Source organism: Homalodisca vitripennis, chromosome 4 (genome assembly GCF_021130785.1).
Source record: "Homalodisca vitripennis isolate AUS2020 chromosome 4, UT_GWSS_2.1, whole genome shotgun sequence".
In the NCBI taxonomy this organism is placed as follows: Eukaryota; Metazoa; Arthropoda; class Insecta; order Hemiptera; family Cicadellidae; genus Homalodisca; species Homalodisca vitripennis.
Window position 1 is genome coordinate 78,866,428 of NC_060210.1, and position 131,100 is coordinate 78,997,527.

At 32.8% G+C, this 131,100-nt stretch overlaps 5 protein-coding genes and 1 long non-coding RNA gene across 9 annotated transcripts; 3 read left to right on the forward strand and 3 right to left on the reverse strand.

Moving 5' to 3' along the window:
• Positions 1-314: 314 nt before the first annotated feature.
• On the forward strand, positions 315-6,085 carry LOC124359593 (succinate dehydrogenase assembly factor 2, mitochondrial-like). Its single transcript, XM_046812475.1, has 3 exons — positions 315-480; positions 4,963-5,099; positions 5,694-6,085. Exons 1-3 carry the CDS (start codon positions 436-438, stop codon positions 5,968-5,970), a joined length of 459 nt encoding a protein of 152 aa, XP_046668431.1. The 5' UTR covers positions 315-435; the 3' UTR covers positions 5,971-6,085.
• Positions 6,086-8,166: 2,081 nt separating this feature from the next.
• LOC124359595 lies at positions 8,167-25,269 on the forward strand. The gene is made up of 3 exons (XR_006922160.1): positions 8,167-8,965; positions 14,428-14,644; positions 24,858-25,269. It is a non-coding gene; the product is annotated as an uncharacterized LOC124359595 (long non-coding RNA).
• On the reverse strand, positions 9,796-34,470 carry LOC124359594 (circadian clock-controlled protein daywake-like). The gene is made up of 6 exons (XM_046812476.1): positions 34,340-34,470; positions 15,851-15,943; positions 14,469-14,607; positions 13,448-13,581; positions 11,697-11,846; positions 9,796-10,027 (listed from the first exon to the last, which is right to left on the reverse strand). The coding sequence occupies exons 1-6, from the start codon at positions 34,410-34,412 to the stop codon at positions 9,873-9,875; spliced, it is 744 nt and encodes a 247-aa protein (XP_046668432.1). The 5' UTR covers positions 34,413-34,470; the 3' UTR covers positions 9,796-9,872.
• A 16,675-nt stretch (positions 34,471-51,145) lies between these two features.
• Positions 51,146-66,820, forward strand: LOC124359596 (circadian clock-controlled protein daywake-like). Its single transcript, XM_046812477.1, has 6 exons — positions 51,146-51,301; positions 61,409-61,501; positions 62,122-62,269; positions 62,802-62,935; positions 64,420-64,575; positions 65,714-66,820. Exons 1-6 carry the CDS (start codon positions 51,223-51,225, stop codon positions 65,863-65,865), a joined length of 762 nt encoding a protein of 253 aa, XP_046668433.1. The 5' UTR covers positions 51,146-51,222; the 3' UTR covers positions 65,866-66,820.
• A 1,194-nt stretch (positions 66,821-68,014) lies between these two features.
• Positions 68,015-80,950, reverse strand: LOC124359597 (follicle cell protein 3C-1-like). Its single transcript, XM_046812478.1, has 5 exons — positions 80,672-80,950; positions 74,666-74,724; positions 72,131-72,311; positions 69,866-69,943; positions 68,015-68,173 (listed from the first exon to the last, which is right to left on the reverse strand). The coding sequence occupies exons 2-5, from the start codon at positions 74,710-74,712 to the stop codon at positions 68,033-68,035; spliced, it is 447 nt and encodes a 148-aa protein (XP_046668434.1). The 5' UTR covers positions 74,713-74,724; positions 80,672-80,950; the 3' UTR covers positions 68,015-68,032.
• Positions 80,951-88,825: 7,875 nt separating this feature from the next.
• On the reverse strand, positions 88,826-117,211 carry LOC124359598 (follicle cell protein 3C-1-like). Of its 4 annotated transcripts, none has more exons than XR_006922161.1 (6): positions 117,012-117,211; positions 103,915-104,082; positions 102,924-103,061; positions 101,901-102,085; positions 96,726-96,784; positions 92,900-92,983 (listed from the first exon to the last, which is right to left on the reverse strand). XR_006922161.1 is itself a non-coding variant. In XM_046812480.1 (5 exons), exons 2-5 carry the CDS (start codon positions 96,770-96,772, stop codon positions 88,893-88,895), a joined length of 465 nt encoding a protein of 154 aa, XP_046668436.1. In that variant the 5' UTR covers positions 96,773-96,784; positions 101,901-102,034; the 3' UTR covers positions 88,826-88,892. The 4 variants fall into 4 exon arrangements, 2 of the variants coding, with proteins under 2 accessions (XP_046668436.1, XP_046668435.1); XR_006922162.1 differs by lacking the exon at positions 117,012-117,211 and adding an exon at positions 116,861-116,872; XM_046812480.1 differs by lacking the exons at positions 102,924-103,061; positions 103,915-104,082; positions 117,012-117,211 and adding exons at positions 88,826-89,009; positions 91,052-91,123 and having other exon boundaries at positions 92,755-92,983; positions 101,901-102,034.
• Positions 117,212-131,100: the final 13,889 nt, after the last annotated feature.

Below are 131,100 nucleotides of genomic sequence, written 5' to 3' on the forward strand. Positions count from 1 at the left end.
AGGTAACTCTAAGCAATATATGACCGTCTGGCGGTTGCCTGCTCCCTATAACTGCTTTCCGGCGAGAAATTCTAGTCATTTCCTTTTCTAATTGACTATTGGAACATTATATTGTAATATGAGAAAAATCCAGGTTGACCCATATATTGCTTAGAATTACCAAACGGTTTGAGTGAAAGGAAAGAAAAAATACTGTGATTTTAGTCAAGCGTACTTCTTTTATGTATAGTGGTGAGTAATTTGTATATTTTTGTCCTCCATTTTGTTATTTGTGCATGCCTATGGTTGACACGGAATAAAAAAAAGTTATCTAGCAGACGTCCTTTTTTCATGAACTTGACCAGAAATAAACATAACCTTAACTAGTTCAGGCAAAGCGAATAGCGAATAGGATAGCCTTCAATTCTAGATACTATAGAAGTAAATTGGACAAACATGAATTTATTAGGAAATTTTTCTAAGCTTTCATGCTTTTCTCGGGTAAGTAAACTGATTGATTTAATAACGTGATCTCTTAGGGCCTTAACTTACAAATTTAAATTATCATTTATCTTAGGCACTACAATTCATTTATTTCAATGGCCTAGTGGTTTTTTACATAAATTATCACTTTCTAAAGTAATACACTTATTATAGTCAGGTATGTAAGTACTGTGTGAAGGTTATTATTGGACCCTAAATGTAGTCTGGTTGGCAGGTAAAGTTCATAAGTGTAGTAGAGCTAACCAGATGTATCTATTTATCTTGCATAACATATACATTTTTCAGAAGCAGTACAGGCTGTGGCAGAACCTTACGGTACAGCTCCTGTACTCTGCTCTTCTTGGTGCAATAAAAAAATTTTAGACATGGATGTACCATTGATTAATTTTGAGTGTAAAATTTGTGTGTCAATTTTAATTTTGGTACTTTGGGATTATACCGACCACACCAGTATGAAGAACACAAAAATAGAAATTTATAGAAACAAACATGATAGAACGAAAAAACAACTCTTGGTACTTTGGGATTATACCGACCACACCCAGACATGAATCGTTATTTCACATTTCGTTTCTACTGATTACTAGATTAGCGTAGAACAATATTTCGTCAATATAAAACAGGAATTGTCTTATCGCAAACACCTCCCCATCCTCAGACAGAGGTCAAAGTCGAGCGTCTAGTAGATAACGTGATTGCAGAGTCTCGCCGCCCGTTCAGCTGGTGCATCGCTTTGTTGTACTTCCGTGTTTTACCTCTACATTTCTCCAAACACAAAAATTCAACAAAAACAAACATTTACCAAACTAAACTTTTTATTAAAAAAACACTCAAAACTTGTTTTTATTCTTGATCACATTCCGCCACCCAAAATGCGAGTGCCTCCGGCCATCAGCGCGGGCTTCGGCAGCACCTTCGGTGCTGCCCCGCGCTGATGTCGACGAAAGAAAAACATCCCTCGAGATAGTACCTATCAGTAAAATATCAAATTCTAGAGGGGCTAATCAGAAATATAAATTGAATTGTAATGGAAAGGCAATGATGTACCGTGCAAATCACGTGATGCCGCGCGGCCTGCCGTAATCAGGATTCTCGAGAAAGATAAGATAACAGCGACAACAATACCGATCACAATACCTGGAAATGCTTGTAAGTTTGTAATTTTGTAATTGAAGAGTTGTTTTTTTCGTTCTATCATGTTTGTTTCTATAAATTTCTATTTTTGTGTTCTTCATACTGGTGTGGTCGGTATAATCCCAAAGTACCCAACTCTTTGGCATCACGTGATTTGCACGGTACATAATTACCTTTCCATTACAATTCAATTTATATTTCTGATTAGCCCCTCTAGAATTTGATATTTTACTGATAGGTACTATCTCGAGGGATGTTTTTCTTTCGTCGACATCAGCGCGGGGCAGCACCGAAGGTGCTGCCGAAGCCCGCGCTGATGGCCGGAGGCACTCGCATTTTGGGTGGCGGAATGTGATCAAGAATAAAAACAAGTTTTGAGTGTTTTTTTAAATAAAGAGTTTAGTTTGGTAAATGTTTGTTTTTGTTGAATTTTTGTGTTTGGAGAAATGTAGAGGTAAAACACGGAAGTACAACAAAGCGATGCACCAGCTGAACGGGCGGCGAGACTCTGCAATCACGTTATCTACTAGACGCTCGACTTTGACCTCTGTCTGAGGATGGGGAGGGGTTTGCGATAAGACAATTCCTGTTTTATATTGACGAAATATTGTTCTACGCTAATCTAGTAATCAGTAGAAACGAAATGTGAAATAACGATTCATGTCTGGGTGTGGTCGGTATAATCCCAAAGTACCTTAATTTTGTTGTGTATCCATATATCCTAACATATACTACATGTACATTTATACTGTTAACCCTAAAGCTGAGAGTTCCTAAACAAGACAGCTTGTACCGTATTGTGTGTAGTCAGAGTCCTATAGTGAACATTTTCTGCATTTTATTTATTGCAATAGTTTGTATTGATCGGCTGAAAATATTATCAGTACAACTTGAACAGATATTTTTTTTCTCTTAGGATTGTCAGCAAATAAACAACGAAAAGTAATAAAATCCATCTTTTGTTTACATTTTCAACTGTAATCTAGAGAGATTGTTGCTGGTGTAATTTGGCAGTAGTTTTTAAAGATTTACATGTAATTATCAATTAATTTTGAGGTGAAATTGGAATAAGAGAACTTCCAGTTTATGTTAGGATGGGCTACTTAAATGTATTGTACCAAAACTAATTAATTAATTTTGTACAAAATGATTGGTTGCATATTTGACAAATACAATAAACATTACTCGTTTTCACCAGATTGTAATTTGTCTATGACATTTAAGCCTTATTTATGTGATTTAGGTGTATACCGCAGGATTAAATTAATAAATAGGTTAAGGTATCAGTGGAGTAAACGGCCAAAGTAGCCAATCAAAATTTAAACGTTATTGCCACTCATTCTGCCCGAATGGTGGTTGTCCTTTCAGCTTGCCATATATAGTGGCCAGCTGGATTCTGCGTCACCACTCAGCACTTGCGTAGCCATATATGTCCCTTTGACTCCGATTTAAATGGTAGTATTAAACTTTTGGCTCTTTAAGACATTTAAATTAAACTGTCAAATAATTGTATTACCTTCAAGGTTGAAACTATCAATTGGTTGTATTATATTTATGTAATGAACCAGTAATATGTAATTTAAGTTTTAAGTTTATCCCTTTTAAAACTATTATTACTTGCAGAATAAAAATAAAATCAGTCGCAAGTATGTCTCTAGTATCTTTATTTCTTTATTTATTTCAATGGTTTCTCATTACATAGACTTGATAAAATATTGTGCAGTGTATAAACTCAACAAACAAAACTAGTTTAAAGTTGCCTTTTTTCAAAACGATAAACTAAATGCATTTGAAACAAAGTCATCATCATCATCATCGTCAGACGTTTCCGTTCTCACGGGTCGTCGTTGGAACAAAGTAATCCATAAAAACCAGAACAGAAGCTAACTGCATATAGTAACTATTAACAATAAACATGTAAAATAACTAACATGTAGTGGCGGAGCTGCTATAATTGAGTCAACACAACTTAATAGAAGAAACAGGTTAAAACTAGTTCAATAAGTTAATTAGTGAACAGCTAAAGTATTCTTAGAACAAAAAATAATTGAATAAAAAACAGGAAACAATACTTATGTATCGGTTAACAAAAACGGTAAACTTAACAAAAACAACTGGGAAATAGACAGTTTTGAATACTTCTCTCACTCTAACAAAAGAGAGAACAATTTCGCAACTAAACAACAAAGGAATGAGAAAAAAGAAAGTTAAGGCTTCAGATGGTGTCTGAGGCACTCCCTATAGGCTCCCATCGACTGGTCGAAGATGTCAGCACTGCTTCCTAGTTCTTTGGCGTTTTTGAGAAGAAGAGGAATACATCCATGTAGATATAAGTAGTGGGCTGGAATCTTTTAACGAAGAACATTTTAAAATCAAAGGTGTCCAAAATCTCCGGGCAATCGATAAGTCTGTTTGTAGAGGGACAACTGGTTAAGAATTTATCACCAGAATATAAACTGGTTTCAATATTTTGAGCTTTATCTGCATTAAATGCACTAGTATTTTAATATATTGAGTACTTCGGTATTATCCGGAGTCCACAGTTTTTCTAGTCGTTTTTATAGGGATAGAGTGGCACCCTTCTCACTTCTTTTTGGGAGGTAGAAAATAAGAACCGATCGTCATAATGATATGTCATTTTCACAGTAAATCAAATAAAGTCTGTTATTTCTAATAATGTAGTTTTTTAGGTCCCTGGAGAGAAAAACTCTTATACAAACAATGGCCTCCGGATAATAATATAATATCATAAATTGATAGGATGCATTGTAGCAGCAACAATGACACTGACACTTGGATAAAAATCAATTCTGAACAATGTTTACTACATATAGTATGTAATGCAAATATAGGAATATTAATTTTGTTATTTATTTCACTGATAGATTGCAGCAATATCCAGCCACAACTAAGGATCAAATTTTATAACTGCTCAATTCATTGACCTTGTGCGCTGAATGGCAAAATAGTGAGGGCCACTAGGTGAGAGACAGGACATGGTCGCTCATAGTGGCCTGGCAATCTGAGGTACAGGGCGTGGTCATAGATTAATGACATGACACATAGAATAGTGTCACGTCATTACTAACAACATGAATTCTAGACTGTTAAGATTGAACCCAAGCAATGTCATTATGCAAAACCTAGAGCACTAAAAACATGTTACATGCAACAGTGAAGGAGGAATACTGAAGAGGAAATCAGTGTAGGCATTGTACTATTTTCTAGTCTACATTCTGTGGTTGTAAAATCTATGACTTTTAATGTGGCTTACATCAGATGTAGCTCTATATTACTTTTGTTGATGTACTTGATGTATTGTTAAAAATTGTACATAAATTTCAGACTATGCTACTTCCTCGAGTATTCCTCAGCACAAGTCGAGCTCTGCAGGTGGAAGAGATTAATCCTCCAAGCAATGAACCTCCTATCCCAGCTTATCAAGAGAAGTTTGGTGAACCCCTTAAGCTTAAGAGAGCAAGGTATAAATTATAGGCCTTTTAAATCAAACAAAGCTTTATCTTTTGTTTTTTATTTAAGTTATTTCCGTTTTCACAATTTTCTTAAGAGGTTTTACCCTAAGTTAACTTTCACTTCTTCTAAAAGATGTAAGATTTCAGTTTTAAACAGGTGTTTGTTCAAAATGAAGCAATACAATTGTTATTATTAGATTATCTAAATTGTAATGTTTAGAAAATCTTACAATTTATACGCCTATTCAGTGCTTAATGCTTGATGTTTATAAATATTTATTTATTGTCTGGCTTAAGGTTTCAGGTGTCGTACATTTTTTAGAAAAAAAACAGTAACAGAATTATTGTAGTAATTGAATCGTTGTTATAGCAAGTATAGCTATCACAAAACTTTCAAAATGTATTAAAAGTCAAAATATGTTTCAACTTAATGTGGAATCTGAAAATGGCAGTGGGACTTGAATTCAATCTTTATTCTGATTATGGTGGTATTTTAAATTAATAAACCACAATGGTGAGCATAGTCATAACCAGACCACATTCTTAAAAAGTTTTATTTCTAATCTGTATTTGAGGAGATATTAGTTTGACTTTTGTTTTTAGATTGTTATACCAGTCACGTAAAAGAGGAATGCTAGAAAATGGGCTTGTTTTGAGCACATTTGCTGCTAAATTTCTGAACACTATGGAAGGAGAAATATTAGACCAGTATGATCGGTTGATCAACCTTCCTACTAACGACTGGGACATCTACTACTGGGCCACAGGGGTTAAGCCAACACCTTTGGAGTTCAACAATCAGGTCATGAATATGCTTAAAGAACATGTGAAGAACAAGGACAGAGAGAGTCGCATAAGGCAGCCTGATCTTACATTTTGAAGTGCAGTAGAAATGTGAATAGACTGTGATGTTGTCTAGTTTTAGTTTTAAGAAAAGATACAAGTCTTTCTAAAAGTGGTTATGTAAAGAATTAATAAAGCTATATTGAAACAAAGAGTAATATTTATTTTTCCGATTCTTATTCTTCTAGATTGGTCTTGCATCATTGACAGCTATTTCATAGTATAATATATAATCTATAATTATCAAATATTTCCATAACGATAGTATTAAAGACTGTTTCATTACAAGTCTACAATGTGTTGTAATTAATCTTTTTAATTTTTATTTGATTGGCGCGCACTGGCACTATTTATTCCTTTCAAGTAGTAATTATTTCAAAGATGGCTATGTACAGGGATGAATAGTATGCTAACATGCTGCTTGGGAAAACAGTGCTAAAGCAAAGAGGATTTACATGAAAGAGTTTCTTGGCAGACATTTTGGCTTTTGAAACTTTTCATTGCCATTAAAGGGAGACAGGTACAATTGTAACCACTATTAAGAAATGGTCTATTGAACTAAATCATGACATAGAAGAAAACATTTTGTAAATTGCTGAGGGAAGTCCAGGAACAAGCATAAGGAGAATTTTGATTGGATTACATGTAAACCAAACTGCAGTGTGATGTGCGATTCACTCCAATGGCATATTTCCTTTTCACCTGACTTAAGTCCAAAAGTTACTCCCACAAGACTACCCTCCCAAGGATTGAATATTGTAATTGAATACTTACAAGTCATAAATTCAGAATCTAATAATTTTAAGAAAGTGTTGTTTACAGACAAAGCTATACTTTCCACAGATAGTATAATCAATTCTCAAAACACCCATACTTGGGCACTAGAGAATCCTTACAAATTTGTGATTAGGTCTTACCAGCAGCAATTTGGTTAAAATATATGGTGTGGTATACTTGGTGATCACTGCATATATATTCTGCTGTACACATATTCTTCTGCTACTTTTTAATGGATACATTTACCTAGAATTGTTAGACGTACTTAGCCAGATTTATTAGATTATGTTCAAATTGCAAGAAGTGAAGACATGCAGTTTATTCATTTAAGTAATATTGTGAGTGATTACCTCAATAGCACATACTGTCTGAAATAGATTGGGCATGGAGGAACTAGTAAATTGGCCAGCTAGATCACCAAACCTCAACCTGCTGGATTATTTTTTATGGGGTCATCTAAAGTCTATAATAATAATAATAATTCTGTATTGCTGTAAACAATTGACAAAATTGTATTGTAGGCGTCATTTCTAAAATTATTGCTACCTTAGTTAATCATAGGTACAGTCAGTTACAGAGTTGTATTAAACATAGGTTCCTTATATGCAAGGATTGATTCCTCCTGCTGGTGCAAGGAGGATACAACAGCATCAGAGCTATTCCTGGGATCTTTGAAAGACCAAGAAATTCTTGCAACTGAAGCATGCATTGCTGAAAGAGGATGCCACAATGAGCAGTATTTTTAACTTCAAATTTAAATGTAAATTTTAAGTAATAATACAATTTTTATGCATATACATGTTCCATTTTATTTTAAAACATCTTTTGTAATGCAAAGACCACTAAATAAAAAAAGTTGAACTCCGCTCTATAAATTACAGAAAGAAAGCATAAACACTCACAAACTAAAATTTATGTAGTTATTTTATTTCTTCAACTGATTAAAATAAATTTGGTACCGTTCATTTTTATTTCAATAAATAATTATTTTTGCAATTTTTATGTAGGATAACAGTTTTTGGGATATTAAAGTTTGAAAACTTTTAAATGCCACCATTTTGAAATGGGAAGTGATAATAAGTATTTAAATGTATGTTACTGTCTCTTTAATTAACAACATAAATACCAAGTTTCATATTATTTACTTGTAACAGGTTCTTTTATATGCTTTAAAAAAAAGAAAACACATATATGGACAGACAGACACTAAATGAAACGAGATACAGCATATGAACTTTTTGCTTGTTTTTGTATCTACTATCATATCTTGAAGTTGTACCAATCTCTCATCAAGCACCCTGAATATTAAACTTTACAAAAACTGTTCCAATTTGATGATATACAGCAGATAAAAGATACCACACCAATAAACTGACTGTTTTGTTATATATATATATATATATATATATATATATATATATATATATATATATTATATAGTTTGTCAGAAGTTTTAATGTCCAAAGTTCTAGTATGACAATATCTCAAAGTACAGGGGTGGGAAGCTGAATCACTTTTTGTTATTTGAAACCATATCCCGTATTGATCCAGTATATTAATGGTGCTTATATACATGGATGGTGAGTGCATTAAATTCTGTAGGGGTATAACTGACCACTATTAGCCTTTGGCTAGACTTTTCAACTCAGTTGATACTAACTTTCCCTAAAGTGTCATCACAATTTCTGTGTTAGTCCTTGTTTGTTTGTTACTCTAGAATAATGGGATTTTAGAGTTTATTTTATCTTAGAAAACTACCACTGAATCACAAGTAACCAGTTACTTGTGCCACATCTCAATTTATATGTTAAGTGGAATTTGTTGAATGTATTTTAATTTATTTTTTGATTTAAATAAAATTTATGTTTCCGAAAAGCTAATGTTTCTGCAAGTTTGAATATACATGTATTTCATCATGCGTAATGAATGGGCTCCTGTACTGATACCACATTTGGGTATGGAGCAAATAACCGATTACTCTTTTCACTGATTCTCGTTCTGACTAAATTGGGAACTAGGATGTAACACATCCCCTTAACTAACCTAAGTCTGGGTCTCAAATTTTATATAACCTTAGTAAGTGATTACTCTGTAAGCATCCAAATAATGTTTTGGATTCCAATAATAAAGTGATGTGATATTGAACATGTCAAAAATTAAATTGAATAAACAGTTTCAGAATCCATTCAGCGCCATCTTCAAATCAGAACACAAGTTAAAAATGGTGCTTAACTTAACCAATTTCATTTAGTCAGGTAATTATGTCTATTTTTATAAGCACAAATAATGATTATATTATTAGTACACAAAAAACATAAAAATGTCCTAACAGATGAATATTGAGCAGATTAGTTTGCGGAATTTAGTGGTCCATGGCTAAATATTTACCCAACAGCAAATCAAAAGTCATTTTCTGTACATAAATTAAGGAGGTTTATACTGTACAAACTGTTATTTAAGTCTGCATCCACAATGTGAGCGAGCATTTCCTACCTTACCTGTATTGAAACAAGTACTAAACACATTATTTGTGTCTAACTGTTCATGTATTACTTACCAATGGTGATAATATGTAGATGTAAATAAAATTAACTTTGAAGCTTTGATTATATTAGGTACACAGTTATAACTCATTTATAGTTGTGTAAGTAATATAATCAAAGGTTTAAGTAAGTTTTATTTTTAACAGTTATACAGTTTTAGTAATTAGATATTTTTGGAGTTCCATGTGGATGAAGTGTTTCATGTGTTTAAAAAAATATCCAAAGAAACTGTTTTGCTGTTAAAGAATTAACTATTTGGCCATAAAAGCAATAGTACATTCTTGTATCTTTGGTGCTACGCTTATTCTTGATTTTCTTTTTTCATCAAATTTGTAGGCAAGTTTATCTTGTATATGTATATTTATTGTGTTTGCCCCAGCACGCACACAATATAAATCAGATAAAAACAAACTTTTTGACACCTGAACACTTATCCGACTGTAACAAGGCTATACCATCATAAAATTTATTTGTAATTCTCTTTTATATTCACTCATATCTCTCTACCAGAATCTTGTTAAAGGAAAAAAAAAAAAACAATACCATCTAGAAATTGTTTAATACTTAACATAATGATTGTATGAACTTGTGAATACTATTATTAAAAGTAACATTAACATCAGTTTAAAGGAAATAGCTCATCGTAAGTAAAATTCTTGGTAACTTTCTTAGCAATATCTAACAACACATCGGAGACAATCCTCTCGACTACAGGTCTCAGAGCTTCCATGAACTCTCGTTTGTTGTCATTGAGTGCCAGATTCACTGCGTCTCCTACAAAAAAATGGACCGGTTTATAACATTATCATAATCATAATAATAATATCATTATCATAATTACATGTTAAAAAAAAAATTAAAATGAGCAACTTGTCACCAACATTAAACTCACAGAAGTTTTATTAGGTTTTTAAATGAATGATAAACTTTTTAAGGCTTTAGTTTCTATCCTTAATTGTTAAACATTATGATAATGTGGTTAATTCTATACTTTCCTCTTCTATACATATTTGAAATGTTCAAATAATATGATACATTTTGAGGGGGAGGAGAAGATGAATTTGATTGAAGAGTACACCACACTGAATAATATGGAATACATCTAAATTGTTATTCATTAGATAGGCGTAATTCAAGGTAAAACACTGTTGTATTTCGGACAAGTTGGTTTGGTTTTAAAGGATATTTTATTCATTTTTAGAGCTCTTTAGAGGATTCTATCTAGTAAAAAATAGTTGTAATTATATCTAGTAATTCCTTCTAGTGATATAGTAAAACACCTTGTGTTTTCTAGCCGTTTTGAATATAAAACAAGTTTCACATTATTAACTTTTTTAACATAGTTGTTTAGGAGCTAAAGTATTAATAAATGCCATGTCTTGCCACATTTAAGCACTGTCATGAAAATTATTTTAAATGCAGGTAATAAAACAAAATAACTTTATTGTTAAGTGAACTATTTAGTATTGTGTCCAAGATCTAGTGTAGTTAATAAATTACAGAAATTAGTTTAAAAATGGAATAGTAAGGATTTCTGAGGATAAAATAACCACCATAGCTGACATAAAAGTATGTAGTATTCCATTTGTGTACTCATTTTGGCTGATTATGAATTTCATTAAAGTTTTATAGTTATAGATTTTAACTAATTTACATTCAAATGTTAATACTAATCTTGACACAATACAAATAGTTCACAAAATTACCATGTCAACTCTTGTAATAAAAAACCTGACTATGAGATTTGAAAATAATCAAACAATTTTCACAAACATTATAATAGTGTTTAGATTATTGCAGTGTTTAGATTATGGCTGTTGTTTAGAATCTTATCCTTGTTATTGCTAGGAAACTTACAGAATGTTATAATAGTTGGTTCCATAAAAATTTACTACTTTTCAGTTACAATTATTAATGTATGTATTGCTTTCAAATTTCATTGAAATCAGCTGGTGTGGAAAAATACATAACAGTACTATTATAGGTAGGTAACAGAATGAAAGGCTATGGTAGAGTTGGTTAGTTTCAAGTGGTATAAAAATAAATTATTAACAGTAAATTAACTAATATGAGTTTAAATAATGCTTTTTTTATTTTGATTATCCTATTGGAAGAAAACTTCAGATTTTAAACTCTGATCTAACTTAATGACTATCCAGTATACATTTTTGTTAGTACATATTTTGAATGTAGTTAAAAAGTTTATGAAGACTTGCACATATAAAAAGATAAATGTATTATTTAGTCCCATGTTTAGAACCTCTGACAAGTTAAATTCTAATTTGAGATGTGTTGTTTGAACAGAGAATGTTAATATCAAGCATAAAAGTTAAAAAAATTATGTTAACAATTAATTAAATAATAATTGATCAAAAGCAATTCATGTATAAAAAGATTGTACTTATAAACTTGGATTTATTATTTGAATGATACTGTAACTGACCTAGCTCTTTATTTCCATTGAACAAGTTATCCAGGTGAACATTGTAGTTACTGATGTCCAGGTCGAGTTTGAGCTCTGTGAAGTCTACGTAAGTGTCTCCGTCACGACTGATCTTCCTTCCCTTGAGCACAGCATTGCCTTCCACATCAGCTGTTACAATCACATACCCTTGTTATCAATGTTACACTAAAGTTTACTCAGGCATTAATATATTTCAGCAAAGCACTCCTTGTGTCGTGTCTGTTACTCTTTATGACACTGATGTAGATATTATTCCTTCCCTTTCTTAAAAGTTTTATTTCTAGTAATAGAATTTAGGACCATTTCTGTTTTTACTCATCCATAAACGACCTGTTAATTCTGTAGTCATAACTTTGTACAATTTCATGGTTTGTTTTGTTTGATAACTTTAATACTTTATACTTTTGTATTAATATGATAAAATAAATGTAGGCCTACCTATCAACCAAGTAATATAAAATCAACTTCAATGTTTTTAGTCAAAATGAGAATGAGCTTCTAACTTAAATAATGTACAATAATCATACCTTGTTAGGTACCTCGTCTACACTCTGATAATCTGTTCATTTCATAGTTTAGTTCTATTTAAATATTTAGTTTTCTTTTTTAAATATTACTACAGTTGTATATTTAAATTGTTTTCTATAAAAACAGTTCAATTTAATGTAATCAATTTACATAATTTTTTTAAGGAGTGGCTGATCTACCTTTAAACCTTATTCTGTACATCCTCATGGGCCACTGCCCTGTGCGGGGATCTCATCAAACAGAATAAGGAGTTAATACAGTAAATAAGTTTTTATGGCACTATAAACAGTGTTATGGTCACAGACATGATTTGACCTGCTCTTTCTCTAACTCAGATCCTAAGTCCAATGTCTTAGACCATGTAGCAGTCTTATCTATTTTAAACCATAGATTATTTTTTATTCCATATAATAAAATTTTGAATTTAACCCTTTAGAAGTTTTTTGGTATTAAAAATCTATTTTTATATTAGTTGTAATGTATGTTTGATCACCATCTGGACTAAAAAGTTTTTATGAAAATGTTCCTTTGTATGTATACACATACAGTACATATAGACGCCATTAATGAAAATCAATATTTACATCAGATATTAAAATATCTATCAAAACATTTTTATTTTCTAAATGTTTGCAAATTTTTTGTGAATCTAAGACACTTTACTTTAAAATTGAATTTATTGGCCTTAATAAATTTTTTAAAGGTTCTAGCCATTTTGGTAGGATTTCATTAATTCATAGTTTGTGAACTTGCAAAACATATTATTAGTAAAAACAGCTTAAACACTTCCTGCATAAAATATTATTTTATAATTATCAAATTTATATTTTATGAAATGAAGCAGTTGAAACCATGGGAACCCAATAAAACTTCTAAAGACATCAAAATTCTAATAATGTAGAAATTGAGGTATGCAATGTTGATAATGTTATGGGAGAAAGATTGTAAACACTTTGGCACTGCTTAATTTTTAGTAATGAAATTGACTATTATTGTTCTTGTACGTATTGTGTTTTGCATTTCTTTAACAATTCATATTATTTAACTCACTTGGTAGCTTAAGATACTCTATATGCATATTTATAGACAAGTTTTTCCTTTTAATGGGTGACTCAAAGTAATAATAAATGAATTAACCTTTGTTTGTTTACAATGCTTATATTAAATGTATTAACCTTAGCTGACTATAATTAATTACTTACTGGCATTAGCTTTTATTGGACCTTTTCCTTTAACTGGCACAACTAAAATGCGTGCATTCACTTCGTACTGAGCGTCAAAAGTCAAAAATGGGATTTTTATTCCTATGTAGAATTTGGTGTTGTTCAAATCTGCCCTGCAACAAGTTTTTACTATAGCAAAAGACTAAAAAATTTATTTTGATTCTTAAATTTAAAATAATTATACTAAATTGTACACTTTGAATATGGATTTGACTTTTGAATTAGCTTAAAAAATAGGTAGCAGAGCCTGATCAGCTGATATGGAAGTGGATAGGGGTGTTTGTCTTAACTGCGGAGAGGACGTTAATAATATGTGGGCCACTGTGAAAGTTTTCAGGTACATGACGAGTTTTGTGCTAGACTTGCTAACTTATGCGCATTCAAAGTAGCCTTCTCCATTGTAAATGTACTTAACAAGTTGGATTTTTTATTTGTTAAAATCACCCAACACTCAATTTTTGGAAGGATGTGAAAATATTTATGAATCTCGTCATCTTCAGGTTGAAGACTAACAAAAAGTCTCATATTTCAAGATCGGGTATATAACGTCTTGAGGAGAATTATGTTCCCTTTGAAATTCTGAACACCACCTTCAAAACCAAATGCAAATTGGAGATGTTCAACGCACTCCTCCTGAGACAAACTGACTTTAAAATCGTAGAAAATTGTTGCCTGAAATGCTCTCTTGATAGTTCCATAACTTCACGAAATTTACCGTCCGAACAGACAACACAAGTACACTGGTGGCTCCAACTTGCTGTCTGGTATTAATAGGCGCTTGGAGAATCAGATAAGAATGATGATTATTGCAGTATGTACTATCTACCAATATATAAAAACTTTCAGAGTGACCCACTTTCAAGTTTGTACAGATTTATTTGACTTTTAAACAGTGACTTCTTGCTTTACAGAAACTATTTGCAATGAGGCTGAATTGATACCTTTTCCTTTTATTCAAGGCAGTAGTGTTTTAAAAGAGAAAAAGATGAAAAATACTTGCTTGAGGTTGGTGACCTTGAAGTTGCTGGCACCACGGACGGTGACATTGGTACCACGTGCCCGTACACCGGTACCCCTGGACACATCCACCACAGGGAGCACCAATGGCTCCAGTCCTGGCACATCCAACTCAGGAATACCTGGGGTCAAAGTCAAAGTTCAAAAGTTGAAAAATAAGTAAGTACAAAAATACTTTTTAAAAAGATTTAAGAATTAGTTCTTATCTACAACATACCTTAATTTCATAATAAAATATAAAATTAACTCGTAGCAATATCAAGAAAGTGTATATGAAAGTAAATCAGAGTTTTCAAACATTTATAACAACAAATACAGGCTGAATAAATTCAAACTTGTGAATGAGTTCATAAATGTTTCAAAAAACTGCAAATTACAGTAAATATTCAAATTAGAATTGAAATTTCAATCTTTATATTTTAAACATTAACAAAATGTAAAGGATATTCACAATTTTACAGTTAGTATACCTTAGTAAATGTGTGTTTTTATTTTCTAAAAATTCCAATGCATACGTTAAACAATTACTTTACTGCTCACAAAGGACAGAGACAAAATATATATACTATTTTCACTCCACGATTATGGAAATATGTTTATCGGTCCTAAAAGTGGCAAATTTTTAAATTTCCAAGTTTCTGCTCAAAACCACTAATTTTATTTCGTCCACCCCAATTAATTTCTTTAGAATAAAGCATATAGAAATGATTAAGTCAAATAGGTATGAAAAAAACCATGAGACTAAGTAAGTAGAATATATTTTTAATATTTTTGTATATTTTTAGGATATGGACTACATTAATATTCATTGTAGTAATTTAAAACCATAGCCCATAAACCCGTATAATGATAGAATATTCTGTTTATTAACTTTTCATTATAAAAGAAAATTTCTATTTTGTTTTCAGTTTTAATTTTTTTCTTGGACAATGCATATTCCAGTTGAGTAAAACATAAAATGTTTACTTAATACTTTAATTTTATAATAATCAGTGTATGAAGTAAAACTAGAGTAATTAGTCTAGTACTGATATCGGTTAGTAATAATGTATATTTTAAACTCTTCAGGGTTTACATTTTTGTATAATATAGTAGTTATTTAACTATATACAGAATTTTTTAAATAATATTAAGAATTACATTGTGACTACCAGTTTTTATGGATGCGTCTCTGAATTATCTCTTATGATGGCCTTACCAGCACCAGACTTCATGATTGTGTTGAAGTTACATCATACAGTATATTCGATTAGATCTTAAGTGAGTACTGATGAGTAGATTACATTTTTCTACCTGAATCATCCTCTGAGAGTATAATATTTTATGAGAAGTGTTTCTACCAGTGAGAACCATATTCTTACTCACCAGTCTTCAGCTTAGGCCTTAGTTTCTCTACTGAGTCCAGAATACAGTCTTCCAGATGAGGGTCATTTCTCTTGCATATTTGTATATAACTTGCTGAAACCAACAATGCACATGGTAAATTAATCATATTCAGATCATATCTGTTTTCTTCACTTGAATAATTTTTAATTGGCATTTCTTATTTAATACGGTACCTATTTTGGAAGTTGTAAATACAAGTACATTTTTATTTCTGTTATTCCCAGTGTTGGGAATGCTTTGTTGCTATATTTAATAAAAATTGTACCAGTGTATGTCTGGAGATATATATTGATTACTACCTTCAATCCTCCTGAATCCAGAATCATTACTAAATATAAATTTGTACCAATGAGTCTATTCTTTTGTAGTATTTATTAGTATGGAATCAGTCATGATTTATTCTGGATTTAGAGCTCAATTAAAAATATTACATTTAAAAAATGCAATAAAAAGTTACATGTGACACAAATGGAAATTATTTTTTAAGAGCTTTGAAGGTTAACTAAAACTGGGAAACTTTGATAAATGTTTAAAAAAATTTAGGGGAATTGCAATATATTAAAGAATGTTTAAAATAATGAAATAACTCTGTTTATTAGGAGTAATGAACTATTGACTTAATCTTAACAAGTTAAGATATTTACTGTTTCATCAGTACACACGTTTCATCCAGCGTGTTTTTTATATAATGTTTACAGTACTATAAGTTTATTGATACTTTCGTGCTCTAACTTTCACCAAAATCCTCTAAACTTGCACCTGATCAGAGCTATTTACTCTATTTTGGTCTAAGTTTGCACCTGATCTGAGCTATTCATTCTATTTTGGTCTAAGCTTGCACCTGATCTGAGCTATTCACTCTATTTTGGTCTAAGCTTGCACCTGATCTGAGCTATTCACTCTATTTTGGTCTAAGCTTGCACCTGATCTGAGCTATTCACTCTCCAATTTGATCTAAACTTGCACCTGATCTGAGCTATTCACTCTATTTTGGTCTAAGCTTGCACCTGATCTGAGCTATTCACTCCACTTTGATCTAAACTTGCACCTTTTATAACCATAAAATGAACGAGTGAAATTTATTTGAAAATCTAAAAATAATTTTATAACAATTTGGATATAAGATATTGTTTACGTATTACAAAGTGCAAAATTATAATGAATGGAATTGATATAAATAGATTCTTGTATTATCTGCATTTAACTTAAATGCAAAGATTTAATTAAATCAGATTGCACACCATTTTTAGTGTGCAATTTCACTTTCAGCACACACATCGTGCTCTCCGTTTGCTCTCCAAGACCCAAACAAATTACCTTAGACTTCTGCTTTAAAACTGCTCTTGCTAAACAAACAGACTTGATCTATTATCCCATTTGCTCAGAGCAGGGTGAATGAACTAAACCATTATTGTTTGTTTTCAGACTCTTAAATGGTGAAAAGCATGTTTTCAGATATGTTACAATTGTTATTAATTTAATGAATGTAGGGCTGATTATAGAAAGTGAGAGCACCACTTTGCAAGAGCAGACAGCTGTAATGAGTAGTGGAGTGAAAAGCTTAAACCATAATAATTAATGCATTTGTACAGTGTCAATTCATTTGACTACATTGTAATGGTATTGATTATTTATTACATTAGTATATGGTTTATAATGCAGTGAGAAAACAAATTGTAGTTGTGTATTCTAACAGATCAAGAAAACACTAACAGTTGTGGCATACTTAAATAAAATATATAAATTGCACAATAATTAACCAATGAGATTTGTCAAATCTTTTGCTGATGGATCTCTTAACAGGCTAAGTGTAAAAAAGAACCATGTGGCCTTAAGTTTTACATGTTTATTTCATATAAATGATTTTTAATTTTTCGTATAAAATGTATTTGGTTACAAAAACATCATCTCCACGATATTCACAGTTTCAAAATATTGTGAATAAAACGGAAAATGGAAGAGCAAACTCTATTTTATGGGGTGAGGGGAGGAGGAGCAGAACAATAATGCTTGAGTCAATCACAGCTAAACAGTTTTGTCCATATCGGTTCATAAAAATTCAACAAGATACATTATTTGTACATTGTATATTTTTTATATTTTAAATCGTTGTCACACAAATAGAAACAAATTGTGTAAGATACGCAAATAAAGTAAACAAGAAATCAGGGAAAGGGCCACAAACCCGTAAACCAATTGTACCATACCTCCTGCATCTCTGTCACTGATGTTGAATTATCTAGTGCTAGTAGTTGCCTCAGAGTACATGCCCACTAGTGGTCTCATAAGCAAGTGAGATGTGAATCTCAAAATTATCACAAGTTTATTTGATATGGTACATATGTACATCACTTTCTATACGTATATATTCTTTACAGAATTGCCCAAAATCTATCTTCATAAAACGATGAACATGGTAGGAGTACACCAGACTGTACATCGCATAACAAGTTTGGCTTAATTTACAGAAACATTTAAAGTCTATAGCTTATTTCATTCTTAAGATATTTTATAGTTAGACAGACAGACAGAAAAAAATTTTCAAGGCCCCAAACAGAACAGACATTTTGCCAACCCTCTGATTGATAGATTTAAATTAATGACTCTCAGCCAAATACTGAGGGAAATGGACGTCGTCGAACTCGGTCTTGTCAATGTAGAAATGAAGTTTCATCCAAAATGTAACATCAACATAGAAAATAGTTCTCGAGATATCCTACGGAAACTAAAATTCACTATAGTATGAATCACCAAAAAGTGCAGTCGAGGGAGGAGCCTATTTGCACGTGACCTTGCAGCAGCAAACAAGTACTGAGCGACGTTGCCAAACTTCCCCACTGAAGTCGCAGCAATTCGTGCCGGGCCGCAGTGGACGAGAAGTGTGGCAACGTCGCGTGGGCCTATCCATTTCATTGGTCACCGCCAACAGCACTCTTTCGTGGCTCCTATTGTAGCGCCTAGCCTCCACCAGATTCCATAAAGCTTGCACAACATCAAACACGATGTTGTCTATGTTTACATGTAACATTTCAAGGTCATAACTCAATTCATTTTCGAGGAATCCTGCGGAAAACATATACACAGAAAGATAGACGATAGCATATATAGAGGAATTTTACCAGCTCCTTGACTGATAGTAAAATTACGTCTATCTCAACCATCCTCCTGAGTCATATACTTTACAAATGCTTAGCCAAATCACAGGGATGGACAAGCACTGTATGAACATATTTTTTTATCTGAAAATGAAGTTTTAAGCAAAATTTTGTCATACAGATTAAACGTTCTTAAAAAAATATTCTGGGAACAGTTATGCTAATGCTCAGCCAAATTCCATATAGAAACGTACACCATAATTATATTCGATGTTGCGTTTATAGAAATACAGAATATGGAACAACATGTAAAAGTTAAAGTCCACAGCTCAATTAGCTGTCGAGGTAGTCTGCGACAGCAGACTGACATATTTACTGAAAGAAGGGGAATGGCTTCAGTCATTTAATGATAGCTGAATGTAGTTTTTCAGTCTATAAGTCAATTCATTCTCGACATATCTTCACGAAACTTAAGCTTCGCTGACACTCAGCCAAATCCCATGGAAGGACATGCACCATCCTTAAATTCGATGTTACCAATAATAAATGAAGGTTAAAGCATAATTTTAAGTGTAGGTCAATTCGTTCTCGATATATCGTACAGACAAACCGATAATAAATTTTGTCAGTCCAGAATGATCGGTTGCGCTAGCTCTCAGCCTATAATTATTTACAACAATTTACTGCCTTCACTGTAGTAGGTCACACGCTCGTCCATTAAGTCAAAACGATGCCTTAGTACTTTTACACAATTAAAGTTATTAATTAACACACAATTGGAAAGTGTGTTGCAATACCGTCGTCATAGGGATATAGACCCTACTATATAAATTATTATACTATGTATTATTATTATTATTATTGTCCTAACTTCGCCTCCAATAAAGACATTTTTCATTTCATTTCATTTCATTTTTCATTACACTTCTCGACTCACATTTATTGAAGTCTGGACAACGCATTAAGTCAACCTACACTTTTTAGCTCCGAAGCGTGTGGGATCATCAATGAAATACAACATCGTCTCCTAATAATATTATAAATGTGAAAGTGCCTTTGTTTGTTTGTTTTGCTTTTACGTATAAATTATTCAACCGATTGTACTGACATTGTACATAGACATTCCTAGGGTCCCTAGGATGGACATAGGCTTATTCTTATTACGTAGATTCTTCTGAGGTACTTCCTAATGGGCTTTAAAGCAGCAAAAAATCCCATCTTGGTCTTTAACGTAGTGTAACGTGAATTCAAAGAGCCTGTTACATGTATTCAACTGTGATGTGTAAACGTTGTATTATGACAGCATAATAACAACGTTTAATTCAGTTAACCACTATTTTAAATTTGTTTACAATTATAGAGTGAAAGCATAACAAAAGTAACAACACTTCTTATGGGGTAATTTTTGCTAATTTTGACTTTGGGTTCTCCCCCAATTAGTACTATACACTTCCGTTTACAGAATTTTGATACTTGGGCTATAGGGTAAGTGCGCCTATATCGCACCCCTTAAGCGCTTTCATGTATATTTCAGGAAACAAAATTTTTTTGAATATTTTGTTTTTTCAGTGTTATTATTAAGTGCTATACAAAGAAGATTTAATGGCTATTTTTGGAATAAGTAGCCATTTAACAAAATTACGAGCTAAATTAAACAAAAAAAGTTTTTCCTAAATTGCACTTTATGTGCCTAAAATGCACCTCCATTATGCCTAAATTGCACCGCTTTTAAAATCATGTTTTGGAATAATAAAACCATGAAATGTCATAAAAAACCATTTATCATGAATCATGGACATGAAAAGAAAACTTTACTATGTTATACAATGAAATCAACATAACTTTTAAACTCAAATAACTGTATTTCATTTTGCGTTTTCTTATTATACCATATCTTTACAACTTATGACTTGTGTGTGATGGTAGGGATAACAAGATGACCCCATGACCTCTGGCATATTCTATAACCTCCAGATTTTTTGTATGTGACGTATGGCCATCTAGTATAATGAGACATTTTTTATCTTTACTAGGTTTGATAAAAGACACAAAGGTTTTTAACCAGTTCAAAAATACCTCAGCATTGCTCCAACTACTCTCAGTCATGTCAAACGTGGTCCCAGGAGGAGCTCCTATTTTCCATTCGGATTTGAATCTCAAACCTTTGAAAACAAGCATTGGTGGTACAAAAACACCAGCTGCACTCATACAAATTATCCCAGTTGTCAGGGTACCCCTTTCTGCACTAGTCATTGACCCCACTTGATGTTTGCCTTTTTTAGCCAAAACCATACGTGGCCTCTGGACGGTTGAAAGGGCAGTCTCGTCGACATTGAAAATGTTAGAGGCTTGCAGCTTGTTTACATCAACTATTTTTGTCAGGGTATCGTAGAAAATATCCGTTTCTCCTTTATAAACCCACTGGCCCTAGCCATTAATGTTGCCTCCGGTTATCGTAAAGACAACTGTGGATGCCTTGAAATAAAAGAATAATACCATTTATCCCCTGCCATTTTGGTTTCCATATTGAATCTATGCGGTAGACCATTAGCCTCAGCTAGTTGAAACGCCAACTTCTTCAAATCTTCTCGGGTAACTCCAAGACACATTTTCTCTAAATCTAATACGTGCTGTACCAATTCATTTTCCAACTCAGCTGGCTAGTCTTTGGGGACGACCGAACACCTGTTTTAGAATCAGTTGCATAGGTATTTGTTTTTTGCATAAGCGACGTTTTAATGTTTTTTTCCGGCACCCCGTACACCCGACCAACTGCATTAATGCCCATATCACCGTTCTTGATGACGCAATCACCCTTTCCATACCCTCTTCCTTCCATATACCGTATTTTCTACCTTAACTCGCCATCTGAAATGAACAATATCATATTAGCCTAAATTTCACCAGTAAAAAAAGTGGTGCAATTTAAGGAAACCGGTGCGGTGCATTTTAGGCAAATCACCATATTGAAACTAACTACTTCGTGTTTGAGGTTAGGTTGCATATTTTAAATCGAACTACGTTTCATTTAAAAGCTAAGATTGCCTACTATATAGTGATATAATAAGAATTTTATTCATCCTTCACAGGATCGTGGTAACATAAAATCAAAATCACCAAAAATAACACGCGCACTGTGAAATAAACGAAAGTTGTTTATACGAACGGCAATCAACTCCTTCATTAACCCAAGTGAGTGGCATGACTTTTTTACTGTTTGAGCTTCACCTTGGTCCCTCGTGGAGCGCTGTATGTCTGTTCATTTTGCCAAAACACCAGAGGTGCATTTTAGGCACAGGTGCAACTTAAGCGCACTTCCCCTAAGTATTTTAATACGAGTTTAAAGTTTTTAAATGAACATCCTTTATAATTGATCGAGTCAATAAAGCAAACTCCAATACGATACAGTACATACATTAGACTAAAATTGAATTTAAACGCCCGGAAGTAGACACTTTTTGACCGAAGAAGGCTTTTCAGTCCTAGTCAGTAGGTAAATAATATATTACTTTCATCACTGGTAATATATTAAACCGGAAGAAGATCACAGGAGTTGGAATTAAATGGTTTTTTTAAACCAAAGTAGGTTTTTGAGACCTACGAATAAATTTTCCTGATCGGGGCAACGAGGAAATATCGGAAATATATTTAATTTGAACTAGAGTGGTACGCGCAAAACGTGATTTAAGTGTTAGTCCCTCGACATCTGTTCGTCTAACCATGAACGGTGAAATAATATGTACCAGATCGTATGCCTACGTACGTTTGGAAAGTATTATAGGAACCCTTATATTACATCATAAGTGCTTTGACTAAGTAGACTACAGTCTTTGATTTTAAAAATTGCGGACGAAGCCGCAGGTAACATCTAGTTTACATATAAAATACACGTGTTCGTATATTCTATGTAAATGATTGCATTTTATTGTTTTACGTTATTGTGCAACTATGCTGTTTAAGGTATTTTCTGTGCCAATTAAATTGCAAATGCATCTTAAGAATGTTATATTTTGTGAGTCTTAAAAACTGAGAGAGTGGTTCGTGTTTATTCTAAATTGTAAGAGACAATTCAAATGCATGGAGATTACCAAAAAATTGTGATTAATTTGATATTTTTAAATTTTTTAACTATAATGAGATTCATCCCAAATGTGTTCTTAGTGTATTACACAAGAAATAGGTTGTTAAAACAAGTTAACGCATGGTGTAGGTGCAGTTTAAATCTCACAAATGCAATATTTAGTTTGAGCAATTAATTATTGCATGTGGAAGAACAAAAACATGAATGACTTTGTCTGTAGAGGACATGACGCATGTTAATTAATATGAGCGTGTTTTGCCTCGACCATGACACAGTAATCCTTCCCTTACGATGAGTTGATAATTATCTTGGATAATTGCCGCTTGTCCAAGGCGAGCTGACTCGGCTACTGGAACTTACTAATGATATAATAGGCTTACTTGTTGTTGTCTGCCAAGTGATCTTTAGTACATTAGTACATTAGTATTTACGTCCAAGGCTTAATAAATCCTCTTCAAAATAAGTATGATAATTTTAGCTACAGCCGTGTACGACCTTTCTGTAGAAAAATCCTGACGGGTAGTGTTTCATAAGTTTTACCTACAGTTTATTAATGTATTTTTCATTTTTAGAATGAAAGGAACACTTTTATTTTGTTTCCTGTGGTTCAATTCAATTAATACAATATATAACATTAAACTTTAGTTTCATTAAAACAAATGATGTTATGTTTCTGTTCCTCATTTTAAGAAGCTTTTTCTCATTTTTGTGATTATCTGCCTTATTAACAGGTAACAGCCCACGTAGTTATATGGACTACACAATAGTGTATATAGCATTTACACCTGAGTGTGATACCGTTGTTTTAAAATCTGGGCTATTTAGGTTTAAGAAGTAGACTACTAAATAATTAACTGTCTTATTTAGAATTTGCGGTGAGAGAATAAACACTGCATAGGGATTTTAAAATAAACCAAATTGAGCGAGGACCTACCTTTGATAGATAAAATAAACGCAAGCATCTTAGTCACTTATATAGTCTACAAAACAACGCTGTTAAAATATGTTCAGCACCAACACTCAAATGTCAGTTTTTATTTCTAGTGAATTAAGGTATGTGAAGCATTATATGGAGTGTAGTTTGTGGGTAATGCATATTATGTATTGTAAGCAGACCAGCAGCTACATTTTTCCAGAGGGAGCAATAAGAGAACTGAAGTTTATAACTTCTTTATTAGAAAGATAAGGATAAAACATTTTTATGTATGTTACTTGTTACATACGCAGTTAAATTACGCACATTTTTAAAACTACAAAATTTCGATGTTGACATAATTATGTATTAAGAAATTGACTATTTTCATAAATTTCACAATGGCACAATCAACAGAACTAATATTTGACATTCTTTCAAGTTAAAGTCAACAAATAGCTGTTTTATACACGAAAAAAGACACAACTTTTTACAAGAAAATCACATTAAACTCTGAATGAAAACTTCATAATAAATTACCACGTCCTAAAAATAGAATGAATATTACTTTTAAACTTAATACAATTTAGCTTTTCAAGATTTTTGGCAAACGATATATTAATTATGTCAAATGAGAACTTTTTTGTTATTTAAACTTGTTAATAGTGCTTAAAAAAAATAATTTTCAATTAATTTCCAGCTTGCTCTTCCCCGAAGCGACAGGGACTGGAAGAGTAAGGAATAGTTTGAGTTATGTTGTGATGTTTGGGTAACCTTTGTCTAAGTGTTGCTATGTAACCAATAATTTTAAAAGTCAATTATTAATAATGTTATTATTAATTGTCAACATATCTTAAATTTTTATCCATTATTTTTTTATGCCTTCCTTATTTTAAGGTGACATGACTGAGATACAGTGCCCGTTATCTGTCTCGTGGTTCTCGACAGGAGGTGGCCTCTATCAACCATCGTACCCATCATAAACATGATTTCATTTCGGAAGCAAGCGCAAAGGTCTTTTGGACTAAGTTAAATAAGATGTTTCCTAACTTTTTGCCTTAAAAAACACATGTAATATAAAACATTTAGAAAGAATTAAAATATTTTAGAGATATTTATAATGAAGGTTGAACATTTCAAGAAACATAGATAATTAAATATAAACTATTAAAAAATAGTATTTTACTATAAATAGGTATAAAATATTGTAAATTTATTGAAACATCAACCTGTTCATATTTTACTATTACAATTACTAGCAATTATTCCCTGTGAATTTGAAGACAAGTGTAACATCTTGACAGGATAAATAAAGAAATGATAAATTTAAAAAGATGTTTTTGTTGCTTTTTTCTGACTACCCAGGACGGTGTTTCTTCATCTGTATTCCGGCGGGTGTGCGTTAAAACAAGCAGGCACCGGCCGCAGTAAGTTAGCAACACCTTGTTTAATTAAATGTGAGTGGTTTAAAAAATTACACGCTTAAGATAATGGTTTTAAGAACTCCATTTAACGTGATCAATGCTGAATTTTTTTTAACTACCCGGTCCAGAATAAGAAATGGTAATTTTATAACAACTTTTTTTCGTAAAAAGTGATTATAAAATTACATACTCAATCAGTACACTTGTACATTGTAATACAAAATTTGGTGTTAATTGGATCTTAGGTTATGATTTTAAAAATATAATAAAGTTACAGTGTGGTTGAAATTTACAATTCACTTTACATGCATAAACGGTGAAATAAACAAGTTAAATTTTAATATAGCTCATGTTATTATAGCTCTGCTATTTGGTCTGTGGTTAATATTAAAACTTAGGTATCCATCTAGTATAATTTTTGATCCTCGAGTAAAGCGATTCGCGTGGAGACAGACAAAACTACGCGTAAACAGTTGTTACGTAACAAATTAAACTTATATATTTTTCCGTCCCTACAATTCTGCCGCCCGGGGCAAAACGACTCCTCTTCCCCTTCTATGCGGAGTATAAGTGACCACCTCGGTTTATATACCATCATCACAGTGGCATTCACCCTCACATTTCGGGCAGATGTCTTTATATATAACCAATAATTTTGTTGTTTTATAAAACTATAAAAAGCCGACTGAAAGTTTTGTAGATTTATTTTTATGCACTTATACATGCTACGCAAGGATTCAAAAGGCTAGCTCAATCTGAAAATGCCTTAAAAAGCATAGTTTAAAATGTAATGATGGTTTCACAAAAGTTTCAAAAGCCCCAATTAATTACAGAAGAAGTATGTCTACCAAGTATTCTAAAATGTTTTTTATTGATACAACAGAAAATTCTGAAAATGCGTGACTTAGAACTAGAAAATATATGGGTGTTTTATCCTTATACCTTTTTATTAAAGACGTGGTAGATTGTAGAAAATAAATGTTGTTAACGTATAGAAAGTGATTTTGAGATTTAGATTAAAAGATTCATCTTGGGATGCACTTAAGGAAGATCCCGTGAAACGATGTCGTGACGTTGGTTTAATTTCAAACATATTATGGTACTCGAAATTGATTTGAATCACTTATTCAAAAATATTGTTATTAAAGTTTTACTATTGGTAGTACACTAAGTGCCAGAAACCGTATTTTTATAAACCCAATATTTGTAAAAATTTAACATTTAAGTCAGATTTAAAGAGTGTTACGCTGCTTTCTAATTTTAATTAAAATTAAGAAGCAATTATTGATATTTTAAACAATAATGAAATTAATGTGCTTATCTTTAAAAACAAAATATTAAAATAAAAAGTTTACTACTGCTAGTCCTAGTCCTAAAAAAATTTATATTACGTAACACAGACATAATTTTGAAAAATAATGTGTCTCAAAAGCGGAAAAATTAAATTTGCATTAATATTTCAGATATAATTGAAAACGTTTTATGGTTTGATGTAAGTGCTCCTCAGTGTTCTTGAAAAACATGTAGAATATAAAAATGATAAATTTACATATGTGGTTATTTTTAAAAAATTATGTAGGTCACATATAATTATGTTGAATAGCTTCAGAATTTATGGTCTCAATTACCCCCCTGAGGCGACAAATAAGGTTGCCAGGGAAACGAGTATTGCTTGTTTCATGAACAAGTTTTAATATACGATTGCTAGATATTCTATGGCCAATATTATGACTTAAGAATAAACAGTAAAATAAGTGTTTAGTGTCAGTTGTTGTGACAACTGTCTGGTCTGTTGACAGAGTGTTTTTGTTTGTTGTAGTCTTGCTTTGGTTGCCTCGCATGTCTTGTTTTTGTTATTGCATTTCGTAGTATTGAGTATTGCGTTAATAACTATAAAACTTTACTCTTCTTTATTTAACATTTCCAGAATTGAGTCGCGCAAACTTATGAGCAGAAACGGTGAATTAGATTGCAAGCTTGATTCTTCACCTGCGATTTAAATCGAATTTTCAGTATCCGATGTGTATATCGACAGATATTGATGATGGGTTTGCCTCTTGATTATAAACCTATCACGTTCTTTGCATCAAGTGCTCAAGATATTTTCTCTACACATGTAACTGCGTAGGGCAAATGATACAGATAGTAAGACAAAAGTGAACACAACTAACTATGTATTCCAAGTTCCGAAACCCATTTTACATTGTATAAGCAAACAAGCTGGCTTTCTTGAAATAAGCAGAGAAAATTCCGCAAAGAAAGAAATTGATCGTCAGCCACGCTTATCTTCTCAAGCCAGGTCAACATGAGAGGTAATCAAAGAGGCCTAAAATAAATAACGATTATTTTTCCTCAGATAATGTATTTTTTAGTTTGAAACAGATAACATCAACGTCAGAACGTAAATAAATCTTAAATCAGCGCCAGCTAACTATATACAATCCCTTAAAGTGACAACTTTTAGTACCTATCTTTTGTATTATTGAATGACGGAGATACAACTGTTATTTAAGTGTTTGATAATCGCTTTTAAGTGTATCAAGCAATAAAACATTAATTTGAGACAAATTATCATTTCATATTTTTAATCCTTTTAATCCCACTTAGGCCTCCATAAAACTAGCGTGGCTGAGGGTCGGTTTCTTCTTAGAAACATTCTTTTATCTATTTCAAGAAAAATTAAGTTTTATAATACACTGCAAATTGGCTTTTGGCTCCTACAATAACAGTAATAACGCATTACCACGTCAAATCAACCAACACAAGCACATAGTGTACATAACTGTATATAAAACTTCATATTACAGTACCTATTTTCATCCATTTATGGAAATATGAGTATAGCTTACTTCCTTACATGATAGGTTATAAGTGTGTCCACAAGAACCCGTTCTTACCACCTTTGCCTTTTTGCACCGTACTTTACATCAGTGCACTCGTAATACAGCGTTACACAACATTTTACGCTTATGCTGGTGACCTTCAGGTACACGCTCACTGTATGTAAATCTTAAATCAAACTATTATAAATATTAACCTCGACATTCAAAAGATTTTGTAACACGTAATAGGTAACACCGGACTGAAAATTAACTCAAGTGCTACGTTGATGACCGGAACAAGACAACTGCCACTGAATGTACAAGTTGTCCTAGTTCTAGAGCCGCTTAGTTGCACATTGTACGCTAACCTGTGAGTTTATGAATGTAGGGGCCGCAAATATACGGACAATGATGTGGCTAAGTAACACAAGTGCCATGTTGGTGACCGGCACCTAGCCACTGCCACTGAATGTACAAGTTGTCCTAGTTCAAGAGCCGCTTAGTTGCACTTTGTCCGCGAACCTGTGAGTTTATGAATGTAGGGGCCGCAAAGATACGGACAATGATGTGGTTAATTAACACAAGTGCCATGTTGGTGACCGGCACCTGGCCACTGCCACTGAATGTACAAGTTGTCCTAGTTCAAGAGCCGCTTAGTTGCACATTGTCCGCGAACCTGTGAGGTTATGAATGTAGGGGCCGCAAAGATACGGACAATGATGTGGTTAAGTAACACAAGTGCCGTGTTGGTGACCGGCACCAGGCCACTGCTACTGAATGTACAAGTTGTCCTAGTTCTAGAGCCGCTAAGTTGCACATTGTCCGCGAACCTGTGAGTTTATGAATGTAGGGGCCGCAAAGATACGGACAATTATGTGGTTAAGTAACACAAGTGCCATGTTGGTGACCGGCACCAGGCCACTGCCACTGAATATACAAGTTGTCCTAGTTCAAGAGCCGCTTAGTTGCACATTGTCCGCGAACCTGTGAGTTTATGAATGTAGGGGCCGCAAAGATACGGACAATGATGTGGTTAATTAACACAAGTGCCATGTTGGTGACCGGCACCTGGCCACTGCCACTGAATGTACAAGTTGTCCTAGTTCAAGAGCCGCTTACTTTAGTTGCACATTGTCCGCGAACTGTGAGGTTATGAAATGTAGGGGCCGCAAAGATACGGACAATGATGTGGTTAGTAACACAAGTGCCGTGTTGGTGACCGGCACCAGGCCACTGCTTACTGAATGTACAAGTTGTCCTAGTTCTAGAGCCGCTAAGTTGCACATTGTCCCGCGAACCTGTGAGTTTATGAATGTAGGGGCCGCAAAGATACGGACAATTATGTGGTTAAGTAACACAAGTGCCATGTTGGTGATCGGCACCAGGCAATGCACTGAATATACAAGTTGTCCTAGTTCAAGAGCCGCTTAGTTGCACATTGTCCGCGAAACCTGTGAGGTTTATGAATGTAGGGGCCGCAAAGATATGGAAAATGATGTGGTCAAGTAACACAAGTGCCCATGTGGTGACCGGCACCTTAGCCACTGCCACTGAATGTACGAGTTGTGCTAGTTCAAAGAGCCGCTTAGTTGCACATTGTCCGCGGACCTGTGACGTTTATGAATGTAGGGCCGCAAAGATACGCCAACGGACAATGATGTGGTTAAGTAACACAAGTGCCGATGTTGGTGACCGGCACCAGTCCAACTGCTACTGAATGTACATAGTTGTCTCAAGTTCTAGTGCCGCTAAGTTGCACATTTGTCCGCGAACCTTGTGAGTTTATGATATGTAGGGGCCGCAAAGATACGGACAATTATGTGGTTAAGTAACACAAGTGCCATGTTGGTGACCGGCACCAGGCCCACTGCCACTGAATATACAAGTTGTCCTAGTTCAAGAGCCGCTTAGTTTGCACATTGTCCGCGAACCTGTGAGGTTATGAATGTAGGGGCCGCAAAGATATGGACAATGATGTGGTTAAGTTTAACACAAGTGCCATGTGGTGACCGGCTCACCTAGCCACTGCCACCTGAATGTACGAGTTGTTCCTAGTTCAAGAGCCGCTTAGGTTTGCACATTGTCCGCGAATCCTGTGACGTTATGAATGTAGGGGCCGCAAAGATACGGACAATGATGTGGTTAAAGTAACCAAAGTGCCGTGTTGGTGACCGGCCATCAGGCCACTGCTACTGAATGTACAAGTTGTCCTAGTTCTAGAGCCGCTAAGTTGCACATTGTCCGCGAACCTCGTGAGTTTATGAATGTAGGGGGCCGCAAAGATACGGACAATTATGTGGTTAAGTAACACAAGTGCCATGTCGGTGACCGGCGCCAGGCCACTGCCACTGAATATACAAGTTGTCCTAGTTCAAGAGCCGCTTAGTTGCACATTGTCCGCGAACCTGTGAGGTTATGAATGTAGGGCCGCAAAGATATGGAACAATGATGTGGTTAAGTAACACAAGTGCCATGTTGGGAACCGGCAAGGCACCTAGCCACTGCCAAATGAATGTACGAGTTGTCCTAGTTCAAAAGCCGCTTAGTTGCACATTGTCCGCTAACCTGTGAGTTTATTGAATGTAGGGGCCGCAAATATACGGACCAATGATGTGGCTAAGTACACAAGTGCCATGTTTGGTGACCGGCACCTAGCCACTGCCACTGAATGTACAAGTTGTCCTAGTTCAAGAGCCGCTTGCGTTGCACTTTGTTGTCCGCGAACTGTGAGTTTATGAATGTTAGGGGCCGCAAAGATACGGACAATTGATGCGGAGTTAATTAACAACAAGTGCCATGTTGGTGACCGGCACCTGGCCACTGCCACTTGATGTACAAGTTGTCCTAGTTCAAGAGCCGCTTAGTTGCACATTGTCCGCGAAACCTGTGAGGTTATGAATGTAGGGGCCGCAAAGCTACGGACAATGATGTGGTTAAGTAACAACAAGTGCCGTGTTGGTGACCGGCACAGGCCCATGCTACTGAATGTACAAGTTGTCCTAGTTCTAGAGCCGCTAAGTTGCACATTGTCCGCGAACCTGTGAGTTTATGAATGTAGGGGCCGCAAAAGATACGGACAATTATGTGGTTAAGTAACACAAGTGCCATGTTGGTGACCGGACACCAGGCCACTGCCACTGAATATACAAGTTGTCCTAGTTCAAGAGCCGCTTAGTTGCACATTGTCCGCGAACCTGTGAGTTTTATGAATGTAAGGGGCCGCAAAGATACGGACCAATGATGTGGAGTTAATTAACACAAGTGCCATGTTGGTGACCGGCACCTGGCCACTGCCACTGAATGTACAAGTTGTCCTAGGTTCAAGAGCGCTTAGTTGCACATTGTCCGCGAAACCTGTGAGGTTATGGGAATGTAGGGGCCGCCAAAGATAACGGACAATGATGTGGTTATTAACACAAGTGCCATGTTGGTGACCGGCACATGGCCAACTGCCACTGAATGTACAAGTTGTCCTAGTTCAAGAGCCGCTTAGTTGCACATTGTCCGCGAACCTGTGAGGTTATGAATGTACGGGGCCGCAAAGATACGGACAATGATGTGGTTAAGTAACACAAGTGCCGTGTTGTGTGACCGGCACCAGGCACTGCTACTGAATGTACAAGTTGTCCTAGTTCTAGAGCCGCTAAGTTGCACATTGTCCGCGAAAAACTGTGAGTTTATGAATGTAGGGGCCGCAAAGATACGGACAATTATGTGGTTAAGTATACACAAGTGCCATGTTGGTGACCGGCACCAGGCGTCACTGCCACTGAATATACAAGCTTTTTGTGTCATAGTTCAAGAGCTTCCGCTTAGTTGCACATTGTCCGCGAACCTGTGAGGTTTATGAATGTAGGGGCCACGCAAAGATATGGGAAAATGATGTGGTCAAGTAACACAAGTGCCCATGTTGGTGACCGGCACCAGGCCACTGCCACTGAATATACAAGTTGTCCTAGTTCAAGAGCCGCTAAGTTGCACATTGTCCGCGAACCTGTGGAGGTTATGAATGTAGGGCCGCAAAGATATGGACAATGATGTGGTTAAGTAACACTAGTGCCATGTTGGTGAACTCGGCACCTAGCCACTGCCACTGAATGTACGAGTTGTCCCTAGTTCAAGAGCCGCTTAGTTTGCACATTGTCCGCGAACCTGTGACGTTATGAATGTAGGGGCCGCAAAGATATGGACAATGATGTGGATAAGTAACACAAGTGCCATGTTGGTGACCGGCACCTAGCCACTGCCACTGAATGTACAAAGTTGTCCTAGTTCAATGAGCGCTTAGTTGCACATGATTGTCCGCGCGAACCTGTGAGGTTCTGAATGTAGGGGGCCGCAAAGATACGAGACAATGATGTGGTGTAAGTAACACAAGTGCCGTGTTGCGTGACGGCATCAGGCCACTGCTACTGGAATGTACATGTTTTGTCCTAGTTATAGAGCCGCTAAGTTGCACACTTGTCCGCGAACCTGTGAGCGAGTTTATGAATGTAGGGGCCGCAACGATGTTACGGACAATTATGTGGTTAAGTAACACAAGTGCCATGTTGGGTGACCGGCGCCAGGCCACTGCCACTGAATAAACAAGTTGTCCTAGTTCAAGAGCCGCTTAGTTGCACATTGTCCGCGAACCTGTGAGGTTATGAATGTAGGGGCCGCAAAGATATGGACAATGATGTGGTTAAGTAACACAAGTGCCATGTTGGGAACCGGCACCTAGCCACTGCCACTGAATGTACGAGTTGTCCTAGTTCAAGAGCCGCTTAGTTGCACATTGTCCGCGAACCTGTGAGGTTATGAATGTAGGGGCCGCAAAGATACGGACAATGATGTGGTTAAGTAACACAAGTGCCATGTTGGTGACCGGCACCTGGCCACTGCCACTGAATGTACAAGTTGTCCTAGTTCAAGAGCCGCTCAGTTGCTCACTGCTCTCCAGCTGTTACCAATAGTTGCACAAGCGTTGCGTTCTTTGCGTTTACGGCAATACTTGGAAGAGCAAAAACAAAATAACTTACTATATAAGAATATTTCGAAGTTTAAAAGTGGTACATGCTATGACCTTCTAGTCAAAGCATAGCATAAAGCAATAAGCATTAAGTCATAGCATTAAGTGATTGCTATGGAGTCTTTCTTATCGAAATTAAGAATTACAGGAATTTTCAATTAATTTTGAACGTTGTTTAGCTTGCAAGTTTATAACATAATTTTATTAAATACGATTTATCTTTATTATTTTTATTTTACGTGATTTTGAGTAAAAAGTTATGTAGAGCCTTAAATTTTCGGTTTTGTGTTAGATCAACCTCGTTAATGTTTATAAAAGATTAAACACTTGAATCTGGACAAAATGTAATTAAAGTCATGATAATTTTGCAAATACGACATTAATATAGTTTGTTATAAGGACTAAGCCTAAGTTTAAAATACATCTTCATACTTTTAAAAGGTTTAGACAATTTTAATATGTACGACTTGTAAATAAAATGAACCATAGTTATAGTTTATAATCGTGGTTTTTAGTAATGTTGACGAAATTTTTACCACTCATTCACAACTGTTATTCACCAATTGCCAAATGAAAGTAACACCAACACGTGCAAAAAGTTATATTTGATAAAAAATGACGTTCTATCACATGAAAATGCAGTTGAACAGAAATGGAAATCCAAAAGATTCTTCATTATGAGATACCTGTAAGAACGCTTCGTTTGCGAAAGGTAAAATACAATGACTGCCATTAAATTTTAGATTATTAATTAAATTTTGGAATTAAAACATCGATCAGAAAATATATTTATTTATTTTCATTACCAGAGACAAACAAACTCTTGAGCGTTTACACAATAGTCACGGAACGTTTGTGCCTGCGGTGGAATAATATATTTGGTGGAAATTATAGAAGAAAACAACTTTCTTATTAACATCGCACTACTGTATGGAACAGATTTGTATTCTTATCACCAACCAACACAGAATCCGAGTATTTACACTTTTAGATAAGTTAGTTAAATGATGGGAAAATACTTAGTCAACTAATCATAGTTAACTTCGCTTGTTCGCACAGATTACAGCATTATGTCGTGGTGAAAGGTGGACCTCACAAGGAGTACTCCGCTGCAGTACTCACGGATGTTGTGCTTGGCCGCCGCCTGGGCGAGTGTGGAGCAGGACACCAGGAGAGCGCCGAGGGTGAGCAGCATGGTGAGACTGAGGTTGTGGTGCCGGGTGTGATGCTGAGGCAGCGTCCGGCGGACAAGGTCACACACAGCTGACGGTAACAACGATAGCGATCCACGGGAAACCCGAGCACTGTACATTAAAATAATTAAAAGTCACCTTTGAGTTGCGTAACTCGGCGAAAGTGCGTCAAATGCGGATTTATAAATTATAGGTCAAACGAGGTCGTGAAGTCCGCTGCACGGGATTAGCATTTCTTGTGAAATACACCGGGGGATCTCGTATCAGCGATAAATCGAGCCATCCGGGCTTTGATTTACTGCTAATTCCACTATTATTTAACATCTTTCTTGATAGGTAATCATCACGTAATCGTTCAATTATGCATTTACCTGAAACTGGTATTCAATATAATGCATGAGTATATGACAAAAAATGTTATATGATTATTACGGTCGATTACCATAAAAAATAAATGATAACACTGAAGACCAGAGTTTCTGATATTTGCAAAAGTATAGAAATTAAAATTCAGAAACAAATGATAAAATAACACCGAGCTGAACAGAGAATTATGAGTGGGAATCAAACACACACCAAACAAATACTAAGACAGAATATATAGACGTGATCATGTTGGTAGTTTCATTAGTGTTCCGTAGGAATGTTCCGATTAACGTTTATAATTTCCTGTATTTTTATAATACACACATTTTTTAAAATCTTGTTCTTATTTTAGAATTTGTTGTTCTTGTTCTATAGTCAAAACAGTTCATACGAGTAATGCTAAGCTGCCAATGCTCTACTGACTTTTGTACATAATTACAGGGCTGGAAATACACTTCTGGACAGAATTATCCCACACCCCGTTATTTCTTAAGATTTTGATAGTAAATCATTGCGAATTCAAAGCTAATGTTAATATTTTGAGTTAAATATGTGAAATATGAATAAGGGGTTTATAAAACAGATCATGTGAAATAATGTATATTATTTTATCATCGAATAAAAGAGGTTATGAAATAAAAATCAAGCACAAATTCTAAACAAAATTAAAAAGTAGTAAAGCACACCTCAGAACAAGGATAATTCTATATTCTAAAGGATGTTTTCTCAGTATCTTGTATTTCTCCCTCTCGCATTTATGACGGCCTGCATACGTCTTCCCATTTCTCCGATGGGATGTTGGAGACGATGCTGAGGGACGTTGTTCCATTCTTCTGTTACGGCGGCTTACAGCTGAGCCATGGTGCTAGGTGCTGGCTGTCAGGTGGGGACGGCCTTTCCAGCTCGTCCCAAACATACTCTAGTGGATTAAGGTCGGACTTCTGGCTGGCCACTCCATAGCATCGATTCCGACCTCATGGAGGTAGTCCGTTACAATCCGAGCACTGAGTGGACGCGCATTGTCGTGCATGAAGATGAAGTCATCACCAAAAAAGGGGGCGTATGGTATCCACATGTTGTTCCAGAATGTCTACCACATACGTACGAGCATTTAGAACTGCCCCACGTAAACTCACCAATTCTATGCGAGCCTAAAAAAGAAAATCCACCTCAAAACATAACTGACTCACCTCCCAAAAGGTTCTATTGCTCCCAAAAGGATATACAGGCTTCAGAAAACCTTTCTCCTTCACGTCGCTATACTCATTGACGCCCATCAGGACCAACCAATTTTCCTTTGGTCTCTGTACTCTGGTCTGTAAAAAGTACACGCTTCCAATCTTGCAATATCCTTGCAGAGTCTTGCGAGCTCTCCGATGATCTCTGGTGAATCTTGGGCCTGTATCAGGTCTCCTACTTCGTAAATTAGATTCCCGAAGACGGCGACGAATGGTTCGAGCAGAAATGTTTTGACGACGGAAATTTCTGGCTAATGCCTGTAGATCAGAACTTGTAACAGTCCGAAGTCTAAAAAATTGTTAATCACTTCGGTTAGTGACTCTGGGACAGTCTTGTCCACGCCTCCTACAACCAGTGTCATAGAGACTGCCCTACTAACTGTGGTGCGATGTACACCTACCCGCCTAGTGACTGCACTATAAGAAAGTCCAGCTTCCACCAAAGCCTCTGATCGACAAGAAAGCCTCCCTTATGAGGCCGAAAATAGAGATCAGATAAGGTGGACAACAGTGCATTTGAAAAGGGCAACTAACATTCCCCAGTGACTGGTTTGACTTTATCCGGGTTGAATGTTATTTCCTTCCTATATCCTATTCCTTCCTATTCCTTTTGATATTTCCTATCCTATATGCATCTCCTATATGCCTTATCTGTTGTTCTTTGAAGCTACAACTAACATCTGAAAGCAATCCCATACTAAATTTTTGTTTATATTGTTTTATTTGCCAAATATAATATATATATATATATATATATATATATATATATATATATATATATATATATATAATGGCGTGCCTTAATTTTAACCAGGAGTTTATATTCGTGATTCTCAAAGAGACAATTATTTAAACTGAAATAGTCTTCATAATGTAGTGCGAAATATTCTGGAATGGCGTATTGTTCTGCAGAATCACTAGAGAGTAATAGGCCACTGAATGAATACTTGTTAATGAACAATGCAGCGCACACTCATACACAGAATAGCATCTTTTATAATGACATTTTAGCTTTCCTTAGGCTTGATATGTAAACATCAATACGGTAACAAACTAAATGTTATAGTCAAAGAGCTAAGATCCAATTAGAACTGTCCATTGTACAAGCACACGACTTGGTTTTCTTGAAGTCGCTAGAGCAATGTTTTCCTAAAAAAGAAATCGATCGTTATCCATGCTATTTTTTTTGTCGAAATGAGAAACCTCGACATTAAAAGGGTTAAAAATATAAGATGATAGAGATTATATATTTTCTAGCCCGATACTCTTAAAACAGACCGTCAAACACAAATAATAGTTATAACACCGTCAGACACCTAAAGACTCAAGGTCGCCACTGTCACTGTCAGGGTCTGTATATCGGTAGCTGACGCCGATTTAACATTTATTTACATGTCTGATTATTGTTTACAATATTGTTTATAAACCTTTTTGATACCCTCACAATTCGACCTCCACAAAAAGAAACGTATATACCGATCAATTTGTTTCTTAGGGGAAATTCCGCGATGGATTTCAAGGAAAACAGGTTGTGTGCTTGTAAAATGCAAATTGGCTCGCGATTCCTGGACTATTAATAGTAAAAATGAACTACAACTCATAAGAATATGTCATAGGTTATACATATTTTTATAGGGTTATATACTATACGCATTGTTTTGATTTTGTCTATTGAGCGATCGAAATTGTAAGTCAAATCCAGAATTAAGAATTACTAATCTGTATAGTGTAGTTTTTAAACGTCTCCTTATTTATATCAAAACTTAAGTAGGTGAAAAGTACGTGTAATTTTACAAAGCTGTTTTTGTAAACACAGGAAAAGAATTCACAGAGAAAGTCAGAGATTGCGAAACGGGGGATACGATTTGATATTCTTCTCGATTGTCTTTGTTTTATGAAAAGAAAACGTAAGCCAAACCAATAATACTTTATTTTATATCAAAGAACCATTAGTATTTCATAACACAATTTCATTCTGTGAGTGTCCAATTAATTTTATATCGCAACCGCAATAATTTCATAGTTAAAGTGTATCCAAAGTTTTAGCTAGCGTTCTCATTTTTCAAAACACAATCAACAGGTTTAATGATGTTGAACACAGATCCTGAAAACGCTGTCATTCTGGTTTTATAATGAATAGTTAAAGACGGTGATAGTATTATTTCTTGTCTGTATTTATTTGTTGCAAGGTTTCTAGTATTATTATAGGCAATTCTTTAAAACGACAAATAAATAAAATTAGACAAGTTGGAATTGTTATTATGTAGAAAAATAGAAAAGTTAAATAAGACCAGAGATTCTGAGATTGCCGTAAAGCTCGAGTTCAGCAACTAAGTATAAATATCTGGGGTTTAAGTCAGCGCAACACAAGTTTTGACTGTCATTGCTTACTCAGTCTTGTTCCTCGCACGTTTCTTGATACTTTTAAAAAACTAGTTACGTTTTCCCATATCCTGTTTATGTTTTGCGTCAGATCTTGAGATGAGTTTTCTGAATCTGAAGAAAAAGGAAATAAGTTGGTCGAAGTGTTTCTCCAAATATTTTAATGCAGCCTTTGATTTCTTATATTTCAATGGATATATTTATTTAATTTTTGAATATTAAATACCTGAACACATTTAAATTGAAAAGCAACCAGTCCTTGACATGACGTGTTCTTACATCATGCGTACGTGATAAGTAATCATCGATTTCTCTCTGATCCACGGGATAATGTTTTGAGAGTTCGCCACTCAGGATAATTTCCAAGTTGACTTTTACCAAAAATAAAGTGTATAAACTTTGTCTAGGGTTTGCGACCAGATGAAGCTGTAGAGGATATTTGGGAAGTATGGTGTTTTAATTTGACCTTCATTAAAAACCTCAGACGTACTTCAGCTGTTTATCTTCATAAAATCGAAAATATTTAAAAAAGTAAAGTCATAAAATTTATATTTACCGACAAAATCATATGATCTATTTTAGATTAAAATTTTTTTAAGTACTTTACAATTAGATTTTGGGCAAAACCTCTGGATTGATCACAATCGGACTTATAATGGGTGGTCTTCTGGGATGGGATGGAAAAGGCCATTTCCACTGTTTGAATGAGCGTTTTTAATGTTGGTATATGTCCATATAACAGGGAATCGGTTAAAATTCCAGTCAATTAAAGTATAGTTCCTTATTTTCAGGAGTTTCTGTTTCTCCTTTTATATTTTCAGAACACAGCGTCACACCTGTCCAAATTACAAAAGCGTTAGTGTTTTACTTGTAGATTGAAAATTGATAATCCGAATGTATTGAAATTTGCAACTGATTTTTTTAAATTTCGTAATAATTTTGGTAATTGCACATATGAAAAACCTCATGTTCATATCCACTTATTACTTATTAGATTTTTTTAGAGCACATATACTTAATAAATTATTCCAACATTTACTCTTGCTCCTGCGTATAGTAAACTGTACTCATTCTTTTATCGAACAATTTCCGTTAGCGGGAACAAAATCATTAAAAATTTTACTGCTATAGCGTCATTTGGAAATTATAGGCCATCAACATTTTGTGACAGTGTATTTTACAAGTCATAAAAAATAAATAAATCGTATAGTTTATACTTTTTAGACGTAATTCATTGTATCAGCATTATTAGGTAAAAGTGGACCAAGGTACTAACATGTACCAAGGGAAGTATACTAAGAAAAGATTGTGAGAAAGTCATAGAACAAGACATGTGCTCAGAAACTGCTGAGCTTTATTTGGGAGATCATCAATGAAATTATCATTAGGCTTTTGAGTCTCTTCATAGGGAAAGAAGTCAAAAAACGAGAGGAAGTAAAGGTGACTAAAGAAATACTAACCTTGGCTACTGAGTCGTAACAGTCCCTTGTATTCATCCCAGCTGATTCGCAATCTCTTCGAAATCATTCAAAGTCTACGCGGAAGAACAACGGCACAAAGAAAACTGCTGATTGAGAGATTTCCCTTGAAATGCCTATTTTCATTATACAAATGACATTGTAGAGATCTTTATACTACGCGAAGGTTGCATTTTAGATTTTGGATCAGGGTTCAGTTTCTGAGCATGGCTTATGTTCCACTATAGCCAAGTAAGATAGTATGAAATAATTAACAAGTCCTTTAAAACAATAATTACGTTCATTTGACAACACAGGTATTGGGAACCGTCCTCTTGAGCGTTTTAGAAAATATGAAAGATTTTATTACAGTAATACATTTTCCCACTTTTTTGATTATTGAATATATAATTTTTGTTACAACAATTGATTACACATTTTATGGATTCAACAAGTAGAAAATGCTAGACTTGTCTGTCCTAAGCGTTTACTTGGCAACTTTGTTTATAATAAAAGGATCCATCATAAAGTGAAGTTTATGCGGTTGTCGATGGTACATACTTTGAAATACGCAGTTTCAAAGTTCAAAGTTTAATAAGTTCAAAATTATCAAGTTCAATTTCATCATCAGTGTATTTTAATTCAAGCCCACAAGTCAGTCTATATCTAGTCACAGCAGTGAAGAACGGAGATTTTTGAAAGATCGAAAACGAATTGAAGTCCACATTGACCAATTTTTGGAAATGTCGGGGAGGACCCCACTCATTATCAGCTTTCAATGATTGTCAATGTAGGGTTGTCTATGCTGTTTCAAAATAGAGATCCTTCGCTTTTCGTATATCAATTTTCCATGAGGAGGAGTTGCGGGTGAAAGAAGACATACTAAATATATCTGAACATTGCAATTTGTATGCATACAGACAAGGAAGTAGCACAGAAAAATTAATGTAGAGAATACTAAGCGTGTTGTTTTTACAAACTCAAGAAACAAGCATGAGCAACGCCTTCACTAATATGCTGCATCCAGTCATACACTCGTGCGAACCGAAGGCAACAAAACACAATTTATTATTAAAACGTAATCTTCATTCGGTTAGCAGTGGTCCAATAAAAAAACAACTCAATGAACAGAATCAAATTTATATTTTTATAAAACAGAATAACATTACTAATTTAATTAATTACTTTTGCTATCGAATAAAGACCTCATAAAATGAGGCTGTAAAACATAAATATACATTACAAGATTAAAAATGTTTCCTATTAATATTTTAACACAGCAATATATTTTAATATAATTACTGCCTATGGTTGGTAATTTGTTACTAATGAAAATATCCTTTCCGGCTCAATAGGAAGAAAGGTAGATTTCACACATGACACATGAGGCTGTCATCTCTAAATGTCAAAACCGAAGCTGCTTTATTAGTTTAGACGTTTGATTCGCACAACATATATGTGACACTAATCCTCGATGTTGCCATGTTAGTATAATCATGGTTTCAAACGTTTAGACAGTTCATAATTTTGAAACCACACTAGGCAAACATTGATACAACCATATACCTTGTTTGGTAAAATTGTAGACTAGATTTAATTAAATTTAATTCGAAATTATGTTTGTAAATATATTCACTTATAACTGTTCAGCTGTATCTTGAAACGTGAAAAGTGATAGAAAAATAAGTAGAATAAATGTTACTTGGAATTACTTAACAATTTTATGAAACGAGTCAATTTTGATATACTATGAACTACTCTAGATACAAATTTTTCCAGAATATGAACGACAGCTATCTGGAACGTTTTATTGTTAAAAATAACGAACTCATTTAAACTACGATATATAAAAATACTGCCTCTGTACGAAGTTCTATTGAGAAATGCGGTAATTGTCGTGTCCACAATAATTCCCGCAATGTTGTATACTAGTAAAAACTTTGTACGCCCGCTATCTCGAAATCATACATAAAGGCGGTAGAATAAATAATTTTATACCTATATATAAATATGAATGTTTGTTTGTATGTCCTTTATAGAATCGCAAACTATTAGACCGACCATTATCAAAATGTGTATGTATACGTATTTTTCCACGGAACGGAGAAGGTTTATAAGAAGGTTCCGCGCTGCAAAAGATAAAAGGTTTCAAAGCGCCTGCACACTATAAACTGCAATTACGAGACAGTTACGTATATTACATAGCCAAACACTATTTGAAGGCGCTAAGTTATTATGTATATTTGTCTTTAAGATACATTTCTGATTGAACTTAAAGCTTGAGTGTAAAGTAGACCACTTTATAACAAAGTACATGTACGTTAACAATGGCTATAAACATAAATAGATTTTCTTTATCGTGGCAACAAGGCAAAGTCTACACCGGCGTTGTAAATATGATTAAATTAAACCAGAAGTTCACATACACGGGCAAAGCTTACGAAAAGCGTGCAAAGCCGCGGGAAACAGCTAGTATAAATATATATATATATATATATATATATAGGTATACAAGAAAAGAAAACACGTTTGAAATGCTTAATATTTCGTCACTTTTCCGTGACATTATCAAAAGCTTGTATAAAATAAAATATAAACAAATATAAGAACGAAGGTTATAAAAACATTGCAAACACACACACACACACACACACACACACACACACACACACACACACACACACACACACACACACACACACACACACACACACACACACACACACACACACACACACACACACACATATATATATATATATATATATAATTCTAGGAATCATGATTGGAGAAGATTTTTTCATTTTTTCGGAATTTCCGTCATGAGACCGATTTCTATAAAATCAACTTAAAAAAACTTTCATAATATTCTTTCCATATGTGATGAAGATATATATTTTATTAAGGCGTAAAAATATATAAGTGCCAATTTAACTCTTTTATTGAGAAACTTTTTCATACTATCATATATAGTTTAATAAAACTTCCTCTCTGAATATAATTTAATATGATTACTTTATTAAAATAAACATAGGCTAAATACGACCATTCGACTTAATTCTATATCTATTATTTGTTTTAAATTCGATATAGCGTAAGCGTACTACAATATCATCAACTAAGTGTACAAGAATAATGCATAGTAACATAAACCGTGTTATTTTTCTATATTATATGATTTACAGTTTCATGTCCACAACCAGACTATCGTAAATAAATCAATACCATATCTTACTCCATTTAAAAAACAATCCAGTGTAATAGAATTTAACTAAAATTTACAACATTGTTAATTCAGTATTACCATCCGTATACATAAAAAGTTTCAATAAAACACTATCTTTCCGAATGTTTAGTCCAAGGGCGTCATCGTGAGTGACCTCTCTGTTTTCTGTAATAAGAGTACATACACGAGAAGCTTTAATTGCAGGACACGTTTCACTCTTTAGTAGTGGGAATCCCGTGCTTCACTACAGCGAACTCACTCCCGTCAAATAGACCTGGATCCCGGAACCCATTGGAACCCGTTATCAACGATGAAACGTTATTGTGGATCTTTTCGGGGAAACCCGAATGATTTTGTAGATGGTAATATGATCGATCGCATTGACAAGGCAAAGTGCAATTTGGTAGTCGCTCGTTTCCTCGGTCTGAAGTCTCGAAAACGATATCATTGTGTGGCAAATCTGATAACCCCACGTATAACAACTATTGTTCGCTAATAATTATTCAGTATCCATCCTCGAGAATTGGCATAACTGGAATCGATTAAAATCGGTATGTATATACACATAACTAGTGAAAATGTATATTTACCAAATTTTGTATCCACTTTCTAAAATCATAATCTTGATAATATTATAAACGTGAAAGTGCCATTGATAATAGCACTTAGTGATTTTTTGCGTTAGTTTTGCTATGACGTCTAAAATATTCGACTGATTGTACTTAAATTTCACATGGACATTCTTAGGGTCCCTGGGATGAATTCCAGGCCTATTCCAATTTAGAAAATCCCTCAGGGCTGCTCCCCACCGGTCTCTAATGCTGGAGAAAATCCCATCTTTATCTCCAAAGTGTGTAATATACATTGAAAGAGGCTGTTCTATGTAATCAAATGTTCTGTGTAAAAATTGTTCTATGGCAGCACGACAGTATGTTTAACTAATTTTACCAATATTTTCGATTTGTTTGTGTGTAAATTCTAAGAAATAACCATTAGTTTTCATGTAGTTTATAGATTTTAGCGATTAGGTAAGTACTCTCTCTAGCTTAGAAATCTACCTTAGAAAATGCCCTACAGCATAATATGATCAGAATTTGTCTCCGAAGACTGCCTTTGAATCAGTCGGCAAGAACTACGCTTGATGAAGGTTTGCTGGCCTGTACGTTTGAACTAACGCATAGTGTCATTTTATATACTTTTAACTGTATAATTTTATAAAATATTAAGTATTAGATATTAAAGACAAAGTTACTATCTAACTTTTACTATAAATTTAAAAATTGAAATAAAATCTGGCTTAGTTCTCTTTTAACAGAAATAGGCCTCTCTGATCTGTGATTTTCTTGATCGGGAAACAAGACAAAATCAACGATGGAACAAAACATACTAAGAACGAAGTAAATTACAATGGTCACAAATATAAACTTTTTTGACGTACATGACAAAGGCAAACTCAACATTGGCGTCGGAAATATAATTCACTCGAAACAGAAGTGTTCATACAGGTACAAAACCTACGTAATTGTGTGCGAAGCTGCTGGTAATGTATAAGTGGGGAGTATTGTTACACCTACAGTACATAATAGTAAACTTTAAATCCTAAAGTGATGAAATTCATTTAACTTGCACTGGAATGCACTTACTTCCGGTAAAAATAAATTGGATTTAATAATGTAGGTTATAGCGTAAGCTAACCACAGTTTAGAAAAGAGCACAGTTTACTAAAAAATACCCGCCCATCATCCAGAATGCTCTCCTAAAATGTGTCGCCGTTTCTACGTTATACAAATACGAGTCTGTTGATCGTGTATTTGTGGTTGTGGAATCAGATGATGAGCGGAAATTTCTGCAGAGATATTGTTGAATAAAGCGAATATAGGAAAGTCCGCTGTTAAGTTATAAACAGCGTTTGAAACAATTACGCTAATTTATCATATAAACTATAAAAATACAAACATAAGACATAACTTATGTTACAGCAACAATATAGTTGATAGTTATAGCAATCTAGCAAGAATACAGTATATAGTTGCAAATGTTATAACTTGAAAATAAATTAAATTTGAAAATTAAAATTATATGCATAAGAAATATTGCAGACGAAATTTTCAAGGTGCAATTGTTTTCCAGTTGGAATAATTTTTGTTCACAGTCCTTTGATACCATTTCTAAAGTCATGAAAAACAAAGTAAAAACAAATTTTTACTATTCCACGAGGAAAGGTATGAATTCGAAGAGGAATTTTTGGACATTTTTTAATCAGGTCCAAAAAAAAAAACTATCGAATTACAGTATTTACATAAAGGATGGCTGGAGGGATTGACAGGCTTTTTATTTATAAAAAATGAATTTCATTATGATAATTAAAAAAGCTATATAATTTTATTAAATTATAATTATATAAAAATATAATTTCATTAGTCGAATAAACACATGCCACTCCATACAGCTACAACTTATATACATATTGGACATAACTTCATATTTGTATCTTTAGCACCTTTTTACCATATTTTTTTTATTTGGGTTAAATTACAAATTTTACCTGTAGCTTTTCGTGGAGTGATACAAGAACATTTTTCTACTTGTTCTATATTCAGGGAAGTTATCAGATAGACTAGACAGATATACTAATAAAGAATGGCCACAAATATGTTACTTGGGTTTATTAGAATGATATGAGATCATTTTTAAGTCTGTCTATAATAATAATAATAATCAAAAGTGAATAATTTATTTTGAGGAATATAGTGAAAAATATATCATTAACTTTATAATTTATGTGAGTTGAAAAAAACATGGAATGCTAGACGAAGGATGAAATTCCGCCTCACATTTGAAATCACTTCACATTAAACTACTTTCATCTGAATTTTGTATGAGTAATTTAAATACGCGAAGCAATATACTCAGATGGAGGAAACAACTTGGCTGTATTTGGGATTAAACTCGTATGTATGAAGGTAACAGGTCAGACCAATCGATAACATAAAAATAGCAGAGGGGGGCTCATTGAAAAAAAAAACACAGTCTACATTATACCATAGAAAATATGAGAAGTAAAATAGAATGGTAATAAATTAAATCTCGATAGTAAATAAAATCTGGATTGTATAATATAATGTACTCTTGACATAAAGGCCACATTATACTATGGATTAGTTTACTATTGAAGTAGTAAGCTGAAGTCATGTGACAAGATAGATTCTTCAGCTACGACGAGTGAGGCTTGAGTCGAGAAGGAATACATTTTCCTATTTTGCATCCCATGGTTGGCACTATCTCTTGGCGTATAATCTGAAAGAAAATAGGCCATATAGCCAATAATGAAATAAAAGATTTATTATTCCTTAAACCTAAATAAATGTACAAATGTTCTCATTTCCTGATTGGAAATAAGGAATCCAAACAATATGAAAACTAACATGTATTGTATGTAAGTTTCATTAATTTACGAGAACAATAAAATTCTCCGTGTAGGATTAAAAATTATGCAAAAGACCAAAACCATATCGCAGCTTACAGGGATACAGTTGTGGAATATGAACTAGGCTACATCAAAGTCGACGAAATCAACGGAAGTTGGGAAGTGAGGTTGGCTGTAAAAGTTTCAAACGTGCAATTCTCGGGTTTCGTAGTAATATCATGTGAACGTAGTAGATAAGAGTCATTCGAAACGCCATTCGTTAAACACTTTTTCACATTTGTATTAAAACTCCACGTAAAAATAATTGGTTTCTGTATTTACGCCTTAGATTTAAGTAGTGTAAAAGCTGCGAAGATAATAACAAAGGGGTTAAAAAACAGACAGGAAGTTGACCAATGTTACCAAGAAACACTGAGCGAACGTTTTTGTGTGCACAAGGCAGTGAAAGCGCGGAGAATTCTGTACAAACGACAACGGCTCCGGAGCGACTGGCTCACAAGGAACAATTAAGGAAAACTGTCAGGAGTAGGGGACAACAGCTCACAAGTCACGTGTGAGTTCTTCCCCGAATGATTCACTTTTGTTATCTAATGTCACTGTTATTGTCATTGAATGACGAGTTTTATAGTGAAAATGATAACTTTTAGATCTGAAGTACATATTGAAATGTAGATTACAATATAGTTCATATTGCAGTTTGATATTCAATATACCTTATTAAAATTTGATAAATACAAATTAAAGACCAACTCGTAAACGTTTATAGGCTCTTTTGTGTGGTAGAAAGATCGTCTGCACTAATCTATCTAATGGATTTAGAATGTTAGAATCGGTACATGGTTTAAAGCGTCTCAGGTTGTATCTACTTTTGGGCATTTTGTGGCTTTCTATGAATTCATGCCATGCAGAATACATATTTCCTAATATTAAAGTTGACAATTAAGTGTTTGGGTTTGTTGAACTGGACCGTAATGATGAGATAAAAATAAAATACCATAGACTTGTACTTGACAATGAAAATTTAAACCATTGAGAACAAATTTTATTTTTACACATATGACGAAAAAGTTATGGAAATGAAAGATTTTAAATCGAGTACGTTAGCAACAATATTTATGTTAAAAGTGATATACTTTTCCCTGGAAGCGGTGACTTATCTAATGTAATCCTTGTGTTATGCAAATGATTTTCTTTGGCATTAACAGTGCAGAAAAAACCATTTTCAGATTCAATTCCCAAGAATCTGAAAATAATTTTCAATTCTTCTAGATATATCATACATATTAGAGCATTATTAGAGACAGTAGTCCACCAATTCTAATAATTTAGGAATGGAACAGAGATATTGACCAAATAATACGAAGGCGGTTTGGAACCACCTGTGCAGTAACTTTAAATTCATCAGTGCTGCAGTCAATTGTAATGTATCAGTGGACAACTTTCCAACTTTGAGAAAGTTGCGTCTTTGGTGTTTGATAGCAGTTCAAAGCAGAAAACCTCATAAATTTTCACGAAAATTGAAAAAAATTAATTTCGTTTGCCGATTAAGCACTACTTTTTACGTAAAAGATCCCCAATCTCAGACTGAGGGAAGATTTGACAAATACTACGTGGACTCAGCTCTTTAAATTTCGATGGTTAAGAAGTGGTTTACAGAGTCCCGCTGTGGCCGTACCAGCACTAGCGATGCCGAACGTTCAGGTCGCCCAAGTGGTCTCGTCAGAAACCGTCGATAACATGCATGATATGATAATTGGACGATCGGATAATGAAAGTGCGTGAGTTGGCTCATGCTGTAGGTATCTCAACTGAATGAGTACATCACATTTTACACGAATATTTGGACATGAAAAAACTCTCCGCGAGATGGGTGCCGCGATTGTTAACACGCGACCGTGTGACCAGTTCCAAAGAGAGTTTAGCTGTGTTCAGCGGTAATCCGTATCAGTTTTGGCGCCGTTTTGTAACTGTGGACGAACACGGATCCATCAAAACACGCCAGGGACCAAGGAACAAACACCGAAGAAGGGGTTTTTGGTCGGTCGCTCGGGGTGAACGTGGGCCAAAGAAGGCCAAGGTGAGTCTGTCAGCCAAAAAGGTCATGGACATGGTTTTTTGGGTTGCACGGGGTGTCATTCACATAGATTACCTTGAGAAGGGTAAACTGATCACCGGCGAACATTATTTAGAGCTTTGGACAGATTCGACTTTCATTTGCAGTAATAAACGGCCGCATTTAGTGAATAATTGTCCATCTAATCGACATCTCTTCCCATGAACTTGTCTTATGATGATATGCATATTTAATATATGTCCACTAATAGTATGTAATATGTGTATGCTGTTGTGACTGAAATGTACACTGTTTTTTAATGTTGTCGTGTTAAAATTAAAATTTATGTCATATTGATAATAAATTATAAGATAATACAACGTAGCTACAAACATCCTTAAACTTTATTATAAAATTTAATTGTTTTTCTTTTACTATGTAATTTAATGTGTTAGACGTTCTATATAATTTAAATGTTTTTAAAATAAACAAAAGCGGGACCTAAAATAGTGGGAGATTACCAACTTCCCACCACCAATCGAAACTCACAAAGAAGTTAAAAAAGAACCAGAACTATATAGTAAGTTTTTGTATTCTGGCCTAAACCAAGATTGAAAAAGACTCAGTTACAAGCATCGCCTACTGCCGTATACAGACATCAACACCACGAGTGTGAAGGTGCCTTAGAAATCACGTCCGCGTCGTGAGCAGTACTCCCGGCCGGCACTTGACGAGCAAATCTTCTTGTCTAGAGAGAGTTTATCCGAACATGATATAAATAAACTGAACTTAATCCAGACCTTCCAGAAATTGTAAAGGAAACGCGGCCCACCCATGCAGCTTTCACGCTGGCTCTGTATTTAAAACTGTAGTCAGAACTGTTAAGTTTTCTTTCCAAAATTCCTCGCGGAACACAATTTAAAATATCTTTGACGCCGGAGTAAGAAAAGACATAATTCCCAGTCCCGGAAATTCGCTTTCAATCCACTCGGAATAGCCGGATAGTCAAATAAAACAATATTTGCAGCTTACCAAATATAGTGAAACCCACAAACGTTTACTATTTATCGTCATACACAGAGCCACTGAGCGGCCGCATGCATTGTTGGACTGTAAACATTGGTAGCGTGTATAGTGATATATCGGTCGGCGTTTACCCAACGTTCCAGAACTCATGTTGATAAATACAGGGAAGTAGAAAGAAGCATAACACTGCCAAACGCTGCTTCAATTGAGCCATTCGATATACCAGCAAAATTCAAGTGAAGTTTCCATCCACTTCGATTCCAACTCGTCATTGAAGTTGATACTGTTTTAACGTCATTCACTAGGAGATATCTTGAAAATAAACGCATCTTCTAGCAAAATGGACGTAGAAACTTTACCAGTTTAGCTTGTCCTGCATTTAAGCCACCCGCTAAATTTAGCAACTGAAAACTCCATTTGTATTGATAAAACAAGTTAATTAGCCGTGTTGGTTCTTAACCTTAAAGCCCATATTTTGGGGTTGGACAGTCTAATAATGCGTGATACATGAATTAGTTTAACAATATTTTTTATCTCTTATATTTAACGAAGAAAATAAACAACAATAAAACAGCACTTTTACGAAGTAGATTTGCATCAAAGTCTCGAATAGAATCCTTGCGTGTGATCGCATTGCAGGGTGGGGATAATCTGTTCCAGTTTTAAAGGGGAAGATTTTCATCAATCTGATGTATAGCAACACTTGCGCTTTTAGTTAAACATGGATAAAATAATAAAGGGATTTTTATTTTCTCTATTTAAATAGGTGTTTCTAAATAAACAAAAACAAAATTTGAACTTCTCAACGATTTGGAGGAGCAACAACGTAGCCAGGAAAATATTTTGGGGGGTTCAAACAATTGATATTTTCCCGTAGTGGACTGAGAGTAAAGTTCCATTTTGTTCCTTAAAAAGTTCTTGGCCCGTTTCTTTGTTGAGAACGATCTTTCAGCAGTACATGTCAGTAATACTAAATTATTTAAATAATAGTAATCGTTTACTAAAAAAACTAATTGAAAAAGGACCCCTTGAACCCCTTCGCTGGCTACGTCCTTGTGGTGGTGGGGGAATTTATACATACAACAAAGACTTGCTCATATTTTCTAATGTTTTCCGTCTTTCTAGTCTGAGTGATGAAACCACGACAAAATAAGAAAAGTATAAAACAAATCTTGTTTGAATACTAATGAAGCGATTATCTTTCTTCTGGCGTTTTGAAATAAGATAACTGAATTATCAATTGTATATACATAGACTTCTAGATCTGCGCAGGAGTGCTCACCTCACGTAGTTAGTCTGATCATTCTCACAATAACTAAAGATGAAAGAAAAACGTCGAAGTACCAGAATAGGTTTCTCTTCAGTACAAAAACTTGTAATCCCAAACAGGAACTCGCATATCGAAGGTCAAAACACACGCAGAGGGAAAATATTCAAGGTTTTTTGGTTTAATTTAACGTGGAAAAGTTGGGCAATTAAACCAATTCGCAGGTTTAGGATTGTGTCTTTTATGTAATCGGATTTTCCTGGATCGTTAGGCGTTATACGAGCCGGTGCAGCTAAGCGCGCAGTTGCATCACTTCCAGTAGACAGTGGCAGGGCAGGGGACCTCTTGCGTCCTTGCGTCACTCTTCGACATGGCCCCGTCCGCGGTACTCGCCCCGACCCTCGCCCTCCTGGCTGCCTTGCTGCTGGCCGCCCACGCTGCCAAGATACGTGAGTATACAGCACATCAGTGTTACTAATGAATGCTAATCAGTTAAGTGAAATGAATTACACACAAACACTAAGTGAAATTCTAAGCTACTACAAATGTTTTGTCTGTATTATTGTCTCTCATATACATAAGTAGGAGCATTTTGATGGCGCAAGAAGTAAATTTTTCACCCAAGTACCAACATATTTCTCCAGATCGTTTCTGACAATTTTTATTAAATCTTTCCATTATCAACTTTATTACAAGTTTCTAAATTTTCATTTTTATTAACATTTAAATTTTTGCTGAACATTCAACTTAAACCATGACAATCCATCAAGATGTTTGGCGTGCAAGTATGACCTGTGAATACATCCATACTATTCTCTCATTTTTTTTATTGTTTCCTAACTTTGGAATTGAAACCCATTTAACTATAAATTTATTCGTAGCCATACGCGGGTTGTGTCATAAAAAAGTTTTACGAACTGTGCATCCCGCGTTAAAACTATGTTAACAATAATCACGAGATATTTTGGTCCTGATAATAGATGTTAAGTGACACTCAAAACTCCTTACATCGGGTTATCATCACTTAACTGCAGATATGTCCCAAAAGCGGTCGAAATGTTTTAAGATTCTAATTGTGTTAACAAAGTTTTGTCTTGATGTGAACCGATAATCTTAAAAGACAATCTAAACCCATTGCATTTTAGTCTTAGTCATACCATACGCGGTGTGTGCCATGACAAGTTTTACGCACTGTTCACCCAGCGTTAAACTGTGTTAACACAAGAATTATGATCACGAGATGTTTTGGCCATGACAATGTTATTTATTTTTAATAACGTGTAGTTGCCATAAAATTAGCTTTTCTCAAATAATTATTTTAATTTAAATTAATATTTATCATTTCTATCGCGTTAGACAGATAAAATACTATAAATTAATTTCCTGGAATAGAAAAGTTTACAAAATATTTAATATTCATTTTCAGTTGAAATAAATGTAAAATCCAATTTTTAATATCCCTTGAATATTCTGAGACAGGGTTGCAGGAAAGTGAATTTAATTCCGATAAAGAATCTGCAAAGCCAGTATGCACCAGCCAGATGAAGGTGAGCTGGATGTCGATAAAACCAGAGTATATACAATTTACATACGCCGCCGCGCTGGCGAGGCTGTTTTATATTCAATGTCACTTATAACTGGCGGGAACAGGTGCCTTTGAGCTGCTTTGTTTCTGAGCAGTTGGCAGCTTGGGGTCTCTAATAATTTGATAATTGTGTAAATATGTTTCTAAAAAACATTTCTATCGATGTTGGTATAAGATTTGTCATAATACTTTACAACGTATCATAACGCTTTCAAAGTTGAAATTTTTATTAATAATTGACCTTTGTGCTAAAAATTCAATTTGACATAAAAACCCATAGTATCTGATGATCGGAGACAAATGACCGGATGTTCTTCGAGGACAATGAGCAGACAAGGTTAAAGGAAGAATACTCGGGTCCATATATACCAGAGGATCCACGGTCACGTCAGTTACGCTGCACGCGTAATTAATTAATTCCTGCGTAAAGAGAAGGACAGACATGTAGAGATTTGCATTCCGCGCAGATCGACCATCCCTCATATGTAGTTCTTCAAAAACAGTTAGACAACATCCAGGACGGGAGCAATGAGCATACACGTCCCGTAGTAATAATAGATGTATCACTTCTTCCTCTCCAATCTATATACAGTACATAAAAATGAATGTTTGTGTGTATGTCCTTTATAGACTCAGAAACTATTTGACAGTTCGTTATGAAAATCTGTATGTTTATGTATTTTTACACGGGGAAGGTTTATATGCTATGCCCATTGATGTAACTTACCACAAGGCAGCGCTGCAAAATATAAAGGTTTTCAAATTGCCTGCACATTATAAACTGCAACTACAAGACAGTTACGTATATTAAATTGCCAAACACTAATTTATTATGTATATTTGTCTTAAAAATAAACTTCTGGCTGAACTTAAAGCTGGAGTGTTAGACCACTTTTTAATAAAGTACATGTGCGTTGTGCGTGTACAGTGGCTATAGACATACACTTTTGACAGATTTTCTTGATCGTGGCAACAAGGTCAAACTCTACATCGCCGTTGGAAATATAATTCACTTGAACCAGAAGCGTGCGAAGCCGCGAGAAACAGCTAGTAATATATAAAAAGGATAAAGCCAAGCTACGGCCAAATGTATTCGGCCACTACGCCGTTCTGCGCTTGTGTTAGCGTTCCGAACGGGCCAGGCTGCGTTCGGCTGCGCCCGTGATTTGAACATTCCCCATGCTACGTACTGGAGACGGCTACACCGACCTGCAGAATGCACGTCACTACTTTTTCTTCATTACAACCAAACCCTCTGTCGGTCTTTTAAATATCGTCTTGAACGAAAGAAAGCACATCGTGAAATTATTCCGCATTCCTTCTAAGATACGAGAAAAATATGTTTCTCAGTAAACTAAGCAATGTACGAAACTGGCCTTGCTAAGCCCGCATATTGTCAATTGGATGAACACAAAACCTTCTATTTTATTTAATAAGAGTATAAAGCCAGCCCAAAGTGCCATCCTCCTTACTTGCAGTCATCTTGACAATTTTACCCATAGCAAATAACGATGCTCGTCAACAGTGAGTGTTGCCACGCCAAATATCTACGCGGCAAACGCACACAGACCATTTACATTGTAGTTCCGATTTTAAGTAAATATTGATATTTGCATATTCTCTTGAAGTACTATTTACTTAATCCACACCTCTTGCTACTTCTCGTAAACACATATTGTTTTGAATATAACGATATTCCATTGCCAGTTTTTATACTTGCTATCAATTTTTAAATTGGAATATTTTATGAATGCATAGATCTCAATTCTAACTAAAAATATTGCACTCCACGACATCATAGGTGGAGTGATATTGCAGAAACGACAGTGCATCGTATTTGTATCGGTGCTATGACAGATATTGTTTCACTCGCATAAACAACTGTAGCAAAGGCCAAATATTTAAAACCATCCCTTTCCTCCTAACGAACGAATCTATTGCTTTAACTCTGCAGTCCCCCTAATAGAATAGTTTTTGGATAAAACAATCAAACCACAATTGCATATAGTAAAATGTCTAATTCCGTTAATACAAACGTAGTTAGTCTTTTGTGAATGAAATACTGTATTTTGATTTTCAGAATTTAACTTACGTAAGCTAAACCATAGATATGTGATACAACTGATCATTTAGGGACTCCAATTTAACAAAATTAATATTGTTACCGTGAAAAATTTCTTACGCCAGCTCTTCTGCAGCAGACAGTTTAGTACATACGGTAAGTGTTGAACGTCGCGTCGCTTGTTGTCCATTTGGCTGATACACAAGGTGAGCTTGTGCCGAAGTAAAATAACACTTGAACAACTGATACAATTGAACAATTCGATACAAATCTAATTTGCTATTCACACAGTTTACATTAAAAACAGTTATAATACAACAAACATTAGTTACAAGCGAGTAAGTATTAATCCACGAAAATTGCAACCTGTTCCATTGCCTTCTGGATCACCAAGTTTGCAGTTAGTTCTCACACATGTGTAAAAATAATGCAAGGTGTCACATATCGTGACTGATGAAAGTAAAATTGCACCTTGTTAATAAATATTATAAAAACAATGCTCCTAAAATTGAACCATGTTCTATTTGTACTAGTTTGGATAAATTGCCTATGCAATCGATTACTTAATTATGAACCCAGCAGTCATTATAATCTAACTTTTAATATAATTAAGACTACAATTAATTTGTAAAGAAGGATCTGATATGGCTGTATAATAAAAAATTATGGTTGCCTGTAAAGTCGGTTTTACGGGCGAAGATTTTACGTGACAACGTCTTTTTCTCGGTAGAATATTTATTGATATGAATATTATTAAATTGCACAATAGGAACAAGGAATTGAATGAAAATAAGAATTGCACAAATTTTAACTATAGAAATATATTTTGTTTACTAAAACATTGTACATAATTTGAAATTAATTAAAATTTGTTATTGTAAATGGTAAAGTTGAATAAAACATTTACTAAAATTGGAATTTGAAATTCTTGCTAAACACAGTTAAATTCTAACTCCGCGCGTGGTGATTGGTCGGTTTAGTTCGTTTGTTTGGTCGCACTGTTATGACAGGTTAGAGGTTATAATTTGTTATTTTAAATGTTTGACTAGCAATACGCGCTGTTTCTTCTCAATCGACTGAATTACGATTGATTGCAGAGTGATTTAAACTAATAATTTACTTAACACTATCAACATTTGTCAATAGTATGACATAACCTATAAACTCAGTTTCTCAACTTTTGTGTCAATCTAACAATTAATCAATCAATCATAGTTTACGATAATGAAATATCAGTGTACCTACAATTATTTACCTTTATTGTTGTAGTTGTTGTAAATGACGAATCTAAGCACTCCACATTTTCACGAATAAACATAGTTATCTGCTTTATCCCGTGCGGCGGACCCACAGTTATCTGCTTTATCCCGTGCGGCGGACCCACTGGACGGGCATCGTAACGTTACCGGGCGTTACACTTTTTCATGAGTGACTCCGAGCCGCAACCTAATTTAAGACGTTGTCACGTCAAAAACTTTGTACTTACTCTAATCCTAACATCATAATGTTGTGTTTTAATTACCCGTACCGAGAATCCTAGAAAGATAGCCTTTACCAAGGTATTCCCATCTTTACTAACCTAATGTTTGCTAATTAATAAATCTTTGCATTCCATATATTTTTTTCAAGAGATGGATGATGGGTTTCTCGTATTTCATAGAATAATACGGGATTCTCAGCGTCCCAAAATAGTACTCTTTTCTTTCATAGACAAATAATTTAGAATAGCAACAAAGGTGACCTCCGAACCACCACCATGTTCGGGTAGACGAGACAAGGTCACCCACGTAAGGAGCAGCCATGTTGTTGTTCGATTCGGTGTCTTACGACAATCGATATAGTCTAGTCAAGGTCACGAGTGGCGAAATACGGTGTCTGGAATATTCGGAAAAGTGGATAAAAGTATCATTCACATTCGAGTACTGTATTACTTATTAAATTTATTTATAGAAAAACTGTCCGAAGGTGTAATTGTATCACAATTGTACAATTAGTACCAGACATAGCAACACATTTCTTTCTTTACTTGCTAAGCAAGGGAGAGAGGACTATCAATATATCTATTGATATCTGGATATCCATACTAGAATGTCATGCGGATCGTCGTGGTTTTATTGCATTAATATCGAATTAAAAATTAAATCTTAAAAAGAATTCATAAGCAATGTGAATTATGCTGTTTAATGGCCTTAAGTGATTAAAATGCAATAACACTCGTTAGAGCTGTTCGTAGGGCATTTTTAGTTTGCACAATTAACAATGTGGGATTTTTTTAAACCATAAAAAATAAAACTACGTTTCGAATATATTTACAGTAGATTAACGCCAGCTATGTTTATAAGCTAATAAACAGTGGCACATGTCTTTGGAACTGTGATACTGATCTCTGCTCGTGAATCGGAGTAAATATGGGGAATCATTAAAAAAAAATATACACATTTTAAATGTTATCCTTTTATATCACGTCACGTCTTGATACAAAGCGGGGAAAGTTATAAAAATATATTTTTAAAATGTAGGGAGTTTGTGCGTTTGTAGGGAGAATGACCATGAAAAGATGAATAGTTTTCTTATTGACTGTAAACGTTTCTTGGAATAGATCCAAATCTCTAGTCCAACAGCTGCAAGGTATTCTACACACTTTACCTTGCCGTCATCTTTTCATTCGCAATGACTTCCTGTCGATGTCGCTGGAATAGGAGAGGAATACTCGTAATTCTATTTCGATATCTACTTTCAACTCTTGTAATATTTAACTTGGGTAATGCAACTTTGTTTGGTAATTTGGCTGAAAAAAGAATTACGATAATGTACTTCATCAAGGGGTTTTTAAATAAAAAAAATTGCCTATCTTCTTAAGCAACGGCTAACATTCAACCCATATCCTAACAATACCCACGCTTATGCCTCGTTCCACTCGTTCCATATTTGAGCCAAAAGCAGTTAAACCACAACTGTTTAGTTTTTCAATTCTTAAAAATATCTTATTGTGTATTATAATATATCTTGTGTATGCAAATATCTTATTGTGTATTTCCTACATGTCTGAATTGTGTAATAAGCTTTTTCACTCGTAACATAGATAATGGTATAATACTTGATAAAACTATTCTTGGAATATATCCAAATCTCTAGTGCAACAGCTGGAAGGTATTCTACACACTTTAGCTTGCCTTGGATTTTAGAAACTTGACATTTGTTCCTCTCAATCCAAGGAAGAACTATTGATTTTGGAACCAAAGGCCAAATCATAAAGGTCCGTGTGCATAAATGTACGTTTGTGCGAAAACTACTTTGTTTTGTTCTGTCTTTCGATACTCCATATATCGATGTATACTTTTAAATTTTACACCCGTGCGTCTTTTCTACCACCAATTTCTTCTTCTTCCAAAAAAGTACCAATGCAATTTTGAAATGGACACATGGTCTAAAAATAAAACAAAATAATAGTTGGACAAAGAATAACAATATATGTTGTTAATAAGTATGAATTGTAAAATATAATTTTATAACTCATTGTTGAAAGTATTACAAACCGATAGTTCTATTATACAAGTTAAAAACAGATTATGTCTTCTATATAACAATTCTACTAAATCTGACAGGACTGCCAAAGTCATATGCGATTTTCAGTCATGGAGTTATACTTTAGAATAATATTTAATTTGACGTGATGTAGATGTAAGTCGAAAGCATATTATTAAGGCGTGATGACGTTGTTAAACAAAAACACATAATGTTCCTCATTGACATTGAATAACTAGGAGATGATGTTAAGTTTTCGCAGTTATTAATTTGTCTCACTTCTAATTCATTTCTAACTAACTACACAATAATTACCAGCGATAGACGCTAGCTATCTCAGGATCGCAGTCGCGCCTGTCATACTTAGCCGATAACAAACCAAACAAGTAATGCAGCGCGATTATCGCTCCAAATCATCTGTTACTAGTTTGTAGCTCTCTCTCCTAAAAAGCGAGAGTGGAGCTCCGTTTCCTCATAGCTGTTAGTAGCCTTAAGCTCTGCATTAAAACGGATGCAGCTGCAACACAATAAGGAAGCTATAATGCCAATTGTAATAGCTAGTAGAGACTATAGGTGGGTTGTCTGTTGTGAGAGCGCCACTGCCCTGTCTCAGAGTTTCGCCACTGTTGGGTAACAGCGCATAATGTCCGGTCGCGTGACCAAGCTGTGCACTTAACTCGTGTAACCTGAATCGCTTGCTTACTGAAGTAATAATTACTGTATTAGGGGTAATTATGTGAACTGTCAGACAACTATCCATTCCAATAAACACTCTTGAAGTAAGCGATGGTTAATAACTAACACAAATTGATTTCCTTATGGATAGAAACTTCTCAATTATGATATAAAGGACAATTTAAAGTCACAATAATTTACTTCTTCGATTTTTCTTTATAAGTAATAACGAGTACCTACTTGAGCTTGGATCTATACAACATTCTTGAAAGTTACCTTACTTCCTACATTGCAAAAAGAATCGTAAGGTTTATCCAAAGATACAAACTTATTTTTTATAGAAAGGTAGAGAAAATTGGCACCGTAATAAAAACGTCAGTCTAATTTAAAGTAAACAGCACACTTTAGGATTATATCTTACAAGTTTAATTAAAACTTTTGCAATTAATGTTTTATTACTATATGTAATGTGTGCATGTTTTAAGTATTTTATAAGGCATAATGAAAGTGATGCGTAATTAGATCTTAATTAATACAAAATTGGAAAAAGTGACTGTATTTTAGTATCATCTACCATAGTTCTTGTCGACTGCTTCAATAGGAGTCTTATGTCAAATTCTGACCTTCTTATGTTTTAGAACATTTTATAAGGCAGATTAGTACTTGCCTAATTGCTGAAATCTAAACCTATAAAATTGTGGTTTTTCTTTAGACATTATACTCACAAAAACGTAACCTGAGACGCCCCAGGGCATTGCTGGACGACCCTACCTAGGCGCTTCACTCATCTAGACTTGCTGTCCATCCTCAAACTCTGCCGACCACGTACATAATTTTTATTGTTCATCTATTTGTTATCGACTTGACTCCATTCGACAAACGTACCATTCTGTCCCAGCACTAAAGTGTATGCTAAAATACACTGATGTTTCTACTCTCCAGCAGTCATTGGGGCATTTGTTTCAGAAGCTGCTCTGAGGGGAACCACCCCGTCCATCCTTCACGGTTTAGTTCAGTTCATTCACTATAAATGTAAACAAATTAAAAACAACAAACAATGTTTACACAGAACAGTTGATTACATCTGACAGGCTCGTTCAATTAATATTACACAACTTCAGAAACCAAGATGGCATTTTTCGTTACTTTAAAAACGAGTGGGGCGTAGCCTTGAGGAATGTTCAAAATAAGAACAGGTCTACATTCATCCCAGGGACTATAAGAACGTCCATATAAAATTTAAGAACAATTGGTTGAATAGTTTACGCGTGAAAACAGGACTTTCACATTTACAATATTATATTAGGATAGGATATTAACTCAAATTTCGGTATATAAAAGATGGTACTTTGGGATTATACCGACCACACCAGTTTGAGGAACACAAAAATATAAATTTATAGAAACAAACATTATAGAACGAAAAAAACAAATCTTTAATTACAAAATTACAACGGTTATCAATTGTTAATGGGTTTCCTGTGACGCCCAGAATGCAGCAATATCAAGGATGAGTGAGTATAGTGGATTTCCGCCTTCAGCCGCAACTTCCGACCGCCACATGTATTCAGCTAGGTATGAGTCAAGATGGTGTCGTGCTGTTCGTCGTTGTTTTTTATTACGCCATTTAGCTGAACCCCACATTCGCTCAATCTGTTGAGTATTAGCACCAGTTTCCGGGTCGACAAAATTGTATCGATGGCACCAGCTGAAAGGGCGGCGAGACTCTGCAGTCACGTTATCTACTAGACCGCTCGACTTTGACCTTTGTCTGAGGATGGGGAGGGGTTTGCGATAAGACAATTCCTGCTTTATATTGACGAAATATTGTTCTACGCTAATCTAGTAATCAGTAGAAGCAAAATGTCAAATAACGATTCATGTCTGGGTGTGGTCGGTATAATCCCAAAATACCTAAAAGATTATTAATACTTAAATATATACTTAAAAACAAGTTTTGTCTAGCCTTCATAGAAATAGCTACCACATAAAATTATAGTTTTGTTTGAAATTATTGCCATAAACAATCTACTATACATATAATCTGTAATACACTTTGTTTGTTATTGTGCTATAATAAATTTAATTGCTGCTTAACTATTACTTGTGGTATTCATTAACACGTTCACGACGTCAGCGTTTTTTCCAGAATGTTTTATTTGCCACCAAATTTTTCAATAATAATGGCAAATAACCGTAATCGGGTTTTTACGTCAAACGGCTAAGTATAACGAGAAAGGTATGTAGGCTTCGCAATTTTGCACAAAATCAATTATGTAATTTTTAAAAATTTTTCTGTGTAACCAAGGAGCAGAAAAAATAACTTAAAAATTAAGCAAAAGTGGGCTCGACGGGGTACACGATTGTTATTTAAGTGCGGGATTAAATTTAGCAAAACCAAGGCAGGCAAACAATAAAAACGCAATAATGAAGTGCATAGCAACGTGTACCCTAACGGGCGCACGATGCGACGCACTTTGCGAAAGCCCGGTATGTACCCGATTGGGTACATGGCGGCAGTTGAAAGATCGCGTGTACTCGATGGGGTACACGTTGTCGGGAACGTGTTAACTGAATTGTTTATTTTTTCAGTACTCCTATTATGTATTAGAAGAATGATTACTCTGATGATGTATTACTACTACATAAGTGAATACTTTTCACACTTTTTACCATGAATTGCTTATACTTGTGTTTTCTTTCAAACAGCGGATTATATCCCAATGTGCAAGAGAGATGTGCCTGACTTTGACAAGTGCCTGCTCAATACAGTTGAGGTAGTTCGGCCCCATTTGGCAAAGGGTAAGTGAATACACTAAAGTATCTTTTGGCGTTTTGTATTTTTTTAGACAATAAGCTATTTGAAGGTTAATTTTAAGAGAGAACAAGTACTAGCTAGCATCTAACCATGCATTTTAGGCTCCTCCTTAAACATGGCAATACAGTTTAAAACTGCGTTAAAATATGAATTTGTCCAAAATCGATAAATGTTTCACTTCGAAAACTTGGAGTTTAGTGTCTCAATGCTAGTGAATACTTAAAAATACAATTAACTGTTAATATAATTCAGTATAGATTTTCCTACAAGACATTCCACATTGAATATAAATTATAAACCATTCGTATTAACAGATAATCATACTTTTAACAACGTATTAGAATTTAAATACTGTACTCTAATGTAGGTTTTTGAAGTAAATGGATTTGAAACGAGTTTCTATTAATAACACAGTTTTAAACTTTGTTCCAATATTAAAAGCAGAGCTTCAGATGCGCAAGCTGTAGCTAACTTGCTTACCCTCTTAATAATTAGTTTAATTTTAATTACATTTCAAGCACTAGTTGTGAATTAAAAGCTTAATTACTTGAACAGAAAGACTTTCTCTCAATGCATACAATGATGTTTTTTTTTTATTTTGTAGGCATTCCCAAGTTGAAAGTCCCTGCTCTTGAACCACTGACTATTCCGGCCTTGGAGATCAACAGGAACAATGAAGCCCTGCAAGTTAAGGCTAAACTCAAAGATATTAAGGCGTTTGGAGGCACCGGCTTTGTGGTAGATAGACTGAAGTGAGTAACATAATATATGAAATATTTATTATTAAGTAATAATTTTTTGTAATTCTGGTTACAAATATGACTGTAGTTTCGTAAGTGATTAAAATTGAACTTATTTTCCTGCAATCGATACCATAGCAGATGATAATTGCTTTAGACAGAAATAGTCGAAATAAATACCTATTTATAAAAGCTCATTATTTAAAGTTGCTTAAAAGCTACAACTATAATATTATAACACATTATAAACAGATGCTATTGATTGGTCTTACTCAACTCTACACAACCAGTAGCAGAGCAATACACGTTAACCTTGCATCAGGAGTTTGATCCACTTTCTCTGCCATCTAGATATTCAAGCCGCTCCTCAAGGTGTGCCATGTTCGTATGATCTGTGTGGTGCCTCTTACATGTGCTGTACACATTGGGTTAATCAGTAACCACAAATTAAGACTGCATCCCAGCAGTTGTCACAAACTTGAGGGCTTCAAATACTGGTACTATTAAAACAGATTCTCAGCTAACGTCGATACGTGTGTTACAGAACAGACATAGACAAGTTGGCACTAGATGTGTCGGTCACTATCCCAGAGTTGAGAGTCACAGCAGACTATGATGTGGACGGCCGACTGCTCGTCATCCCTCTCAGGGGAAAAGGCATATTTAAGGGAAACTTCAGTTAGTATACTTTTCAGACAGCAATATATAAGTTTACATAGTTATATTATCAACCAAAGTTAAATAGTCTGTAATATTTGGATTTAGGTTGTTTATTTGAAGATTGCTATTAGAACACAAATAGGAAAATAAAGTAAGATGTTGGTGGCTAAATTGTCTAGTAGTTATTGTGGTTTGAAAACAATTATGTAATATTCAGTAATTAGTAAAATCACATATCACAATAATGGTTTACATTCAATTCGTTAATACGATATTAATTAGGAACTAACACAGTCTTGATATGTTTTATTTCAGATGCTTATGAGGTTTAATAAATAAGTCTAATATACCATTGTGCTATCATTTCATCAGCATTAAAAGCACAAGGAAAATAACGCAATCATACAAGTGCAATAATAGCTTTAAGAGTTATACAATTATTTTGTGAAATTCACTATAAAAATGTGTGAACTACATAAGTTATATTTTTATAATATGATGATTAATATGATATTTCAGTTATTTTCTAAATTATAAATCTGTAGATTTCATAATTTTATCTACATATGAATATAAACTATAGTACGAGACACATCATTGCAAGCCTGGCCGTTTACACTCTCCTTGAGACATTTCAAATTGTCATATAAGCTAATTCTCAGTATAAGGCGACTCAACGACCTTCAATCCGTTTGTTTACATCCATTTTGTTCTTCGGCCTTAGATCATTCTGCATGTTTTTATTTTTTTATAATATTTTTGCCCACGTTCTGTGATGTAGTGTAAACAAGTGTTAATTTAAAAGGTAAAGGTTAAGGATTCAGGCAGATAGAAAAGAAGTAAATATGAGCAGTAAAGATTGCTCAATTGTTGAATTCAATCAATAATTCTATAGTTAGTTATTATTCCGTTACAGCTGGCAACACTGTGTCACAACCCAGACTTGCATTGATATGTCTCATACAATAGTATATCTTAAAAATGCGAAATACAATATTAAAATGATTTAAACTGTAATAATGAACTTGAAGGCAAGTAGATAACTACATTAATCTTTTAATGTAATATTACTTGACATATGTTGCTCTTGATGCTATGTTATTTCTCTTGAATAACACAATAATTTGGTGAGTGAATATACATAGAATCTCTGTTTACAAATAATATTTCTGAAATATATAAGTATTGGGTGTTATAAAACACACTTTAATGTGTGCCTAATAGTTTAATTAAACTATTACTACATGTTGTTTTTAGTATTGAACAATTTAATACTATTTTCGTTTAATCTTCTTTTCTATCTCTAAATGTACTAGTAAGACAATAAACTTACCAATATGCTGAATGAAGCAGAAGAAAGAACAAAAAACGCAGAAATGTCTTAAGGGACAGCCAATCTTTTTAAACCACTAAACATTATTAATTTATTTTCATTATAAACTTTAAAATATTCTAATGTACGAAGTGTAGCATTTGATTCACATAGTTATATTTCGTTTCAGCAAACTCAAAGGCTGACGTAAAGGCGACAGGGAAACTTATTAAGAACAAGAAAGGTGTTCAGTACATGCAAGTGAAGGACTTAAATGTGCGCCTCACAGTAGGCGGGCAGAAGGTGAGGTTCATCAACAAAGGCAACAGAGACACAGAAGCTATCAGTGAGTATTTGTTGTTATTGTGGGAGAATTACTGATATGTGCATGATGGCAGAAGTGACAGTTGTACACAGATAGTGTCAATTTTTGATAGGGTGTAATTACAATTACTGGTTTGAAAATAATTGGATATCACAAGGCAACAATATATACGTCAGATTTCTAGTATCTTTTTTAAAATTATAGAAAAATGTTTATATATAAACACTGTCAACCTCTAATAAAACCTGATTACAAAACTGAAATATAACTCCATATCATATAAAGAATTGAATTTTGTAAGTGATTTATAGTACTAGTTTTTAAAGGTATGTTTGAGAAGAGTTTTATAAAGTTACATGTAGATTGTTGCAGGGCTCTTTGTATTCATCTTCAAAAACAACTATATACCGTAGTTAATTATTTTATGTTTCTAAACACTAACCAAGATTAGTACTGCTATTTAGAAAGAAAAATTCTATTTTAGTTGAAAATATATAATTTAAAAGATAAAAATGACATGGTGTAAATGCATTAAAAAAATAGTTTACTTGCAAGTCAAATCTCACCAAAACAACTTTTGAAAAACAGACATATACAGTACAAAGTTATTTGAAAAAATGTTCTATAATAGCAGCAAACAAAATCTGCATTAGAAGGCAAGTAAAGCATGTATTTTGTACATACACATTCATTTGAAAATTGAATTACCTACTGGATATTATTCAGAAATATTGTGTTATATGATGTGTATTACTCCTACATAGGTACTGATGTAGATTAATCTTACTATTTGTTAGATTCGTTATGCAAACAAAGGTCAGGGAAAAAGTCCAAAACAAATGATAATTTACAGTCTACTATGAAAAGTAACTATTTTATTGAGAGGTCTACTAAAATCAACGGCAGTCTAGTCTTACTACTGTGTGTATTAAACCATTTTAAAACGATTAGTTAAATAAAATATGTACATTAAATAAAATATGCACTAGACTTTTTCTACTATTTTATCAATGGAATCAAAGTTGATTTTTAAGAACCTATCAGATTTTAAAATGAAGTGTTGAAAGATATCAATTTCTGCTACTGAGTAATGAAATTTTAATTATTTCTTGCCAAAAACAACAACATAAATTTAATTTCCCACATGAATTTGTTTCAGCTCAAACAGTGATGAACTTCTACAACCAGAACCGTCAGCAAGTGACGGAGATTATAATGCCTATTGTGGAGGAAACGGTCATTGCATTCATGCGCCAGTTTGCAAACACTATCTTACGATCTGTTCCCTTCTCAGAAATTTTGCCCAAATAAGACTTTTTATTTATAACATAAGAAGCCAAAAATTGCTTTATATAAATTAATACGTACATTTTTCAAATATATTTTAATTATAAATTACATAATGCATTCATGTTAAGTGGTACCTATGGGTTTCATATAAGAATGCTGGGACCTTGCTTGCCAGGTCCTGTTGTACTATTTTAGAGAATTAGGAATCAGAATGCTACAGGTAGACCCCTACTACCATATATCATTTCCAATGTTTATAAATAATGCAAAACCGAAATTTATTTCTTAATTTTCAGCAAAATTGGCACACTTAAATAGTTTTATATTTTGTGTAATTAGAGACACTTTGATAGTATTTTCGTTAAAATTCTTATCTTTTCTGTCATTTATACTCATATGCAAAAGTGTGTAGCAAATTATTTCTTACAACAACAAAGTAGCCTTTTCAGATATCACAGTCATAAATTTTTGAGTTCTCTACACACCATTATGATGCTCCATCAGAGGTTCATTCCTAACCTGCTTGGAAGTGAATGTGGCAGTACGTATTTTTAGTCTCTGCATTATTGTTTAAACAAAAAATGAAGAAAGTGTTCACTTGACCTATACAAGAAAGGTGTGCGAGTGAAACAAAATAGAATTTACTAGATTCTACTGTATTCAGACAATACATCATCAACGTAAAAAAACACAACAGTGAGTTACAATATGACTAGATTCATCATAAGTATTTAGATATAAGGTTAGTTGTAATGGTTTAAATACTTCGTGACTCATTTTCGTAATGATTGTACTATAATCAATAGAGTGACAATAATTATGTCATGCCACGTGTCATATAAATTATGCTCATTATTATTGTTGGACCAGTTACCATTTGTCTGCTTAGTTACTTGTAAAAGAAAGTAAAGCACTCTACTATTCATTTGTAAGAACTGTACATTCAAAAAAATAAAAAAAATATATAATACTATCATCATGCAGTCCTTATTCTAGTACCCTAAAGTTCACTGCAATATTAGTTATGAACTATTTTAACATTTCGTATTTGAAACTGTTCAGTGGTTATTTCAGTAAGGGAGATATGAACCATTCCCATTGTATAGGAACTTATTTTGTGAAATTTCTTAGTAGATTTCACTACAATTTCTTAGTAGAAAGGGATTGATCGTGTCCCATAGTAGTTATAATCGGGATTGAAATGAGAAGATAGTGAAATGGTTGTATATAAAAAACAATAACATTGTTTAAAGTTTTTAATTTTTAGCTTGACATAAATAGAACAACAATCAGAGATTTACTATCTGTGTCATCCAATGACATAAACATACCGGAAGTCACATTATTTTATAAGCTCTTCAATTATGGATTATTAATTGATTAAAATAAATGAATTAATTACAGTCTTGATGATAGTTTGTCCATAAAAACAAAAGTATTCATTATATGTTATGACTTACAAAAAGTTATTACATTTCGTAGCTAATTTAAGATGCTTTTCTAACAAACACAGTTTAAATATTTATAATTCAACTGAGCACTGCTTTAAAAATACAGATAGAACTCTCTAGTTCTGACGTCTCAACCAGTAAAAGTTTATTTATCATTTGGTACTTTTAAAGGCCTTGCTATCCTCTCATTTCAACATCCACCAAATCTAGAGAGGCTGACAATTAATTATATCCTCGATCCTCCAGGGTGATTCCTTTACTAGTATTTAATATGTAGCCGAGATTGATAATTGTATACTATTACATTGTAAACTTTAAATCTTTTCACACAGAAATTTGTTCCTTAAACTGCCTTAAAGCCTCAAATAAAACTTGAATACTTGCATTTATGATCAAACCCTTTAGAATATTTGTCCAACACTTTATAACTACTGTCTTGAGGGATGTTTTTCAATCTTCGCCAGCAGTAAACACTGCCGTAGCTTTACGATGCTGTTTCACACTGCTGGAGACAAATAAAAAACATCCCTCAAGTATAAGGCTACCTATGATATAATAGATGAATATCCAGAAGACTTAATTACGGATTTACTTTCCTGCACTTAAACATATGTAATGAATATTTCTTTCTTTATTAATATGTTTCAGGATGAACAATTTTTAACGTGGTTGTATACAATTATTACTAGAGTAAATGGGTTGAAAAACATAACATTAAAAAATTAAACACATATTTATTAATGATATAATGAATAACTTTCGTATGAGTCGTCATCAGGACACTCGTAGGATGCGCCGTTCTTGCAGCAAAACTCCCTTAGAGTATACCTCGCGGTATATGCCCAGACATCCCTGCAGTTCTTGATCCAAAAATATCCCTGCAACAGCCATCTCAATATCTCAGTTTTTAAAATAACTGTGTAGTATATAAAAACTTAGGCACACTAACACTGTTAAAATAAACCCTTTGGACAGGGCGTGTTGATTAAAAAGTTTTGCTGGTTTGCTATTTATTTATTTTAATTGCTTATGTAGCTATGAAAATATGCACATATGCATGTATTATAATACATTATAAGGGACTATGCTAGTCTTGAAACAGGATTTACCTAAATCATCATTAAAGATTCATTTAGAGTGATCTGATCGTCACCTTGTGCAAAAGATTAAGTTCTGTTATACCTAATAATATGTTTATTGCTTACCTAACTACGAAAATAAACACATGTCTGTATTATAATTCAGTACAAGGAACTGCTATACCTTGAATACTGACATAGCCATAGAATGCATGCTTATAATCCAGTACCATGTCTACACAGGCTATAGCCAGCGGTTACCAGTCAATGGTTAAAACATCACTAAAACAGGATTTAGAGAGATCTGATCATCATCTTAGGTCTCATCAAATGTGCATAAGATTAAGTTTATTTGTGCCTTTTCGCCAATTTACAATTGCTTCACCACCACAAATCTACCACTTGTCCAAAATTTTGACATTGACACGACTACAATTGTCTTTAATATATTTGGGAATCTTTGGGAATTTCCAGCATTATGTCTGACCTGCTATCTTGAATTTTGTAGGAAAGCATGTACCCATCACAAGTGATACAGTATGACTACATGGGGTCCATGTTCAGACAATAAATTTTCAGTAATCTCAGCTAACAACCCCTACTAAAAACTTTGGTGTACCTCTTGCTACTTAGCTTGTTATGACATTGAAAATTATGCAAAAATTGTATCAAACTGACCAATTTTACAAAATATCTACCAATGTTGTTTACCAATAAGTTCAGTGTAAATGTTTGATTCTTTTTAAATTCACTTAAATAAATAAATATATATATATATATATATATATGTATATACTCGTATATATATATTTTACTTCTGTAAATTTTGTTCGCTGTGTTATTATTTTATTATACCTTTTTGAAAATGGCAAAGCCGAAATATTAAAAGAAATTTATACCAAAAAGTCCAATAACTTTTATAATAGAGCAATTCTGCATTTATACACCCGAAGTGAATATATATATATATATTATTATTATTATATATATGTTTTTCATAAAGTAAAAAATTATTAAAATTTACCAATAAATAACAAAGTTACGACTTTTTAAATCACTCTAGGTAAATTGTTAAAAATGCCTCAGTAAATACTTTCAGCAGTTTAAAATAGAATTTAAAAAAGTTTGGCACTCAAAGAGTTTAAATACTTAATTGAAAAAGATTAAATTTAGACTAGCAAAGTTTCCTACATATCCTATATAAAGACACACATGTACATGTATCTTTTTCACTAATGGTTCTTTATTAATAGTCAGGTGGATATAAAAATTAAAGAATTCAAATATTTTTAAAGTTATGCCATGTTAATTGGTATTGATTGCAATATATTGAATTTTCTTAGAACTACCTATAATAAAGTAAGAAATTAATTATAATCTACTAAAAAGGTGTCAGGAAGTTACTGATATTTTATAATTGCTTTTAAAATACATCACAATATTTATAATATTTTATTTCGCAAAATGTTGAAACACACTAAGAGATCTTACCCGTTCTTTAAAACAGTCTCGGTCAATGTTACGACAGATTATGTTGTTGTTGGTACTGTTGGGTAGGAGTACAAGAATCTGAAAAATATCATTAATAATTAAGTTTCCTCGATTAAATATCAGTAATTTTCTAAAATCATAATTGTGAAAGTCCACTAAAATCAAACTACTAAACACATTGGTGTATCTCTTTTGCTACTTAGCTTATTATGATAATGATATTGCAAATTATGCAAAAATAATTAAGTTTCTGTCAAACCAACCAGTTTCACAAAATATATCACTTGTTTTTGTAAAGTAACTCAAAAAAGTATTATTGACCTTAGTACTAATCTATCGATACTCTACTGGTATACTCTACTACTAATCTATCGATTCTACATTCATGATGATTAGTGATAAATCTATTGTAAAGATTTTGATTTTTTTTAATTCGCATTAAAAAATGAGTTTTTCTAGTGTACATATTCACGTCAAGTTCTGAAGTACAAAAACCTTTATTTTACAAGTGGAGGCAAAATTATTCTGCTGGATTTCAAAAAGCATTTTGCAGAATTAAGTTGTAACAGAATATAGGATTTTAAATAATTTTATAAAGTGTACGATATATCTAAAATTTGTAATCGAAACACAAATTTTAAATTGTATAAGGCTTGTGAACAATAATAAGTAAAATACAACAAACAGTATAGATAGTGCAGAAACAATATAAAATGTTAATCTTCTTTGCCTACATTTCATAAACTTGTTCCTTTTCCCTACTAGTTACAAAAGCTAAGATTCTCAGATATATCATACTATTATATGTACTAGCAGTACATTTTTTCTACAGAATAATTACATGTTTTGTAGGTAAATTTATAGATTTCCCAATTTCATTTCCAAATTTTGTAGTAGAAGATACAACAAAAAATATTAATTATACAGTAAAACGCACAAAATGTAATACCTTTATTGTAACAAATATTGAGTTAATATGTAAAACTTTATTTTTATTTGCCAATAAAACAATCTTGTTTTTTTTTGCCAATTTGCATGTTTTTATAACCTTTACTATAGCATTAAAACAATTTTATACAATTTTAAACTTATACATTATTTTACATTATTATACATTATTTGGCTTAGTACTTGATTTATGCAAAAAATTATCTGATGTGAACTAGGAACCCAACTTAATGTTATGCTGTATAAAGTACTTCAGGTTAATTAAAAAGAATTAGGTATATTTTGTGAAACCTGAAATATTATTCATTTTTTCTCATAGGATCTTTGTGCACTCAATTTTGAAGATATTCAAGATACAAAAAAATGTTCCATAGTAAAAAGTTTAAGAAATGTTATAAGCATTACAGAACACTATTTATCTAATCTCTAGATTTATTACTAACTAGCTGTTTCCCGCGGTTTCGCACACTTTTCGTAAGCGTTACCCGTGTATGTGCACTTCTGGCTCAAGTAAATAATATTTCCAACGCCGATGTAGAGTTTGCTTTGTTGCCACGATCAAGAAAATCTGTATATGTTTATAGCCATTGTACACGTACATGTGTTTTATTATAAAGTGGTCTAACACTCAAGCTTTAAGTTCAACCAGAAATTTATCTTCAAGACAAATATACATCATAACTTAGCGCCTTCAAATAGTGTTTGGCTATTAAATATTTGTAACTGTCTCGTAATTGCAGTTAATAATGTACAGGCGCCTTGAAAACTATTATCTTTGGCAACGCCACCTGGAGGCGAGTTACATCAATAGACATAGCATAGAAACCTTCTTTGTGGAAAAATACACATACATACAAATTTTCGTAATGATGGGTCAAATAGTTTACGATTCCATAAAGGACAAACACACAAACATTCATTCATTTTTATATATATATAGATAGATGGACTTGTGAATTTAAAAGAAGTCTGAATAGCTGTCATATTGAGAGATAATATTGTGTACCTACTAAACTTGGCAATAAACAGCTGAGATATTTATAAGACCAATTTTTGTACCAAGTTTCAACTCTTTCTGGGATTTTTTGTTACAGTTATCATTTCTACATGTAGTAATGTACAATATATATATAAAACAGAATCTCAATGGGAGGTGGTTTTGGACTCTGAGGGTCATATTCAGTGAAGTTATGAAGAAATGTTTAATATGAGAACAATTATAATAGGCTGATTTTCTATTCAAACTCTACATAAAAACCAAACATAACAAGAAAAATAAATGACCAGATCTAGCATTAAAATACTACTAAAACAGACCTCTTTGATACACTTGTCAGCACACTGAAGGTCGTCGAGGGAGCATGGTTGGGCGTGGGGGTGGTCGAGCACAAAGGACAGACCTGGTTTACTGACAGGTTGCTTACGGCTGCTATAGTCGAAATAGTCTGTCGGGAATAATCCACAGGTACACGGCACTGGAGCAAAATCCTGGGTGACACTAGGACAGGATAGAATCTTGTCAAGTATAAATATCAGGATATATTGAGCATTGCTTAACCCATACAAACCCAAGATGGAAACTTTACTGGAGTTGCCTGTTGTCCCATTATTGAAAACATGGGTGTATACAAGTTATAGAAAGATAGATATATTTTGCTTCACAATGTAATATTATTTAGTATTATAACTCCCATTATTGAAAACATGGGTTTATACAAGTTATAGAAAGATAGATATATTTTGCTTCACAATGTAATATTATTTAGTATTATAATATATATATATATATATATATATATATATATATATATATATATATATATATATATATATATATATATATATATATATATATATAGAATAGATATATTTATACATAATTGTTTTGTTTATCAAATACGAATGAGACAAAAATAAATTTTGGAAAAAATCTACTATAAACACAAATTACATTTATATATTAAAATATAAATTTACAAGCATATAAATATAGTTTACAATACAAATCATATTATCTAAAAAGAAATATTTAATCCCTAATACAATGCTGACAATTTAATTTTACTATTTTATAAATTGTTTTCATGAAAATGCTAAAAAATATGCCTTTTAAACTTTGCAATCTAAACCTGCTTATTACTGATAACAAATGTCACACCGAATGATTTTAGAACAGTTTTTAATCCCAAAAAGCTTAAAATATGTACAGTATGGTTTCAATAACTTGTCAAGTGATAGCCTGGCATTCCGGATAGCTCGGCCACACCCTGTCGTTGAAGACTATAACGTAAACGCTCCTAAAATATCACAAAGTGAGCGACTAAAGGCTGTCAAAACTGTCCTTCAGTATTTTGAACAAAAAGGTGCGTCTGCACTGGACTTTCTGTTCCTTTGTTGTCTTCGTGTTGAGGCAGCAAAATACATAGTGCAGTGCAGAAAACAACGGGATATTGCATATTTTTCTTATTAAAACGTAGGCAGTTTTTACATTTAATTATAATTATAGACAGCTTTATGCCTTCATACTATTGTTTATGGGCAGTTTATTCTTTGTTTTATTGTTAAGCAAATAATACATACAATTACATTACTTTATTTTTTGTATTTTTCTTTTTTAACACCATTCCTCATAACCCGGCATTTTCACAAACTCGACCACCCTTCTGTTCACATTATTCCAAGGTTTTGGAATTCTACTGTATTGGCAAAAATTATTATTTATTTCAATTTGAACTTTTGTTTTAAACAATCTAAACTCACTTCTTGAAAGATTGATATTTATTTAACTTTTAATACTAATTTATCATAGTTTTTGTACACAATTGTTATTACCAAAGCAGTTTAAATGTCTTTATCCAATATTAAGAGGAAGTGTCCAAACTGCATTCCTTCCACGGTTATAGAGTGTGCAAGCCTGTAATAATACTGTTTTATGACATTCTGCATTATTTCTCACGGTATTTGCTGAATTATTTCATTACACCTTATTGAAGCTCAATTTGTACTTTCTGGGACTTTGTTTGGTAAACCTCAGATGTGAGATAGGTAGCACCACTAATTCTAGTGGCACCTCATCACTGGGTTAAGGTATATATGAATATTTATTCCAAAATGAAGTGGTGCTCCATCCTGTTGAAACCAATTTTTATATTTGAAATGAAGGAACAATTTGTTAAGACAAGAACAAACATATTTTGATGAGACAGCACATTGTCAGCTTGTGCTTATGATTTGGAATCTATAACTTATTGAAATAACTATGTTAGGTTACTGTAACCTCAAGGCATAAAGAACAAATTTATTTAAGTTTTTTCCAGGCCTGTGGATACTCTACTCTTTGGTTGATGCAGAAATTCAAAGAAATGTTATAAGTAACTTTATAAATAAGGCAAATTATGAAGAAATAAATGCTATAACTTTTTAAATAAGGCAACTTCTAATAAATCTTCAAAGATCTTGGCCATTGTGTGGTTATTACAACTGAAAATTACTTTTTTACACCTTTTAAAGTAATGGCTTTGAGTAAAATAAATAAATCTGACAAATGTAATGTATATTCAAATAAACTACTTGTAGATAACTATAAGACAAACTGAACATTCTGTCATCTTGAACAGCAGCAAGATACTAAAATCAGGTTTGAAAGGTTCGATAAATATGGATTAACAAATAAAATGGTTACTAAATAGAGGTTTATGATTTGTTTAGTTCCAAATCTTAAATAGAATTTTAAGGATGGATCAATTTTGAATCATAACCTAAAATTAATTTTTTATATCATGTTTAAAATATTTTTACTGTACAAATGGCATATTATTAACCCTACACAATTAACTCAAAATAATAACTTACCAAAATACAGCAGAACAAAGAAGTACAAGGGCTTGTGGCCAAAGCATAGTGTAAGATATCTGCAAAATCAATACTATATTATTTTATGAATACCTGCAAGAGAATTTGGTGATAACATCACAGCACATTGTGTCCTCATACATCTACTATGGGGTCAAACAAAACTGTGTGTAGAATTGATTTTATTTTATAAAAAAATTGGTTAAATATATTAAGAACAATTCGTTACCAAATAGGTTTTTATTTTTATGTAAAATCTCAATTCCTTAAAATAAATATCAATTTAAAACATTTTTCAAAGATTTGAGATGTATATACTAATATATACTCGATTTAATCACACTTTCGGGTGCAAAAAGACAACTTTAATTATGCTAAATGTTAGGAAAATGTTTACCACCAAATTACAGAGAGTGGAGGAGTGTATTTGATGTAGCTACTACTAAGATAAATTTGAATTAAGTTGTTAAAGGGTTTTTACACTAAAATTTATCATCTTATTATGCTATTTTTTTTAAAGTACTATACAGCAAAAAAAGAATTGTAAAAGTAAATATTTTAATAATTGTGGATAATGAATTACAAACCACAAGTAAGTCTTCACACTCCACAAATTCTTACACCTTGCACATTCTATCATTCATTCGCAAATTACAGTGCACTATTTCTAGCATATTTAGTTATTTTGCATTTTTCACTTTACTTTACAATACTTTAAGTTAATGAAATATTTGAGGTTTTCTAAAAAATGTGATCTCTTTCACTGTTGTATATGTGATACATAAGAAAACTTAAAGCCCTTTTTAGTCTAAATGAATGGCCTTGGAAAATGCATTCTAGTATTATATATATTTTAATTTTGTATGAAAATTCATATTTTATTTTTACAAAGAAAACTGTATTTTAAAAATCGTTATTGCACACACTTCTTCTTCACTTTAAAATCAATAAGTTAAATAATTTACAACGTTTAAAACCTTTTAGTTTGAACTAATCAGAGATTACAAATAATATTACATTTTAGAATATGCATTAAAAAGGTAAACTTCTTAGTAACAAGTATTTAACACATATTCAGCTAATCACATTGAAACAATAATAATCATAAATCTTTATTTATCATACGGATATTTGTAATCATTGACGATGTCACAATACAGCTATAGGCAAAGTCAAAACATAACATCAATTTACACTTAAATTACATAACTATCTTTTAATTATAATCTTTAACCTATACATTTTATGTCACAAACTAAAATTAGATGTAATGGCTCTTAATTGTTTATATTAGATTAAACAATTAGGCAATAATGTATAAATAATTAAAGATTTATAAATTAAACTAGTACTAATAAATTAAGCTTTAAATAGTTGATTATAAAACAATATTTACACACACATACATAATCATAATAATTTTTATTTCTCATTTGAATGTGTACAAATCACTGGCAATGTCATAAATGTAGTTTAAATATAAGAAAGAATCTTTTAAATAATTTGAGACAAGAAAATAGATATTGAAATTTATGTTTAAAAGGTAAATATTTTCATGCTATAAAATGGATTTTTAATAGCCAAGAATCAAAATTACTTTTAAATTCAGTGATTTCAGTGTACAAAGTAATATAGGTATCAGCACATCAATATTTTGAGAGACAAAACAATGTGGCTATTTAAGGTCTTACTTAGGCTGTAATATTCTATACCAGCATTCATTTTGTTCCTGGTATAATGTTTATGGCAAATGTAATTCATTTTTAGACTCTCTTGATGATTAAATATGTATATACTAAGATCAAATAAGTATAAATTAATTACAGTTTGTAACTGTACAAAAAGTGGTCTGCAGTGATCCCTTGGACCTGAATTAGTCATGACTCTAATAACTTTTTTTGCAGAATCGAGACGTCCTGTTACAGCTCCCCCACAGAATTAAACCATATCTAAAACAGCTGGAAATAAGCAAAGCAAATTGTTCTGACGTAGTTTTGGGATACTTCATCATTCAAATGTCTAGTAAGGCATATAACTTGGGAGAATCTAGAACTAGTGTAGGTCTACTTATCTAGAAGACTGAAAAAAATCAATATAAATTCCCACAAATTTCGCATATTTACAGTTATTGTTAATTGAAGTTAGTGGATTTCGTTTCAAATTAAATATTATGTTTTGTTTGTTTCTTTGTTCAATAAGAGCCCATTCAAACTGAACCAGGTGACTGTATCCCCCAGTATCTTATCAACCAACTTCCCAAGCTCAAAGAGATTCTTACCAACATTAAAATAGGTTGTATCATTGCATAAAGAACGGTTTCACATTTTACTCCTAATAATAAATCATTTATATAAATTATAAATGACAGAGAATCGAGGACAGCCTTGTGTAAGAACCCACAATAATCTCATCTGACCAATTGCCATTCATGTACCCCATTTGTCTACGATTTTCAAGGTAAGATTAAAAAGAAATATAAGCACCAGTCCTGGAAACCGTATTATTTTAATTTTTGTATGAGAATTTTGCTTTCAACATAGTCAAAGACTTTGTTCAGGTCACACAGAGTAGACTGAGCGTATGTTTTATCTTCAAAAGTTAGATAAATTTGCCTGACTAAGTGATGTAACAAACTGTTGACTTTTCTAAAGCTATATTGAGTAGGATTTATTTGATTCCAAAAATTTGCTAATTTGTTCATATACTATTGATTCTATTAGTTTACCTAACATGGGAATTATTGACATAGGTTGGTAGTTCTGTGGTTGGTTTTTGGGGCTTTTTTTATAGAGCGGACACAACCAAGAGATTTTAAGAACGTCTGGAAAATTGCCTTTATTTAATAGACTATTAATACATTTTGCAGGAAGATCAGCCAAGCTTGGAACTATGCTTTTCAATATATTATGTAACATGTTATAAACATCAATACTTTCGGGTATTTTCAGTTTATCAACAGTCAGGACATCTTTTGTGTTTCTTTCAGCTAAACCTTACAGTGGCATTACGATTTCTCTCACCAAGAGGTTCAGACCTATTAAAAGTAGAGTTATTTGATTTTAGTTTTACGTTTCTTACAATTTTAATAATGTAATTATAACGATGCACCAATTTGTGATATCTTTGTGGCATTTGTATATAACTGTTATGTGCAAATAAATAATTTATATTTGAATTTAAATTTAGAATCAATTAATTAATTATTAAGAAAATCCAGGTTCCATACCAGACTTAACTTTTTCTTTATATTCTGTATCATATTTAATAACATTTCTAGCAACTTTCCATTTAATAGTGCTTTCTTAAATATAGTAAATGTTATTTAGTAATTTTGCATCTTTTATTGACTTTTTACAATTGTATTTTAATTTATCACATTAACATTTAAATGCTTTGTTATTATTATTAGTTTTACCCTTCAACATTATCAAGGAACTTTCATTTCTGCCATTTCCTTAGTGTACCACTTATGAGTGAGCTTTTTTTCGCATAGGATCCTTTACCTTTATTTAAAGTTTTAAAATAATTTAAATTGTTAATTAAAATATTAAATACAAAATGCAACATTATTTCTGGATTGCTGTCATCAAATACAGATAGCAAATATTGCCAATCATAAGCAGAGAGACTTAAGCATGTCATTTAGCTTATTCCTGGGTATAGAATAGGCTGGTCTAGCATTGAGGGTAGGGCACTATGTTTAATATACAGCTGTTTGTAGTCAACAGCTGCAACAATAGTACAAGTTACAAGACACAGACATACAAGTAAAGAAAATCCAAAGAAGTTATTTTATAATTCCAGAGATATTTAAAACTATTGTCTCTTGAAGCCAGTATTATCCTGCATCCTTTGATGTAATTTGATAGCAATTGGACACATACAACATGTTTAATGTTGTCTGAACGTGTTTTATATGTTAAACCGTTATTTAAACAGTTTTTGAGCTAGCTAAGTGTATACAAAATCAACACTAAATAAGTCCAGACATATTTTTTGACGTGACAACGTCTTAAATTAGGTTGCGGCTCGGAGTCACTCATGAAAAAGTGTAACGCCCGGTAACGTTACGATGCCCATCCAGTGGGTCCGCCGCACGGGATAAAGCAGATAACTGTGGGTCCGCCGCACGGGATAAAGCAGATAACTATGTTTATTCGTGAAAATGTGGAGTGCTTAGATTCGTCATTTACAACAACTACAACAATAAAGGTAAATAATTGTACACTGATATTTCATTATCGTAAACTATGATTGATTGATTAATTGTTAGATTGACACAAAAGTTGAGAAACTGAGTTTATAGGTTATGTCATATTATTGACAAATGTTGATAGTGTTAAGTAAATTATTAGTTTAAATCACTCTGCAATCAATCGTAATTCAGTCGATTGAGAAGAAACAGCGCGTATTGCTAGTCAAACATTAAAAATAACAAATTATAACCTCTAACCTGTCATAACAGTGCGACCAAACAAACGAACTAAACCAACCAATCACCACGCGCGGAGTTAGAATTTAACTGTGTTTAGCAAGAATTTCAAATTCCAATTTTAGTAAATGTTTTATTCAACTTTACCATTTACAATAACAAATTTTAATTAATTTCAAATTATGTACAATGTTTTAGTAAACAAAATATATTTCTATAGTTAAAATTTGTGCAATTCTTATTTTCATTCAATTCCTTGTTCCTATTGTGCAATTTAATAATATTCATATCAATAAATATTCTACCGAGAAAAAGACGTTGTCACGTAAAATCTTCGCCCGTAAAACCGACTTTACAGGCAACCATAATTTTTTTTTCAATGTTAAACTTTTTTCATGACAAGAGAGAAAATAAAAGAGATTTTGACTAAAGTAGGAAAATCTATTTGGTCAACAAATAACTTAGAACATAAGAAAATAAAACTTCTATTAAAGAAGACAAATATCATTACATTTTCATTTTGGATGACTTTTTATATGTTTTTGTTTCAAACTTTAAATTTGAATACTGTAACTTACAACTAAAATAAGGAATAAACATTACATATTTTTTTTCTTTAACAGCAGAGATTTTGTTGCAGGATAAACTTAAAACCAAGCAATATGTAACTAAACAAACTAAAACATTACTTAAAAATTATATTGCAGGTAAATTATAAATTTATACATAAAATGAAATATTTAAGAAATGGCGTTTTTCATCTTTATTTGATGAAAATTTCAATAACAAATATGGCAGATATGAATAATTAAAAAAATATTTACAAATAAATTAATGAAACTATAGTAAAGAAATATACTAAAGTAGAATTGATTTATATATATATATATATATATATATATATATATATATATATTGTTTTGCTGATTGTAATAAGTTCTGGATGAAGTATAATACCTTTTAGTGCAAGAGCTGAGAGCCAATATGCATTTTATTAGGACGTAACCTGGGTTTTCTTGAAGCCATTAGAAAATTTCCCCTTAGATAGAAATAGATTATCACTGGCACTAGTTTTCTAACTAACCATATACAGAATGACTATTTGGTTAAATGTGACAACATTCAATCTCTTTATCTAGTTGTCTGACAAGACGTTACTATTATTTATGTACTGGATGGTCAGTTTTAAGTGTGTAAATTTAAGAAAAATGTAATCTGAGAAAAAATTTTATTTAGATAATTTTAAAACTTTTGAGACCCTCCACCAAAACTAACATGGCTTAGGAAAAATTCTTTTATCAATTTCAAAAAATTACAGGTTGCTTGGTTATACTACACGAATTGACTCTCGGCTCCTAGACTAATTTATTACTTAATTCATAATTACAGGATAAAAAGGTTATGTTAACAGTTTAACAAAACTTAAATTTTGAACGTAACCTAAAACATTTCTCTGGTAAATCGACATATACACAGTATGCCGTTTGTGAGAACTTGTTTTATTGCTATACAATTTTTTCGGCGAAATATATAAATTTTATAAAAAATACGGTAGGTTATAAAATATTTCTTACCACAAGGGATCCTGGTCAAACAAATCTCAGAAACCGAGACTAAAATAGTTGACTCGGTGCTGACGGTGACATACTATATAAGCTACTAGAAGTATGTCAGCAATCTCACACAATCATAGTGATCCAATAGCACTTTTAATGCATCGTTGATGAAACAGCTGGTTATGTTACATCATGTTGATGAAGTGTCAAAAGTAGATTGCAGAATGAATTCATGAACAATCATAACTGTTAAGGTTGCTGATATTGTGTTTAATACTGTACAAAGTTTTTTAAATGCTTGAAAATTACAAATGTAGAGAACGGTTTATATGAACGTTATAAAAAACATATTTTATTTTTTTTAGATGCCATGGTACAGTAAGAAAAGATTATATGATTACAAAATCTCATTGAAATGAACAAAAACTTAAACAATACACTCAAAAATACTGATTGAGATAACTCAAATTGATTATAGAAATAAAATTGTATCTGTGTTACCTAGATTAAACCTTATCTTTTGAATCAGAGGCAGTGTGTGAGTGGTTGGCAAATTATCTGACTACAGACTGCTTACTTGTGGTTTGCCGCAGAATTTAATACTGGGGCCTTTTCTATTTTTACTTTACATCATTCACTTTTGAATAAACACTTGCATTCACTAGATATCACATGTACGCTGACATTTTGCAAATTTATGTACTCTGTGGTCTACAGACAACAATACGCAACATTAAAAACTTGTGGAATGATCAACGAAATACGGACTGAAGCTTAACGAAAACAAAATGCAAACGATTATCATCTATCACTTACAACTTTATAGACACAAATAACATACCCAAAATAACTGAGAATAAAGTTTCTCCTCTATACTGTGGCAAAATCATAAATGTGTGTCTAACTATGAACTCAACTCTTGGATCGTGTGATGCTGTTGTGGGCACCTGTAAGTGGGTGTTTGCATTAGTACATTCACTCAAGAGGATACAAAACTTCTTGCCAGATCATGTGAACTTTACTGGTAAAAAAACTGGTTTTTCATATAGTAACTTTGTAATCAAAGATATGACTGTGGATCTGGCTAACAAATTGCAGTGATGCCAAACTTACTGCATACATTTTGTATTTGATCTAATCTTGTATAAACATGACAATCACATCACACATATTTACATTAAAAATTATATTATAGAGTTGACCAATATAAGATTATTAAAAATGTTGAAATTGGTATATTCTAATCTTAACTCTGGAAAGCCTAGATATATGGCTGACAAACTCAAATTGATCTAATAAAATTGATCTAACTTTATTGACTCTAATAAAGAGAGTCAATAAAGGCCTCATCAATGCTTCTTATTCCTCGCCACTAAAACTAAACTCTCGTACAATAAATCATATGTTGTTTCTGCTTGCCATGGAACTTCCTTCTTAACCATATTGTCAGTTGAGAGTTGAAACCAGTTTTCAGCCTTCCTAAAAGAAGAATTGCTAGAATTGCTTGGTCAGTGATGGATTAGTTTGGGTAGGTCTTGGCGGACGGGTAGTGTTAACTGATATGTTATTTGTGTTAAATTTTTATAGAGACCTCTGTTACATAATGTTTGTTAAACTTTACAGTAGTTTTACTGAAATTAAGAAATGCTGTTATTATATTAGAATTAATATAGGTAAGATAAAAGTCTTGTGGCTCTAAATTGGCCCTTTTGTACAATATGATACAAGTAAAGTTATTTGTCAAAACAAAAATATTATTCTACACAGAATACAAAACATAGTAACAAAATTATGTATGATTGGTGCAGCTATGCGTTTAATACTGCGTATATGTGGAAGTGTTCTGTCATGGTATGACAGGGTTTGTGCTGAAATCCACGGAAAGCTCCATCAAAGTAAGTGAATAGGTTAATGACATTTTAACCAAATAATATATTTAAACAGATCTCTAACAGTTCATCTTACTGATTGATAAAAACTGTCAATCCATACCCTGAATCAAATCTCAACTACATAATGTTCATCCCTTGTATTTTTACTTGATTTAGTTGTAACATTCCTACATGTAATTTGATTTAACTGTGTTTAATTTACAGTGTACTACATTGTGTATACAGGGTGAGGCAGACCACCTGTACAGAACGTATGCGGCCAAACCAAACGAGGTAGATTATTCGTAACAACTTAAACCCCCCTATTTTCACCCCAAAGAATTCGGAGAAATTATTTTGAAATCTCTAAATCTCCCTAAAAGGGTAGTTTTTAGGGGGTAGGGGTGGTTTTTGGAAAATTTTCAAATGTAAAGGTATGTTGAGTTATACCTCATTTTATAGGTATTTCTTCCCTGATTATTTTGATGCAAAAATTTTGAACATATCTTGCCGCTTATGTACAGGGTACACCAAAACGTTAAAAAATCAGGGGTTTGTGGGTAAATTTATTGCAACTACCTGCACAAATTTAGAGAGACGATATTCTTATTGAAAAATAATGATGAGATGGCTTATCTAAAAATATTATCATCTGCCACCCTACTCCAAAATTTACACATTTTAAAAATACATAGAATTTTGAAATACTTAATCGCTCCAATCTAAAAAAAATCAAATAGCAACCTAGGTTGTGTTGTACATAATTAGAAAGGTCTTTAAAAAATAAACATTTTCTATATTTAAAGTTTGTCTCTATCTCCAATGGTTTCAAAACTGTAGTAGTACAAAAATAGATCTTTTAATAATATTACTAAGTTAGTTGTATTAATATCAAAATCTAATGAAACAAATGGAAAACAAGTTGGACTTTAAAATTTAATTTGTTTTTAAATAATGTAGTAAAAAACACATCACAATTTCTATCAGTGTAACATGTTTCAAAAGCAATCTAACCGTGGTGTTCATGTTTTCACAATCCCAAATACACGAGTTACCCCTGGAATAACCAATTCCTTAGTCTCTTATCTAATCTCTGTTATTATCGTCTCCCTATTCAGTTGTTCTTGTGACCACGTGGTATGAGGTAGATATTAATTTAAATTTTTTTAAAGTACGTAGTGTAATTTTTGTTTGTTCTAAAATGCCGTTCTCAAATGAGGAGGCATTCCAGATGCTTATGGTGTTGGGGGAATGTTTCCAAAATTACTCAGCTGCCGCTCTTCTTTATGCCCAACGTTACCCAGACCGTGAACATCACTCCAGGAACGTTTTTCAAAGACTTGCTAGTCGAGTTCGTGAAACAGGTCATGTTCAACCTGACCACAACAAAGGAAAGGAACTCGCTAGACCCGTGAGAAGTGATAGTGCACCCGAAGTTTTGGCAGCCTTTGAACTGAATCCGCATGATTCTACACGAAGAGTAGCTCTTAATTCTGGTATGAGTCAAAGATCTGTTTTAAGAATCGTTCATGATCATAAAATGCACCCATATAGGATGTCATTACATCAAGAACTCCATGGAGATGATTACCTTCATAGAATGAACTTTTGTTTGTGGGCTCGAGAAAAACTACAACAAAATAAAAACTTTCACCGTAACATTCTGTGTTGTGATGAGGCCACGTTTAGGAGTAATGGAGAAGTGAACTGTCACTATATGAGATACTGGGTGTTTGAAAACCCACACTGGATGCGAGAAGTGGACAACCAAAGGTACTGGACACTAAATACCTGGTGCGGTATTATCGGTGACAAAATTGTAGGGCCATTCTTCTTTGACGATCGCCTAGACCGAGTAGTTTATATCAACTTTCTCATTGGTCACTTGCCTAATTTATTGATCGAAATCCCCGAGGAAATCTTACAACGTATGTGATTTATGCACGATGGGGCACCAGCACACTACGCCGAAGATTCTCGATTAATTCTAAACGAGCAATACCCTGACAGATGGATTGGAAGAGGTGGCCCTGTGAACTACCCAGCGAGATCTCCTGATTTAACGTGTATGGACTTTTACTTGTGGGGTAGACTAAAAGAACTAGTGTATAAATCAAGACCAACAACTAGAGACGACATGATGCAGCGGATAAGGGAGGCTATAAACACGATCAGTAGAGAAGAGATAATTAGAGCTGTAGATAGCTTCACCTCAAGGATTGAACTCTGTCTGGAAAACAATGGGTTGCAGTTTGAGCAGCGGTTTTAACTCTTCACTTAACTGACCTCAGTCAGTTACTAGGTTATTGTTGGTTTTAGTTTGATAATATTGATAATTATCATATTGATAATTTACCATGATGCTGCTGTAACATGGTAGATTTATTTTCAAAGCCAGTTTGAAGTGTTTACTTTTATTAATAATGACAGGATATTCCTTCCTTCCATGGCACTCACATCAATGATTAAATAACAACAGGTTTTCTCCTATACATTTTGTGTAATTTAAGTGTAAAACTTATTATAATTGAAAATGTACTAATTTAATAACTGGGTAATTTTCCTGTTTCATGAGAGAACTCAGCACTTATCGTAATACATTGTAGTTTACAGTGTTCCAATAACTTTTTAAATAAAAAAAAAACTCTTTTAAAAATTGGATACAGTATTTTTTTTTAATCATAAACGAAAGAGACGAGTTTACTGTTGGAACTTTTTTTTACTTGCACATTGCACTGACTTTTATACTAAATACATTGAGTAAAATTATTAAAAAATCTATTTTTGTACTACAGTTTTGAAACAATTGGAGATAGAGACAAACTTTAAATGTACAAAATGTTTATTTTTTAAAGGCCTTTCTAATTATGTACAACACAACCTAGGTTGCTATTTGATTTTTTTAGATTGGGGTGATTAAGTATTTCAAAATTCTATGTATTTTTAAAATGTGTAAATTTTGGGGTAGGGTGGCATTTGATGATATTTTTCGATAAGCCATCTCATCATTATTTTTCAATAAAAATATCGTCTCTCTAAATTTGTGCAGGTAGTTGCAATAAATTTACCTACAAACCCCTGATTTTTTAACGTTTTGGTGTACCCTGTACATAAGCGGCAAGATATATTCAAAATTTTTGCATCAAAATAATCAGTGAAGAAATACCTTTAAAATGAGGTATAACTCAACATACCTCCAAAAACCACCCCTACCCCCCAAAAACTACCCTTTTGGGGAGTTTTAGAGATTTCAAAATAATTTCTCCGAATTCTTTGGGGTGGAAATAGGGGGGTTCAAGTTGTTACGAATAATCTACCTCGTTTGGTTTGGCCGCTATACGTACTGTACGGGTGGTCTGCCTCACCCTGTATACATAATCTTAGGTTTTACTAAACGTTTAATATTCAAACAAGCTCGTTGTTGTCTTTACACATTACCTCGAATGTTTTATGCCATTACCCCACATAGATTTATCTCTTTGCAATAATGATGGAAATAATAAGTCGTACCAACCTCCGTTAAATCCACATTTTTTAGAGTGCACCGTATGCCTTTAGAAATATATCTAATAAATCAGTTAACATAAAACATATTCAGTATAATACTTCCGAGTTAATATCTAATTTCTAAGAGGTTTAATTTATAGCTTACTTTTCCATTAATCTTTGTATACAGTGTGAATTAAAAGTATGGATACACTCTGTTCAGTTTTTGATAGATAAAGATGGAGGGATGGAACACAGGACACAGTTCTAGGAAATAGAAATGAACTTTTTAGTCACTGTTACAACTTTTCCCATTTCCCCAAAATGGTATTTGGGGAGGGGGGGGGCTCAAATTTTTAAATATAAAAACCCATTAAGTGACACCTCATTTGAAAGTTTTTGATAAAAGAAGAACAGTGGAAACTATAGCTTTCTAGCTCAACCCAGTACAAAATGGCAGCTCATTGAAATTAGTTGAGGCAAAACAGGAACATCCACATTCAGAAGGTAAATAACTTCAATAGACAACCACTTTCCTTACAAACTCAAACCTGTTTTACAGCTATTACCTGCTGCAGGGCAGGTCATTCATGTTTCAAATATCCTTTTGACTTACAAAAAGTTGTTGGGTTTCCATGCAATGTAAGTTGCTTAAACACAGTGTAAAATGTTTATAATTCAAATGAGCACTGCTTTAAAAAAATACAGATAGAACGCTTTGGTTCTGACGTTTGGATCAATAAATAATTTTTACATTTTTATTATTTAGTACTTTTAACCCAAGAACTGGCAAACTAAATTATCTCTATTAGCAGGCCACTTTTTCAGGTTTTGCAAGGGTATCTTATAAAAAATATAAGAAATACCAAAAGTTATTTGATTATGCATTGTCATATATCATTTTTGTTTCATTAAAATCTGTATTTTTTACTATGTATACTTTTATAAGTAAAATTCTTCTTTTTTTATTTGAAAATGTTGTATAATTTTTTGTTTTATGGGGGTGGGACCATATTTACAGAAGTGGTATATTTGTACTAAATCAAAATTCCAAAATACAAAAATTATTTGTATATGTCACAAGTTTAAGAAAATATATAGTTTTATAAACTTATTTCATACATTTTTATTTTTATATTGAAAAAAACTTTGAACAGAGCTTTTTTGTATGAAAATTGACATTACGCTGGTAACACACTATATTATAACAGTAATAGTTATTCCTTACATGAAACAGTGTTATATCTCATCAAGAGTTAGTAACCACATATAAATTAATCAATAATAACTACAAGTACAAAAATATGTATCATAACTCATCATATTTTTTAATCTGAAAAGCATACACTTTCTTACATGTTAAACTTTATATCTTCAAATTTAGAAGCAATGTTAAAATTTTCATCTCATTTGAAAAAATAAGATTTTATTTATCTATTGAACAATGTGTGTATGTCTGTATTGAGAACACAATATCCCTAATAGTTAAAAAAATTTATTTTCAAAAATGTACAATTATAAACCTAGTTTCGGTTGGGGCACTGAGATCTTATACTAACTAGGCATAATCAGATTCACCACCGCTGTCATGATCTACTGGTTCACTTTCTAAGAACTCTCTTATATCACTAGACCGATCTAAATAGTTCCTAAACATTTCAAATGCACATAATGTTGGTAAAATTCAACATATTATAAAATAAATAAAACTAGCTAAAATACAAACTTAACACTCCTAACCAAAGCCTACTTAGATTACAAAACTTGGGTTATTTTAAAACAAAAAACAAAATTATTTGTTTCACTACATCACTCCTGTGAAAGAGAAATACTTTTCAAAACATGTTTATACCACTTGACTAAATAATAACTTCAAATAATATTACATACTTGCAACAAGAAACATAAACAAACAAACTAATACATTAACAACAGCAAAGAAATGGCAACAATGAAAATTAAATACGATATTCTTCTTCTCTCTGATTTGTATCAAAGATGGAAAAGTACCCAACTTCATACTAATCGATACATTTATTTATCCGCTATCGAATATTACTATTACTTTTCGAAAAGCATTATAGTTACTTTATAAAGTGGCTTTTCCACAGCGATGTTTGACCGTCGCTGCTGCGATTCACGAGTACTTGAGTTAAACCACTTGCTACCCTTCCATTGTATGTCCACCAAATCTCTAGAGTGGCTGACTATCAATTGCTTCCTCAAGAGTGATTCTCTAGTTTATTTAAACAATAGTTTGTGTTCTTAAAGAATCCAGTTGGATCTTATTTCTCAGGCTCTCTCAAATATTGACTTGGCTGCACAACTGGTAGTGTGTAGGAATAGTCAGTATTTAACATGAAGCTGGGTTTGATAATTTTGATACTATTACTTTGTTAACTTTAAATCTTTTCATACAGAAATATGTTACTTAAACTGTATGGTAAATAATAGAAAAATATATTTTAATAGCTACTGAAAACAAAATTATTAAATATTATATCTCCTCTTCAGAAATGTTACTGTCAAATAAAAAAAATCAGATACTTGTTTTTTTAACTTTTTAGTTACAAATGTGAATGATGGCCTTAAATAACATTTGAATACTTGCATTTATGAACAAACACTTTTGGATTGTTATACAACACCCGATAAGTACTACCTTGAGGTAAGTTTTTTGATCACCACCAGCAGTTAACACTTAAACATTTATAATGTACATTCCTTTATGAATACGTTTTAGGGTGAAAAGATTTAAAAAAATTTGATTGTATAAATTAATTAAAGTATTTGGGTTGAAAAACATAACACCAGAAAAATTAAATACATATGTAATCATAAAAATATAACAAGAAGTTTATAAAAAATGGAGTTTAATATATTTATTGTTTTTTGAGAGGACACTTATAGGGTGCGCCGTCCTTGCAGCAATACTCCCGGCCAGCTGACATCTTGGAATTTACCCACACATTGTTGCAGTTCTTGGTCCACAAATATGCCTGCAACAGTCATCTGTATCATGAATATCTGTTTTAAAAAATAACTTTTTAGAATATAAAAACCCAATTACACTAAAATTGCCAAAATAAACCATTTTGACATGTCCTACAGACTTTGTTATGATTTAAATTTGTTTCTACTTTGCAATAATTTATTTATTTTTATCACTTACCTAAGTATGAAAATAAACATACTGGTTTGTATTACGAGAGTCATTTTTTTCAACCTCCTATGTCACCCTATGACGACCAGACACAGCAATTCCGCATTGTGCGCAGTAGTCGATCACCCATTTTCCCCGCTACAACATTTGTCACTGCCAAGTTCAAGTAGCTAGTTTGGGCTGAAATGCAGTTGCATAAACATGGCCGCCTGTATTTATTCTTCCGCCAAATGTGAACTGAGGATTTTTAATCGATTCGTGCAAGCAGAAAAGAATAGTGCGGCAGAAATCCATCACATAATGTGCTGTAGAAAATCAATTCACATACAACACAATCACTCATAATGTTTTCTCCGTAAACATAGCACATTCTCCAATAGATTTCTGTCGCACTGCTAATGCCCTTCTACTTGCAGAAAACTAATAGCATTCCTCAATTTACATTTGGCGGGGAATCTATCAACACTTGCAAAGCCTCACACCCACTACTTGTCCCAAATTCCAACACTGACATACCGACTATATTTTTCATTACAATTGTCCTTTGTATATCTTTGGTATTTCCAGCATTTAATTATGCTATCTTAAATGCCTGAGCCATCACAAGTGATATGAATACATGGAGTCCATGTTAAGACACCAATTTTTCAGTCATCTCAGTCAACAACCCCTACTAAAAACACTAGTGTATCTTTTTGTACATTGCATATTATGCAAAAACATTAAAGTTTTTATCAAACTAATCAATTTTATAAAATATCTACATCATTTGTTTTTTTAAATTAATTAAAAAATATTGTTTAATTGACCTTACCTGTATGCTCTACTAATCTTTCTATTCTGCAATCATCATGGTTACTAATAAGTCTAATGTAAAAATGTTTGATTATTTTTAATTTACTTAAAGTATATAAGTTTTTTCTGAGATATATGTTTATGTCAAGACATGAAGTACAAAAACCCTTTCTTTACTAAATTCTTCTGCTGAATTTCAAAAATATTTTACAGAATTACATTGTATCAGAATATAGGGATTTTCAAAGTTTTCTAAAGTATTCTGCCTTGCCACTTGCCAATTTTGAACCGTTCCCACTAAAAAAAAAATAGTAAGAATTGTTAGAACTAAAGCAGTTATTAAAACTTTCTAACAACACCTATTATACAATTACTTTATAAATTTTGATTTTACTGTTCCCACAAATTCACTCCTGTCACCCCTGAATAATAAGTGTCATTCAATACTCTAATGAAAAGGCTTTATTTAGTGTGGCTTGGTTTCATTGAGTGTGGTGTATTTTTACTATTTCTTTGAGTGTAGACTCTGGAATGTTTAAAATAAATATCAAGTGGGATTTTGGATTTGTTATTTTACTTTCCTTACATTTTAAGATGGTTTAGAGTAAAATAATTAGAGTAAATGTAATTCTTTCATAAAGTAAAAATTATAAAAAATTACCAATAAGTAACAAAGTTATGACTTGTAAAATGATTTGCAAAAATGTTCTGGTATTTCTGAATCAACTCTTCTAAAACCACTTTCAGCACTTTAGACTTCATTACAAAAAAATGTTTGGCACTGAAGAGTTAAATAATACTTATAGTCATGCTAAGTTTGCTAAATATCCTGTAGAAATTACACATTATTAGTGGTAGTTTATTAATAACCAAGTGGATTTAAAGTTACACCAACCATGGTAATTGTTATTGATTAAATTAGGTTGAATTTTCTTAGAATCTACCTACAAAGTTACAAATGAATTTTAATCTATTAAAAAGGTGATAGGAAGTTCCTAAGAATTTAGAATAGCTTTGAAAATACATCACAATATTTATAATATTTTATTTCACAAAATATTGAAACACATTAAGAGATCTTACCCGCTCTTTAAAACAGTCTCGACCGATGGCACCACAGATTATGGTCTCACTTTTAGGCAGTTGTTTAGCAATCTGGAAAAATATCATTAATAATTAAGATTCCTTGATTACATATCAGTAATTTCAAACTAGTGATAGTAAACATACACTAAAATCAAACTACACATTTATCCCTGGTAGTTGAGACACAAATTTAAATTATGTGAGGTTTGTAAACAATAATAATAAAAAAACATTACAACAAACTTGATAGATAGTGAAGGAATTTTTTAAGGACGATACGGATATTGAAGGAATAATATAAAAGCTAATCCTCTTTGCCTATCAACAGATTTCATAAATTGATTCCCTTTCCTTACTCACTTCTCACTTGACGTCTTCAAGTTCAATCAATTTAATTTAGTGTTTGATTGGAAGGCATGATTTATTTAAATATAATATTTATGTGACATATCCACAATTAATAATTATTGATCTCTTCCAGTCAAAGATCACTAAAATATTTCTGATTAGTATTTATTTAATACGAGAAGGTAAACAAGTTTTAATTGAAAACTGATTCAGGAAACTACATTAGTATATTGTAATTTCTAAATTCTGGAGTTTATAAAAAAATAAAACATTAATAAAAAATGAATACCATTTGAATATTAACTATAAGTTCATAATATCATACAGACTATACTGCTGCACATAATAATTATATGCATTGTTCAATATTTGTACACAATGTTTTTCAGTGTAATTTCTTTAAACCCAACTGAAAATGGTCCTTACATGCAAGTAGGTAGACTAAAATCTTAGTACTAAAACACTCAGAGAATGCTCTCTAAATAAAAAAAGAACAGAATAAATTACAACAAATCAGTGAAGAGCCAAGCTGAATTTCAAGAGAAATTAACACTCCTACTGGCCATAAATTATAATCTAGTAGATGTGTTGTGTTTACCATGTATTAAATATAAACTAAAATGATTACTCCAATAAATTTGTAACCTGTCTTCCTAATAAATTTAAAAATGTACTTTTAATTAAACCGCTACACACAATATACAAGTAATCAAGTGTTGTATATCAATCAAAAGCCTATTAGATATGACAGTATTATATGTATTGTCAGTATGTTTTTTCTGAAGAATAATTATATGTTTTGTAAGTAAATTTATAGATTTTCCAAATTTATTTTAAAATGTTTTAGTACACGGTACAATAAAAATTATTACTTATATAGTAAAACACATGTCTGCAATACCTTTATACTAACACATATTTAAATTAATACGTAACACTGTATTATAAGTGGCCAAAAAACAGTATTAATTTTTTTGGTTAATTGCATCTTTTTATAATTTTTAATGTAGCATTACAATTTTTATACAATATTTATTTATGTTAAACATTTTTTGGTATGAACTAGGGAATACAATATTTCTGTCTAGGTTTTTAAATAACGGAATTGTGAATTTTTTAAGGTTTGAATTGCCAATATATAGAAACAAAATTATGTATGTATATATATATATATATATAAAATTTTGAACGGGGTGTGGTTTTGGGTTCTGAGGGTCATGTTCAGTTAAATTATGTAGAAATCTTGTAGAAGTGTTGCCATGAGGACAATTACAATAGGCTTATGTGGTATACAAAATATACCTAAAAACCATAAACAAGAAAAATAAATGGCCAGATCTAGAGGTACTGACCGTTTGTAGACAGTTGTTGGCACACTGGTGGTTGCCAAACTTGGAGCAGGGCAGGTTGTAGTCGAACTCGAAGGACAGAGCTGGAATACTGCTAGGAGGTATTTGGGCGCCTGGAGTGAACTGGCCTGTCAGGAATATCCCACAGGTACACGGCACAAAGGGCCTGGTCAACTCTGTCAGGCTGTTGTTGACGGCAGGTAGAGCCACCGGAGCAAGATCCAGGGTGACACTAGGACAGGTCAGAATCATGTAAAGTTGTATAAATATCAGGATATACAGAACCCATATAAACCTAAGATCTAGAGGACTATGAGCCACTGGCAGCTTTCTGGAGTTTCATGCTGTCCCAATATTGAAACCATGGGCACATATGAGTTAAAGTGAAGAGAGTTTGCTAAAGAATTTGCTTTACAATGTTATATTACTTTGTTTAATGTTTATAGTATAAGTGGTAAGTATTTTATTGCAGAAAAATATTGCAAATGACAACGGTGAGGTGACCTATTGTGCATTTTTTAAATATCTTGATAAAAGGTCAATACATTTTTTGAGTTTTAAAATTTCTTTGGCATAATGAATTATTGTAATTATAAATAACATATTTACTTTTTTTTTGTTTTTAGAATACAATATGAAAAATGAACTTTTGGACAAATCTACTAATATATAAATATACTGGCAGTCACCCACAGCTTCACACACAATTTTCAAACTCAAAGGACATAACTTTCTTAGTGAAAGCATTTAAGATACACCCCAATGATTCCAGCTGATTAAATTCACTTCTGATCTAATTTATTTACCTGGTTAAGAGTTTATACATATGTTAGTTTTCCAGACCTACTTGGATCAAAAAGCAGGTACTACCAGCACTTGTAATCTACCTCCAGTGTAAAATATTTAATAGTTAGCGTTTCTGTTCCAATAAAAAAGTATATATACTTACATACATACAATTGAAAAGTTACTGCTGTCAAAAAGTGTCAGTTCAGGCTAATGAAATGACCAAGAAAATAAACACAATAAGTGGGTTTTGGAATCTAACTTAGATATATTTCATATCTATGATTTTTATGATGCCATAAGTAATTTTGATTTTTTTACCCCAATTAAGAAATTATACATTAGCTTTAAAAGACATCTACTTCCATCACTTTTGTTCTGCTTCTGGAATAGGGGAAAAGTGTGCCATCCCTTTTTTTTTCTTTTAACATACGTAAAAACACAATGTCAAGGGAGACAACCAGTTTCGTTTACAAAACATTCTCAGCTTTGTTCGTTAAAGTGGTTTTATAACAGCGTTTAAAAAGTATTTCCAATGCATAAGATGGTTTATTCGTCACTGGTGCAATCTAAAGCAATGTATAATTATTTATATTTTATAAAATTTAAACGTATACAAATGTTTCATCTCTCTGCAACTTTAGCTGAAAATGTTAACAGCTGTTTAGTGTCAGTTAACTTTTATTCACACGTTGTAATCGTTATAATTATTTTCCTGAATTATTAAATACTTCAGAAACTTTTCTTATTTTTCTCTTTATTAAAACCTTCATCGATCTTTTACGGATATACTTTTAAAATATTAGCTGATTTAGTTCAGCCGTTCTTAAGATTAGCGCTTAGCAACACATTTGTGGGATTCATTTTTATTTATAAGATGTACAAGTATATGAATTTTTTTCTGAAGAGTATATTATCTAAATAAAGTATTTAATCCTTAATAGAATGATGAAAATAATTTTACTATATTATTATTTAAGTTAAATAAATTAGATTTTAATGAAAATGCTCCAAACTACCTCTTGTAGGTTTGGTGTTTTTTGTAAATACTAAACCTGCTTACTGATAAAAACTGTCACACCATATAATTTGAAAAAATTGTGTAATCCTAAAAGGCTTAAAAATATATTGGCAATAACAATAATTGTAGACTTTTCAACTTTTAATATGTGGTCACTTATTATTATATCAATTCTTATAATCTAAACACACACTCAAAAGATTATGAGGGTCATTCAATAAGTAACGAGACAAATTACTACTACTCGAAAACGGCTGAATTTATCCATATAAAACTTGGATATAAATTCTGCAACCTTGCGATAACATCTGATCAGCCGTTCAATTATATTTTGTAAACATAACCTCAAATTTACTCAGTTAACAATGGTGAGTCTGCTCAAGTATTGATTCATGGAAGAGCAACGTGCCGCGATCAGATTTAGCTGTAGAAGGTGATAAAGGTTGTAAAATCCACGAAAGAATGTTAAAAGTGTACAGAAACAGATGTTTAAATCGAATGAACGTTTACAAGTGAACAGAATAGTTTTTAAGTGGACGGACAACAATTTTTGACGAGGAACGCATTGGACGACCAATTAAGTTAGAACTTTCTCTCTCGAATGTTGGATTGACACATTACTTTAGGACAATAAGCGTATCACTGTTGAACTGATAAGTATAAAAATAAACAAAAGTGTTGGAACTGTCCATAAATAAGCTACAGTACAAGAAAAACTGTGTGAGATGAGTGTCCAGACAACTCATGGACGCTCACAAATGAACCCGACTCCAACTGTTGAGTTTGAGTTAAATATATATTCAACTGAAGGACTTTTTTTGAAAAGAATTGTAACGTTTGATGAAACATGGATATACTACTATGAGACAAAGTCAAAATGACAGAGCCTTGAATGGAAGCATACGACTTCTCTGACTCGCAAAAAAGTCAAAACCCAGCCAATATGTCAGTAAAGTGTCATGTTAACAGTATTCTGAGATTTTCAGAAGCCAATTTATTGTGATTTTCCTGGAGGCCAAAGACCAATCAGTACTACAGTGAACGCTGGAAAACAAGATAAGACCTATCATTCGAACAAAATGCTGCAGGTTCCTAACTGAAGACGTGATTTTGCTTCATGACAAAGCCTACTACATATAGCACAGCTGACGAAAGAAAACTTTAGAGACAGGGGTGGGAGATTCTTCCACATCCTTACCCTGACTTTGCCCCATCAGACTTCAATCTGTTTGACCTCCCTAAAGAGGGTCTACGAGGGAAACATTTTCAATCTAAAGAAGACGTCAAAAACAAGTGCAAAAGTGGCTTTGAGATCAACCCAAAGAATTTTATGCCAAGGGCATTTACGTATTAGAAGAAAAAGTCTGTAATAATAATGTTCTACGAAATTCTGCATTATTTCTAATGTTATTTGCTCAATTGTTTCATTATATGTTATTGAAGCTCAACTTGTACATACTGGAACTTTGTTTGGGAAAACCTTACATTTGGGTAGCATCAAAGAAAAAATCTTTTGACAACTCATCACTTGATGAACATATTGTTAAGGTATATGTGGATGTTAATACCAAAATGGGGTGGTGCTTCATCCTGTTGAAACAAAATTTCTTGCTTCAAATTAAGGAACAATTTGTTCAGATAAGAACAAACAAATTTTGATGTATTTGAGAAGTTTGAGGAGTATTGGGAAGTTTATTTGAGTTTATTGTCCGGTCCTGTGGATACTCTACTTTTTGGTTGATGCAGAAATTCTCGAATATTATAACAAAATCTGATTTAAATGCTATAAGCAAACCTAATCAATCTCTAAAGATCAAGGTAATATTGATTGTTACAAATGAAAAATGGTTTCTTAAACCTTTTACAGTAATGATACTTTTTAAAATGAAATAAATCTGATAAATACAACATATGATATTTAAACGCACTACTTGATAAACATAATATACTTAAAAGTCTATCATCTTGAACAGCAGCAAGATATTGATTGACCTCATGTTTGAGCAGTTATGTTTCACTCAATAAGTAGGGATTAACAAATGGTTACTAAATAGGGGATTATGATTTTTTCAAATCCCAAATCTAAAAATGAATTTTAAGGTTGGATCAGTTTTACTATACACATGAGATATTAACACTAAACGATTAACTCAAACTTATAACTTACCAAAATGCAGCAGAGCAAAGAAGTACAAGGGCTTGTGGCCAAAACATACTGTACGATATCTGTAAAAACAACACTAAATTATTTTATAAATATTAGCCTCGCCTGCAAGAGAATTTGTTGATCACACCATACCATGTTTTGTCTTTGTATAACTATTATGGGGTAAAACAATAGTGTAATGAACACGAGATTAAGTTTATTTTATTTAAAACTTGGTTAACAACATTAAGAGTAGTAATTAGTTATCAAATAGGTTTCTTTTTTATTGTTAAATCTCAATTTGGCTTTCTAAAAATAAAAATAAAATTTAGAAATTTTTCATGGTTTTTTGGGATGTATATAATGAGTTGATTTTATGCACACTTTTGGGTAGGGAGCTCAAAAAGGTAATATTAATTACATAAGTTAAATGTTAGGAAAATGTTCACCAAATTACAGAGGGTGAAGGAGTGTATTTAATGTATCAACTACTCAGATACATTTGAATTGAAATTTTAAAGGGTTTTTACACCAAATTGATCACCTTATTAAGAACATATGTTTTGGAGTACTCTAAAGCAAAATAAGAATTATATATAAATATTTTAATAATTTTGTGAAGAGTGAATTACAAACCACAAGTATGTCTTCACACTACACAAATTCACAACTTTCCCATTCTATCGATTCACAAAATACAGTGCAGTATTTCTAGTATATTTAGCTATAGATGTTTTCTAAAAATGTGATTCTTTTCACTGCTAAATATGTGGTACATAAGAAAAAATTAAGGCCCTCTTCGTCAAAATGAATGGCCTTGGAAATTCACAATAGTTTTATTCAAATTTTTAATATTATATGAAATTTTACTTTTTCTAAGAAAACTATTTTTCAAAAATCACTATTGAACGTAATTCAGCATTTAAAATCAATACATTAAATCATTTACAACTATTAAAATATTTTAGTTTGAACTTATCTTTGGTCACTTACAATATTACATTTCAGAATATGCATCACAAAGCTAAACTTGTTAGTAACATGTACTTAATGTATGGATAGATAATCACATGGAAACTGTTAGCAGTTAACAGCTGCAACACAATAACACAAGTTACAAGAGACAGATGTACAAGTAAAGAACATCCAATAAAGTGTAAAGCTGCTTTTATCATTCCAGAGATATTTAAAACTATTGTCTCTTGAAGCCAGCTAGTATTATCCTGCATCCTTTGATGTAGTTTGATAGCAATTGGACACATATAACAACTTAAAGCACATTTTTTCAACATATTGTCAACAAAAAACCAGGATGTCTGATAAATGCAAAAGGTTTAACTAAATAATTTTTTACCTAGCTATGTAAGTGTACAAAACCAACGCTAACTTAAATAATTCCCGACTAATTTTGTTTGAATTTCAAAAGTGTGTTTTTAATATCAGGAGGAAAAATAAAAAGATTTTGAGTAAAAAATAAAAATCTATTTGGTGAACAATCGTCTTTAAATATAAGAAAATAACATTTCTATCAAAGAAGACATATAAGTTTTAAGTTTATATTTTTAATTATTTCTTAAATGTCTTTGTTTCAAACTTTAAATTGTAATATTGTTGGTAGGTCTATTACATGTTTATTATATCTTTAATAGCAAACGTTCTGTTGCTAGATAATCTTAAAACTAAGCAACTGTTGCTAGAAATATGTAACTAAGCAACTAAAATATTTCTTGAACATTATATTGCAAGTAAGTAATAAATTTAAATATAAATGCATTTCTTCATCTTTGTGTGATGAAAATGTGAACAACACATATGGCAAAAATAAATAAAAATGAATACATCTTTTAAAATTAGTTAATGTCACTATAGTAAAAACATATACTAAAGTAGAATTGATTTTAAAATATATTTTGTTTTGCTGATTGTAATACATTTCTGGATGAAGTATAATACCTTTTAGTGCAAGAGCTGAGAGCCAATATGCATTTTATTAGGACATACCCTGGGTTTTCTTGAAACCATTAGAAAATTTCCCCTTAGATAGAAATAGATTATCACCGGCACTAGTTTACCATATACAGAATGACTATTTGGTTAAATGTGACAACATTCAATCTCTTTATCTAGTTGTCTGACAAGACGTTACTATTATTTATGTACTGGATGGTCAGTTTTAAGTGTGTCAATTTAAGAAAAATGTAATCTGAGAAAAAACTTTAATTAGATAATTTTAACACTTTTGAGACCCTCCACCAAAACTAACATGGCTTATGATCATATTCTTTCTTAGGAAAAATTCTTTTATAAATTTCAAGAAATTACAGGTTGCTTGGTTATACTACGCAAATTGGCTCTCGGCTACTAGACTAATCTATTACTTATGTCATAATTACATGGTGAAAAAGTTATAAGTTTAACATAACTCAAATTTTGAAGGTAAATTTAATAATTCCTCTAGTAAATAGACATATACACAGTATGCCATTCAGGGAAACTTTTTCGTACTACACTTTTTGTACAATATAGATCGATTTGATTCAAAAATACACTATAAAATATTTCTCACCACTAGAGATCCTGGTCAAACAAATATCAGAAACCGAGACGAAGAGACTAAAATAGTTGACTCGGTGCTGACGGTGACATACTATATAAGCTACTAGAAGTATGTCAGCAATCCCAAACAATCAGAGTGTTCCAATAGCACTTTTAATGCATTGTTGATAAAACAGCTGGTTATGTTACAGCATGTTGACGAAGTATCAAGCGTAGTATGCAGAATTTAATTCATGAGCAATCATAACTGTTAAGGTTGTTGATATTGTGTTGATTTCTGTGCTAACTTCTGGTATTGTTAGAAAGTTACATATTTAGATAACGGTACATATAAATACTATATCAAACATATTTTTGTTTAAGAAATTGCTCTTAGATGCCCAGTATTATTTTATAAATAAACGCCATTTTCTATTATGTCGATAGTATGGTATAGTAAGAAAAGGATAATAATTTCTAAATCGGACTGAAATGAACGAAAACTTGAATAATACACTCATAACTACTGAAAACAGTTTTTTTCCTGGCTTTGAAACTTAAATCAAATTGATTATAAAACTAAAATTATATCTGTGTTTTATTTCAAAGTTAAACTAATCAATATAGATTTTATCAATAAAAAAAACATTGTACATTTTACAATAATAACTACTCAATGACAGACAAGATACAAACTCTGTGAATCATTCAGCAGCTACCAAGATGATAGACATCAATGTATTTGTCACAAAAACAAACATAAAACTTATAGTTAATCTGTCCCTTAAGCATTTCTCAGAACATATCTGAAGGACATTATTAGTTTATTATAAACTTCAACATCACAATCAAAATTATACTGCAGGTAAACTATTCAAGTTTCATGCTTTAATGGTTGTTTTATTAGGCTTAATGTAGAACAATAGGCTGAGCAATACTAATAATATATATATTTTAAGATATAATTATACAAGAAAATGTATTAAAAGAATAACAGTGTAAAAGACAAATATTTTTATTAAGATTACTGCACTACTGTGCTTTATAAATATACATTAAGCCATTTATTTATGTATGTGGGCCATTTATTTTTATTATCTTACTAATAACCTCCCAAGTTTCTTATCCAGTAATTGTGTTTTATATGCCGACGTCACAACATTGTTAATAAATGTAGTCTGAAAAGATCTTGAAAACATTGAAACAACATTTAAAAAAGCTTGCATATGGCTTGAAAACAATAAATTATTACTTAACAGAAATAAGACTGAAAAAGTAGTTTTTGGCCTTAAAAACACTGAGAATAAATCTCTTACACTCCTGGGAATAAATCTAGACTGCAAGCTCAGTTGAGATGAACATACAAATCAATTGTGTAAAAAAAAGGTCAGAGTTCTTTTCTTATTGACGAAACAAAAAACATGCACCAGTAAGGAGCTTATTTTAAACGCACTTAGTCTTTTTTTCACTGTCATCTGTTATATGGTACATCTCTTTGGTTGAACTCGTCTGGGGGTCAACGGGTTTTTATATGGCAAAAGAAGACAATTAGATGAATTGTGGGAATTAGAGACATTCAATCATGCAGACCTCAGTTCATTGATATTCTAAGTATTCTAACTTTACCCTGTGTGTTCATGTTTCAGTCAATCATGTATGTAGACCATTATGTCGAATTTAAGTTAAGAAATAGTAAACATATATACAACACCAGAAATAAAAACCTTATTGATGAACAGTTTGTACATCTAAGTAAAACAAAAAGAAGCTACATACATATTGGTAGAAAGCTTTTTAACAAAATACCTCTAAACATAAACTCTTTACCTGTAAATAATTTTAAATTAGTTCTTAAAAAATGGATAAAAAAAGCTTTGATAGTTTAGACAAATTCTACAATGTTTCGTTAGATGATTTAATATTTTAGGTTTAATATTTACATATCATAAGTTATTCTTATATTTTATAACTTGTTATATTTGTTGATTGTTAATTTTATTATTGTTGTTTGTTAATTTTTATGTTTGTTAATTAATTGTTAATTGTCATACTAAACATATGTGATAAACAACAAATTATCTTACATCACATTTAAGTTAAATGTTTACTATTTTATTTATGTCATTTTGTTACCATTTTATTGATTTATGTGACAAAGCCTATTATAACCTATATGTTATTTAACGGCAACAAACAAATTTAATTAAACTTGGTGTTATAACTTTTGGAGAAGTCCATTTTAAATTTGTTCCTAATTTGGATTAAGGCAAAATTCTACAAAATGCCGCAGTGGAATTAAAAAATATTAAGAAAGATATCTGTCACGTAGTAATTTATCCTTCACAAGACACTTACATTTCAGATTGTCATATGTGATCTGACTCTTATCACAATCCCGAGTTAAAAACATGATAATCTACGTATCAATCAATATGGATATGATATTTATACAGTATTGGCATAAAAAATATAAAAAGGTAGTAGAATTTTCATGTATGAAGTGGAATACTTTCTATGGCAGCTTACATTTCCCTTTTTACAATTTTCTGTTTTTTAAGTGTTTCTATTTTTTACAGTTTCCACATATTTCAGCAACAATGAAATATTTTGCAATGAAATAATATTGATAAAATAAAATCATTAGAATAAAAATGCACTTACCTATTATTGAGGTGTTGGTGCTTGTAAGCCAGGAAGGGGTATGGTGGTTACATTGCTGCGCATTCTATGTACCTGATCTCTATGGCAATAGTCGTCAAGAAATATAACTGCCAGGTTTTGGATTCTTTTGTCTGTATGATGAGAAAGTTCCAACATGCGTGCAATGTTAGCATCACTTGTGATTTCTGAAATAACCCAACAAATTCTAAAAATCAAAATCATAATAAATAAATTTATACTGTCTTTGCTATCAAAGGTATGTTTAATTTTTCATGTTTTGCTCAAGAGGCATAATGCCATATGCATAAATTTTGATATTAAGTTTCAATATAAAATTTTATAAGTAACATAGATATTTTCTACACAGATTATGTCCACCCGCTATTCTCTTAGTCTCCTTTGTAATTTTTGTTTTGGAGGTTATCTTACTCCATTTACTAATTAAAGTTCATATGCTGCATCAGAGAATCTATGTTATGATTTCCTTAAAAAGCCCAAACATAAGGATCAAATTCAACAGGACTTGGTGCTCTGAGCTAACAAAAATTCTGAACCAAGTGATTGTGCACAGAATAGATACATCCCCTTAAGGACCCTAACCCTTAACCCCCCCCCCTTAACTACCCTTTAACCCTAAGGAACCCTTTAAGGACTATTGGTAATCAGACTTGACTCCTGGATTCTCATTGTGCACTTGATGAGACAATGATGATACCCCCCCTTCCCACCAGGAGATTTGGGAGGTGAATAGTTTGAACAAGGAAAAATTATTCCTTGTTTATTCCTTGGCCCAAAGGCAAAAATATGGATTTCCTGGCTCTAGCTAAATTTGTGTAAAATTGACACAATATGATATGAATCATATGGAGAATGAGTGTGGGTGCCCTATGTAGTCAACTTCCTATTCTAGGTTAACTGATCCTTAGAAGGATCATTAATTAATAGCCTAGTAATCAGGAAAACTAAAGGACCTATTGTTCATAATAAGTTCTGAATCACTTGTATATTCATAAATCAACTCACCATCTTTGTACTTTGCAGTCATAAGAAACATGAGAGAAGTGACTGCGTATTGGACAGTTTCAATACAGGATGAGGACAGACAGTTGCTGATCTGAGAAATACCTCCACTACTATTGATGTATTCTTTGTTTTCTGGATCTGCAACAGTTATAAGATTTCATAATATGGTCACCAAATACTTTTGTACTTTAGGTTCTCTACATCTAAAACATTCATGTCTCAAAATCTTTGATCTTTACAGTAATAAGAAGATCTGTTCACTAAAGTTAACCTTTCAACTGGCAGTAATAGGTTACAGTTACAAGTTAAAAAAAAAAAATACTGTTTGTCACTTAATATAATCTTATGTATACTTAAATTAAATATAAATTATGAAGAATACATTGAATTAAGTTATTAGTCCCCTACATAGTTTTATTACATTATACAGCATATGTTTTTTATTTTATATAAGAAATTTACAAATCCTAAAAAGATTTAATTTACACATCCAAATTCACTGAGTATATTTGGAAATGTAATGCACTATCAAAATTATTAATAAATAACAGAGAAATACCTTTTTAAGAGTTTGGTCAAATGAATTTGGTTTGTTTGTTTTTTAACTTTCTATTGGTATATATGTGGTACACTTAACATTGTACACAGTATAAAAAGTGTAGTTTAGATTTTGTAGTAATTTACTAACATATTGGTAAGCATACTTATAGGTTTTTACATTGTTTTAAAACAATGATTAGCATTTGAAAATAAGGTGATTATTGAGTTAAGTAGTTTACTTGTTAACTCTAAGTGTACAATAATTCCATTAAATAATTTTGCTTATTATTATTTTCTCCTTTTCATTTTCCCTACCCTCTCCACAAGGAAAGAATGCACTTGCATAGTACAAACTACAGGTCACACAGGTCCTTTGCTCCCAATTAAATTTTGCATCATAAACAAATTTATATAGTAAAATTGTAATTTTAATTTGTTTACAGATACTCACCAAGAGCCAAATTGCAGAGGCCTCCAAGAGCAAAACGAGTGAGAGTTACATCCTCTTCAGTCAAGTGTTCTAAGAAAATATCCAAGACGCCTAGAGAGCGAAGGTGTTCATAATTAATTGGGTCATATGAAAAATTTGCCAAATTTGCCATCACCTGATGTTTGGCATCTGTAAAAATTATTTTATTGTTCAGTTTAACTATTCAAATAAGCTACTTGTATTAGTCCTATATGCTATCATTAACTATTTCAATTTTAACATCTATATAAACAAAGATAAATACTATCTGTGTAAAATAAATGTAACAGGTCAAATTACGACATTTGAATATTCGCGGGGAATTGGCAGACTGTGACGTCAGTGAATTGGCAGACTGTGACGTCAGTGAATCACATGTTGTCGGAATTGAGATTTATTTAATTAATAACGAAGAAATATATTAAACTTTATACGGGAAAAGATTTGATTAATTAAAATGAAGTAAACATAACCAAAATTCAACTAGAAAACCTGTTGAATCAACTTAATATACTGAATAGTGACACATATAGAAGTTATGACAGATCATTTGATATGAGAAATGAGACAACACTTAATAAAAATGTAAATCAATACAAGAATTTAGGACCTAGAGATACACCTTATAGAGGGACACAAGTTAGAGGGAATATTAGAGGAAATAATTTGACTAGAGTAGGCTCATACTACAATAGGGACACATATAATAGGGAGAGAGTAGAGTTTGAAAATGATAGGAGAAGACAAAGTAATAATAGGGGTAGAGATACAAATGATTATGGAAAGGAGAAAGAAAGGTATGAAAACAACGAAACGAGGCATCAGAGAGATCAATATGAATATACAAGGGGAAGAGGAAGTATGAGAGGTAATAGATGACTAGAGGAAAACAGGATGGAAAACAAATGGGTAGGACAGGCTAGAATGAAGGAAACGATTGAGAAAAAGGAACCTAATTTTGAGGGATACCAAATGATAGGAGATTCTCAACTTAGGAGATTTGGGGAGAAAATAATGAATTTAAGAGGTGAATATAGAGAGAAAGGAGGAAAGAAAATTAACTTATGCATAGGAGGTCAGACAATTGAACAGTTGACCAGAGAGCTAAAAAATGCAAATAATTTAGAAAAACAGCTAATAGTAATGATAGGTACAAATGATTTATTAAGGGATAAAGAAGTAAAAAGCATTTGTAATGATTATGATAAACTAGTAGAGGTTTTACTGGAGAAAGGTGAAAAAATAATCTTGGTAACAATTCCACCCATACCAAAGTTGGGTGACAATGACAGGTATCATTTAAATAAACTTGAGAGAATAAATGAACACATAAAAAGTAAAGAAAATAGTGAAAAAATTACAGTTTAAGAAGTGGCAGAGAAGTATGTTATATATAACTAACATACTTCTCTGCCACTATAACTATGATAGTACAGACTGTAATGTGAAATTATATGAAAAGGAAATATTTTATAAAGGAAAATGGTGTGAAGATTTAATACATCTGAATAAAGAGGGTCTAACAATTCTAGCAAATGAGCTTAGAAATCTGATAAGATCAGATAAGAAAAAATCCGGACTAAGACTAGGGGTGAATACAGCTTTTATACCAGAGAATGACATGTTTGATGAATTGACCAATGAAGATAATTATAATAAAATTCCCATAAAACCAGTAGCAGAAGCACTACCTGAGATACTTGGAAAAATAAATAAAGAGGAGTATCACATGATAATAGATTCAGGAAGCCAGGCGACAATAATGTCAGAAAAGTATTTTAATGAGATAAAAGAAAGAAGTGTACTTGAGATTTTAGAGCTGCCGGTAACAAATTTGAGTATAATAGGAGTAACAGGTATTAGAAGTAAAAGGATAGATAAACAGGTCATGATAGAGGTGGAAATAGAGAATAAATTATTTCAAATAAATTTTCTAGTAGTTAAAGCAGTGAACTTGGGAATAATACTAGGATGTGACTTCTTAAGAGAACACAATGCAAAAATTGACTTTGAACATGGTAGGATAAAGTTGGAGGTAGATAAAGAAGTATTAAATGTTGAATTTACTGAATCAAACTGTGAATCAGAGGATATAGTCAATGGTATAAAGTTAATTAGGTGCAATTACATAAATACATTAGTAAGTGATAATGAGCTGAAAAATTCTTGGAACAACATAGAATTTTTATGTAAAACACATACAGAAAATATGAAGGATAAGGTTAATGATGAGAAGGATAAACAGGTTTTAGAAATATTAGAACATTGTGAAGTAAAGGAAAAGAATGTGCTAGACTTGGTGTCAATAGATTTGATAGGTCCATTACCAAAGGGAAGAGGAAATGTACAATACATATTAACAATGGTAGATGTTTTTTCAAAATTTGTGAAATTATATGCCATAAAGAAACCAAACAGTAGAAGTGTATTAAGTAAAGTAACTAAAGAGTTTATACCTCAAGTAGGAAAAATGAAAGCAATAGTCAGCGACAATGGTCCATGTTTCAATTCAAATTTGTGGAACACAACTCTTAATAACTTAAACATCAAAGTTTATCACAGTACACCTTATCACCCACAAAGTTCAATAGTGGAAAGGACAAATAAAGAAGTAAATAAAATTTGTAGGATATATTGTCACAAAAAACACACTCAATGGCCTGACGCTCTGTTATTTGCTGAACATGTGTTAAACAATTCAGTACAGGACACCATTGAAGCAATACCATATGAAGTAATGTTTGGAAGAAGATCTGATAATTTTCTAAGTAAAATAATTAAGTTTCCAATTGAATGTAAATTTGATCATTTGAACAAAATTAGAATGGTAAGGGAAAACTTAATAAGTAAGGCAGAAAAAAGGAATAAAAGACATGATGAGAAATTAAATCCAATTAAGTATAGAATAGGTGACAAAGTATTAGTAAAAAACCATATTTTATCAAATGCATTAGATAAGAAGATTAAAAAATATTTCTTACTTTATGAAGGACCATATGTAATCGCAGGCATTAAAAGAGAAAATGCATATGCATTAACCAGACTAGACAATAATGAATTCTTTGGGATCCGTTATGTAAGGGAACTAAAGAAGTTCATAGAATAAGAGTATGAAAACTCTTAAGGTGTGAATGACCATACTGATGCTGAATGAAAGCATTTTATTTTATAACTGACAATAATAGTCAGATTAGTATAAGGTTGTATAAATATTTAGAATAAGATGTGACAAGGATAATGTAATATAGTATATAGCGTGTGTAATATGTTTCCAGTAGGAGATGACAATATAAGGATATTACAATATTGTTTATCAGTAAGAATATGTTTAGGATTTTTACAAGGTATTTGTGTATTATCATAACTTGTGAGTGTATAATCTAATAGTGTTAACTTGTATTGAACATTATGTTATGTCAAATGGACACGTTAAATATTATATTCAAAACGTATAGAGGTTACATGTATTCAGTTTAAAAATATTTAAAACTTTAGTACTGTTCTTATATATATATATATATATATATATATATATATATATATATATATTCATTGATATTTGTATAGTTAATTATATTCATTGAAATTTGTGTAATTGATTTATATGTACACTGTAATTTGTGTAATTATTTAATATTAATTGTAATTTGTGTAGCTGATTTATATATTCATTGATATTTGTATAGTTAATTATATTCATTGTAATTTGTGTAATTGATTTATATGTACACTGTAATTTGTGTAATTGTCTAATATACATTGTAATTTGTGTAATATGATTATATGCATTTGCTTTGCTTTGATATTTTACTTTCTTTTAAATGAATACTTTTATAGGTGTTAACAAAATTATCAAGAAATTTAAATAATAGCTTAATTGAACAAAAATTTAAAAGATTTAATTGGAGGAGAAATATAAATTGATAACAAATATGAGATCAATTTATATTTGGGGGTTGTGTAACAGGTCAAATTACGACATTTGAATATTCGCGGGGAATTGGCAGACTGTGACGTCAGTGAATCGGCAGACTGTGACGTCAGTGAATCACATGTTGTCGGAATTGAGATTTATTTAATTAATAACGAAGAAATATATTAAACTTTATACGGGAAAAGATTTGATTAATTAAAATGAAGTAAACATAACCAAAATTCGTGTTTTACAAAAGTGCTAAATAGAATTACGCAGAAAAGCCAATTGTGGGATAAATGACTTGTATATTGATGACGTCATAAAGCACATGTTGCTAAAAATTTAAATAAAAAGCTTTGAAAAAATAATAAAAAGACTTAAATTGATTAATTATAGTAAACGTGATAAATTTTGACAATTATAAGAAAAGAATCAAATTATATTAATCGTAAAGACGCTGATTTGAACGGGAGAGGGGATGAGTATTGTTTTGAATCGGTATGTGTAGTTTTATACGGAGATTCCGTCTTCTCTTTCCAGACTTGAAGCAAGGAGGTTGTGTGGATTCTCCTGGGATAGTAGTGATGAAATTAATAGGAAACTGTAATATGGTGTATTGAAATTTTAATGAAGGATGGGATATTATGTTTGACTCTTAAATTATCAAAGCAAGGTGAGTGGAATTATATATGTATGGACAGTGTAATATGGAATAAATTAACGTCAAGGTCACTTGGTTTGACTTTTCTTTGAGTATCCCATTCATAAAAAAGTGTGATAGGAACTTTAATGGAGTGATATTAAATTGTTTAACCACTACTCAACCTATTTAAAAACCTGAGATAGATATAGACTTGTTGTTGGTGACAACACCACAGACATTCAAATTTAATAGTAATTTGGTATTAAGTTGGAATAGTATGAGTTAGCTAACACGAAGTAATTTACATCACCAATGAGAGGGAGCACATTTTGAATAGTGATTGGGAGAGGATTGGGACAGCAAATTGTTTATCTGTAAGGTGGCAGAGTTTCAAGCAGTACCAAGGGGACGCAGCTAGCTTTGGGCAGATTTTGACCAAGATGGCGACCAACGCCATCCGGAGCAAAATGGTACAGCAACGTGGGACTCGTAAAAAAATGGCGCACAACTACATGGGGCGTCAACAACACTAAAAAACCGATATGCAGCAAATTGACACAACTACGAGGGGCAGATCTCGCGACAAATTGACGCAGCCAACGTAGGGCGATCTTCAACAAATTGACGCAGCCAACGAGGGGCTTGCAACATAAAATGTAACAAAAACTTTTACTTAACACTATACATTAATAATGATGACAAAGAATAAATTTTTGTAATTAAGTTGTGAACTTAACTTTATACATTATTTTACTAATGCTATAGGATGTATAATCAGTGGCATTGCAACTTATTATGCTTCTATATGTAAATGTTTTTTAAATCAGCTGTAAATGACAACCAATTGTACAGTTTATTGTTGAGTGAGTGTTGCATTGTTGTTTGACATCAAAGCCTCTAATAGCTGAGGGTTACTTGTGATACAATTAGGGCCCTTTTAGTGAAACCATTGGTTACTGAAGCAAAATTATAATCCTTCACTGTTCACGTCCCCCACAGGGTAACCTAAGGCTATTTCTCTAAGTAATTTACTAAATTCATCGCACTTATTTCCAAAAACTGAACAGCATGAGCAGTCAACCTTACTAACATATGTTACATCAGCACAGGGGAAAGTGAGACACTAACAAGAAAATCAATATTGGCACTTTCTTCAGCATCGCAGTGTCATATGGAATAATGAGACAGGAAGGCGATGGTCAGGAGGTAGAAGGTACCCGCTTCCGGTCATATGTTCTGGTCCTAGATCTTAGTGTCATGGTGTGTGTAAGATATTTGTTGATTGATGTTTGTTTAATTGTTAAAATCTTTTTAGGTTTTCTAGTGAGTTCTTTTTAAAAATATTTGTACTAAAAGTGGCCTAACCTACACCGAAGGTTGATTTGGTGGTTGGTCAGCTAATTTTATATATGAAGCCTCGATAAGTTTGTGTTTAAACAAATCTCCTCACCGTATATTATGTTGGCTTCATCCCATTTCATGTGATGATTTTCAGACTCACAATGTTAAGCAAATTTAGTGCTTTTTTTATATTTTCTATAATTTTCACATTTAGTCGTCTTTTTATCTCGCCTATGTATTCCTTATTACAAGAACATGTTATACTATAAACACAGTTTTTTGAGCCCAGTGCCATTTTTTGGCTCGGTTTCTATGAGACTTTATCTACGAGTGTAGTGTGTTCTTAAAGTAGTTTTAATATTATATTTTCTGCCTACTCCTCTAATTTTCTCCAGTGATCTCAGCACGTAAGGGACCGACATGTATGTAAATCTTTCTTCGTTTTCATTCTCTGACTCATGGATTTTTTTATTGTTTCTTTGACACTTATTTATGAAAGACTGAAAGTTTCCAAGATCGGATTCAATATTTTTTATTATTTTTTAACCTGTCTTTGTCTGAGCACAAACTCTTTGCTCTGTCAAACACTGAGAACGCTACTTCTTCTTTGACAGACTTTTAATGAAATTTAGAAATTGACCCATGTGTGTTTTCTTATGATACACTGTTGACCTAAAGACGTCCTTTATTATAGACACATTCAGAAAGGGGATTTTGTTTTGGACTTCTACCTCCATTGTAAGGTGATTGGAGGGAGAAATGCTGTTTATATGGCACAAAAATTCGTTAAGTTCAGTGTCTCCATGAGGGAAGACGAGAAAAGTATCATCCACGTTTCTCCAAGAGACCCTCAGTTTGAACTGAGTTGAAGCCAGGACTTTTTGCTCAAACTCTTACATAAAGACATTGGTGAAAATGGACAATAGAGGAGATCCCATCACTATACCCTCATCTTGATGGTAAATGTTACCCTCCAGTTCTAAACAGTTTCATTGAGTGCACAGCTCTAACAGTTCCACAATAGTTAGAGCTATGCAAATTATGGGATTAAAAAATTAACATTAAAACAAACCTCAACCAACAAAATTCGTATACACATCATGACATTAAGGTCTAAGACCAAAACATATGGCCAGAAGCGGCTGCCTTTACCCTCCTCTCTCCTGACCATCACCTTCCTGTCCCATTGTTTCAGATGACACGTGCTGCTGAAGAAAGTGCAAAAATTGATTTTCTTGTTAGTATCCCACTTTCGCTTGTACTGGTGTGACTGTAAGATTGACTTCTCGTGCTCATGACTTCCTTCCTGTGTAGTCACAACGCCTGAACTGGACTCCAAACAGATATGATTAGTTTATTTTAACCTAGATTGTAGTATACACCTGAGGAAGAGGTTAGATTGCAGATCTCAAAATAGTGCTAACATTTTGTAACATGTAACGATGATAAATGTCCAAAATCCTACTATCCTTTAGTCCTCTATTTTAGTATCCACATGTATCAATTATAATAATAATGAAAAATTTTTATTTGTGTAATGCCTTAAGCTATAAAAAATACTAAAAATAACTTATTTAAAACCATTTAAAAAATGTTTTATTTTAAGATAGGTATTTTAAAAATTGTAGACTATTTTTTTAACACTACATAAAAGGGCAGTTAAAGGTAAGTAACTACACTAAATTTCATGAATTCATCTTAAATAAGTAACATAAAGGGCATTTTTACAAACTGATACTTCATACATTTTTTATTTTATTGAACATTACTAATAAATTAAAATAAATTTACCTAATATTAAATTAAAAAGCACTGATTTGAAATGTAAAAGAAATAATACTAAAAATAAACAAGTATTAGACCCCTATTAGCCAAGGGTAACTAGTAATGCAACTAGTAACGCTACCGGTTGCCAATGTATTTGCGGGTCATTGTATGAAATATAGTCTATTAGTCATCAACTGACAGTAACTGCTTATGGACGGTTGCTGGGCTCAATCACAGATATTTTTGCTCACCAATGTTCTGGAGCATTATTGTAAGTGCAGCCTATTAGCCAGAGTCCTGACTCGTTATTGTATTTTTCATTAGCAGAACGAGCAGCAGAAGCTCCATCACATCATACATCATATTTGTACATAAAAATTGCAATTTTGAGGTATTTTTGGGTATTAAAAATTACTTTCCCGAATTCCTGAGGATCGAAATGTAGGGTTTTTTGTTAAAACGAAGAAGATAGGATTCTTGGTTCTGCCAGTCTACATTATGGATGGATGATCTGCATCACCCTTTTTTACATTTACTCTTTTCTCTACTTATAGATTTTATATTTAATCATAATCTATTATAATTTATATCTTTACAATCTACATTTTATGCTGAATACAATTATATAAAACATTAATAGCTTAGGTAAGAGAAATAGGTTCTATTATTATAAACTAAAATATCTGTAAAACCCCAGCCCAAAACCAGCTGGCCACAGAGAGTTTGCAGATGAACGATGACAAATTAATTCCCTTTTTCTCTATAGAGAAAAGCCAGCCAATTGTAAAAATTGAATCTAATCAGACTGATGTTAAAAAACCATTTACCATCTGGCAAAAATTAAACTTTTTTTGACAGCAAAAATAATTATTAACAAATAAAAAATTTAATTTGCTGTTAAATTATCTACAAATCAAGCACGACAGCACTAGAAATATAATAAACATTTAAAGATTAGTCTTTATCAAGCGAAGAAAAGTAAATTTTTTCGGTTTAATGCTAAAGTAAGGTTATAATTAGGGATTGCACATATTACAAACAAATCACTTGAACGTCCACAAGAGAATGTCTCAATATATTATGACAGTAATAATGGATATAGGCTATGTATACAATAAAGATTCTAGATATATAATATTTTAATGAAGAATCTTGGGGCATTGGAAAAAAGGTTTAATTTACTATCACTGGTAAATTAATAAACAAATTTCCAATATTAGTTTTATTATTGTGCAAAGCTTTTCGGAATCAATGATTCTATCATCATGACCTTGCGCAATAATAAAACTAATATTGGAAATTTTTTTATTCTTTTACCAGTGATAGTAAATTAAATAATATTTTAAGTTTACTCATTAATTGAATTTAATAGATTTCATTCACCAATCTCAGGTGTTAGTTGGCTTTGTCAATTATTCAATGTGATTGAAACCAATACTAGTCGTTTTGGATAAGATGTGAATTCCTGTGTATACATTTATTTTTCTTGTGACTATTATTCTTTCTAGGGATCTTATGCAGTAAAAATATGTATTTAATTATTATATTTAGCATATTATGTATATAGTGTCACAAAATCATACTGATATAATCAAGATAAAATATATATTATAAGATCATTACTAAAATGAAGAAATATTTCTCTGTTTCACACCTACTGATCTATACTAATCTCCTAAACAATATCAGTTTTAGTCCTGGTGGTTTTCATTAGGGAGTTTAATTAATTTACTATTGGTGGATATGTGCAAATCATATAATCTGGCTGTTGTCAATCCCTTACTAGGAGCTAGAACTGTATTAATAATTAATATCCACTGATATGTTAGTGATAGTATTAATCTTATAGATGTCTATCAAGTTGTGTCATGAAGGAAATAAAAAACAATCAAATTACTTATCATCATTGATACATTGTTTATTTTAGCTGTTGGATTGGGAGTCAGATAGCAGGACTTCTAGCAAATTTCGGATCATACTTGTACAATAGAAAGCAAATCATGTCAGTTGGAGAAGCAGACTTAAAACCCCTACCTGTGAAACATGATATCCTGTAGGGCACAGTTCTGAGCCCTGTTCTATTTCTAGTAATGATAAATGTCCTAGTGATTCTCGGTAACGTGTTGATCTTTGCTGATGATACAACCATATAATAATAAAGGAGATACATCAAACCCTGCATGGTCATCTGCATCGGTCTCTTTTGAAAGCGTAAAGAGCTGGTTCCTATTGAATAAAATGAGCTTTAATGAAAGTAAAACTCAGGAAACCATGTGTAACCTGAACTCCATGCAAACTCAAGTCTTGAATGAAGTTAGGCTTTTGGAGTTTATACTGGACAGGAAACTTTCTGGATTTATCAGTAACATCTGCTCAAAATTAGCTCGCATAACATTCCAGCTGTGTAGACTTGAGTCAATGCTGTCTTCACAGTATCTAATTACAGTTTACGATACATTTTTCTATAGCCATACCTAATATGGCCTGCGGCTCTGGCTACAAATGTCAGGCAATGACAACGTACTGATTCTCCAAAAAAAGCACTGCGCACTATTACATCAGCAGGGCAACGGTAGCATTGTCCTATATTTATGGAACTGGAAATGCTAACAATCTATAGTCAGTACATTCTTATCAGCTTTCTTTATGTTAAAGAGAACCTGTACCTGTTTTCTATGATAAATGAGATCCCGTAACACCCATGGGAACACTGAATCTCAATATACACTACTGGTAGACAAGCAAAAAGATTGCTTCCCTGTTCTAGCTGCTAGGCTATATAATGCCCTGCCAAATGAAGGGAAGGCGTTAGATCCTCAAGTCTTAAAGCATAAGGTTGAGCCTCAGCTAAGTCTAATCCACTCTACTCTGTAGAAGAATAATTAGATGTCGGCTATGATTCATGGACACCAACTAAAATTAGATTCAGTTTGAAACATTAGTATTATTTACAGTTGACAGTCTATCCAGCTTTGCTTGTCAGAAATGAAGAAGGTATTCAAGGTATTACAGCTCAAATACCACATGTTTATAGTTTGTACTTAAATGTACATTACTCAAATATCACAATCATGATTTTACTCTATTTAGATTTATTTTGAACAGTGTTGTTATTTAAATAACTTAACCCCTTAACGGTTTAGCAGTAAGAAACTGGCCATAGATTCCGTCCATAGGAAGAACGAATCCTAAAATACTAATACTAACCTGAGTCCTGAACTACTTACTCCTAACCTAGTTCCTGAACTAATCCTTTATAAAAACTATATTAATTTTATAATTTGAAGATACATAGAATAATAAATACAATAAAAACTCTAAACAAAATACTTATCTAGAATTCCAATACAGATTTTAGATAAATAAAATCTATAATTAATAATCACCTATTATCATGCAACGCCAACATCTATAAAAATATTAATGGATTAAACGTACAAGCTAATTTTCTTAAATTTTGCATACACATTCTAGACACAGTCTAGTATATTATATTACAACCCTCATTGGGTAGAATACGATAAGCTGACCCGGTTTTTTATATCAAAGAATGTAATCATCGATACCTAATATTCGCATCTCAAATCCTAGACTATCAATCGATATAAAAGTATCCTCAATAACAAACATATGTTTAAAATTAAAATGTGAATTTAATATTAACAGTGATCAAACAAATTATTATAACCAAAATTAGGAAAACTGAAGACGACCATAATTGCTCCTCTCACAGTTACATTTGTTTCTTTCCCACAAATTTCACATAATGGGTTTTTTGGTACGAGTCCTACATGTTGAAGCCACGAAAAACATGTCTTACCATCTTTCAAAGCAATGTTGTGTAGTTTTCAAAAATCAACTGCCATTTTTAACAATCAAATGTTACTTATGTAAAATTGAAATATTACCTTAAGTTATGTGAATTATTTGAAAGTGTTTACAGCTGTTGATATAGATTATTTAAGTTAATTGTTCAAAATAATTAATTAGCATCGATTGATTATATCGATGGTTATGATTAAGTTATATCGTTTGCCAATTTCGATATAAAAAACCGGATCTGCTAATCATACTCTACCCCCCTCATTTTTAGGCCACACCTATTTTAGGAGCTATATTGATTTTACAGACAAACTGAGTTCTGTACCTCAAAAACCTGCAACGGGTCCTAATACACCAAAAGAGAGCAATTCGGATCCTTGCAAGCCTACGCACAAGAGAATCATGCAGGCAAGCCTTTCAAGAACTGAAGATTCTCACTGTGGTCAACCTATACATCCTAGAAGCTGTGACCTACGTACACCTGAAATCACCCGATGAAGTGATGACTGGAGCACAGCAACATGACTACAACACTCGGCATGCTGCAAACTACCATCTTCCAGCTCACCGCCTAGCGCCCACGGAGAAGAAGCCAACGTATGTCTGAGCAAAGCTGTGGGACGCCCTCCCACTAGAACTGAAGAGGAGAGACCGGCTGCAGTTTGGACACAAACTAAAACTCTGGCTTCAAGACCATCCATTTTACACGATAAATGAATTTTTAAATTGTACTATTCTCTAAGAATATGTTCAATAAAGAATTTACAAAACATATGAGCCGATTTTGATAAAACTTTGCATACACATTCTGCATACTCAGTTCTTGGTCTATAAAATTATATACTAAGATATCTCACTATTAACATGTGGAAGGTTGCACCTCCTCATGAACATGAGAGGTCATGTTTATTTTTAATCTTCCTACAGTAGGAAATCTTTAAAAAATCAAGTTTTTAGTTTAATTAACTGCATCTCAGGATAAACTAATGTAAACTATCTTCAAATAAAACTGTGTCCATAAAAACATACTACAAGTATTGTACAATTTGCCGTAAATTTTAGAATATACAGGACGCCTGGCATGACCAAATTGCTTCACTACTTATATGGGCATTTAATAAGAAATTTCTGTGTATTTCAAAAGAAAATGTATGTAATAAAAGGATAAATACAAAATGTACACATGAATTTATTGAATAGTTTTTTATTATAAGTAGGTGACTGCATTTATAAATTTAAATGTTTGTGTCAGGGATAATTGCTATATTGGGTGCAATGAACTGAACAATTTTAATTATTTTGAAAACTAAATGAGTAAAACACTAACAAATATCAAGGCCTTGTGAAGAAATATATGGCAAAAATAAGACGAAATTCTAAGCAAACTGTTGATACTGTCAATCATAATAATACTACAGAATTTCAAAAATTGTGGGTACCTGCCATGGGGAACATCATGTTAATGAGTTACAGTTAATTATAATTTAACAATCATTTAGTTCTATCCAGAGCAGGATTGTTCTTCAACAAAACAACTTTAATAAGTTGTAATAAATTTTATAATATTCAACCCTAATTATATCAACTGACCTGGACTTGTTGTTGATTTAAATTCTTCAGTGAGTTGTTTCAAAAACTCGTAACGTCCAACATTATTTTTACCTGTACGATTTTTTAATCTTTCATTAGTAGTAAACATTCTGAATTGTAGAAATAAAGTTTATTTCCTTCACTTACTCCACCACAACACAGTCAAACTTACTTTTACAACATAACCTAACTACTGATAACTATTTTTCTAGTCTGTTGTTATGATCGGCTAGATAAAATAAAAACATGCAGCTGCATAGTTCACGTTTTTCGTGGTTGCCGTACCAAAATTTAAATTTTATACATTTGCGTTATATGAATATATTCGCTAGTTAGAGATTAAAAATTTTAAATATAACATAATGTTTAGCCATACATCCTAAAACATATGCTCCCAAGTATTCACCTGTTGGGTAAATAACTGTGATACATAAACTGTTATTTTCCTAACCCTAATTGTCTAACTTTGCTTTATTAAATATGGGACTAAATAAGATTTGAAGGATGTTTTAGGAGAGTTAGGTTTAATACATCTTCAGTTACAGAGCACTATGTTGTGTGTCAACTTCACTAACTCTAAAACATGCTCTTAATAAAACAGTAAACACAACAATAATTATTATAACTGAACTACAGAATACAGGCCACAATACGTCTGCATTCGTCGACCAACCACCTACGACCTGTAGTTTGCAATTATGTGTTAGGTTAGTTATTTACCTGAAGAAGAGATCAGATTGCAGATCTCGAAATGTACTGTTACTGATTTTTTTTGTTTGACTGAACGATGGCAAATGTCCAGAAAAAATCCTGTTTCCTTCACAATCCTTCCATCGTCAAAAATAAACTTCAAACAAAGTACGATGTTTTACTTCTACCCCAAGCAGAACGGGTTTTGTTAATACACTCACAAGTTTAGTTAAGATGTTTTATTATATTTTTTTATTTTATTGCTCACTGAAAATCAATATAAAAAGTACAGAGTACAAAACAATCTTGAATAGTTCTGTTATTTAGTTAAATTATGAATTATTAACATATTAAGTTATGACAGCGATACACCAGTTGTTATAAAAGAAGTGTAACATAATCGGAGTCGGCTCAAAACCCCCGAGATCTATGTCAAGCCACCTTTTTCATCCGCAAAACCCTCACAAGAAAAAATCTCGAATGACGACCTCAGTCTCATTAACATTTTCCATTTCCTTTGACAAACCTCTGAAGTCTGTCATCAGACAACAAGGTTTAACTTACTGTGACTGTCGCAGCAATCTCATACCCTTGTAGTAACCCCCTTCCCTTCTTCACAGATCTGTTCGTTCGAGTGACCTCTGACCCATATCGTTATAATTGGGATATTCCTCTTAATTCACTGGTATACCGTACGATTTATGTTTTGGCAATCAGTGGGTGAAGGCCATGACTGACTCGTCACGTGACCTGGTTCAGTCTGATCTAAGCCAATTCCGGTGTGCACAACACGATTACTCCAGCAATGTCATTTGGATAGTCCATAAGAAACGTTTCGTTAGGCATTTCTGTTAGAATCAAATTGTTCAGAGGATGCGCATAGGACCAACAAATGAGCTTTCCAAATAGAAACGCCAGTGACAACATGTCACTTCAACTCACCGCTTCACATGGTATTTCATCCTTGAAAGGGTAGTTTTGACCCGTCTTATGAGACATCTCAACTCCAACAACATCATTCCAGAAGGACAGCATGGATTCATGCCGGGCAGGTCAACCATAACTGCAGTAGCGTCAATTGTGGAACACATATTGGACAACTTGGAGGCTGGGAGAACAGTCGGTGGAGCCTTCTTAGACCTTAGCAAGGCCTTCGACTGTTTGGATCACGGGCTGATTCTGGCCAAGCTTGGTGCCTTTGGTGTTGTGGGCGCAGCACAGGAATGGTTTAGGATCTACCTCTTTGGAAGAAGGCACCTGGTTGAGATCAGGCAAACCATCAAAGGTAGAACTAACACGGTCAGATCGGGTCTGTTGAGCGTGACAAGAGGAGTCCCACAGGGTTCCGTTTTGGGAACAGTTCTTTTTGCATTGTTTGCTGCCGACCTCCCGCAGTACATGAGTAATTACAGCCGCACCGTCATGTTTGCTGACGACTCTGTCCTGTTGACCAGCGGCAGGGAACTGGACAAACTTGAAGTGGATAACTTTATTTCCATCAATAAAGCCATGGAATACTGCGCGAACAACGACCTGGTGTTCAACGAGAGCAAGACGCAGCAGCTGTTTTTTGGAAAACTCCGTGATGAGGTTTCATGCCCTCCAAATATTCAGAAGTCCGAGTCAACCAAACATCTGGGAGTGATCATAGACAGTGATTTACGTTGGGACACTCACATAGACTCCTTGTGCCAGAGGCTCAGTTCGGCAGTCTTCGCGCTGAGACGTGTTAACACCGTCACTACGGCGGACGCCACTCGTGCAGCCTACCATGCCCTGATTGAATCCCACATCAGGTATGGGATAGTTGTTTGGGGTGCTGCTTCTAAGGAAAACATCCAGCGAGTGTTTGTGCTGCAGAAGCGCGCCGTACGAGTTCTTGGGGGGATCCAGAAGCGAGCCAGCTGCAAGGAACTGTTTAAAACCTTCAGAATTCCAACTGTAGCCTCCATTTACATTTGTGAGGTGGTCGTCTTTGCCTCCAACCAAGCACTGCAGAGGAATGGTAACGTACATGACCATAACACCAGGTACACTTCTGACTTTAACCTGCCTGCACACAGAACATCCAGATACTCGAAAGGGCCGTCCTATGCCGGAGCCAAACTTTTCAACCTCTTACCGAACAGCATCAAGCGTGGAAATCCAAAGACTCTGAAGATGAGGCTTCTGAACTGGCTGCTCGATGTCCCTGTCTATGATTTGGACGAGTTTGCTGATCGCTGTGTACATCAACATAGACTGACCTAAAATACGTACCTGTTTGTAAATGCCTGTCTTTATATTTTTGTAACATGACGCCATTTCTGAGCTCAATGCTTATGTAATAAAGTTCTCTCTCTCTCTCTCTCTTCATCTTCTCATCTCCATCTCTCACGTGGCCACATCTTCGACCTCAAGCCGATAAGGTCAACGATAGGCTATACAGTCGCCAGAGACGTTCGGAGTAGAGTCGGAGACCTCAACTTATCCAGCATGTTTCATTCAGTAGCGCTCTTTATCACCTTCATGAACTCCGCTTCACCAACACGGACATTGAAGTCCACAACCTCGGGTGCCATACGTGGGATGAGAAATTTTACCTTGACCGACTCCTCCCCCTCACTCCTTACCATTGGAATCAATTATTGATATCCTGTTGCCTTACTATTGGTACCAATGATTCCTATCCTGTTGTCTTACTATTGCTATCAATGATTCCTACCCTGAAGGAAACAGGATTTTTCGGACATTTGCCATCGTTCAGTGAAACAAGAAATCAGTAACACTACGTTTCGAGATCTGCAATCTGATCTCTTCTTCAGGTAAAGAACTAACCTAATACATAATTACAAACTAGGTTAAAATAAACAAATCTTACCAAAGCGTTGTGGCACGCCTAAGTCAGGAATCACAACCTACATGTTGTTTGTCAACTTCACTATCTCTATAAACATGCACTTAATAAAAAACTATACAAAACACTAATCATTAAAACTTAACTACGGAATACAGGTCACAATACGTCTTCACTCGTCTACTAACCACCTACGACTGACCAGAGGGACTAGCCAATGGTAATCATCACGACTGCCTAAAACAAGATGGCGGAAATAAAAGGGAGGGGGGACAGGAATGGGCCCTTTCGTTATTATTGGTTCATGCGAGATGAACTTCTTAAAACCATATTGTGACTCCGCATTGGTTTATTACAAATATCTGATCCGTTTGATACTTTTGGTTTTGTCTTTAGTTCATTTTTTAGAATTGGCAACCAAATCGGCCTAATCTCGACTGATGGTTGACTGATTGGTTGGTCTGCCAATTTAATGTATGTTTCCTCAATTAATTTCCTTTAAATGAAGAAATGTGGTTCCCGATGTATTATGTTGGCTTCATCCCGATTCATATGATGGTCTTCGGACCAACAATGGTGTGCAATTTTTGACTTTTCTGTGAGACCCTTTCTCGTGTTTTCTTTGTGCTCTTTTATCCTTACGTTTAGTGGTCTTTTTGTCTCGCCTATGTATTCCCTATTGCAACTATATTTTATACTGTAAACACGGAATCCTGTGTGCCATTTTTTGGTTTTGTTTTTACGAGACTTTGTCTAAGAGTGTTGTGTGTTTTAAACGCGGTTCTAATGTTGTACTTTCTACCTACTCTTCTAATTTTCTCCGATAATCCCGGCACATAAGGGATTGACATAAATGGAAATTTATCACAATTCTGTTTTTCTGACTCAGGAATGATTCTTCTGGTTCGTTTGCACTTATTTATTACTAATTGAGGGTATCCATTGCTTCTGAGATCCGATATAATTTTCTTAAATTCTTCTTTTAGTCCATCTTTATCTGAGGACAAGCTCTTTGCTCTAGCAAACAACGAGTAGGCTACTCCTTCTTTGACAGTTTTTTGATGGTTGGATTGATAATTTAAATATTTTCCTGTGTGTGTTATATTTTGAAAAACAGTTGTCTTAAGGACATCCCTATCTCTTAATACACACACATCCAAAAATGGAAGCTTTTTTTGGACTTCCACTTCCATTGTGAGGCGGATGGAAGGAGAAATACTATTCAAAAAATTATTTAATTCAATGTCTCCATGAGAAAAAATAACAAAGGTATCATCCACATACCCCCACCAAATCTTCGGTTTGAACTGAGCTGAAGCCAAGGCTTTTCGCTCAAATTTCTCCATAAAGATATTGGCGAATATAGGAGACAGTGGAGAACCCATTGCCATCCCCTCATCTTGACGGTAAATTTTACCCTCTAACTCAAAATAATTGCATTGAGTGCATAGTTCTAACAGTTCCATAATTAATGGCACGGGAAGTTTAGTTCTATCTTTAATGTTTGGTCGTCTTTGAGACGTGATGTAATAATTCCGAGAGTTTCTGGAACTGGTACCTTTGTAAATAGACTTTCGACATCAAAACTTACCAGTTTGTCAAACGTCGAAAGGTAGTGTTACTGATTTCTTGTTTCACTAAACGATGGCAAATGTCCGGAAAAATCCTGTTTCCTTCACAATCCTTCCATCGTCAAAAATAACCTCCAAACATTCCTACCCTGTTGCCTTACCATTGATACCAATGATTCCTATCCTGTTGCCTCCTTCGGAAGAGTCCAAGTTTCCTTTTTTATGTGATTTACGCTTAGTGGACCACCTCTACTGATATACGCTCTTTTCTCTCCTCAGAACTGGTAGATCAGTCCAACGAACTAGAAGGATCTTCGAGAAGAGGACAGTAGTCCCGACCTATCTGGAATAAATCCGAATAATGGTGCACAATCATGGTTGGTTTCATTATTCAGAGTATTTTCTCCTATCCTGATTCTGTAAGGGGTGAGGCGACGAGACTTCAGCTGTGAGGTTTGCAGTGTAAAAACCTATCCTTCTTGACACTAATGTTTGTTCAGCCAGTCAATTTGTCTCAAGCATATAATGAAATAATGAAAATAAATATAATAAAAATAATGAAATAATGGATATAATATTATATTCCTAAAGAACTTCGAGATCTATTCTCCGTATAATTCTAAAACCGTCCCTGAGGGTGTTTTCAAGGAATAAAGAGTAGAATAAGATAAGAGTAGGGAATTTTCTAATGTTGGGCATAAAAAAACATATTCAAGAGTAACTAATAAAAAAATAAATTATGGAATCTTATTTTGAAAGGAAATAAAATTAAGATCTATAGAAATAGCATGCTACAAGTTATGTTGGTATGTATGTTGGTAACAAAATCACGTCAATGTTTTACATTTGTATACAATAGTAGGCTATATGATATGGAATTAATTTACATCATAAATATTAAAATATAACTTTATTCGTAAACTATCTGACACTACTACTGTTTCCAGTAGTAGTTTATGTGGCGCCCAAATAATTATTTCATAGCATATAGAAACACTATGTCAAATTCGATATTCAAACTCGAGCCTTTTAATGTGATAAAGACACGGCAATTATTAAATTACAAGGAACAACTCAACGGATTAATCATAATAGTATGAGATTGTAAATTTAATAAGAAATTGCAGAAGAAGAAATTGGTCATAATAACAACATAAAACATACAGGGTAGGCCGGAAGGAAAGGAAAACATTTTAACAAGTGATTTTCGACCTAAAAATAAGACAAAGAGTTCATATATACATGTCTGGAAATGTTGAAGAAGATAAGGTTAAAGAAAGATTTCACCAAGATTTCCACTGCAAGGATTAAATGAACCTGGACTGAAACAATTAGAATGTTCATTAAGACATACATTTGATCGTTTCATGTGAATTTTGATCTGAAAAGATTGAGTAAACTAGGTCCCAGAACTGGAAATCCTTTAGTTTGTATAAAAACTTATTGTCAAAATACACGTTTTTTACATTTAAGGTGTTATAAATTCATTAAATGGCTAACAAAAATGCACAAAATCCGTGAACACAAATTGTAGAGAATCTAATTCTGCGAAAATGGATGTAAATAAGTTAATAACAAACAAATTATAAATTAATCTATTTTAATTTAAATAAACTTGTATTATCCTAACAAAAAATGTAACAATACTGTATTCTCATAGTAAACGTTTAAAAATTAGACTGATAGAAATTTAATTTACGATCATAATACTTCTAAATAAAACATATCTAATTTCATTACATTACAAATAAGTATGGGGCTACCAGTTCTGGGACCTAGTTTACTTAATTTTTCAGGTCAAAATGTGTATGAAACGATAACATGTTTGTCCTAATTACCATTTTAATGGTTTCAGTCCGGTTTCATTTAATCCTTGGAGTGGAAATCTGGGCAAAACCTTTCGCTAACCTTATCTCGTTAACGAAGCATTTCCTGACATATGTTTATATCAACTTTTTGTCCTGTTTTTAGGTCTGCAGTCACCTGTTAAATTTTTTCCTTTCCTCCCGGACCACCGTGTATATACACACGTAGTTTAACTTGTTATACATTACAATATAATCTACCTCTCTCTATTTCATCTTATTAGAAATTAACTTCACGTGAAAACAGTTCCAGCATAACATCTTTTAACCGAAAATGGATCCCTACAGTGAGTCCGAAGTATTTCAAGAAGTTCATTGTATAAGCAATGTTTCAACGGGGTGTAGACCGGGATACTTTGAAGTTAGTTATGGCACTGGCCACATAAACCTAAAAATTATGATTATTAGAAATTGTTGATATAATTGAATAATGTCAGGACGATATATACGTTAAAATATTACATATGTATAACAACTCCATTGAGTAGAAATTATAATTATTCCCTTAAACCATTCCTTCACATTTGTACTAAATGCAAAATCTGGTACAATACATAATATAACAATCTATTTTGTTTTGTAGGTGGTTAGTCACCCGATGTTTTCATAATAGAGATTATTTTGCTACTGGGACCCCTCCCAAATACCTACAGGCCATTAAGGTCATAGCCCACGGCCATGAAAGTTCTGCCACCTATAAAAGTAACTGGTTTTGCTACTATCTGGTTATGGAACTACGATGTTATGTTGCGATACTTTTCTCTTTAAATTTCACTCCAATTTCGCACATCGCAATATATATACTTTTTCTTGGCGATGGAAACAAGGCACACAGACAACATGTGTGTATATCTTTATATATAAATTCCTTGTGTTCGTGTGTATGTGACTGAACTCCTCCTAAACGACTGGACCGATTTTGATGAAATTTTGTGTGTGTGTGTGTGTGTGTGTGTGTGTGTGTGTGTGTGTGTGTGTGTGTGTGTGTGTGTGTGTGTGTGTGTTGAAGGGGATTCGAGAATGGTTTAGATTCATGATTTGATCCGATTTAAATAGTTTACATAATTAATTTTTTATTTATAAATTGTTGTTGATGTTAGAGTGTATTGGATCCGGCAGATTGCGCTACGACACTTAATACAAAGTGAACTGATACTTTCAGCTGAAGTTCATAAAAGAGGCAGAAATATTTGTTTACATTTATTTTAGTAAATATTATTGTGAAGTGCTTATGAGGCGGCATGGGATTTCCCGAAGCGTACTAGCCTAGAACTAACAATTAGAGAAGAAAAAAAGAAAATAGTAAAGTGCTTGATCAGTAGCGTAATGCAGATTGCAAAGACGAAGTTATTATCCAATTTTAAATTTATATTGCGCCAATGATCAATAAACCATCTAATAAAATGGAAATAAAATTTATACGCTGTTGTAAAAACTACCTTATTGTAGAAAGCTGTTAATGTTTGCACATTCGGTAATCGACTCTGGTTAGCTCCTTTGACATTACTGTAGTTAAAGGCAAATTGGGATAACAAGCTCTTGGCCTTATACTAGAAGCATACATCTTATACATATTTCTTGATCGGTGGAAATATCAAAATCACTTTAGCACTAAAAATTAATCTAAGTTGAATTCCGAAACCAACATATGAGACCATTTCTTTGGTCAGTGCAAGAGCATAATTCATTTGTAGAACCGTAAATAGATTAGACCGGGAGTGAATTTAAACGACCGGAACAGACTCTTATTGACCGCAGCAACCTTTTAGTTGTACTCGTACGATACACTTTCGTAATTGGGACAAAAACGCGAACTCTTTCACTTGACGACTTCAGGATCCCAAAACACTGTTCTTTAAACTTAAATCTAAAATGGATCAGGAGATTGGAATAGCTTTGAGTGACTATCGATTATCTCAGGAATGTTTATTATGTCATAGAAAAAGAATACATGAATATATTGTCCGGGTTTTCAACAAGAAATTGCGTGCGAAGTCGCGGGCTGGTGTACAGACATAATATACACCCTGTATATATATGCACATGTTTGAGAAGTCTACTTTCTTTCAAGACAACTATTTTAATAGTATGAGTAATGATTAGATAGTAACTTTGTCTTTGGTATCTGCATTACATTTCTAACCAAGCATTGCGTTCTTTAGACGTGATAGAAGGTACAATTAAAAGTATATTTTTCCAAAACTCATAATTTTATTACCTGAATAAACCCTGTCCTTAACAGCGATTCTAGAAAAAATTTTAATAAGAAGTTTTGTAACTTTCAAGCTTGCTCTTTTGCTTTCAAGACTAATTTATAATAATAGTTAAATTAATTGAACATATTGCTGTGCTGTAATTAAACAATGTTTACACAGATCAGTTTATTATATTAAACATGCTCATTCAACTAAAATAACATGTGTTTGTTGTAATGCAACTTTAGAGACTATTAGGGCGTAGACCGGAGGTATTTTCGTGATGTAAAATTTCAGTACATTGGGTTCAGCAGTTTGTACGTAATTAATTATGAGTAGAGTTAGAGATAGCGCTGGTTCAGTGACCGCTTTGACCTTAGCACTTTTTATCAGTACCATTGAAAATATGCGAAATTACAGAGTAGTAGGCATTATCATATTTATTATTAACCGAACCTGGAGTGCGTAAACAGTGAACAATTTTGTGTAATAGGGAAGTCATGAGATCAGTTATCGAGTACGGGATTGTGTCGATACAGCGCATCGAGACTCCTTGCAAATAAATACTAATTGAAATGGGAGCATAATAATAATTGCAACATTTGTTAAAAGAGGATAACTAGAATTCTTAATAACCAACTAAATTTCAATAACCTATGTGGAAAGAAAACACCAACAAATTTGTACCAAAATTATTGTAACTATCAACTTTGAAAAATTACTCTTCAAATAAAAGTATTACTCTCACAAAAAACTTAAAATGAAATTACAGATTTTATTGTCTTGAGCTAACAAAATTTAATTTCATGTAAAAATATAAAAAGAGGAAACAAATGTAGCCTATTAGAATGGAGAAATGTTGTTAGTTGGATGTTTAGGTATATACAGTACAGAAATACATAACGAAATAGCTCGTATATTAGACACGATGGGTGGACAATAAACATTTAGTAAATTAAGCGACATGATTATTGATGGCTTATTATATTTTATAAAGTCTGAAAAATGCATAATAGTGGTGAACAGAAAGGTTATAGGATAAGGGTTTCATAATGAGCATTCCATTAAGCTAAGAGTACAAAAGATCAATATTGCATTCAAAGGAAGAAATTATTTGGAATTAAACCAAATGAATCCACAATAAACATGGAAGTGGAGGCCGTAAAAAAAGACAAAAAACCTGAAGCATTATGCATTTTTCCGAATTTACCAAAACGTATGTTATATTTTTATAACACTATATGTTACCACGGAAAACAAAATGGCGCGGTACATTCTCAATCTAATATGCCCATTAAGAAATAAAAAGAACAAATTAATTATGAAATGAAATGAAAAATTACATTATTAGAGGCGAAGTTAGGGCTATAAAGTCCTCTCTACCACTTAACCTCAAGTAGTTGTATTATGCATTCTACAATAAATATATTACTCGTAATCATGAAGTATCGATGCTATATTCAACCAGTAAGCTATCTATAACAATGATAAACATTAAAAACGTCATTAAGAACTGGATTACATCATACTTGGATTAACTTAACATGACTGAATTTTAATAGTCCATAGAAAATGACAACGTTCGTTCAGAACGTATAGATCGTACAATACGCTTATTAGTTCTGTATTAAATTCTTGCGGCTCTTTAATAAAACACGATAAAATTAATTTGATTATATAAATCGGAAGAAAAGTATTCAGAGAGGACAAAATATTAGAGAATACATTTTTACAAAACAAGTACAGGCTACGTTTGAAAATTGCAGTGATGATAATTTTACGATGTTATGCTTTCAGAACAGGTACAGATTGTACATCCTAAAAATGTACTGGCAGCATTATACGTGAGTGATCTATATTTTTTAAACATTATTGATTAAATTTTACTGCGTATTCATCTTTGTGAATTGCAATATCGTTAAATAATTGTCTATCAGTGTCAAAAAGTATTCGGGTGAGGTACATTACAAGACATATAAAATATATTTCATACATTTTGCCAAACCGTAAGATAAATCTTAAAAATTACTCTTAATACAAATACAGTATAGAGAAATCTCACGAATTTCTTAATTTTTACATCTAGAACCAAGATGATAAGTGCTAAGCGTAAATTATTTTGTTAGCCGGGAAGTTTGGGAACAATATAAGGTCATTTAAAGAGATTACAAAAAATCATCAGGCTACACGATAAGATACCTGTACTAATCATCGATTCAAAATAGTAACTTTGCTATGACATGTCAAAGTAGCAAGTCTAAAATTGTGATATAACAAAAATTTTGTTATACTTAATTATATATACATAAATGAATATTTAAAAAGAATGGGATATGCTTAACCCACTGTCTCGTTGAAATGCCTGTAAATGTTCATTAGTAATCATTAGGCAATAATCATTATTTCAATTTGTGGTAAACATTTGTGTTACAATGTATTTAGAACGTTTTATCATAGTCACGCTGTACGTAGTTACATCTCTGCTATAAAGATAACATTAGATAATGATAATTCTGCATGCTTACTTGTCTCTGGCAGAATGCACTAAGTAAGCTATTCACAAGAAGGTAGACGAGGCGGCCGATTGCCCTCATCTCTGGCTATGTATGAGTACAAATGTCGAACAGAACGTTGTTAGGTGATAAATAACACATCAATTAATAATTAATTTGTAACACATATATGTTTCTATCATCTATGTTACGAGTAACGCCAAACAATCCATCTCTCATAAAAAACACAATAGTGTGTTTGAAATGAACTACAAACATATATGATGTCATATAAACCGAGTCCTATTTCCCACAGTATAATACGGTGTTATAGGCACTCTTTTCAAAATGAAATCGCAAGCATTCCTAAGATAAATGGTGATTAAAATATTGTATACTTCATTCGAGATAGCTCAAGATCGATTATAATTCATGTCTACTTGTTTAGAAGACAAACCTTAATCATTGGACCTCAGTAGTCTAGGCGGATGGCTTAGTCAAATAAAATTGCCGTACATGCAACATCGCGCGTGTTCTTATTTTGTGTAATGTGCGAGTGATATGTGTTTATTTATTTATACGTGTTGTGTCATTTTAATGTTATGACAAATTCATCCAACACCAATTCTACGACAATGACGGCTGACCTTTGAAACATTTCACCATAAGGCTACTTATCATCGGATTGGATTGGCGGTAGGATACCAACCCTATTATATTTTCGTCAAAGATTTTCCCATCTCCAGAACAGTTCCGAATCAATGAAGATGTTATATTGTAAAATAAAATGGCCTTATTGAGTATACGATTATGAGGTAGCGTGGATTTGTGCTGCTTTAGATGACATTTACAGTTCGGTTCCTGGTTGTCTTCTAATAGGACTGTTACTTTCCTTTCCCGAAATTTGGAATTTAAGTATCCAGTGTACTATATATTTCCTTTGTTTGGATAAAGATGTTCTCAAACTGTTCGCTTTATCTTTTTCCTACCAAAGCAAGCGCTAGGCTTTCAACATCGTAAACTGCTTGGCAAGGTATATTTTAGGGCTTTTCAGAACTGTACTCACTTTCACAAAAAGTTGAAGTACGGAATGCATAATTTGTAAAAATGTAATAAAATTAAAAGATTTCATTTGTAACACAATACCTTTACAGGTGGCCCTAACTTATCAACAAGTACTAGGCTCATACACGCTTTTACAATTAAATGTGAGTAAATATAAATTACAGACACCACCTCTGAACGGCAGGCCTATCTAGCTTCTGGAAGGGATATCAGTCTTTAGTTTAATTGCAATTTGTTTGACGATACCCTCAAAACTTGCTTGTCTCTTTAAACTACAACTGTTAATAAAGTTAAAAATCATGTGTACTATTCAGAAGATCAAAAATAATTGGATTTAACTTATAATTTGCGCAGGCACTGACCAAGGCAAGGTTTAAACAGCGTGCATAACAATGAACATACATAATGGACGGATTGACTTCTCTACATCTAGCCTGTACTATGGAGAATTCACCCCATTTCTTAAACCACCTCAAAGCACGCACAAACTACGTCTTTCCAGATCACACCTACTTCAAACAGTACACAGTTTATTGATATGCTTTTAACATTTGTAGACTTCAATCGCTGTAAGGACACTAAATATGTCAACAAGATATGCACTTCCTTTTGCAATGTAGCGATACAATTGCTAATAGCTCGTGATAGCTCACATCAAAGGTTTCATCACGTATAACTGTAAAGGGCTGTCCGTTGAGTTCATCACTCATAGTTCTGTTTTCAGTATCACTGCTCTAAATTCAGATAATGGGTAAATTTTAATTAGCTTGCGAAGATAAGTAGGCCTACCGTTCTTAAAGTTCTTTTCAAAGTAGGTTTGAAAAGTCGTATTTTCCCAAGAAACAACTTCTAATTAAAGACATTTCTCTACACACAATCATCACAATCGTCCTCTAAGAGGTTTCCCATTTTTAGGTAACACACTGACAATATCGACATTCCGCGACATTACTCACGGTCTTATAGGCGTTTTGTTCACGTTCTTTTGAATTATCCAACATTACATCGATTGGTTTGCTAGTGACATCAATTTACCAGACAATCATACTCAATACATTCATTTTTCGTGTGGTCTAAACATTTAATTTCCTTTATGCCAAAAAATAAACCTAGCTGTTGTAAATGTATTTTCACCCAATCTAGAAAGCGACCTGACATTTAGAACTAAACGACGGTAAAACAATAAGCAGCATATTTTCCCAAGCTTCACTTCTGCCATTTAGAATTTCCGAAACATTTGGTTGAACAGATTTTGTTCTATTATTTTTTTTCTTGCCAATTTCTTTTCGTAGGGTAGTTTGAAATTCGTGGTTGGTATGCTTTACGAGCAATCCTAGCCGATATTTCATGTCTTTTCTTTGGTAAGGTATGAGTA

Coding starts and splice junctions, on each gene's coding strand:
- LOC124359593 (XM_046812475.1), top strand. CDS start 436: ATGAATTTATTAGGAAATTTTTCTAAGCTTTCATGCTTTTCTCGG. Junction 481..4,962: donor AGCTTTCATGCTTTTCTCGG/GTAAGTAAACTG, acceptor CATAAATTTCAG/ACTATGCTACTTCCTCGAGT. Junction 5,100..5,693: donor CTTAAGCTTAAGAGAGCAAG/GTATAAATTATA, acceptor TTTTGTTTTTAG/ATTGTTATACCAGTCACGTA.
- LOC124359598 (XM_046812480.1), bottom strand. CDS start 96,772: ATGTTTTGGCCACAAGCCCTTGTACTTCTTTGCTCTGCTGCATTTTG. Junction 91,124..92,754: donor CCAACAACTGTCTACAAACG/GTCAGTACCTCT, acceptor ATATTTTTCCAG/ATTGCTAAACAACTGCCTAA. Junction 89,010..91,051: donor GAGACTGTTTTAAAGAGCGG/GTAAGATCTCTT, acceptor TGACTGTTGCAG/GCATATTTGTGGACCAAGAA.
- LOC124359594 (XM_046812476.1), bottom strand. CDS start 34,412: ATGCTGCTCACCCTCGGCGCTCTCCTGGTGTCCTGCTCCACACTCGCC. Junction 15,944..34,339: donor GGCGGCCAAGCACAACATCC/GTGAGTACTGCA, acceptor TGTTGGTTTCAG/CAAGTTATATACAAATATGC. Junction 10,028..11,696: donor CAATGGAAATAAAGAGCTAG/GTCAGTTACAGT, acceptor ATTTTTTTGTAG/GAGACGCAGTGAATCTGGCA.
- LOC124359596 (XM_046812477.1), top strand. CDS start 51,223: ATGGCCCCGTCCGCGGTACTCGCCCCGACCCTCGCCCTCCTGGCTGCC. Junction 51,302..61,408: donor CGCCCACGCTGCCAAGATAC/GTGAGTATACAG, acceptor TCTTTCAAACAG/CGGATTATATCCCAATGTGC. Junction 62,936..64,419: donor CATATTTAAGGGAAACTTCA/GTTAGTATACTT, acceptor ATTTCGTTTCAG/CAAACTCAAAGGCTGACGTA.
- LOC124359597 (XM_046812478.1), bottom strand. CDS start 74,712: ATGCTTTGGCCACAAGCCCTTGTACTTCTTTGTTCTGCTGTATTTTG. Junction 72,312..74,665: donor CTTTGTTCTGCTGTATTTTG/GTAAGTTATTAT, acceptor ATCCTGTCCTAG/TGTCACCCAGGATTTTGCTC. Junction 68,174..69,865: donor GAGACTGTTTTAAAGAACGG/GTAAGATCTCTT, acceptor TGGCTGTTGCAG/GGATATTTTTGGATCAAGAA.